General features: G+C 51.0%; 6 protein-coding genes and 1 long non-coding RNA gene across 38 annotated transcripts in view; 3 read left to right on the top strand and 4 right to left on the bottom strand.

Moving 5' to 3' along the window:
* Positions 1-4,543: 4,543 nt before the first annotated feature.
* Positions 4,544-52,161, bottom strand: LOC122373431 (serine/arginine repetitive matrix protein 2-like). Of its 9 annotated transcripts, none has more exons than XM_043351487.1 (20): positions 51,899-52,138; positions 25,392-25,542; positions 21,780-21,927; positions 16,795-17,009; positions 15,706-15,876; positions 15,197-15,295; positions 14,256-14,423; positions 13,671-13,883; positions 13,315-13,509; positions 12,812-13,008; positions 11,968-12,056; positions 11,641-11,747; positions 11,094-11,213; positions 10,490-10,617; positions 9,969-10,145; positions 9,363-9,609; positions 7,587-9,066; positions 6,955-7,150; positions 5,820-6,038; positions 4,544-5,415 (listed from the first exon to the last, which is right to left on the bottom strand). In XM_043351487.1, the coding sequence occupies exons 2-20, from the start codon at positions 25,446-25,448 to the stop codon at positions 5,343-5,345; spliced, it is 4,299 nt and encodes a 1,432-aa protein (XP_043207422.1). In that variant the 5' UTR covers positions 25,449-25,542; positions 51,899-52,138; the 3' UTR covers positions 4,544-5,342. The 9 variants fall into 9 exon arrangements, with proteins under 9 accessions (XP_043207422.1, XP_043207419.1, XP_043207418.1 ...); XM_043351484.1 differs by having other exon boundaries at positions 12,800-13,008; positions 51,899-52,132; XM_043351483.1 differs by lacking the exon at positions 51,899-52,138 and adding an exon at positions 46,019-46,293.
* A 13,165-nt stretch (positions 52,162-65,326) lies between these two features.
* Positions 65,327-67,691, bottom strand: LOC122373427. Its single transcript, XR_006255043.1, has 2 exons — positions 67,578-67,691; positions 65,327-65,630 (listed from the first exon to the last, which is right to left on the bottom strand). It is a non-coding gene; the product is annotated as an uncharacterized LOC122373427 (long non-coding RNA).
* A 3,451-nt stretch (positions 67,692-71,142) lies between these two features.
* Positions 71,143-72,537, bottom strand: LOC122373428 (glycine-rich cell wall structural protein-like). Its single transcript, XM_043351466.1, has 2 exons — positions 72,301-72,537; positions 71,143-71,835 (listed from the first exon to the last, which is right to left on the bottom strand). Exons 1-2 carry the CDS (start codon positions 72,310-72,312, stop codon positions 71,269-71,271), a joined length of 579 nt encoding a protein of 192 aa, XP_043207401.1. The 5' UTR covers positions 72,313-72,537; the 3' UTR covers positions 71,143-71,268.
* A 12,157-nt stretch (positions 72,538-84,694) lies between these two features.
* Positions 84,695-89,498, bottom strand: LOC122373430 (alanyl-tRNA editing protein Aarsd1-A-like). Of its 6 annotated transcripts, none has more exons than XM_043351480.1 (2): positions 89,239-89,498; positions 84,695-87,296 (listed from the first exon to the last, which is right to left on the bottom strand). In XM_043351480.1, exon 2 carries the CDS (start codon positions 87,283-87,285, stop codon positions 86,053-86,055), a length of 1,233 nt encoding a protein of 410 aa, XP_043207415.1. In that variant the 5' UTR covers positions 87,286-87,296; positions 89,239-89,498; the 3' UTR covers positions 84,695-86,052. The 6 variants fall into 6 exon arrangements, with proteins under 6 accessions (XP_043207415.1, XP_043207412.1, XP_043207414.1 ...); XM_043351477.1 differs by lacking the exon at positions 89,239-89,498 and adding an exon at positions 87,805-87,842; XM_043351479.1 differs by lacking the exon at positions 89,239-89,498 and adding an exon at positions 87,752-87,826.
* Positions 88,050-105,350, top strand: LOC122373429 (39S ribosomal protein L17, mitochondrial-like). 8 transcript variants are annotated; one of them, XM_043351470.1, is made up of 6 exons: positions 88,050-88,175; positions 96,841-96,951; positions 98,749-98,951; positions 101,379-101,480; positions 102,423-102,537; positions 103,592-105,350. In XM_043351470.1, the coding sequence occupies exons 3-6, from the start codon at positions 98,757-98,759 to the stop codon at positions 103,771-103,773; spliced, it is 594 nt and encodes a 197-aa protein (XP_043207405.1). In that variant the 5' UTR covers positions 88,050-88,175; positions 96,841-96,951; positions 98,749-98,756; the 3' UTR covers positions 103,774-105,350. The 8 variants fall into 8 exon arrangements, 7 of the variants coding, with proteins under 7 accessions (XP_043207405.1, XP_043207402.1, XP_043207409.1 ...); XM_043351467.1 differs by having other exon boundaries at positions 88,061-88,150; XM_043351474.1 differs by having other exon boundaries at positions 88,086-88,104.
* A 12,700-nt stretch (positions 105,351-118,050) lies between these two features.
* Positions 118,051-134,097, top strand: LOC122373424 (nucleolar protein dao-5-like). Of its 8 annotated transcripts, none has more exons than XM_043351452.1 (9): positions 118,051-118,251; positions 122,416-122,499; positions 123,919-125,101; positions 125,318-125,412; positions 126,417-126,598; positions 126,781-126,929; positions 131,188-131,364; positions 132,082-132,369; positions 132,835-134,097. In XM_043351452.1, the coding sequence occupies exons 2-9, from the start codon at positions 122,434-122,436 to the stop codon at positions 132,957-132,959; spliced, it is 2,265 nt and encodes a 754-aa protein (XP_043207387.1). In that variant the 5' UTR covers positions 118,051-118,251; positions 122,416-122,433; the 3' UTR covers positions 132,960-134,097. The 8 variants fall into 8 exon arrangements, with proteins under 8 accessions (XP_043207387.1, XP_043207391.1, XP_043207388.1 ...); XM_043351456.1 differs by having other exon boundaries at positions 118,085-118,251; positions 126,420-126,598; XM_043351453.1 differs by lacking the exon at positions 118,051-118,251 and adding an exon at positions 118,453-118,707.
* A 3,610-nt stretch (positions 134,098-137,707) lies between these two features.
* LOC122373426 (protein yippee-like 5) overlaps positions 137,708-141,179 on the top strand; it is a 4,731-nt gene continuing 1,259 nt past the window's right edge. Inside the window, exons 1-3 of one of the 5 annotated variants that reach the window (XM_043351464.1) lie at positions 137,708-137,748; positions 139,410-139,566; positions 140,606-140,961. In XM_043351464.1, the coding sequence (XP_043207399.1) occupies positions 140,801-140,961 (161 nt within the window). In that variant the 5' untranslated portion in view covers positions 137,708-137,748; positions 139,410-139,566; positions 140,606-140,800. Of the gene's footprint in view, positions 137,749-138,534; positions 138,694-139,409; positions 139,567-140,605; positions 140,962-141,179 lie in introns of those variants that run through there. The other 4 variants (XM_043351460.1, XM_043351463.1, XM_043351462.1 and 1 more) reach the window with 4 other exon arrangements.

Below are 141,179 nucleotides of genomic sequence, written 5' to 3' on the forward strand. Positions count from 1 at the left end.
TGGTAGCACTGCTGCTCCACGGCGTACATTTCCTACCAGCCCATAGGGTTTTACATGTTAAATGGCCTGTTTTCGGCGAGCGATATCTCGGTCAACCTTTGAAGGAATCAATAGTTCTTAGTCTCAAATGATAGATCGATGAATTTTCTTTCGACAATTCCTCTACCGTTTTTCACGAAACCCAGCCGATCTTCTACGGCGTACAGGGTAAGATTTCTCTGCACGCCAGCACCCGCGATCCGCCTCTCCGATCGTCGGCGCGCGGTCCTCGGTAGCGCAGTCGGTAGCGTATCGGGCTACGGATCCGAGGGTCGTGAGTTCGAATCCTGGGAGCGCCATGTGATTTCGGCTAGAATTGAATGATGTAGAATCTTGAATGGTTGCGTAATCAATTATGAATAGCTAATTGAATGTATCTGCGCACTAATCGGCCCCTAAAACCTGTTATTTAAGAAATTTAAGAAATGAATGTCACGTGCGCGTCACGACTGCCACCATAAGCGCTACCATATTCTAGTTTGAACTAACTTTTTGCTAGTCCCGACCACATATAGTAGGTTTTCTAGTAGTTATCCTAGAAATTCCTACCAAAGTTCGTCCTACCCTTCACTCAATATACCCTGTATCACAAAGCTTGTCTTTTCCCTATAGACTCCTGCGCGCCCTAACTCTTCAACAACAACAACAACCCTATAGACTCAGATTGTTACGGTGGATGGATACGAACAAGCCGAATTGATTAAGGAGTCGAGGGATTTTGCCAATTTTGGCATGTCAAAGATAATTAACTTTCACCCATTGCTTAAAATTTGTATAATTCAATTCATCAGTCATTTTCTTATCCTTCGAAAATCATTCTGATATGAAATATTCAATATTTTATGACAATAACATACATGAAGTCTTGAAGTCTTGAAGTCTTGTATGTGCGGAAGAAGGCGTACTGCCTGTAACTTCCATTACTCCTTACTGATTGAGTGGGTATATGGCAGATCTGGGTGAGGATGATCGTGGGATAATTCAAGGATATAATGCTTTGTCATCCAGTTCCTCGATTCGGTGGCATTTACTCCAATTTAAGCCTCTCACTCTTCAAAAATTCGTCCACACTTCTTTTAAACAGCAAAGTTGATTTTGACCTCACAATTTTCTCTGGAAGGCTATTCCATAAGTTACATGCCCGATGTGTGAGGAAAGACCTTCGTACTCGTTTCTTTACACTAACTTTTGCGATCCGTAACGTGTGTCCTCTTGTATGTCTTGCTTCTGGTTTAAATTGCAACATATCAGCTTCCGTCTTGAGTTTCCCAGTAATAAGTTTATACAATGTTATTAGGTCACCGCGCGTTCTTCTGTACTTGAGTGTAGGTAAGTTCAGTTCTGTCAGCCTTTCTTGGTATGGGACATTGCTCAAACCTGGGACCATTTTTGTGAATCGTCTCTGCGTTTTCTCCAGTAAGTCTTGGTCTCCTTTGAAGGTAGGTCCCCACACACAGTTGCCATACTCAAGTACAGGTCGTATTAGTGTTCGATACAATTTAGAAATCATGTCCTTGTTCAAGTAAGTGAAACTCCGCTTGATAATTGCATGAAGCATCTTGCACTTCTTTGCGACTCTTGCAGCATGCACATGGAACTTCAAATCGTTATCCATCGTTACCCCTAAATCTCTCTCAGAAGTGCTTTCCCTGAGTTGCACTTGGCCCAGTGTATACTTATGAAGTGGGTTTTTTGGCCCGAGATGCATTACTGAGCACTTGTCGAGATTCAATGGTAGCTGCCAGTATTGTGTCCATGCCAGGATGTTATCAAGGTCCAGCTGTAGGTTCCTACTGTCCTGGTAAGAAGTAACTGGGTGGAAAATCTTTGCATCATCTGCAAACAATCGAATGCTGCTTGATTCCATCACCTCAGGCAAGTCGTTTATATAGAGCAGGAAACACAAAGGTCCCAGTACAGTACCTTGTGGGATTCCACTTGTGACGTCCACCCAATCAGACATAATACCGTTCACAGAGACACTTTGTTTTCTTCCACAGAGAAACCCTTCGAGCCATTTAACGACTTTTGGTCCTAGCCCATACGCACCAAGCTTCTTCAGTAGTCGTTGGTGCGGGACCGCGTCAAAGGCTTTCTTGAAATCAGTGTAAATGACGTCTACTGGCTGACCTTGTTCTAGATACTTTGTCCACTGATTCATACAAGACAACAACTGTGATTCACACGACTTCCCTGGGACAAAACCATATTGAAAATCTGAGAGTAGTGATTGATCTAGCAGGTGTGCCATTATAGCTTGTTTTACAATACCCTCCATGACCTTTGAAACAACACTCGTAAGGCTTACGGGTCTATAGTTACCAACTTCGTGGCGGTCTCCTTTCTTAAATATTGGTTTAACCAGAGCCATTTTCCAGTCGCTTGGCAGTTGTCCCGAGTCGAGTGACTTTTGGAATAATATCCTAAAATGTTTACATAGTGCTTGTGCAGTTCCCTTCAGGAATTGGGAATGAATTCCATCAATACCGGAGGCCTTACCCGGTTTCAGATCTTCTAGCCTCTTCTTGATGTCTTCACTTTTAATATTGATGTCTTCAAGGACACTCCCATATGGTCTGGTGTCTAGTGTTGGCATGTCCTGCAGGTTCTCCTTTGTGTACACACTTTGGAAGAATGCATTCAAGGCTTCACATTTTTGTCGGTCTGTTTGAGCAATTCTCCCATCGTCCAGTTTCAGTGTCTCTACAGAAGGTTTAACCTTTAGAGACTTGTTCACATATTTCCAGAAGGACTTCTTGTTGGTTTTCATGGCGCTTACTATTTTGTTTTCCATCTCAAACTTAAGCTTCCTTGTCAATGTTCTTAGCTGGTTCCTGAGTTTGGCAAAGTTTCTGAAGTCAGAGTCTTGTCTGGTAATACAATACTTTTCCCATAACCTCTCTTTCTTTCTACGGAGAGAAAGAGCCTCTTGGTTCATATATGATTGAAGCTTCTTTCTTCTACGTTTTATTTTAACTTCATCCTGGATGATGTTTCTTATAGCTTCAGCTATTGTACCCCATGCCTGCTGTACAGTTTGCATAGATATCTTCTCATCAAGTTTGTAACATTGTAGTCTAGCATTAATCCTGTTGAAGTCCGCATGCTTCCAGTCTTGGTAGAAGTGTTTATGTTCCCGTGTCTCAGGCTTTTGACAAACTGCTGAAAAGTGAATAGAAATGTGATCACTTTGTCCAAGTCCCGGAAGGAATTCCACATCTTGAATTATGTCTTCCTCGTTTGTAAAAACCAAATCTAATATTTGTGGAGTCTGACCTTGCCTGTACCTTGTAGGCTCAAGGATGTGCTGGAAAAGGAGGCAGTCCCTGATGCCCTGAAGGAAGGTTTCCACGTCAGGGGGAGCTCCTGGGAGGCTCCTCTCACACCTCCAATCAATATCTCTGATGTTACATGCCCATTGTCCCGACGCATCTTTGAACCCATCAAAGCATGTGTCCAAACCCTGCAGTGAGCGTACCTTTAGTTTGTTCCTCAACCAGATTATGCTGAAATTAACATATAGTCTTAATTTTTTGGAAACTGACAATCAACAAACCCTAAATTGGACATCAAATTGTTTTAACTACAGAAGAAAACAAAGGCAACAATATTTTCTTAGCACTAGTGAGCCGCATTCGTCGAAGTTCAAAGCTACCAAATGAAAGATCTTGTGCTACCATATTGGGGAGAAGGTCCTGTACTTTTTCTCTCCGTGGCACTCAGACCCCGTTCACGAGCTGCAGGGCGTGGAAATCCAGGACCCCCAGCCGGGCGCGGGCTAACGTAGTAGGCTGTCGTTAACCAGCAGAAATATTAGCAGCTTCACTTCCCGCCTAAAATATTATGGCCTTTTGAAGCTGCTCGGCGTTCGATAGAACTCAGTAGAGGCGGAACACCTTCATTTAAGGGGGAGGGGTGCCGCACCGCCGACTTTTGGTCCCATTCTTTCCATGCAACGCCCATAGGGCTAATGTTAAAATGCAAAAAATCAAAGGGGGCACGGTGCCCCCAGCCCCGGTGCCCTCCCCGTTCCGCCGCCTATGATAGAACTGTCTCCCACCGACTCAGGCATTGGAAGGTTATAATTTGACATAGATTGCATGTGACTGTTGTTTTATCACCCAGCCCAACCGGCTCGAATTTCATCCCTTCGCGGGGCAATTGCATGATAGCAAGATTCTCTATTTCGGCTGTCCGGCCGTCGACCCACGCTGATTGCTCGTCATTGCTTCTCCAGTAACTGTCCAGCACGGGCTGCATGCGACTATTTAGTAGTATCCGTGCAATATGCATTGCCATTCGCTGTACTTGTCAGTGTCACGCATACTGCCAATCTAGCCATCCTATCATACCTGCTGTCGTTGTACCTCATCCCCATCGTCTTCAGCCCGACCATCCGACCCATGCGGACTTCTAGACACACGATTTATCAAGGACGTATGTACCAGGCCAAGACATTTCAGCGACGTCACTCTAGCCATCGCACGCGCACAAACACACGACATACCCATGGCAAAGCGGCTGTATTGTCTCACCAAACGCCAGAAACAGAGTGGCGGGGCGGCCATCACAGAGAGGTCGTCCGCGGCGGCGCCGGCGGCGACCCGTGGCGCGCCCGGTCGGCCGCCAGTTGAAAGACAACCTAATGAGTATGAGTAGGGGCGGCGCTCGCGGCCGGCGCTCGCTGACTATCCGGGACTAGATTCGTTTCGGGGCGAGATCGGGCGCACCGCGCCGCTGTCGCCTCTGTGGCACCCGCAGCCGGGCCCGACCCCAGAGTCGGCCGCCGCGAAGGGCCGGCCGGCCAGCGCGCGGCCCTTAAAAAGTATCTCGTCAACAGCGCATTACATAGCATCTGGTTCTCTCGCCCCGCGGGGCCGTGAGCAGCACAATAAATAGACACGCCCCGTACCCCGACACACTGACAAAGAAAAAAAAAACAGCCCCGCAACGTAGCATAACACGTCACCAGCGCGTCCAATGTTTATATAGAACATTCTCCTCAGATGGTAGGTAGAAGCATTTCAACATCAATATATAACGTTACCAGCGAATGCCAGTGTAACCAACTGCTCTCCCCCTGTCTCCCTCTTTCGCTCTCTCCTGATTCTGTCACACATATCCCACACATACAGGCCTCGAAAAACCAGGTCACATTTGCTCCAAAGTCGACACACGACTCGCAAATCTCCTCAAAGAGGCGCCCACTTCCACAAGGAGGCTGTCAGACTAGCATCAGCACATGTGCATCGTAACAACTGCTTGCCGGTGGGCCGGAAGACGGCGGGCTGTGGGCCGGTCTTTCAGTGGCGCGGCGGCAGCACGTGGTTCAGCGGCGACACCTCGTCCACGCCGGCAGGCCGGTACCGCCGGCGTCTGCGAAATAAGGCCTGCCTCTACCAGTGAATGGGCACCGGCAGCGGCCACACAACGGCATACATTGAACGAACAACTCTGTCGGAATGAAAGATGAAAATATGCGCAAACAGAGCGGTAACAGAACAGAAGTCGGCTAGACTATGTGACTTTGCAGTAAAGACTTTCGCCTCTAAACTCGGGAGAAGTCGGTTCGAACAAATCACGATGCATACGGTCAGTAAAGCTTTACACAAACAAAACGGCAGCCTGGGAGAACGGCGAAAGCTAAGCCAGGTATTTACTACCAGCTACCTGCGGTACATTACACTTTCGGTTGAAACTGAAAAACTACCAGTGGTGACTCCTATTATAGTCCCTCCGAGACCCGAACGCGTCCCTCGTGACCCATGCGAGTCCCTCACCTGGCCGATATTTCGGCGCCGGCCGGCGGCGGCCCTGCCGGCGGGTGCGGCACGGGTGCCGCCTCGCGCGCCGACAGGCTGTCGCTATCGCTGCTGTCGGCGGCGGCGCGCCGTCGGCCGGCCGCCGCGCCGCCGCCGGCGCCGCCCTCGGAGCGGGTCGACTCGGTGCTCACCCCGGAGCTGTGGCCGTCCGAGGGTCGCGGCCGGCCGCCCGAGCCGCTGGCGCCGCACCGAGCGGGTTAGTGAGTGCACATCGGCCGACAGCGGCCGCACAGACCACACATGCGGGGTTACAGCAGAGAGAGGCGGAGGGGACGGCACAACCTGAGAGTGTATAATATCAGTTTATCTGACCGGCGCTTTAGTACAGCAGAGAAACTGAACTGGACAGCTTTCGATAGATAGACCTTTATAAATGACCACTTCCGAACCATGCTGATTAATCGCACTTCAACGATGATAAAGCCATTAAGTAGTTGAAACGGCCTGAGACGAACAAGGCTGATTAGGTACGCTCATCTGAAGAGCAGTCAAGTTGATAGCCGTCCAATCAGACAATTCCCTGCCGCAGCTGTTTTTTTTTTTTAAATAAATATAGAATTGAGAAATGGAAAAGACCGGTGAATGTTAAATCCAAAAATGACCTACATCAGACTCTGAGTTAAGAAATGTTAATAAAATGGATAAGCAGCGCAATGTTACTCAACACTATTAAATTACAGAGCGAGCCATGAACAGCAGTGCCCCCCCCCCCCTCCCCTACATCTAATACGTAATCAGCCCGTGGACAAGCCCCAAGCTCCAACCCCCTGGATTAGTAGGCAGTTCAATAAGCAAAGCACCACAAACACGACCTTACCTGATCGTTATCGACTGCGACAGGTCTGAGTCAGCGCATACAGACACACTTACACCGTCAGCTCTTCCATTCTGCTTACCAGTCTGAAGCTTCCTAAACTCACCTCTGCCTAAGCCACTCTTCCCTTATTCACCACTGTCTACACTCTGCACACGGTTCCTCTCTCACTCACCAGTGTCTGTACATTCCTCCCAAACAACTGTCTTGATACTGCCCTGATACCACCTTGATACGCTGAACTGTCTGCTGTACCCTGTACGCCTCCCTCTAACTCACCTCTGCCGAGAGCGGGGCGGCACGGCCGGCTGGACGGGCGTGGAGTCCCGCGGCCGGCTGCGGCGCCGCTGAAACCGCAGCCCCAGCGGCTCCTCGCTGACGTATTTGTCGGTGCCCTGCCGCCGCCGGCGCAGCGCCGGGGTACACCCGTCCAGACTGGTGTCGTCGCGACTCGGCGAAGGGTACCGGTACAGGTCTGCGGGGCGGAGGGAGGGGCGGTCAGCGGCCAGACGAGTACGGGTACGGATGTGCAGACAGCGCGACGAGGCGGCAAATTGGCACCGGTACGGCTGGTCTGGAGGAATGCCTGAGGTCGATGCATCGATGGGTGTCAATTACCGGTTACTCGATGGTCGACGGGCATCAATTACGGGCATTGCTAGATGTGATGCAATTTGATATGATAAGTATAGACATCTGGTAACGAATAGCAGGTGGAAACTCAGGCTGATCTGGAGTGGTAACGTAACTACAAGCCTTGTGTCTCCGATACTGACCTGTGGGGGAGCAGATATTGACCTGTACAGGCGAATATTGAATTACTGACCCATGGATAAGATGGATACTGACCCATATAGGACCGTATAGTTATGCCCTGTGGAAGAGATACTGATCTGTTTACTGACACTGACCTGTGGATGGCGGCCGGATCCGGGACGGCATAGTGTGGTAGCCCTGGTGGCAGGCGGAGGAAGAGCTGGACTTTTGCAGGCCCCAGCCGGACACGGCCAGCCGGGACGGCTCGTAGCGCGGCGAGTCGTAGTACGAGCTGGACGGGCTGTAGCTGGTGCGCGTCAGGCCGGCCGTGGTGCTGGGGTGCAGCTCGCGCCGCGGACTGTAGCCGCTCAGTGACGGCGGCACGTACAGCGGCGACTGGTGCGCCGAGCCGCGCCGAGACGACAGCGGCTCCGGCGACGAGCTGAGGCGGCCGCGCCGACCGGACGCCAGCCGCGGCGCCGGCTCGGCCGCCGACGACGCCGTGCTCGTCGACGTCGGCGTGGTGGAGTGCAGCTCGCGCGCCGAGTGCCGCCGGCGCGTCACCACCGGCCGCTCGGACGCCTCGCTCTCGGCCTCCAGGTCGGCACTGAGCTGGGAGCGGTTGGCGCGCGCCGGCCGCTCGCGGCCGTCCAGCAGACTGTCGTCACTGTGGAACTGCCTGCCGGCCGCTGGCGAGCGGCCGCGGAACACAGCGCCCAGGTCCTGCACGGAGATCACCGAGATCTTCCGCTCAGAGTCGTCCAGCAGCAGGTTGTCCAGCGAGTGCCGCTTCGCTGAGCCGTTCAGGGCGGTCGCCGGAGCGCCGGTGGCGTCTGAGGCTCCCCCGCTGCGCCGCCGGCCCCGCGCCGCCGCTGCAGCAGCCGCGGACGAGTCGTTCCGCGCCGTGCCGTCCCCAGTCGACTGCGAGTCGTGCGGGTCGTTTTGGAACTCTGGCGGAGGAGTGACCACGCCGATACGACGGCGCACCGTGCGCGGGCTCTCGCGGGCAGTAGCAAACGAGAAGCCAACCGTCTCGTAGTCGCCTCCATCGGCCGCCTCAGAGGTCCCCACGGGCACGGCCGTGCCGAAGCTCTCGTTGCGCGAGGTCTCGTCGGCGTCGATCCGCGACCGGCTGCGAGAGGTGGCCAGACGCGCGCGGCTCTCGTCGGCAGCGTCGTAGAACACGCTCGACTCCTCGGCGGCGCGTTTGTGTTCGGCGGGGCGCGGTTCCTCGGCCGGGGGCTGGGCCGGCGCCGGCGCCTTAGCCGGAGAGTCGCGACTGCGACTGGACGAGGACTCTGTGCTGTGCGGACCGCGCCGGCCAGCCGCCGGAGGAGGCGAGCGCGCCGTGCGCTGCGCCGGCCGCGGCGGCGGCGCCGGGGGCTCCCGATGCGCCGCAGTCACTTGGATGTGAGGCACCTCGGCGGGCGCCGCCGGCGTCTCAAAGTATCGACCGAACTGCTCGTTCAGACACGGCGAGCTCTTGTTCTTAGGGATGGTGTTGGAAACGCCGGAGCCGATAGCCTGCTCCAGTTTTCCGGCCAGGTTCTTTTCCGATTTGTTTTTGAGGATGCTCTTCAGCCGAGGAGACGAGGAGCGAGTGATGGAACGGTCTTCGACGCGAACCGCCTTCGCCTGTCAAGCAGGGGAAAGAGGAGAGTCAGGGACATACAGCCTAGTGCAGTTATAGGACAGCCCAGCGGCCTGGCGACTGCCAGTCCAACAAGCCTTTGCAGAACAATGGGTAGGTAACATTTAGGTTTGCAGTTGAATTCAATGCAACCGTAAATTGTCACAAGAAGGGGAAGGGAACCTTCCTGTTTCTATCGAAACAAGTCGAAGGAAGCAAGAAGCAGGAAAAAGAAAAAGAAACAGGAAAGTTATACCGTTGCCGGAACTTTTCCCGCTCTGAGACCTTGTCAAACGCTCACCTGACTGTTCTGAGGCCCGGTCGCGGAGGAGCCGGGTGACACCGGTGTGGCCACCGGCACGGACCCAGTCGCCGCCGGCGCCGACGGGGTGACCACGGCGATTGTCGGCACCGTGGGCGGGGGCGGCGGCGGGGGCGGCGCGGCCTCCGAGCGGCGCGAGTCGCCCTTGTCGAACACACGGATCTCCAGTTTGGCCGAGACGGGCTGCAGCTGGTGCGGGCTGACATCCGACTCCATCGAGACAGTCCTGTGAACACGGCAGGGTGTGGTCAGAGGGTAAAAGGAGCGTCCGCTAGAAAGACGGCGTCAGAGGGAAAGCCGTCAAGGGACATTAGGCTGGGAGCTGTCAGTGAGGAAGGGCAGTAACCGTCAAATGAGGGCACCACCATCAAAAAAGGGGGAAAATCAGAACGTCAATTATCCAGTCAATTAGTCCAGTCAATTATCCGTAAACGTCTTAGGGGCCGCCTGGTAATTTAATCATTGAGCAGCCAATAACCTGTCGATGATCATTAGCCCTGTACGATATTGCCACTATCTATCTGAATCTCACCCCCTAACGACCCCCTGTCACCACCACCAGTTGCGTATGCGCGCTCCCAGTACCTGTTGACCATCGGTGGCGGTGACCGGACGGCAGCCGGACCGGCCGGGACCGCGCCCACCGCCGGAGCTGCCGGGACCGCCGGCGAGACCACGGCGGCCACGTTACGGACCACGTCCACCTCGTAAACGACGTCATCGAACGTGGCCTGCTGCAGCAGCGGCGGCTCCAGGCCCGCTCTGTGGGGAGGGAGGGAGGAGGGGGTCAGGGGCCTGCTGCAGCAGCGGCGGCTCCAGGCCCGCTCTGTGGGAGGAGGGGAGGAGTCAGCGGCGGCTCCAGGCCGGCCCTGAGGGAGGCGGCACAGGGGTCAGCGGCGTGCTTCCAATTACCTAAAATAAAGCAAAGCTAAGCATCAAGTCACCAGAACTTGGAGGACAGGGTCCCATCAAAATAACGATAAAATGCTGAACAGTGTTAAAAATGCCCAATTACTATCAGTATCTGACATTTTGACACATGGCCATGGCCAATGCCATCGATAGCCGCTGGCTTAGCGGACGCCGGGTGGCGGCAGACCACTGACCGTATCCGGGCGGAGAGCTGCGGGTTGGACCAGGCGCGCGGTAGGCCTTCACCGCGGCTCCGGTGGATCGGCCCGGTGGCCACCTCCAGACCAAGGTACTCGAGAGGAGCCGTCGGAGCGGCGCCCGCCTGCGGTACAGTGGTCAGCAGACGTCAGTCGTGGGGTGGGCTCAGAGCACGTCAACAGAGGTCACATGCGAGCGAGAGAGAGAGAGAGAGAGAGAGAGAGAGAGAGAGAGAGAGAGAGAGAGAGAGAGAGAGAGAGAGAGAGAGAGAGAGAGAGAGAGAGAGAGAGAGAGAGAGAGAGAGAGAGAGAGAGATAGAGAGAGAGAGAGAGAGAGAGAGAGAGAGAGAGAGAGAGAGAGAGAGAGAGAGAGAGAGAGAGAGAGAGAGAGAGAGAGAGAGAGAGAGAGATCCGTGAAATATGACCGTCATCATGACATACGTTTATTGTGCTCACTCTGACGCGTTGCCATAAAGCACACGTGGCGATATTTCATTTACGTCGGGCGTTTGATCCAGCTAGATGTTGGGACCGTAAACAGTAGAGTTACCAATTACACAGCCAAACCATCAATTACCGAGTTACTAGCTGCGCCACTCACCATGACACGGAGCCGCGACTTGATGAGCTGTAGCGGCACAAAGAATGTGATGGGAGGCGGGACGGCGCCGGTGCCGGCCGGCCGCGCCGCCGGACCCACGATGGGAGCGTCGCCGGCCGCCTGGCGAGGGTGGAGGGCCGGTCAGCACCATCGATAGGAAGACTCATGGACGCGCACGGCGAGAGAGCGCCGGTTCGACTATACAAGACCAAATGTGACGAGATGCTACTTTGAAGTGAGACGTGTTCCGCACTTATACTAACTTGCGAACCGATTGAGAAAGAGCAGTGCTCGAAATATATCGCTTTTGTATTGTATTTTTTTTTTTGCCATTACAGTTTACTTAAGGATGGAGGATAAGGTCAAATGACTCATACAGTATACAAGACCGAGCGAAACATGAACGATGTGATAACGAAAGGCCGGAGCGACCCCCATAGACGCGGCGATATACTGGGAGGTTCGTAGACGGAACATACCAGCTCCGCCGGTGGCAGCTCGCCAGTGAGGACAAACATCGAACAGACCAGCCAACCGGACTACCCACCTGCCTGCGGTGCTCGGGACTCTGCAGACCCTGCTCAGCCGCCTCGTGGTCCGTCTCGGCCTCCGAGTCGTCGAAACCAGACTTCCACTGCGAGGCCAGCGTCATACCTGAGGGCGGACGATAGGGTCAGCGACTCGGTCAGGTGCTGCAAATCATAGCAGGCTCGGTGAAGCGAGGGTAAGCCAGACGACTGCAGTCCCAGACTTCCCGTATGTATAAATGAACTCCGCGTTTATGAACATCAGTGTTCATCAACTACCACGTGACACCTTACTACACTGCAGTTGGAGCCCGGAGGGGTGGTAAGGTGAGTGTGAGAAATCTTACCTCCGCCTCCCTTGGTGGCCTGCTGAGACACGTTGTCGTCGTCAGCCACGGCGAACTGGGTGACGCTCACATCCCGGTGTAAACTCAGCCTGCGGAGACGGCGGACACGGTCAGAGACTGGAGACAGGTTAGAGACGAATCATGTAGCATTTTCAGGCCCAGTAACAAGATCCAGTGCCACATGATTGGTGACTGGGGCTAAACGTGCCAGTAACATCAAACAGTGGTAACAGGTTGCATATAGATCTAAAGTAAATTACAGCAATTGTGACACCTAGTCTGTGTTTCGCGCTAACAATAGCAGGGTATCTGCCGTTGGGTGAGCATGTCTTATGTTAAGAAGTTGAACGTTTACAATCTGGGGCAGCGGCAGATGAAGCGCCATCAAGCCATGGACGGACTCAGACCACTCACAAACATCAAGCCAAGATAAAATGAGTCGGAAATGGCTGCCAAATCTAGCACGGCACACACTCGCAGATGACAGCGGTTAATGAGTGGCACACGGCATACAGGAGCAGTTCTTAGAGGCAGGGGAAGAGGCACTCAGAGACGTTCGCAAAGGACACGCTCAGCCTTGCACAGCACAGCACAGCAGATGGGAGCGGTTAAGATCAGTAAGCAGCACAGCAGAACGCAGGAATGATCAGTGGTTAGTTGACAACACGACGTCCTTGGAGACAATAGTGGTCAGTGGGGTCAGCGCACAACTGACGCCGGAGTGGTCAGTGATCAGTAGGCGACACACAGCCGAAGGCAGACATGACTGGGCAGCACTCAGCACTGCACTCAGCACAGCACCGCACACGGATGGAGAGAAGGCGATACCGACCGTGACACTGACCGGTTCCGGCTGCCGGCAGAGTGGAACCGTCGCCGGTGGTCGCGCCGCTCGCGCCGGCCCGTCTCGCGGGTCTGCTCCCCGCCAGCCGTCGTCAGAGGGGTGCCTCCGACCCCCACCGGTCCGCTCTGTTGCGGAGTGGAGGGAACGGACACGTCCAGACGGCCCGTGCGCGCCTCCGTGCTGCGGCCGGACACCTCCTGAAAGCCGAGAGCCAAGTTAGAGACCAGACACAGCAGTGTCCCGCATGACAAAGGAACAAGGAATACAGTAGGGCACAATCAGCGGGGCACGAAATAGCCCATTTTTTGCTGATGTGTCCTATGACGTGAGATGCAGCACAATATGATGCACAGTAGACGCTCTGGTGCGAACAGCACGGGCGGGTAGTATATGAAGCGCTGTGGCCTTCAGATACAGCCGCTGGTCTGGGGCCAACGACAATACCTGATCCGAGAAGACCAACAACAACGGACGGCCCCACGGCCTCTCCCTCTCTCCCTAACCTGAGCTCCCTCGGTGAGCCGCGGCGAGGCGGGCGCCGCCTCCTGGTTGCTCTCTGCCGTGTCCAGCGCACTCAGGCGCAGCTTGGTGGCCGGCCGGCGCTGTGCGTTACCCTCCTGGTCTGAGCGGCCCTTCTTCGGAGACGGGTCCTCACTGGTGGCTACTTTGGTGGCGTTACGGTTGTTGTCCACCAGAACCTAAAGGGAGGGAAGAAACGACGGTGACACAGCGGAAAATCGACACGAGCCTTCGCTACGCAGACCACCTCTCCAAGAGAGCGTGTCGTGACATTCATCTACGTCATCCTAATAAAATCTTATTAATAGTATTTCAATTAACATAATACTTTCGGCCTTACCTTATCCCGTGTGTCGGCGGCGGGTGGCGCGCGCGGCTGCGGCCCTGAGGTGGCCGGTGCCGGCCGGTGGTTCTCCTGGTTGTCGCACGCCGCGCTGCCCAGGTCGGTCTGATAGGAGGCCGCCGGTTTACTGATGATGGCAGGGGTGGAGGCCGGGCCGCCGGCCGGGGCGCTCTCGGCACCCGCCTTCTCCCAGTCGAACGCGTCCGTCTCCTGCGCAGAGGATACGCAAGGGAATGTGCGGTCAACATCAAGTAAATAGTTAATAGAAACACGGTCACAGGAATATGCTGTGAAACCCAAGTCAACCAAACTGGACGAACGTCGGCTAGCGAAAAATACCTTCCTTGACCTCACAGCTTTAAAGCACAAAGTCCAGACCAACAAAAAGCAGCCGTCTGATGAGCTGAGAACTACCCAACTGTCAGACGCCTGTCAGATGTCTGTCAAACTCACACATACGTGCGTCAGGTCGACGCCGAACAGACGGTGAACAGTGAACACGAGCATTGAGCATGAACCCTCGCAATGAGCACCAAAGAGTGTGCTACAGTGCGACCGCCGACGACCCGTTGCATTACTGACCTTGACACCGCGGCGTTTCATGCAGCGCTCAAACAGGCCTGACAGCATGGCGTAGTCAGGCTTGTCATAGTAGTCGAGCGCCTGAATGTGCTCCAGAAACTGACGGAAGTCGGACGGCAGGTGCTTCAGCAGCTGGTAGTGGTTGTACTCCTCCTTCATCACACCGACCTGGCGGCACGGGGAAGGGTCAAAGGGAGGTCACAACTCAGCACAGGGACGGGTCAGAATAGGGTCAAGTCAGCAGGCAAAGCGGTAATAGGTCGAGTCCGGGGAGCAGTCTAGTCCGTCAGCTATTCAGACTGGCAGGGAAATTTACGGATTCGTGCGGTCGATACTCGCTAAAACCATCGCCCCTCCCCCGGCTGCTGATGGGGATGAGTCATTGACAGACCACGTTTTCTGGTCCAGCCGATAGACGGCGATACGAAACACCGCCCGATTTCAATAACATTCATAAACCTAGGACTTCTCGACCCCATGTAAGCCCAGGCGGTGTAATCAGGTCAAACCAAATCCCACACTGCGAAAAATGCCGAACCCAGGCGCGGGTTAATGCGAGTCCGCCGGAATGAGGCCAGTGATGATGCAAGGAAGATAAATGGGGGAGAGATGAGATCGCATCAGAGGCCGACAATCGACAACCATCAGCCCGGGGCGAGCTGGGTCGATCTCCAGAGCTCGCTCCAGGCACAGTGGGTGGAGGGGAGAGCATTGGGGAGGAAGGGCGATGATGGTGTTAGCTTCCGCAATGAACCCCTGACAGAGGTTACAGAGGCGTATGATTCCACGCTAGACTGGCTCACAATAAGAGGCACAGACACCAACCAGTCAAGATCAAACCAACGTTGGTTACCAACCGTTCAAGACTAATTTATCACACAGGACGAGCGCGGTTCCGGTCGACCGGTCGATCACGGCGGCTTATGTTTCAGTAGTCTCACCTGCTCCTTGTCCTTAATCTTTCGCCAGGGGAGAGAACCGTTGACGAACTCGACCATCATGTAGAAGAGGGACCAGAGATCGTCCTGGCGACCCATTTCCTGCGGAAAGACAACGGTCCCTTCAGGTATGCAGCGATGGGAGGGAAAACACCTGTGGGCCCAATTTGACAACTGCCATGTCAGGGAAATTCGTTTCATCTTAATTCTTATGGATATTCATGATATTCATTCCACAAGCCTACACAACAAGGCAAAGAAAATGGCGAAATTAAGAGCAATGCTAGCCCAATGATAACACCACCTTAAGAAGTAGTCCTCACTCTTGAGCAAAGTGATACCCAATCCCCATTCACAGATAACGACTTTTTGGCTTTCTAAATCCACTCGGGAGCCTAGTGAGAAGAATGAACAATTATCGGTACAGTCAGTCAAATTCACCTGGTAGTGAGGGTCAAGGAGAGCCCCTGAATAGTGTGGACGGTACCCACGGTACCTCACGCGGCACGTACCTTGTTCTTGTGTGCGTTGATGGCGGCGTAGCGGACGGTGCCTCGGAAGCCAGCGGCGGCGCGCGGTGTGCGCACCTCACCGTAGGCGTTTGTGTACTGGCGAGCCAGGCCGAAGTCGAGCATGTACACCTTCTTACAGTTGTGCGGGTGGCGACCCATGGAAAAGTTGGACTGCAAAGACGGGTGCACAACAATCAGAACATGGCGGCAGCCGATATGACTAATATACCGTAAGACAGCGCGTCAGGACAGCCTAACAGGTTCTCTTGATAGGAATAAGATATACCAGGTTGGTCATCGACTCATCCTATCCCACCAGTTCATCCAGTCGTCCGGCAGACATCCAACCATTAGCCCAGTATAGCCCTCCACCGACGGCTCAGCCCCATCCATTCAGCCGCCCGCCACACACCCACCCAGTCCACTACCCCAGTCCATCAGGTCTGTCCATCTTTCACTCACCCACCAGCCGCCAGACACCCGCCCATCAGCCTAGTATAGCCCGTCACAGACAGCCCAGTCCATCCCGCCACCCATCCACCCACCCCACCAGCTCAGTATAGCCCTCCCTCGGCAGCCCACCCTAGTCAAGCCGGCCACCCACTCCGCCAGCCCAGTATAGTCCTCCAGTCCGGCCCAGCCCAGTCCAGTCGGCCGCCGACACAGATCAATAGCCGGCCGGCGCGGCGTGGCGGCCCACTGCCGGACCATAGGCCCATCCCCCATAACAGAGTCAGGCTAAACGACGCTGCATATCCGACTGAGAGGAAAGACACTGGGGCACTAGTGGACAGAGGGGAGCGATGGGGGGGGGGGGATACTGGTGAGATGTAAAAAGCATAACGAGACACCGTTTAACTGTATGCAAAGAACAAAGTGGATTGATGCGACTGTTAGCGCAGAAGGACACCGATAGCTGTTTATGTGGGTAGAAGAACCGCTAGAACTAAGGCTGAGAGCATAGAGAGGTATGTAGAGGTCTATGGCTGAGAGACACTCTGACCCACGCCGCACGCCCCTGTGGCTACCGGTCTGTGCCACTGGGAGTAGCGCGGCCCGACACACTCTGGTCTCTGCGAGCGTACTGACCGGCTTGACGTCTCGATGCAGGAAGCCGGCCTCGTGGATGGCCTGGATCGAGTGCAGGATCTGATGGCCCAGCCGCAGTGTGGTCGACAGCGAGAACGCGCCGCGCGGCTGCGAGCGCCGCAGCTCGGCCAGGTTGCGGCCCTGCAGCTGCATGACCACGTAGTTGAACCGGTCGTTCCGGCCGCAGCCGATGAAGCGGCACACGTGGTCCCGGCCTGTCGATGGGAGGTGGCGGTCAGAGGGGTGTGGGTAAGGGACGGCCGGGCGGCGGCCCCTTCGGCGGTCTCAACGCCATACAGTGATATTGCTACCTGACCTTGATCGCCTATTCACAAGTGGGGGACTTTTCTCCATGTCCAACGTCACATAATAATGTTCATATATGTATATTCCATCGATGATACGTTTTAGCCAGAAGTTATCGAGTTAACTGTGTTTCAGAGTTTTCATCAACAATGATTATGATCGTTCTATTAAATAATGCAAGTTCGATGTTTCTAGAGAACGCAATGAGAAGTGAAGATTATGCTAAATAGAACTTCGTGAGCATATCCTAACCACGTATGATCTCTAACATCGTGGGCAGTAAGGTTAATTTAAAGGTCAAGTAAAGCGTGCCCACACTGCACACAGCCAAGTACAGTCCGCTCCCCAGTCATAGGAGACTGACTGGGAGGCTCCAACAAAGCACAGAGTATCCAGTATCTACGTGATAGGTCCAATGTCAATAAGACAACAGGGGGTCGCGATAGCAGCTCTCCGCTCATTGAGTCTCTCATAAACGCGCACTGATCAATAGAGGCCAGTCACCTGACCCTTAGTACCATATGAATAGCTGCCATCTGCTGCAGAGTATCTGTATCTCCTGACCTTCCAGTGACCAGATACGGCAGTCTGACAGCTGGCATCCGGAGGCCGTAATGGTAACGCTTAAAATCAGGCGTCAGTCAAATAAAGTAAGAGTAAATTTATGAGTCTCGAGGGTTTAGAGCGCATTACAGAGCTTCATCAAATCCTTAACGACGACTGTTAACGGCAAATGGATTCCTTCGAAAGGATCCTGGGTTCAACTGATAGGGATGCTGGTAATTGGGGTTAGGAGTCCAGTACTGCGTCGCTCACCAAGTTTTTCAGGCTTATCACACTGCCATATGTTCAAGGCATTGGTCGTGGGAAGTCCAGCAACCTAGCTATTCATCGTAAGCTGGACGTATGAATCAATACGACCTATTAGTACATACAGCCTCGCACTCCGCGCGGCCTTTCCAATCTTGTAAAAGGGAGCGTTCAATTATTGGAACGAGATACCTACCCACGACGTATGAACGAGACGGTCCTTTCAAGAAGTCCCGCAGGCGTCCAAATATGGTTTCAGGAGTTCGGTAGTCATCCAAAGAAAAACTGATTAGGGTCAAGGAAGTCCCAATGTTGCATTGGTGTAGCAAAGCTATCGCGTAGCAACTAACTAGCATTGGCGCAGGTGTCAGGTAGTGTAGAGGCCGTGACGGTGCACACTGCACTATTAGTAAAGTAATCTTGCACTGCACAATGCACATGCCATCGTAAGGAAACAAATACCTATATGAAACGTGCACTGCTGGTGTGGGAATTTACATACATGGCGGTGCACTGCATAGGCGCCACCGTCTCGCGTGTAAGTGTAAACCATAAGTGTGAAGCTTATGAAGCTTTTGACCCGGGCAATGAAGCGAATAGCAAGCAATTCCTTTGTGTGTGACGTGTGCCCTGAACCTAGCATTGTGCATGAACTCACACCCACGTCCCACATGGAAGTTGAGATGCAAGTAGTCGTTTGGTTTATTCAATATTCATGAAATAAATAATGGTAATGAACTAACTTGTCGAAACAAGCAGTAGGGTTACCGAGGAAGATCAGCAAAACAGGAAGCGACGGTCTCTACTCAGCGTGTTCGAGGGCCGCCGGCGAGCGCAGCAAAACTGTCACAGACCCCAGCTGCTGCGCCGCTGAGCGTCCAATCTGCCGGTCCCAGGACCCTCCCGCACCCCAAGACCTCAGCTGCCGAGTCGGTGCCGCCCAGACGGGGGTGACTCGTGAGGGCTGTGACCACCCAGTAGGGCGCAGGGAGCCACGGACTGGGAGAGCGGCCGGCAGCCTGCCAGCGGCCCACTTCCCACCGCGCCGACGGGATCGATTGGAGCGGTCCCGCGGGTGCTACGTGGCGCAGCAGCCCCCGCGGCACAGAGCGGTATTGCAGGCGCTCCACAGAGCCGTACCCGTGCCCCCGGAAGCGATTTAACAATGCGCAGTGGCATTACGCGAGCGTTACGTGACGCAGGTAACTGACACCTAGCGGCGGGTGTATGATGCAACTAAGTGACCCCAGCGGGAACCATACGGCGCAGCAGTGACCCCTGGGGCGCCCACACGGCGCTGCCAGCTGAGAGAAATAATTACGATCCTAATTTATTTGTCATGGTATACTATCATTGTTACAAAAAAGGCAACGACCATATATTCTCTTATGGCCATTTTCGATCTCCCATCCTTCTCATTTACAATATCGCTTCATGTTTTGCCGCAAAGGAACCCGGAAGGGCAGGTTCGCTATTCGCGGTGCGTTGCCTCCTTGGAGCAGACAGACGCACATTGGCTGAATGAGTGGGATGGCTATCGGACAGTGAGCCGCTCGACTGCGTGAAGCGCGTGCCGCGTGTCGAGTGCAGATGGCTAGGGGAGGAAGCTGCCGCGTGGAGCAGGAAGCAGACAGTGTGACTGACACCTACCGAGCTCTGCCACGCCGTCCGCGGACATGCGAGGAGAGGGCACGACACAGGCACCGATACGAAACCCTGCGAACACAGTCGAGGGGTTCGTGAGAGCGGTGCCGACGGCGCAACATGTGCATTTTTCGTTATTAATTTATTTTATCAATTTCGTCTGAATGGTGGACTGGATGGCAAAGGACCGGGACGCACGCCACGTCCAACCCGTTGCGTGACGCCATGGACTCACCACCCGACAGCTTCGATCGTACCCAACGCTGCCGTTGGAAAATGTAATGAATTTTATTGATCTTGAATAAATTAAATAAGTGTCTTGCAAGCCGGCAACTTTTCCCTTCGGCACAGGAGCGCCGGTGCTAAGCCCATGCCAGTGGCGGATCCAGGATTTTCACTGGGGAGGGGCTGCAGGTCATAATTGGGCGCCACGCCCCGGATGGGCGCCATAGCCGCATCGTATTGGCGCTGAAATATTGGCGCCCAGTGGCCCTGACAAGAGGCGCCCAGGATCAGTATGTACAGTGACACCACACGATTGGAAATATCGGTGCGGAGCGTACTGAAACGACGTTATTCGACTGATTTTTGCATCCTAGTCCTAGTATGCGGCACTCCGATGAGTTGCGAATTGAAAATTGGCGCCACTGCGCCGAAGGCGCAGTGGCGCCAGTTTTCCTTGGGTGGGGGCTGCCAGCCCCCGCAGCCCCCCCCCCCCTGGATCCGCCACTGGCCCACGCCCCAGTACAGTTTTACCAGCGATAGTTCAGCATAGAGTGTGCGAAGCCTGCAATATGAACCGCCATCACCCCGCACAAAGAATGTCTGAACAAGATCCATCAGTCAATTTTTGTGAACAAATCATCTAGAGCAAACGAGCGGCGGTCCGCAGCATCGTCGCCAGTCAGGTACTGAGAAAAGCGAGAAGCGGATTGCACTTGTCACCGCAAACACTCAACAATTCCGGTCATAAGAGGTCGGGTGCGCCTACACGCACGGCGGCGCAGCGCCAGCCGACTCGCCGTGCTGTTTGGGACGTGCAATGCGCCTCGGTCGTGTCTGGCGCCGGCCGCTCGCGGCTGTTCCCGACCCGATCCGACCAGCCGGCGCGGTCCAAACATAACAGGCCGGTGGCCATTTCGCGGCGGCGGCGGCGGCGGCAGTGCGAGGCGCGCAGCCAGCGGAACGGCCCTGATCGCGCCCCGACGCCTTGCGCTGATCCTGACGCCGGCCAAGACCGACCGAATCTTAGGTCAGACTGCAGTCTGTGCTGGCTGACCCTGAGATCATACAGCAGTCTGTGCCCGCCAACTGCAGTCTGATCAAGACAGTCTGCAGTCAATACCAAGACCGGACTGTAATCTACGCCGGGCGACCAAGGCTCATCCAGTCGGCACCTGCCGACACCAGACCAGTCCGTAGTCTCCCGGAACGGAGACCACTCTGTCGTCTGGACCGAGACCATATCGAACAAAGGGTCGATAACCACCCGTGTCTTTCCGGGGTGGAGTGACCGATGGGCAATGCCCGATAGTCCTGAGACCGGGCTGGACTGATAGTTCCGATAGCTCCTCTGGGGCGGACTGACCGATAGTCGGTGATCGGGTAAGCGAGCGCTCCTCCGGGGTGACGGACCGATAGTCGGATAGCCTGAATGCGGGACGCTCCGTCGGTGGGGAGCTCTCATCTGTCGATCATCCTATGCTGAGCAGTTGTGAACAACAATGGTTGGTCTGCTCGTTTTATTTTATATGATTGATCGCTAGCCGAGCAATACCTATTTGCACGTTAGTCAACGTTTCATTCGTAATGATTTTCGAAAAAGCAAATCTGGATTTTGTAGGATCCCTCGTAGCCGGAAAATCTCCGAGTCGAACATAAGTTGGGCCCACAAACCAGTCGCAAACATCCAAAGCCGAGTACAAAAAAGTGATGTCGAACCGAAATTTTTCCGATTTTGACGAGACTGTGTGGCAATGTTTGTGACAGTGGACTGTGGTTTACGATCTGGATGTTTTACTGCATTCTGTATCGGTTGGCAAACAAGTTTCGTTATCAGGAACCCATCTCCTTTCAGTTGTGCAGACTGAGGGCCCGCCAACGCCACATGAACGGTTGGGACGGAGAAAAGGGGGTGGGAAAGAAAGACTTATCTATGTACAATGTACATACACTGTATGTAGGCAGACTGAGTTGGCGGAGGACGGGAAGAAGACGGTACTCACCTTGGAGTTTCTTCAGCACAGCCACCTCCATTTTGAGCACCTGCTTGGGCTGTTTGGCCGACTCTAACTTTAGCGCTACATGCTCTTTGGTGACCAGATCGAGCCCTTCGTAAATCTCGCCAAAGCCACCGCCGCCAATCTTCTTTACCTGTCGACATGCACCCAGCGTTAGCGCCCGAAGCGGCCACCGGCACCGCAGCAGCTCCTGCTGCTTCTAATATTGTGCAACCAGCATCACCAGCACCATAGCACCATCACCGCCACCACCACCCACCAACGCACCATCACCAGCAACGCACCTACCACCAATAACGCTCCCTTCACCAGCATGGCACCAGCACCGCCACCACAAGCAAGCACATGTTTATAGTCACAAATACCAACAGCGATCCTTGCGTTTCCCAAAATGCACATTGTAGGATGTCACCAATTTCGTTTCGGGGGAGATAAGCCAGACGGAATTAGAAAAAGTCACCATAGACCAAAACTCTACCACTATACAGGGTGATCCAAAAAAATTGGAACCCCTAACTTAAAATGTCCGTAAGTCCGAAAGTTTTCACATTATCGACAAATTGCAAACACCATTAGAAAGAGCGTTCAATTCTCTATGAAACCAAGTTGATTGAACTTAACTGTTACTATAAATATTGCCCTTGTTATATGCCTATAAAATTTGTGTCACGAAACTCACTGAAACGGTTTTGAACATTATGCGCAAATCAGTGATTTGCGGTTTGCTATTCTGACCATGTCGCATGTTGGAGGTTCATGAATAAAAATAGCTCATTCACGTGCTATTGTAAGGAATTTAAATATCAACAGGAGCAAAAAAAGTCATTCGGTGCTCCGTGCCACACGGCCCACTCAGTGGTCGAGTTTCAGGAACAGGCCTGCCCGGCCTTCATCGAGCCAGATGCCTGGCCACCGAAGAGTCCTGACCTCAACCCTTTGGACTTCTTCGTGTGGAGCGAACTGGAGCGAATTATGTATAGAGGTCAGAGGATCAGCACCATAGAGGAGCTGAAGGAAAGGCTGACAGCCTGCTGGGATCAGTTGTCCCAGAGACTGCTGGCCTGCGCCGTCGGAGCCGTCCCGAAGCGACTGCAGGCCTGCGTGACGGCCAACGGAGCTCGGTTTGAGCACATGCTGGGATGAATAGCGAAAGCTAGGACGCGTGTATCTGTTCTGTTGTGTGCTTCTGTGTAAACTTTTATGTAATAAAACTGAAATTGGATGTGGTGTTATTCGCAAAAAACAACAGATGGAGTGCTAACGGACTTCAGTGCATTGTTAACAATTGGCGATTTCGTTTCACTCAGTTTTCTGACTCTCATTCTAAAAGCTAATACTGTGTCAATGCTTTACAATATACATGCACTAACTTGACGTGATTTTATAGAGGATTTAATGCTCTTTCTAATGGTGTTTGCAATTTGTCAATAAAATGAATACTTTCGGACTTATAGACATTTTAAGTTAGGGGTTCCAAATTTTTTGGATCACCCTGTATAGCATCGGTGGAAAGGGAGCTGCAACTATAAACACTTAGGTAAGTATCACGACGGCTGTTAATTGTAGACGACAAAGAATGACGGGGTTGGTAAGAGACGCTGATTCGGCCATCGAAGCTACAATGAGGTAGACTTATGTATCGAGAGTACACGAACCTCCAGGCTCCACGAATCAAACTATTAAAACAGTTACATTTAAGGCGTACCGGTTTCGTCTATTGACTTCTTCAGCGCCATATGAAACAATTGAGCATCATTGATCTAGATAAAAATTAAGAATGAGAGAGTGAGAGTGAGAGAGAAAGAGAGGGAGGTGGGAAAAGAACAGAGAGGGAGAGAGAGAGAGGGGAGGGAGAGAGAGAGTGAGAGAGAGAGAGAAAGAGAGAGAGAGAGAGAGAGAGAGAGAGAGAGAGAGAGAGAGAGAGAGAGAGAGAGAGAGAGAGAGAGAGAGAGAGAGAGAGAGAGAGAGAGAGAGAGAGAGAGAGAGAGAGAGAGAGAGAGAGAGAAGTGAAAACATATTAGGTATATGCACCGTCAATTGATATAATACTATTTAGCTATTGTAATATCATGTTGCGAATAGATTACCAGTATAGCGCCTTTTGGGGCGACTAACGGAGCGAGCGAGGGGGTGAGTCTTGCACGTGCGAAATTTCGAGGGGGTACCTCCAACTGACTTGTGCACGGCACCCTACTGACCGGTTTCTAGCGATGTGCCAAATTTGAGCACAATCGGCCCAGCCGTTCTCGAGATCTGGGAGCGGCACCCTGCACGTGCGCACGTGCAAAATGGGTCCCAACTGACTTGTGCACGGCACCCTACTAACTGGTCCCTAACCGTGTACCAAATTTGAGCGCCATCGGTCCAGCCGTTCTCGAGATCTGGAAACGACCCCTGCACGTGCGCACGTGCAGCAGCACCCCAACTCTGGCACATGGATATGCAGTGCCTAGTGGGTGCCTACCTACATGCCAACTTTCAGCGCAATCGGCCAAGTAGTTACCGAGATATTGCAACAATTACAAAACTGACACCTCTTCGTTTTGCACGTGGCACGTGCATAAGGGGTCACCCACATGCATCGGGAATAGTCCAATACTTGGTAGAAGGAATGAAGCTACCCTACAAAAATTACCGCGTGTAAATCGGTCAAGTGGTTGCTGAGATATAAGCCTCGCAAAAGCGTCCGCACGGCCGGCCGGCCGGCCGGCCGGCCGCTCATACTCAGAAATTTCCGTTAATCTAAGGAAAGACTCCGCTCGCTTCGCTCGCTCCGTAATTACATGTTCACGAAAATATGTATGATTTCGTTTTATTTAGGAGGTACCCGACTACTCTGACCTTGTTCTCAGAAATACGTGCTATTTATTTCAAACGATTGATGTTGTGCTCGTTTTCTTGTTCCTTGTTTCATATGGCGCTGAAGAAGTCAATAGACGAAACCGGTACGCCTTAAATGTAACTGTTTTAATAGTTTGATTCGTGGAGCCTGGAGGTTCGTGTACTCTCGATACAATACTTGTCCATTTATAACTACAAAGGTAGACTTATGTTTGCAAAAATCGGTTATGCGGGAGGTTTCAATAAGTAACTATATTAATCATATGTGCAAGCATTACATCAGGCTGGTAATTGGTTTCCCTTGCATGTATAATTAATTTTCATGGGAACTGGAACATAACTTCTTTGTTAATGTAACGCAACACAAAGTCATTTCAATATCATCGAATAGTCATCAACGAGTGAATGCTAAGTATCTCAGATTGCCCAGAGAGTAAATCATTGCATGCGCGTAATGCTATGTATGATACGTGAACATTGAGGTGAACGGGCAGTGAGTTCTGTGAACAATAACTGTTGGAAGGTTGATTACGATAAGATCCATACCACCGAGCAGTAATCGCCACACAATTTGAGCATGTGGATCGCTCAGGATTGTCCATTACAATACAATATCACAGATCGATGTAAGCATGCATACCTGGAATGACTTACGTCTAAACTACGCAACAAGCTAGGTAAATAATCAATCTACAAAGGATCGCCATAGGAGAGGGTATGAGAACCAGCATGCGCCGCCACCGGTGCTCGACTGACCACTTTCCATCGCTCCTTGACCACGTGGCCCGGCTGAAGCAGGTCCTCCGACGTCATCGTTATGTTCTTGGTGAAGTTGTTGTTGTCGTCAGCCAGCGAGCCGGAGGCATGGTCGTCCGAGTGCTCACTCGAGTCCTCGCTCGACTCGACCCTGTCGGAAGAGAACAAGGTGGTCAGGTCAGTGGTCAGAGGTCAGGTTTGGGTGCAGTACGGTCAGGTCAGGGTGCAGTACGGTCAGGTCAGCGGCTTAAGATCAGATGAGCGCACGCGAGGGGCACATCAGCACGATCGAGTCAGTGTACAAGATGGTCAAAGTCAGGCCAGCATAAAGCAAGGCAAGATCAGTGTGGTCAGGTGAGCGCGGTCATGTCAGCAGTCATGTCAGTGCAGTAGTCAGCTCAGGTTTCCGGCATAATGTTTCGACACGCCAGAGCCACAACGCAGCCACGTCTGGCTCGTCTCGCAAACGTCGGCAGTGACGCATCACCACTAACCGGTCCGCTTTGTCAGTGGTGGGACTATAAGTGCCACAACCACTCTGCAGGTTCTCAGGCCTTTGACGGGCACAAATGGCCAAGAACATACCTAGTTCTAAGTCTGCTCACTGAAAACAATAACGTGTTATTACTCATTCAGCAACACAAGGTAGCTAGTTCAGTACGTGCCATTTGAAAACACGGCAACGAGGTTCGCCACGGTCGTTTACACCAACCGCACATAGTATAGGCGGTGGTGTGATGGACGGCAGGGGCCAGGCTATCATCAACTTGGCCGACGGACAACCTTGGCCTCAAATCACCTCATAAAGCTCCACTGTTATGACGTGCAGCCATCGCTATCATTTAGCCGCCGCCTGAGTTTACTCCGGCATGGGTGAAAAGACCGGCCGACTCGGCGAACCGATCAGAGACGCGTCCCGCCAACCGGCGTGTGATGTGTCTGCGAGCCATGGGTGTGTGTGCTGCCGCTGTTGGGCTGCCGAGACCCTGGATAGAGGGTAAAAGACTCCGCGGTGCACTACGAGGGAAGAATGGACCGGACAGTGTCGCGATGAGCTATTAGCTAACCTGACCGAGAGAGGAAGGAATGGAGGATGATAAGAAAGAAGGAAGGAAGGAAGGAAGGAAGGAAGGAAGGAAGGAAGGAAGGAAGGAAGGAAGGAAGGAGGGAGGGAGGGAAGGAGGGACTGGGGTCGGTGTCACGGCCAATGACGGAGCTAGCAAACAACTTCGTAACCGCAGGTTGTTTGAAATAGAGTAACACTATTCGTTAGATAGCGGATGGAAAGGTAGGAATGCTCAGCAGAACATCTGATGAACAAGATAGGATTTTTGGCATCAAAAGTTAATTAATAATTATCCATTTAATCCCACACAGGACTGCTGTGAAGATCAAATGTCTGTATAAATAAATAATGATGAAGCATGTTTAATGACGGAATATAATTAACGGCCCTCTGCCGCCATCAAGGGCAAGGGGTGCACTTGGGCGAGCGCGCAGAAGCCGACGGCAGTGGCTGGTGCCGACAGGATGCAACACCAGTGGCCGAGCGCTGACAACCGACGGCAGGGCTGGATCGTCACGTCTGCGCTGAACCGCTGGGCGACAGCAGGGACAGATCCGCGGACTGGTCAGGTCCAGCCGTCCCCTGCTGCGCCGCTGCTGGCAGACAGCAGGCGTGGATCCACTATAACTCGTCGGAGAGCAGGGTGAATCGTTAACTCGTCAGTCCGACCGTCCCCTGCCGCGCTGCTGGCAGACAGCAGGGGTGGTCCCGCTAACTCGTCAGGTCCGTGCTAGCCGACAGCAGGGGTGGATCCACTAACTCGTCAGGTCCGCCGCGCTGCTGGCAGACCGCCAGTGCGTGGGGCGGTCTCTGCCAGGACTCCGCCACTGACGTGGCCTCCTGGCCGGCACCAGTGGGCATTGACCGTCACCAGCGGAGTGGAGGACACCAGTCGCTGGCACTAATGGACGACACCAGTGGGCGACACAAAGTGGCTGAAGCCAGTGACTGTCACGATGACCGGCACCTTTGATGGCAGCAGTGGCTGAAGTTGACGGCCAAACAGACATGCATGAACGGATCCGGGATAATTCAATGCTATGCATGAACGCCACCAGTAAATTGTACAAGCCGAGCCGACGTCCTTTCGTGGGACAATTCATAGGCATGCCGTTTTCTCTATCGCCGACCGGGAGTCAGCTGTCACTGCTGGATCTCACCTGTTGTATCTCTAGCACTGCGGTCAGCGGCGAACTTCACAGGCACAGAGACGCGCCCACCGGCCCACGGGGGGCGATCCGCCGCGACGAAGACGCCTTCACCATCAACACGAGAGGCAATCAGCACCGCCAGAGGAGCGCGCTCCACACACACGGCCCGCCTAACACGGCGGCAGCACAGGTGACGCCGGCGCCGGCGCCACTGGCTCCCGGCCCCGCCAGCACAGAAATAACCGCCGCCACCGCCACCGCCGCGCCGGGCCAGCTGACTATCGGTTACGGCCGGCGCCGACGGCCGACCAAGGCCAGCGCTCGGGTCACACGGTGACCGAGGTCGGGTCACGGCTGTCCACGGGTCGGAAGGGGGACCCAGGGGTCACCGATGACCCCGCTGGGTGACCCAGGGGTCACAGCTGCCCCCAGCTGGCGGGCGACGCCTGGGTCAGTGGCCAGTAGGACAGCGGCTGCCGATATATCGATCAGAGGCCGACGGCCGTTCGGTCACACACCCACGGCGCGCTCGGTGGATGTCGGCGGGCGCGACGCTCCGCCACCGGCGCCTCTCGAGTCGGTCGACTCTGAACCTTTGCCGACCAGCCTCGGCTGGAGGTCAGCCCCGTCCGCGCCAGGGGAGGCGCCGTGGCACGCCCCCAGCTGGCAGCCAGACCGCTGCCGACGACGGCGCCGCTCTGGACGGCGGCAGAACTCGGCCGCGGCGCCGCAGTGCCGCAGCGGAGGGCCGGCAGGCGCTACAGCTGGTCGACCCCCAGCGTCACAACTTACAGCCGGGAGCTCAACTGACGGCTGGGATAAAACAACTGGGCACCGCCAGCCGACAGCGAGCACGGAACAGCCGGCAGACACTGACTGTCGAGCGGCGATAACAGTCCAGACTTTAAACCCCCGCTCGACACTGCGGTACCCCTTCCCCGGCGCTCTATGGCTCTACAATCTACATCTATCCTCCCTGGACCATCAGTACCCCTAACCTCATCCCCTTCGTTCCAAACCCCTTTCCCTCTACGGCAGCCCAACGGACAAACCGGACCTGCTCGGTGGCCATCCATCCAGAGACGGACGCTAACGCTGACGTGTCACGAGCAGGGTCGCACGCTGCCAACTGGTTAGGTTTCCCCAGACGTGGTACCGACAGAACGACGACAGACGACGCTGACGACACGAGACCGATGGGACCGTCGAGTCGTGCCATTTGGGAAGCCGGTCGAGTGGCCGGGTCGGGAGGCTCACCTGGTTGTTGGTGTCAGTTGATATGGACAGGGACACACCATGCCTTCGCGCCGCCACGGTTCGATACTGTCACCACCACCAGCGAGCACCAAGCAACACTGTCGACCTGTGCGCAGCGGAGAGACGACTGTCGACCGGTCACGGCGCCGCGGGGAGACTGGGTCAGCGACTGTCCGCCACCGGCCCGAGCGCGGCACGTCTTCAGGATCAAGGTCAGTGGGCCAGACAAAGCCAGTGGGTGGCACGTGCCGGAGCCGTCAGCGCGGCCCTGTTCCCCGACGGGCCCCATCGCCACCGTCGCATTGCTCCAGTTGGCAGCGGAGGCGAGCGGTGGGACCGCCGCCAGCTCTGCCGATAGTTCGGCGTCGTGACGCCATGCTCGACCTGAGGTCACACTGCACTTGCAGAGTGCTCGGGTCAGCATTCACATCAGCGGAGGGCAGCCGGGCCGGCCAGTGCTCCACTCGACAACCCGTACCGCTCCCGAAGAGTGCGCGTCTGCCGCTGTCCTGTCCGTTCGAGCGGCGATGCTGGTAGAAGGCGCCACCGACGATTTAAACCGAGTCGAGTCGACAGGTGTTTGAGGGAGGGGGCGAGTGTGAGGGGGGGGGGGGCAGGACCGCTTCCAGGCAGCTGGCCCACGTCACTTGCCAGAGAAATCGCTTCAAAATGACCCATGAAAATAAAGCTTCGGCCCAGGACACCACTGTTCAAACAAGCTTCAGAGAAAAATGCTTCCACTCCGCAGAGATGTTTGAAAGCGGCGTCCAGTTGACCATAATATCTCTGCAAAACTCACTGCCAGCCGGATACTTGGCGTCTCCAATCAATGCAATGAGCAGGCTTCAAAAGACTCCATGCAGGAAGGAGCTGCCTCTCCTCTGCTTTATTAGCGGTGCTACGGAAGAGACCTGGTTCCGCCAAATAAAATGCCGATTATAGTTCGAGAGCATGCATGCTTGTGGGCGCGTCGTATGCTAGATCACCTAGGCACAGTGCGAGCGGAAATCGCGCAGCAGCTATGAACGGCGACATAAGTCGGATGGTGTCCGAAGGCCGCCCCTGTCCGGCCGAGTCTCGTCGCTCTCCGACTGTGAGTCAGTCGAGTTCTGTTAGGGCATCCCGCCTTCCCGGTACCACCGAGACGTGTAAACGGTTCGCCGGCAGCTCGTCTGCGAGTCAGGCGCAGACAAGCAGCCGGCGTCGGCACCAGCCGACGAACGGCATCCATCTTGGCAGTGAAAGAGCACTTCATTTGGACGCAATTGCTTTGCAGCAGTTGAAATAAACTAAAATGGATGTTTCATTAATCAAAAGTATGCAAATTAACTCAGACTGCTCAGAGGCAGACAGGAAATGTCTGACTCACAACGACGACACGGGCCTGGAGCGCCGCGGGAGACAGGAGTAGGGCCTAACCGGTGCACTGTGGGGGACAAAAGAAAACCGGTCCAGTCCGATAAAAAAAAAAAAATATTGACACCACCCACTCCGAAAGACAGAACAGAGTCCAGACCCGGCTGCGAACCGGCCCCCGCTCGCTGCGGGAGACTGAAAAGACCCGAGTACAAACAGGCCTGCAGTGCAGACCCGTTCCATACGGACCAACAGAACAGACCCAGCCCACTGCGGGAGGCAGACCCATCCCGTCCACGGCCGTCCACCGCCAGCCGCCGGCCGTCCGGTCGAGTTCAAGGCTCGCCGCCGCCGCCGCCGCCGATCGACCGTCCGTGGCGGGCGGCGGGCGGCGATCGACCCCAGAGAGTTGGCGGCGCCGCACCGCCGACCGGCCGGCGCCGCTGCTTACCGACCTGTACCGAAGGTACAGAGGGGGAGGGGTCCCATGTCTAGTGTCTACCTATCACTGTACGGCGATAGGGCGTCCCGTGAGTCCGTTGGATGTGAGAGGGTGTCCCATGTCCACCAGCGCCCGGGCACAGCGGGAGGGTGTCCCATGTCCACCAGTGCCACGGCATGGCGGGAGGGTGTCCCATGAGTCTACCGAAGGGGGAGGGCGTCCCGTGAGTCCATCAGCGGAAGGAGGGCTCCTTGTGCTTGCTAATGGCGCGGTACGGCCAGAGGGTGACTCGTGAGCTCATTGATTGTAGCAGGGCGTACCGTGAGACCACCAGAGTTACGGTGCGGTGTGATGGCTAATGGACTCGCGAGTAGTCATTGGCTACTCGCGAGTCCATTGGTGGTGGAGAGCGTCCCATGAGTCCATTGGTGGAGGGAGCGCAGCCTGTGCTCACTAGTGGCATGGTACGGTGGGACTGTGTCTAGGCCCCACCAGTAGCATGGTGCAGTGAGAGGGCGCCTCATGGGCGCATCCCAGCGGTACAGTGCAGTGCAAAGGTACATACGCTCACACGTCATAACACTAGCCGGCGTCACTGGGTAGCCCGCAGGGATCACAACATGCACTCTCCACTGAACCAACTACCGAGAAACTTCTCAAGGAATCACCGGCGGCAGCTGACATTGACGAGCGAAACAGATGGGTAGAAAACCGACAGCTGTCAGCGCTAAGGCCAGAAAACTAATAGAATTGGCAGAGGTCTATTGTCGCACGGTACGGCATCCAGTATGCTAGCAGATGCCGCCCGGTGCATTGTATGTGGGCAGACTGCGTACTGGATGACCTCTGCATTTTGCACTGATGACCTCTGCAATCCACAGGTCAGCCAGTGCGCGGTACGTGACCTCTGCAGTTCACAGGTCATCCAGTGCGCGGTATGTGGGTCATCTGTTGAGCCGAGCGGCAACAGCGGCTCCGCCCCCGGAACGCCGCCGGCCAGGAATCGATGGCGGCGGCCGGCCCGGCCCGGAAGGGATGCGCACGGCGGCGCCCGAGAGCCAGAGACACAAAGGGAGGTATAGGACAGCAAACATTGTCCCAGGAGCGAAGCGGAGCACTGGCAGGGTGCGGAGAATGTGTAGGAACAGGACAGCGCAGGGCGGCAGAGGCGGAGGCATTGTGCCAGGCATCCCTTTACGATCGTCTTTGCTAAACGTAGGTAGCCAGCGAAGCTTGTGATCTCTACAACGCTTGACATTACTTTAAGAATGCTTGAACTTCTACGAAGCGCGAGCCCCTGGAAATTAGCATCACCGCCAGGTAGTCAGGCACCCACTATCATCTAGCCGACAGCACTGACGTGATACGCCACCATCCCTCATCTGAAGGCTCCAGCGTACTCGGTGGCGTGCCTGCACCGAGTCTGTCCGACCTGCCCTGCTCTACCAGGCCTGCACAGTGTCTGCGGGCCACTGCACACACAGACCCGACCACTGACGGCCGCTCCAGCGCCAACTGACGTCCTCGGCAGGCACAAAAAGAACCGTTACCGTCAGAGTCGTCCGGGTCGCGCGGGTCGAGCTGCCAGGCGCCGGGAGGGGCTGTGCCAGGTGTCAGTCGGGCGGTCCTGCGCTACCGGCAGCCAGCGAAAACAGGAAACAATAGCCTCCTGGTGTGTACTGGCGGCCCGTCTGCTGCCCTGACCGGGTCGGTCTGTGATGGGTTGGGGTCAGGAAGAGGAAGGAGTTCACACTGAGGGTCAGATCGACGCGCTGGCACTGCTGCTCTGATCGGGCGGAGGTCCCGGGCCAGAGCTTCATGGCCTCGAAGGTAACCATCTCCCGTCCGGAGGTGCTTTGTAAACCTTTAAAAGATTGATGACAGGACAGACTGCGGCTTATAACCTTGACTTAGTTAGTGGTTGGGAGCGATGAAGTGCTGAACCGGAAAGTCATGGTGATCAGCTCCCTTGTTCCTTGATACTGTCATTAATTTTCACAGCAGTAAGCACTTTAGCGAACACAACGTTTGGGACTAATCAATTAAGGTCTTTACCTAATTGTCACTGTCATGTCATTGCCACTGTAATTCCGTTTTACTGCTGACCTTATAATGTATGTAAATGCCCAAAATACATGTTTTTAACTACCTATGTTCAGCTTAAAATAAATGGAGGTGAACGTCAGAAGTTTTCAACCAGTCGTCAAGCAACTATGTACTATTCCGAAATCAACTTTAAAGCAATGACAAACCGACGCATTACCTATTTCCATTAGTAAAGACCAAAGCAGAGAAGGATAGAATTCGATAAAAGAATGGCACATGCACCGATCTCACCATTAGTGGTCAGGACTGCGGAACACTTGCAATGGACGCTCTGAACCGTCAGCTCCGGACCGGCAGCTCCGCTCCTCGCTGACCGTCTGACAGCCACGCTGGTCATGTCACCGCCAGTGGACTCCCCCCCCCCCTCCCCCGGACAGCATCAGCACCTGCCCGCCAGTCGATAATACCATTCTGATGAGGCACGAGAACTACGCGCCGACAAAAAAGGCGCTGCGTCCGTCCCCCCATCCCCGCAGTCCGCAGTGCGCTAATATCTGATTGGCAGCTAATACGCTAATGCCGGGCAGCACCACTGATTGGGTGTCGTCGGCGGGGGATGGGACGACGAATAGTCACGAGCCAGAGCGTCCCGGCACTCCCCTCCCTCTGAGCTATCCAACGCCAGCGGGGATGACCGGATGATACCTCTGGAGTGTAGGAAAAGCCGCTGAGCTGCTGACAGTATCATCGGGAGGATTTCGCATGGCACGCGCACGCACGAATGAACAGACGCTAATATCCGGCATCCCGTGAGAGGGGAGGGGCGATCAGCGGGATGGGTAGCAAGGGAGGGCCATATGGAAGCAGAATGCCAGAGGTTGCAGAAGGTAAACGCAAAAACGGAGGGCTGCCACCCAAGATATTCAAAGGTCACATGGGATTTTTAATTTTCAAATGACCTTTGGATGCGAAAACCTCGTCTACTGCGAAGAACAATAGTCCCGTGTTGTGCTGTCCATAGCGCCGATGATGAGAGTCGCTGTAAATTCAGAGCCACTATACAAAGTGCACAACATGTGGAAAGAGCCGCTGAATAACCGCCATATACCAGTGCAGGCTGCAGCGGTGGATGGTCGAGTGGACGGCACTGGACGCCCGACCAAAGTTTGTGCCGGAGGCTCTCGGGCACCGTTTGGGCTATGGAGAGGAGGCGTTCGGTGGCGGCAGCAGCAAACGACCTAGCACCGCACCGGTGCACTGACGGTGGTAGAAGGAGAATGATGGCACCACTAGTATGACTAATGACTATCCCCCTCCCCTCTCAGCTCCGTGGGTCCGTCGGCAAAGTTTACACCCACAACGTACCCGGGCGCCAATAACCGCCGGTGGGCGCGGCCGCGTGCCATGGACACCACAGCGCTGGCCAGCCGGCCAGCGGCTCCTATTTTCGGGACGGGCCACCTCTGACCACGGGGCGGCGGTCAGAGGTCAAACGACCTGGTCGAGCGATGGACCGGGTCGGCGCGGCTATGTTTGGTGTCTGTCCGCCGCTCGCTGGGAAAGCAGGCGGTCCGCCGGCGGATGGCGCCTGGCGGGGTAGGCTGTACCGCGGGACACGCCGGCACGGCGGTGCAGCATCGCTAGTCGCTACAGGCGTGAAGGCGGAGACTGCGATAAGCTCTCGATATTACAGAGCCTGCAGGGCGGTGGTGCATCGAAAATGTAGCGGCAATGACGACGGTAGACTGGAAAAAAGCTAGAAAAGTCCCCGCTCGAATGACGTGGTCATGCACGAGCGCAAAATGACTCTGCCGTCGATACGCCATAAAACCCCGAGTCTCAACAAACAAGCAGGCAATGTAGTGGTATTGTTTCGTGCCAGGTGATGGCAATTTGGCAATAAGCGTGGTCCAAATACCGGGTGACTCAACCGGTGGACCACCCCGCCCCGCGTTACAACGGTGCTACAACCAGTCAATTTATCAAGGTACAGTTTCATAATTGTGTTGCTGGAAAGATATATCAACAGTGTTTAGTGTATCATACTCACATACTAGTGTTAATTATTGCTATATCATTATGTTGAAAGCTTAACCCTCGCATGTGTGCGGCGTTTGCCAGCTTCTAATGTGTAGGGGGGGGGGTCGGTTGGACCCCCCCCCCTTGCCGTTTGGCCCCTGATCGAGCTAGAGCTTCGCGGAAAAAACGAGCGTGTTGCCCGTGACGAGAGGAAGCCGATGATACCCAATTTTAAGGTCCTAGGTCACTGGTTGACCTTCCAGGTCAGGTCAATGACCCAAAGTCGGGAAAATCGGGACCTGTTAGAAAGTCGTAAAGTGTGGCTGCTAAGGGGTTTTTCGGGGTGCTGATCACGAATATCGTGTTAGTTTTGATCACAGATGATGTCTTGAAGCATTTAGACCAGGTCGGGTCAGGTCAGGTCAGGTCAACCAGTAGGCGTCGTGACGGGTATTCGTAGTACGTGTCAACCGCCTCTGACAGCTTCGTAACATGTTACGAAGTCACCAAAACTACTTCGTAAATGTTCAAATGGTTGCTAAATTCGAATTCAGCTCCAAAAACTAGCCTAGAAACATGTAAAACTCGAAAAAGTGACCCGAGGTCACCCGAGGTCACCAAAGGTCAATGACCTGACCTGACCTTCAGGTGACCTTGACACACACGGGAGTAACATCAAATCACATGTTTGAACGTTTGAAACCACGAAAAGCTTGCAAACACGCGGCTAGTGCGAGCCGACATACGCGAAATCGCGATTCCGGCCAAACATGGTCTCGGAAAAGAGGTCACAGGTCAAAGGTCATTTGGGTCAGGGTCATGAAATTTTCAGGGTAGGTGTAAAATTGATCAATGCGAGGGTACTGAAAATTTCGTCGCGATCGGCCGCTTTTTACGCGAGTTATTCGCGAAAAACCATGGGGGGTCCATCCGACCCCCCCCCTACACATGCGAGGGTTAAAGCGCTTTAAAATAATGCATTTTATTCAAGTGCACACTCCAACTCAGCTCGAGCGCCAGTCAACCCCCCCTTTCTTATGCATAAATTAGTCAGGACAAAAAGCTGATAAATAGTAAGGCGAAGCCAAAGCTTGCCTCGTGTCCAGCTAAATCCAGTGACAACAATAGAGTCGCTATCGTTACTGGTGATAACATTAGCCATCAAAGCAGGACGACAGCAAGATGGGAAGCATCAGCGGACCAGTGCAAGAAGCAAACGACCCTAACCGGATCGCGCCGGCGCTGGACAGCCACTTCCGACTGGAAGTGGGCGCCGCTGACGTCACGCCCTCCCCACTCCAAAAGTGGGCGTCCGACAGTCAGAACTGGCGACCCAAGTTTCCTCAGGTTCCCCTCGCCCACTGCGTTTCGATGGAGAAGTACCGTAAAGTGGGGCTATTTGAGACAGTGGGGCTATTTGAGACAGTATTTAAAATCGCTATAAAATGAAGATCGTTTGATTTTTGTTTGATATTTTTGCACAGGGAGGTGTGGAATCGAGCAGTAAATCGTCTGAGCAAAAAATTAAGCATGAATCTTAAGTGGTTTTTATCTTATAGCAATTTTAAATACTGTCTCAAATAGCCCCACTGTCTCAAATAGCCCCACCTTACGGTACCAGTGTTTCTCCACTGCAGAGCGCAGTGTCCGCTGTCAGTCCAGCCATCAGGAGCAGGTGAGGGGGCCGCGCCACCCCACCCGGCTGGCTCCGGCGCTCCCCACCCCCAGAGAGCCCGTCGGCCGGCCGGGGGCTCGCTGCCGTATCGACCGAGCACACTCAGCGCCGACGGCGGCGGCGGCGCGCTGCAAGGGACGCGCCGAGTGCCGCGGACGGCGCACCGGAGACCGGAACGGAAGGCGAGAAAGGGACGGGAGACAGGAAATATGAGAAAGAATACAGAGAGCGGAGAACACAGGGTGGGTGAAGGAAACAAGAAACAGACGCGACTGTTGACACTTGACAGGAGTCAATGAACAGATGCCAGCGGTCGGGAGACGGTTGACTGGAGACAGTGGACAGATGGACAGAAAGCTATCAGTGTTATTTGTGACGGCAACTGTGTGTGGAGAATCCCGCTACCCGTTGACAGTCGGTAGACGGTCAGTCCCACCTGCACTGGCGCCGCTGGCCGCTGGTGAGACTCCGACACGGTCACAAACCACAGTCGTCGTCGGCGACTGGCGCGGTCGGACCGGGGCGACGCGCAGGCCGCCACGCAGCGCACACGGGCACCGACCGGACCGCCCACCGACGACCGACGGCCGACGGCCGGCGAGCGACACCCCATCTGGACGGAGGGGGCGGCGCATCCGACGGCACCCCACCCCCACTCACCCCAACCCGCCGGACAGCGCGGGGTGGGTGTGGGAACCGGGGCGGAAGAAATTCAGCGTCAAAGCGCCGGTGCAAAAAAAAAGTCATAGTGGTGACTGGCAATGCTCCAGGGTGACTATGGAGCATGAGTAAGAAGAGGAAAGCTAGATTGCCCTTCCAGTATAAGCATCGCCAGAAAGCACATGCATCGGCGTGCCGAAAGGTTGCTTGAAGGGTCCAAAGGATCCTCTCACATGGCCGAAGTAGGTTTTGTTTCAGTGCATGGGTAGGAATGATATCTCCTCTGTCCCGAGTACACTGACGGTTAACCCGCGCACCGACGGGGGTCTGCGCCAACTTAGTACCGACGGGGGGGGGGGGGGCGGATGACCGCCCCCCCCCCTGAGATCTCGAGAACGAAGCAAGATAGCGACAAGCGGTAAACGGCATCGGATACGCACGGACAAGGTCTACAATTTTTACTAAGGTCATTTTCAGGTCAGGTCAAAGATGACGTCACAGGGGTCGAAAAAGTCAAAATGGCGGCGCTAGATATGGAGAGGGTTTTTCTCGAATAACTTTCGAATTAGTCAAGATAGGAACAAACTAAGGGCATCATCGTGATCCTCTCGTCAATCCGCATCGAATGATATATATGTTGACCTCGAAAGGTCAAGGTCAAAGGTTGACCTCAGGTCACGTGACCTCGAGGTCATCATGTATATCATTCGATGCGTCTTGACGAGCTGAACACAATGAGACCATCCGCGCGGCTGTATCTTGTTCCTGTAAGGAGTTATTGGCAAAAAACCTTTGGTGACCTTTGATGACGTCACATGACCTTACAGCTGCCCAACAGCAAAACAGACCTCAAGGTAGTGAAGGTTGATCGCATGTGAAGTCATGTATGGTATATGGGGCCATTCCGACCCGTTTTAGTGGTAAAAACAGGGAGTTGATTTTTCCCCCATTGACTTATAATGGGGAGGTCGCGAAATTGACCTGACCTTAGGTCACCGACATCAAAATTCCGAGATATACAAATTGTAGCTACTAATGACCTAATAACATCCTGCGACTTTCAAAGGCCTCCGACATTTACTGTAGCTCTGGCACGGTGACAAAGTTGCAAAAAAGTGACTTGAGGTTGGGTCATTCAAAGTGACCTGGTGACCTGACCTTAAAAGTTAAGAGGTTCAAACTTGCACACCATGTGTAAAATTGATGAGAGAATAGTCATACCAAATTTCGCGGCAACCGCGGCGCGTAATCCGCGAAAAACCTCAGGGGGGGGCGGATATCCGCCCCCCCCCCCGTCGGTGCGCGGGTTAAACTAAAGGCGAGAGGTTGTTGTAGACAGCACATCCCGTTCCGTGGATGAACTCAATGCACTCGGTCTGAACATGACCCGAAAACAATAAGTGGTATTGCACTGTGCACACCATGCAACTCAGAGGGATTTCCCATTTAGACTTCAAGCAACACTCAAGTGGCGAAACACAACGCAACAAACAACGCCACAAACTCTCCCATTCTGCCTGTCCTGGATAACACCGTCGGTAGTTGCATATCTAGTCAGAACAGGGCCACCAAAAACACAACCATGTGACCTGACGTCACCTAATTGCGTGGCGCACGATTTCAGAGCGTTATCAAACAGCATGACCTGACCCTACGATCTGACATCACTGTTTGATCCCATTAACTGACCCTATGACTTAACCCGCGCCCCACTGGGGTCTGCGTATAACACGCCCTACTGGGGGGGGGGGGGGCTATTCATAGCCCCCCCTCCTAACTCCGAAACTACTGGGCCGATCGTCAAAATTCAAACGGCGTCTGATAGCCCCGCAAAAACTGTCGAACGAAACCTAATTTCATTGACCTCGAGGTCACCGATGACGTCACAGGTCAGGTCAAAGTAAAAATTATTAGCATTTTGGCTTCTTCACGTTTTGGGCTCTGGCCGCCGTCTTACAAGTCAGATCAGGCTCATTTTTGGTTCACACACTCGTGAACAGATGCTCTAGATACTCTGAGGGTACCAAACTTGTACTTTGATTTTCAGGTCAAGGTCAGGTCATCACAGGTCACGAAAATATTATATCATCCGTCGGTCACGTGACACATGTTTTATGGTCCATTTAGGCCAAACATTTCGAATTTGATGTCGTCTGTGTCATTCGAGGTCATTTTGAGTCAAATTTAGCTCAGGTCAGGTCACTTTCAGGTCAAAAAAGGTCAAATTTTGAAGTTAAATTTTTTCAACAAAATAGGTGTCTATTAGATGCAGTTTGAGCTCAGGAACACGATGGTGCTATTTATATTGGCGTACGATGTCAAATTCGTGCTGAAAAATTGATTTGAAAAATTAATAATTGTTAATTTTTTGCAATAATGCGTATAACTTGGCCATTTTTGAAGATATTTAGCTAAAACTTGCTAGAGTTAGTCATAATAATGCGTTCTATCACATATATTCCGGTTTTTTCGAAAAGTCAAAAAGTTTTTGAAAAAAATGTAAAAATATAAATTTTGAATTTTATTATAAAATTTTTCGAAATTTTCAAAATTTCGAAAATCCGAGATAGCAGTTTGATAGGGCAGTCTATTCTGAGTCCTCTCATGCAAAGAAATTGGATCTACCTTAAAAACTGAGCTCTTGGGAGCGATTGCCGTGGTTCAATGTTTTGCGTCGAAATCGGCCGAACATGACGTCACTCTGACGTCATTTCCGGCCGACTTATGGTAGGTACGAAGTTCAAATTTTGACACAAGGTGTCAAATTGATGCAGCCGAAGGTACTGAAAGTTTGGCGTCGATACGTCAAGCGGTTTGGAAGTTAGTGCAGAAAAACGGGAGGGGGGGGGGCTATAAATAGCCCCCCCCCCCAGTGGGGCGCGGGTTAACCACAAGAAATTACCTATGACCTGACCCCGTTGACCTGACCTTGTGGTCTGACCCCGTTGACCTGACCTGGTGACCCGGTCTCGCGGGCGGCGTCATGGCTCGGTATGCCCCGGCAGCGCCGGAGGGGCGCCGTGGCACAGGCTTTGTGCCTCCCGCGGGCCGGACCGGTCCGCCGCCAAAACACACACACCGGCCGGCCACCGCCACTGGCCACAGGAGCGCCTATTGTTACTTTTGTTTTATATTGTAACTTAGTCACGTTCCGCAGCAGCGGTGAGCTAAATGGTTACAGAACATCAATCAGATTTGAATTAATGTCAGAGTTTAGAATGTCAGTCAACATCTTTCATTACGCAAGTAGTCTGCAAGTTGCATTTCCGTACGCATCAAAACTAAAGCCTTTTGAATCTAGACATTTTCTGTCAATGCATGTTTTTCGCTAGTAGCCTAAAAACATACCACGATAAAAATAAAGACTTTTGTCGCATACCGTTTCTCTTTGACATCGAATCTTATCAAGTGAATCGTAGGTAACCAGCAATCACTTCGTGTCAAAATATCCCGAATCCGGAAGCCGAGCCCTCTTTTTTCGGCCATCCCTGTGCGGCCTTGGTGGAAAGACGGCAGCAATAAGAGAGCTATCAGCTCAATGCAGAGGATCATTGGCGTTCAGTTGTAAAAAAAAAACTGACCGGCGAATCCAGAGGATCCAAAACAAATCATCAGGCCAAGCAAACCATCGGCGACAATGGTCTCAGCAGTCAGCACCCAGCCAAGACCAAAGGACCTGAAAACCGCTTCTTGGACATACCATTGACAGACCACATTGATGTAGCCGGATAATTACGCGTCGATCCCCCGCTTTGGCCACATCTGACGATCAGTTGTCCGGTCAGAATACCGGAGCGGCCACTGTCGCACTAACGCGATACGGTCATTAGCGCACCAGGGGGCAAACCGAGATAGTCATCGGACCCACAGCGACACTGGACGCTAATGGCTGCCTCCCTACTCACCCGTGCAAAAAAAAAAACGGACACGGCAGGCTCTCATCGCCGTACCAAACAGCACGGCACAAGTCACAACTATGACCTAATGTTATACAAAACAGCGTTGAGGGATGGGTCCGTTAAATAACATCACCAATTAAAAATGATAGCAATTTGGCATCATTGGGCAAACGGTCGAAGCTGTTTCTTTTCGGAGACCTTAGCTCCAAGAACGTTTTTACGCTTCAAGTCCGACCTCCGGATTTCCCGTACCAGTTTGACGTCATACATCACGTCACATTCGGCCGAAATCGGCGAGAAAAGCAGCTGCCAGATGCCGCAACAGCGTGCCTGGAAGCGAATCAGAATCCTATTGAATTTCGGGAGCTTCCAGGAAAGAGTATAGCAAGGATTCAAGCGGTCGTAGGACAAATCATTAAAAGTAAATAATTGAAAAATATGCCTTTAAGTTGTCGAATTTAAGCTTTTCGCTCCTACCAAATCTTGCAAACGACAAGAAAACACTGGATGGACCATGCGGCTATGCACAAAACTCGCACACGATACGGGTGACGACAAAAAAGGGAAGAAAACAAAAATAAGATCCAAGTCATTGACAGAATGCCTACACATGAAATCATTGCCAGCCCACTGCAGAGCCACTGGGGCAGTAGGCATCTTAAAATGTATCCATGTGGACTGCGGACAGTCTAGTCAAGTTTCTGTGGGGACCGATCAGTTCCCCGTAGAAACAGTCTCCAGAGGAGCCAGTTCTGGTGTGGACAGTTGGTCAGCCTCTAGTCATGCCTTTGTGTGGATCAATCTCAGGTCATTTCTCCGTAGGTTATGAGTAAGGCCAGTCTGTCAGGTCTCTCTGAGGAAAGTCCCTCGCCAGCTCAGCTCTTTGGGGGGGGGGGGACAGCCCCTGGCCCCGGTTCTATCCGGTCGTGACCGAGAGCCGGCGGCCGCGCGGGCCCATCGATCGTCTGACCTCGGCCGTCGCACGCCACCCCCGCCTCGTTAGTCGGTGTCACTCTGACACGGACGCCGGTGACAACACGGCGTGACGTCAGAACGATGACACCGACGGCCGGCAGTCAGGCCAAATCGCCGGATTAAAAGAGAATAAACGCTAACGTGCGTATGAGGTTCTTCCAAAAACGGATGGCTCCGCTCGTTAAAAATGAACGAAAAACGATAGGACCGACCGAAAAGCACGATTAAACCCCTTGTCTGCACTTCAAAGCATTACGCGCTACAATCTGTCACGTCTTGTTGTTTTTTTGGGGGCATGTAAAAAACCCTTTATCAGTCGCTTTCAACCTCAAATTTCTACCAGGGATAAGACACAATTCTACGCAATGAAGCCGTGGCCGCGGCTCGGGTGTGCCCCTGCCCTGGCTGTAGCGGCTAGGGTATATGCTTACTGCACAGTGCACAATGTGAAGTGCGGCGTGCCCCATGCACAATTTACTCCGGGGCCTCGGATGGGATATCCCGTATAGCTGTGGTTACAAAACCTTTTTACTCCGTTTGGCCGCGACTGCGAGATGCCTATGCCTAAGGCCGATATAAATGGCTACATTTTTCAGCAAACATTCATCAACTGGTAGGCTTTAAACACCTATCTCGGAGCTTTTTCTGGTTGATTGGTAGGAATGAACAGGAACGAATGCGTTTTTTTGCTACGTCATACGTGCAGTGCTTTTTTGAGAGTATTTTAATTCATTTCCTCTGACGCGGCACTCAGAATAGTTTCATCTGTGGATTGTGGAAGGTGTTTTAATTGTCAAATACAAATACAAATGCGTTTTCTTATATTTGAGCAAGACCATTATGCACGTAAATGTAGATAAATGGGGCTGACAAGCTTCAAAGCAAGGCAAAGTGGCAAGTTTTCGTGTAATTTAACAGACATTTTTTAATCTGGTCTTTGAAGTGCATAAAATGTAATCATTTCAGTCTGTCATGTCGTGCACGGTTGTCCGACAACCATATCACTTCTCTGAAGTGGCCACGGACTCATAGGCGTAGGAACAGGGGGGGCCGGGGGGGCCATGGCCCCCCCACTTTCGGAGGTGGGGGGGCCAGCAATGTTAACTGGCCCCCCCACTTTTCGCTGACTTAAGTGTCTGTCTGTACCTACCACCCGGTACCCTAAACACCAGAACTTGACAACTATTCAGTTTGCCCTTTAGTGAAGATTCCCTTTTGTTTCTACAGCGTTATTGACCGCAATTTCCTTCACTCAATGAAGAAAACCATATCAGAGACAAGACTTTGAGTCCTGGTGCCGCAGCATTTTGTTGATTACGATGCACGAGACAGGCGAGCACTGAAAATGTATAAGACAATACTAGCACGGTGCAGGAGAATGCGTATACAAACGACCAACGCTTGACCAGATCTGCTTGGGGTCGGCATAGTTCGTCAAAGGCGTACTAGCTGGGGGCCAGGGTGACCGTGCCCCCGCCTCGGTTCAAACAGGCTGGGGGCCAGCAATGTCTGTCTGCCCCTCCATTTGGCCCCTCCCCCGAACAAACGATGGGCCCCCATGGGTGTATGGGGCTCTGGCACTCGATTGTCACGAGGCTCAAGAATCCAACGCCAGCTATTAACAGCTCCCAAACCAGTCTTTGAGGGTCCTACACTGATCTCGGAGGGCCCTTCAGTGGCGGTCAAGCGCCCACATTGACCACTGAGAACCCACATTGACCTCTGAGGGTCCTCCACTGGCATTTGAGGGCCCCTAAACCGGCCTCAAGGGCCCAGCCGGCGTCTGAGGGCCTCACACCGGCCTCTGGTGGCCCCATTTCTGTCTCTGGGGTCCCAAGACTAACCTTTAGGTGCCTCTGAAGGCCCCGCACTAAATTCTGGAGACCCGATGCCGGCCTCTAAGGGTCCGCATCGGCCTCTGAGGGTCCATCTTGGCCTTAGGGGTCCAGCGCCGGCCCATGCCGGTCTGTTACGGCCCCACACTGACCTCTAAGAGCCCATGCATGCTGGCCTGTAAGGACCCACATTAGCCTCTGAGGGCCTTGCACTGGATTCTGAAGACCGATGCTGGCCTCAGAGGCCCATCTTGGTTTTTGAGGGCCTTCTGCTGGCCTCTGGGGTCCAACGCCGACCCATGCCGGCATTTTAGGGTCCCACACTGACCTCTGAGGGCCCATGCTGGCCTGTAAGGACCCACATTAGCCTCTGACGGCCCAAGTCGGCATCTAAAGGTCTCAAACTGCTCTTTGCAGGCCCTGTACTGGTCTCTGAGGGCCTTAACCCTCGCCGGCCGAGGGGGCGGGGGGGGGGGGTGCCGCCCCTCCATAGTTTTTTTTTCGCGATAGCTCCAAACACGCCGGCGATAGAGAGCTGAAGCTTCGCATACCTGACCTTTGAATCAAGCCGGAGCTGTTGACACCAACCGCATTTTCGGGTCAGATCAGGTCACTGACCTATGAGGTCATAAGTGAACCTCTGCACGGTCTTCAGATGTCGCAACTTCGCAACGCCCTCACTGCCAGAGGAGATTTCACAGGGAAATGAACCTTGCAGGACCTAGTATCCATTAGGAGTCTCACAGCTTGTACATCTCGGATTTTCCTAAAGGTCATATGAGGTCAGGTCATTTTCGTGACCTTACCATTAGGTATAAGTCAATGGTGATAAACTGAAAACTTTTTTCCTGGCGCCGGGAACGATCTCCAACTATCTCAAGCACACCGAATCGTGATTTCATGCACTCCTTGCAAGGTTCGATGCGTCACTTTTGCAATGTTGACCTTGCGCGACGTCATTTACGGCGTTATAAGGGTCATATTAGTTTTTTTGTCAATAACTACCTAGCAAATTGAGGTAGTGGGTCGGGAAAGCCACCAATGGACTCGGGAAGACCTTCCGAATCAAATGATATGAGACATGACCTCATTCGACCAATTTCGTGACCTGGGGGCGCTGACCTGACCGTGACCCGAGGTCAACACCCTAAGGTTACCTCACCCAAACAAAAAGTATATCATTCGACGCGCCTGAGAGAGGCGAATACGATGCTGGCAAAAGCGCGGCTCTGCGCCCTGCGGCCGTTTCTTGCGAAGTTATTCACCAAAAACGAAACCGTCCCTTGAGGTACTTGACATGACCTCAGGTCACCGGTTGACCTAGGACCTTAAAATCGGGTATCGATCTCTGCGTCTCGTAACGGCGCACACGCTCGTTTTTTCCGCGACGCGGTAGCTCCACCTGGGGCGAAACGGCGAGGGGGGTCGTACCCGCTCCCCGCCCCCTCGGCCGGCGCGTATGTAGAAAACGTATAGGGCCGGGCCGGCGAGGGTTCAACTGGCCTCTGAGGGCCCAGACCGGCCTCTAAAAGTCCCACACCGGCTTCTGACAGTCAATTAGCCCAGTTGCAGTGGTCGCTGATATAAAACCTCTTAAAAACGTTACAGGCATGGCTGAGCCTAGCTGGGCCGTTCATGCTTATTTTTATAGGTAGGTATATTGAAAAGCGTCGCTTTGCACATTTCACGCTTGCTCGTAATGAAAAAGTTGCTGGATGCCTCTGGAATTTGCATGGGTGTCAACGGCTGCGGAGGACAGGGGAACGCGTCCATCAGTTTGAGTTAATTGACGGGAGTCTCCCTGAAATTTAACCAATTTTATTTTTGTTTTTGTCTCGATTTTTTTTTTACCTCTGAGCATGTTTGCGAAAACAAAGTGGCCGAAATCCGGGCAGAAATTGGATTTTGGGGGGAGGTTAGGTTTTAGACCTCTGGGAGCCTGGCCCCCCCACTTTCGAAAACGTTCCTACGCCTATGCACGGACTACTTGCATTTGTGACAAGGCCAGGAACAAAGCCATACAGCTGAATCAACTACTTCTGCCACCCAGAAGCCACCTGTCATCCTGTGACAACCTCTGAACAACAGTTCAACGGCCCCAACCGAACAACCAACGGACTGACACTCCGAGTCCGACCGACAACCAACCGACCAACCAATACCATCGCATAACAATGCAGAGGCCTGCCCTCTCCCGGAACCACCCGGACAGGTGCAGTAAGCTGACACCGGAAGTTACGCCTCACCTGGGTCTGGGGGTCATGTCAGGTGTCGGATGTCCTGGGGCGACCGATGGCGGATCGACTCGACACTGCTACAGCGTCCTCGGCACCGAGCGCCGGCTGTCTCGGTTCACACCACAGCGTCTCGGCTCAGAGTCGCACTCGCACGCGCTCTGAGCGGTCGGTCACACACGCACTGGTGGAGGAGCACGGCGGGCCGTTCTCTGCTGCGGCCGTGCCCGGTCGTGGCCCGGTGAGCCGCCTCGGTGAGAGGTCTCCCGTGAGCGGCCGCCAGCCGACGGTCGACTGTCACAGGGCCCAGCTTCTGCCCGCTCGCCGAGGCCGAGACGGCTCTGTTTAGCGCTGCTGGCCGCTCGCCAGAGGTGCACACACCACGGCGCGCCGGTCCCGCGTTTGCGGCCCGGCCGGCCGCACGCGCTGTCTGTCGGGTCGGCCGCTGACCGCGCGGCCGGCACGTGCGGCACGGGTTGCACACGCCGCCAAGCGCCCGACACGAGTGGTATCCACTGACAAAGGCCGGGACGTACCGGACTATCTGGAGCGAGACCGGCCAGCCGGGCAGCATGCCCTCTCTGTCCAACTGCGGCTACTTCCCAGGAGCCCGCAAAATCACCGACACTGTACTCAGAAGAAGCAAAGACGATTGCACGCCCACAAGTGGGACCATGGCGCACGAAGCGGGGACGGGTTCAGCACGGTGGGCGGACCGCCTGCCGTGGGTTTGGCTGCGTTCGTTGGTCCGTTTGCGCAGTTCGGTGCCGTTCTACGAACAGTGCGTCAGCGGCCGTCCCAGTAGGATAGCGGCGGAACCTCAGCCAGCTAGAGACGAACCCGGTCCAACTCTCGAATGCAAAAACTCCGACTGATCCCGCACTATGTCATTGATCGCTGAAACAATAACGACCTGAGAAAAGCATTTCAGAATAAGTTTTTCGACGCAGAGAGCCGTTTCGGAACGATCCGGTTCCAGTGTCCTTCACGGGTTCCGAGTTCCGGTCAGCTAGCCAAGCTGGCAAAGCGCCGCTTCCTTCTGGAAACGCAGAGCGGCCTCACCGCGATGTTCAGACTAGCGAGACGTGTCACCCGTTCTTTGGGAAGGTCCGGACCGGGGTACCAGATGTGTCTGTCACCTTGGCTGGCTGCGCCGCGGTGGAGGGCGGCGTCACGCGCCCGGCCGGCTCTGTTCCAGGTCGGATGGAGGCCAGACGACCCCCAGACAGTTCCGGACGGAGGAGACGCGCAGCGGCGGACACCGGACATGGCTGGGACCCATCTCATACCGAACGGATGTCACGTCTGACGTCCGTCTATGCTCATGGCGAAATTCATCCGCAGACCGAATCCACAACATGACTTTATTGGGCGATTTACTTCAAGGGACACCACAAGAATACTGCTGTGAACTGTTTACTTGGCAACCAAGACAGCGTCCTTAGTGTAATCACGACACACTTTTATTATATCTAGTCATCAAAAGCATTGTTTCAGAAAACAATTATGTTACCTTACTTTTTCCATTCGGCTGTCAATTCATGGCGCCATCGTGTTCAGGCGCAATTAGCACAAGAAGTGCGCATAATTAAATGCTGTAGGTATTTCAACCAATTCCTGATTCTCAGAAAGCATTCACAAGGTAAGTAGGGGCGGATGGAGAGAAAGTATCTAACCGGTGTCAGATGGTGGGTGGGGGGGGGGGGGGGGCGAGGGGCTGAAAAAGTATCCAGCTGCCGTCGATTACTGTCTGGTCGGCCGCCAGCCCCCGTCTGCAGTGTGGCAGGGCACGAGTCCCTGTCACCTCTGAGAACAAATGGCAGCACGGGGCGCCAGCACCCCGCGGGGCCCCTGTGCCTCCGGTGACCTCAATGGGCAGCCAACGGGGTCAGCCCCACCTCGCCGCCGGATCAGGGGGTGTCCAGAGACGCGTCATCCCACCTGGGTCTGAGCCGACCGGCGCTGGAACGTCCAGACACGCGTCACCACACCTTGACCTGGCCGGCCGGCGCTGAGGGGCAGCGGGACAGACCGGCCGGTGAGCCGTGGTCAGAGTGGCGACAGGTCAGAGGTGGGCGGCGCGCACGAGCCCCTGACAACGTCGCAGGGGCACCAACCAGTTCAGAAGTGCTTGCGAGATCGCATTGGGTATTTATAGAAATGCGCCTGCTCTGAATGAATTCAGCTTCCAGTACTCTAGGCCTTTTCGGACTTATGGTTGGCATAATCCGCAAGGTCATTTCGTGTCCAGTCAATTCGCTTGGATCAGTTACCTCTGTGCTGCTACTTCATGTGCTTTTCGATTTCATCACATATTTGTGAAATGAGCGGCGCTTCGTGAATCTAATAATACCGATGTACAATCGATTTGAGTTGAGAACCTTGCAGTCCTGCTGTAGCAGGACAATTCAGAAATGTGCTACAAATAACCGCATTTCAAGTGCATCAACCTATAGGTTAGGTGGTATACCATGTCTCAGAGGACTGCATCTCTCCTAAGCCGAAGGCTCTGGAGGGCTGCGACGCTAGGTACGCGACCGCAATGAGCTGCAGGGAGCCGCTGGCCGTTAATTCGTCCTCGCCTTCCTCAGGAAAAACCCATCCACATCCCCCCACGCTTCACCTTCTGGACTAACAGTCACCTCAACCAGACAGCCGGTGGAGAGAGCGGTCCCACACGCACCAGGGCCACTTGCTCTCCCGGGGTGACCGTCTGGGCGGCGGGGCGGACTGCCTCATCGGGACGTTCCTGTCCCAGTGGGACGGTCTCTGCCGCTGCGGCGCACCGTCGGTGGCCCGCACAGTCCAGTGTCTACACCTTATTATCCTATAATCCTAAATCCCTGCAATGGCCTCTTCAGGCTTGATCTCAACAAAGCAAAAACCAAACACTCGCCGCTGAACCACAGGGATCGCTATAAATACCTACATTATTCTCACGATTCAAACAGTTAAGAAACACCTCATATAATTCATTAATCAGAAATACGATAGTCTCTTCCATCTCAATTGATGTAACAGATGATGCTACAAAACTTTCTAGCCTTTTTCGGTTCGCTTGGTCTATACAGGCCATTACTTTCCGTTATCACTTATCACAAGGCTCAAGTTTTAGAAGCGTCATATATCTGAAGCAAAGTTCCCTAGCAGCATAATGCTGGAAAAGAAGAGATGGAAACCAGGACAAAGTCCCCCCAGACTCCAAAGTTCATCTGTAGGTGGTTCCCTCATGTCACATTTCCTCGGCGGCGTCGGTTGCACTGCAGTAATTGCCGTGTCAGTTGTCTGAGGGCGCCACTGTCGGACTGACACGACAACGGAGGGCGCTGTCTGTACCGCCCAAAACACCAAACAGTACACCATTCGGCGGTGTCACTGTCAAAGGTCACCGGTGGGATCGAAAATAGTCCACAATGGCTCCCAATAGCATACACCCAAACCAAACAACTTAATTGGTATTGGCTACACAGCCATGGAGACCAGTGACAACTCACTTTCATTATGCAGTACCTACCCTCTAAGATGATTAAGCCTATGCCCTGTTAACTCTTGGTAAAATGATTTCACATGTTCCCAGCACTCTGAATGGGTATACTTTCAAGAAAAAATATACTCACAAGTAGCCCTTCATCATATAAAGAAATACATTTAAATAATAAATTAAGTAGGCTCCTTTAACAAGTCTAACTAAGCCAAGATTTTAGGAGTTAAGCATCATCTGCCACCATTTTGAGAAAAAAAGGATAGAGCCACTAATTTCCTACATTAAATCAAAAGCACAAGTAGGAAGCATTGGCAGCTCTGTACACTTCTGACTGCTATCTGGTATATGGTATAACAGGCATTTGTGGATCAACCAACATATCCTGAGCTGAGCATGTAACCTAACTATTGACTATTGTATACATAGTGCTGCTCACTGTGCTCAGTGCTCACAATAATTGCATATCAGAGTCTCAGCAAGCCCAAGGTTGACAATCATACCTGTCCTAACAATTTCATCTTGAAAGTGTTGAGGATGAGAACTCACAAATTCACAATAATTGCATATCAGAGTCTCAGCAAGCCCAAGGTTGATAATCATACCTGTCCTAACAATTTCAACTTTAAAGTGTGGAGGATGTAGGAGCCCTTACGCATCCAGTAAACATGACGACGTCGGCCCGACGTCGGGCCGAGGCTCGGCCCGACGTCGGCCCAACGTCGGTTCAACCTCGGCCCGACATCGGCTGGACATCGGATATGCCCGCATGTTCCGACGTCCAGCCGAAGTCCAGCCGACGTCGAGCCGACGTCGGGCCGAGATCGTTTGCCGAGGTTGACGAGATCGTTTGTCGTTGGACCGACGGGGCCGACGTCGGCATGTTTATTGGGACAACGCGCAAAAAATATCAACCGGCGGCGGGATTCGAGCCCCCCAGTCGCCGACGTCGGCATGTTTACTGGGACAACACGCCAAAAGCATTAGCCGGCGATGGGATTCGAACCCGGTGCTATACGAACGCGAGGCTAATGCGCTAACCACTACACCACGCAGCCAGCTAACGAATATTGTTTGTTTTGTTGTGTTATGCCCTTTCGGTCTGACAAGACCATTTCAGAGCCGGAAGGATCATAGGATGGAGACATTGGTCTTCTTGGTGAGCACCCTGGGTCCAGTTCATATAGAGTCCCTGGTCCCATTGCTGTTACGTGACACTTATTGGAAAGGGCGACCCCACAATGGATTCATATAGCCACTCTTACACACCTGCACCAACATTTCCCAAAGTGTCCCTTTGATAAGTGGCATTTTGGCAAAGTGACACTTGCCGACTGGCCTTTCTATATGAACTGGGCCCGGCCCTGGTGAGTTGACGGGGCTGAGCCTGACCAAAGGATAGGCCGAGCAGCCCCCAAGCACTCACCGCACCCGGCTACGGGCGAGCTCGGCTTACGGGCAATCCCAAATGGGATAAAGTTTCCCGTCCAGTCCGGATCAGGGGGTTGCGGCGTGGAGTAAGATTTGAGTTTCCTGAGGATATTTTGAATACAGAGGCTCTTTATGAAACATGAAACATGTATTTTATATTATTTTAACGGTTAAAACAGCGGCCGATGTCGGTCCGACGTCGCCCCGACGTCGGCCCGACGTCGGCTGGACCTCAGCAATTGATCTCGGTCCGACGTCGGCCCGACGTCGGCTGGACCTCGGCTGGACGTCGGAACATGCGGGCATATCCGACATCCAGCCGACGTCGGGCCGACGTCGGCATGTTTACTGGGCACCATGTCATGATGCAGATTTCTGGCCTTATTAGCAGACTGTAGTAATTTTTCCATTAAGGCTTTGTCGATTCCCTGTCACACAAAAAGTCAGATGCTCGGTTCAGAGGCCAGTTTTACCAACAGAAAAATAGAATCCTACCAGAATGTTTAGCCTAGACCGCTTCACATATGGGGCGTACATGCAATGGGCATGTAAGCGGATAGGACTTTATCATTTATGCTCTGTATGTGAAGCGGTCTTAAACAAAAAGTTCCAGCAGGCGGCTATTTTTCTGTTGGTAAAACTGGCCTCAGGAGACATGCATCTTATCTGCATCTGCCGCATCCACAAAATCCAAACTACCCAGCATTAGTAATTCAAATATAAATATGTTAAGAACTTTTTACGTGCCTTTAGGGTTCACAAATAAATCACAAATACAATTTGAATTGATCTTTCTAATATTGAACACAGTAGTTGTGAGCACTATTCTATTTATTTTTCCTTTTAAGCAGTAGGCACGACGAGCTCTTGGTACACCCATCCGTTATATGACATTATCATATAAAGACAATAAAAGTAAATAATTAAAGAAGTAAAAAGCTTGAAAATTAAATCCGTATAGGCGGACTCGCCGGACTAACCTTCGGCCTTCGCGCGGACTGCGGAGTCGGTGAGTCAAGTTGAAGTTGTAGTCGTGTTCGTTAAAGCCGTAAAATTGCCTGGTTCACAGCATTTCTATGGTTTCTAGAAGTCAAACCCCTTAAAATCACAACAATCATGATGAATCACGCGGCATTACGGTAAATGAAATAAAATGCACACAATAAATCCCAAAAAATGTAATGGTAAACCAAGGGTAAACGACACAACCACAACACAACAATTCTGAATTCCGGTACAGTGCAAAGTACTGTTCGACTTGGTAAGCTACAATTGTGCACTTTTTCCATCAAATGACGTAATATGTCATTTTGAGTGCTATGAGTGGCTACGTCTGAAAGCGCAATACCGACATCAACTGCAAAACATTTTTCTGAACAAATACAAAGTCGTGTTTGTCTCTTTCAAGGATGATCCAATTTGACAGCAGACAGCTTTAGGTATTTTATTCCCAGGCCAAAAATACGAACAAATGATTGTGAGCAACCGCTAGGAAACAGGAATCGAGACTATTTTAGTTAGTGGGTTTCATTTATAAATGTGGCATCTAAGATTAATAAAATCAAATACAAAATAACCATGAACAAGCAGAGCTTTAACTCGCAACTGAATTACAGGGTGTCTCAAAAGTTCGTTTACACATTTCCCATGTCAATACCTAAAGCATATAAGAACCGGCCAAAAATCTAAGGTTTTGGTGTCCGTGTGTACACTAGACAAATATGCATGCTTTGACAACTGATTCGGAAGGTTGGAAACCAAACCCTTTGCTGTATCTCCAAAAATATTTGCCCATACCGATTTTCGTCACTCCGTCAGCTGCCGGAGGCTGATAAAAGGTTACCAGCTTTCAAGCTCTTGTAGGGGAATCCCCCGCAGTTTCTGCGTCGGATTTAGGTTTGACGAGCTCCCCGGCAACATCCGCTTCTCCCTGAAAGCCGATAGCTTGCATCGACACCATCCGTGAGTATTTTGTAGGTCTTCTCTGGCGCTAACTCCTTCATGAATGACTGGCGCCGACCTCCCAAGCACCATTTTCCTTTTCAAAACAACCCCATTCCTGAACAAATGGGAAGTGCCAGGGGCAAATTTTTCGCAGCATATCGTAGCATAATGTGTCGGCCATCTGTTTCTTAAACACATTTTGCAATATTTGCAAATCCCGAACGCTCGTCATTCCCAATGCCAAGACCTTCGCTGGGTTCCGGAGTGTTTTCCTCAGGAGAGGTTCTGCTTTGTAAACAGGGGCGCGGGAACTTCTTTCCGCCTGGGGGGGGGGGGGCACACCATAATAGAGATTAACCTAGGGTACCCCCAAATCTAGTTTTCTCACCGGTTTTAGGCCACTTATTTTTCATCCCTCGGCTTTTTCAACAAAAAAAGAAAACATTTGCAAAAAAAGTGTGGTATTCCGTCTCAAAGCTGTGGGGGCACCGCCCCCACGGCCCCAGAGTTGGGGGGGGCAAGCTGCCCCCACTGCCCCCCCCCCCCCGGCTCCCGCGCCTATGTTTGTAAACGGCCAAAACCTGTCCGTCGTGCGGTTTTGTCCGGATTTTGTGTGTAAAAGAAAGCTATTTGCTCCAGATCTGCCTCTTGAAACTTCGTTAGATAAAACTTTACATTAATTGACACTTTTGGAGGGTCACTTGTCCTCGGCATTGACGATTTTCGCATTATTTTCCCTCAAAATTTAGCGTTATAGATACCTCTTATAAACAATTTTAAATGATATTTTGTCTTTATTTTATGATGACCTGCAATTTTTGAAACTGGGTAACCTATGTCTGTGAGCTTCTAGTCAGTTTTCAATAGTTAGGACTGCATTTTCAGCTGCTTTCCGGAGCACGAGTCTGCTGCGGTACAAGGGTCGTTCAAAGCGCTGTTAGTCTCGCATGGTTTTGTCCTTCAAAAATTTTAGCCACCGTTTTTATTAGATGACCATCATGTTGTACTCATCCTTGCCGACACTTTGCCAAGTGTCATTTCCGACCTAACCATTCCCATTACTCGTGAAGCAGAGAGTTTCTCAGCCGACCCGAGTATGCGACCTCCATTTTCATGCCTGATCCATGGTCAGAGGTGAACCCTTTTTGTGAGCTCATGAAGGGTCGAATGCGCTTGAAAACAATGAAGCTGCTTGAGGAAGGTTGTTGCCAATGCCCATCCAAAATTTCGACTGTTAATTTCATGTTGATTCAGAATTATTGACAAAAAAGCATGGCTGGTACCTGTAAGCGAACTTTTGAGACACCCTGTACATGTATTGACCTCGACTCATCTTTAGATGCATCACCTACCTTACCCATGGGCGGCGCCACCGTGGGGTACGTGGGGTACTAGTACCCCACAGTCATTTGACTGTGGGGTACTGCATATACCCAGTACCCCATGGGGTACTGGGTATATGCAGTACCTACCCCACAGTCAAATCAAAATTGAAAAAGTTCAGACTGGGCTCCTGACTGTGCACAGTCAGGAGCCCAGTCTGAACTTTTTCAAACACTTTTTCGTAGTCGTGCAATGGCCCTCTAAAACCATTAAATATGTTTTAGCAGTGGTCAAATGACTAATGCCAACAAAGGGCCAATATTGACAGGTTATAACAGGCCCCTGCAGATCGGTAGGGCCCTTTGAAGGCTGACAGAGGGCCCTCTTGAGATCAGCAGTGCCATCTAAAAGCCATCTGAGGGCCCTCTGTAGATCGGTAGGGCCCTCTAAAGACAGACAGAGGACCCTTTCAGATCAGCAGATTGTTTACGTCGATCAGAGGGCCATACATTTAAGCGGCGTCTTCCGAAAACCGGTAGAAGGCCCTTTGTTGATCGGCAGATCACTCTTAAGACGGACAGAAGGCCTTTTTTAGATCAACAGGGATTTCAATAGCTCAGCGGGCTCCTACCTGGCGCTCAGAGAACCCTCCCACGCGCTGTCAAGGGGCCCTGTCGTGGCTTAGAGGGCTCCGTCAAACAATCAGGGGCTCCGTCGTGTACGTATAGGTCTTTTCTGTAGCTCAGAGGGGCCACGTCAAACGTTCAGGGGCCCTTTATGCGTTCAAAGGGCCCTTCTGTCGCTTAGGGAGCCCTGCACAACGTTCAGGGGTCCTTTATATGATCTGATAGTCTTATGTAGCTCAGAGGGCCCCGTCACGCGATCAGGGGCCCTTAATGCGCTTAGAGAGCTCTGTCGTGTACTCAGAGGGCATTTATGTAGCCTAGAGGGCCCCCGTCAAGCGATCAGGGACCCTTCTCATGTGTTCAGAAGGCTCCCGTCAAGGAATCAGGGGCTCCTTCATGCGTTTAAAGGGTCCTCTCGTGTATTCAGGGCTTTTCTGTAGCTTTAGGGCCCTCGTCAAGCGTTCAGAGGCCCTTTAAGCGCTGGGGGCCTTTCTGTCGCTCAGAGAGCCCTGTCAGGCGTTCAGGGGCCCTTTATATGCTCAGAGTTTTCTTGTAGCTCAGAGGGCCCCGTCACGCGCGATCAGGGGCCTCTTCATGCGCTTAGAGGGCTCTGTCATGTACTCATAGGGCCTTTTTGTGGCTTAGAGGGCCCCGTCAAGCAACCAGGGACCCGTCAAGCGATCAGGGACCCCTTTAAGTGATCAGGGCAGGGGGGCGACACGGCTATTCGCGCAATGTATTATTTATGAGCCGCGCGGGGCCTCGCGATGACGCGGCTGGAGGCAACTGCTCAGCGCGCTAGGATACTTCTGGCGGGGCGGGGCGCTGAACGGTGTGCAATGAATGGGTTATGGTCGGGCCGACAGAGATGAGGTATTGAATTTGAATTGACATCAGCAATCGGGTGGGGAAGGAGAACGTTCCTAATCGAGCTTGGGTTGGGGAAAGCCGAAAATATCGCGATCGGCTCATAGCTCAGACAGGGCCGGGTGCCGTACCATGTGTTGTATAGGTACATATTTAGGCGGGCAGACAGAGATGAGTTATTGGATTCAAATTCACCTTACCATCGGTTTCTGGTGGGGTTTGAAAATGGTTTTAGTCAAGCTCGGAGTGGGGCAACCCACTGGCGGATCCAGGGGAAGGCATTTGGGGCAAATGTCTTCCCCCACATTGGCAGCGCCCGAAATCGCTTTTCGAGAATCAAAGAAAACTTCACAACTTTTCTGAGGAAATGTTGGTTAATCACACTGCACAGCAGTGCACAAGGAATCGAAATCAGAGTTTTTTTTTAATTAATTCCGAGAAACCTTTTTGGGGTAAGCCCCCGCAGTGTCCAAGACCGCTTCCTGGATCCGCCAGTTGTGAATAAGTCACGGTCGATACCGAGCTTCGGCGGGACCAGGCGCTGTATACGTTGTTCTTTCAATGAAGAGGTGGACAGACACCTAGCCCCACATCCTACTGCTATGCCCGTGCTTCTGTGGGTGAAGCACTAAAGCATCATGGAATCCCACAGGACCTGCGAGTCGACGAGGTGGGCCGCTTTGGCCGCCGGGTACTGCAGCTCCCTGGAGTTGCCTGGGACCGATGGCAAAACAACAGCTCCGGCGGTGCCCCTATGGGCCGTAGTAATTAGCGAATTCCTGTAATGTAGAGATCATATCCTCAATAATATCCATTACCATTTTATATTCCTAAACAGTATGACAGAACAATTATGCTTGCCTACGTTCAGGCATTACCTCTGATGGTCATACGTCCAGTACAACATGTGTTGTCTGTCAAACAACAATCGACGACAGGATCTCTTCTCATTATCTCTTAAGCCATCGGTTGTCAATTCACCCACCCCGTTTCCCTAAAAATAGACGGTCAGATTCGGCCTGGGTCCTTACGACCCCTCTAGATTCGCCAGAGACGGGATCGGATCGCCGTTATTGCACCCGTCTTAGTGTCTTTAATACTATGACAGCTTCGACCACGGACTTCGGACGGGGTGATCGTTCCACGAATGTACGAACCATCCAGGCCTAGAGTGCATCGAGGTTTAAAAGAATGCAGTCTGTAGATCAATAAACATAACAATGGTGGTATACAACCACATTAAAATATCTCCCCGGCTCCCGCAACGTTCCAACGCCCCTCCGTTATGCATTCGCCTTGTGTGTCCGCCGAGCCGGCTTGCCTCCAATGACGTCATCGGCCGGCCGGCGGCGTTCAAGGTCAAACGGCTGGTGTCCTTACCTGGAGTTCTATAGCCTTGGATCAGGGGGCCCCTTCATGCACTTATAGGACTCTGTTGTGTATTCAGGCCCATTCTGTAGCTCAGAAGGGCCCCGTCGAGCGTACTTTATGCACTCAGAGGGCCCTCATGAAGGGATCATGGGCCTATTCATACGCTCAGAGGGCCTTGCATATTCAGAGGGCCTTTCTGTAGCTCAGGGGGACCCCGTCAAGTGTTCAGGGGACTTCATGTGTTCAGACTAGGCCCTTTCTAGGCAAAGGCAAAGAGGGCCCCGTCAAGCGTTCAGGGGGCACTTCAAGCGCTCAGAGAGCCTTTCTGTAGCTTAGAGGGTCTTCATGTAGCTCAGAGTGCCCTGGTCAAGCGATCATGGGGCTCGTTTACTGCATCTGAAGGGCCCATCGGACGGCAATAGAATAAAATAACCCTCAAACATATAGTGGGCGAAATCCGGACTAAAACATGGGGGTATATGTGGGTCCACGCCCCCCGATTTGGAATACCCCTCCCCTGGAGATTTTCTGAACCCTCCCCTGTACCGTAGTAAGTAATACCCGCGCGGCCGCGCCCCGCTGGGGTTATGGATTTCCACGCCCTGCTGGGGCGTGTTTGACCCCCCTCTAACTCGGCCCCTGGGCCACGTAGCGACATGCGGTAAGCGGCATTCTAAAGAACGTCAAAAACGATGATGAAAATACTTCGGTCATTTTTTAGGTCAGGTCAAAGGTCAGCTCACCAGAGGTCATCAAATGTCAAATTTTGCTATTTCGACATTTTTCGAAACTGCCAACGGACAACTCGGGAACCAATAGAGCTACAACGCCGCGGAAAAGCGCAATCGATAATTCTTTTACAGGCCTTTCTGAATAATGTTCTCAGATCAGGGCTGGAGAAACCGGGGGGGACCGGGGGGGACCGTCCCCCCCGGGCCCCATTAATTCCATTTCCTGGGGGGGACCTGGGGGGACCTAATATATAACGAAAGTGGGCCCTTCTGACTTATGTTTAAAAAAGTAATCAGCCATTTTGGCCTGTATTAATGTTTTAAATATCACATTCCAAGCATCGGAGCCCTATATCAGTGAGTAGATCTCAATGAGTCGTACTCCCCCACAAGCTAGTGGGCCCTTAATGGTTCCGTGATGACCGTGAACCATCGGAGAGCCATGGTCCCTCATTGAGTCCATGTGGTCCAGGTCCAGTAGTGGACCTGTTGAAAATTTGACAGAAAGGTGTTTGCCAGGCCTATTTTCCTTTCACATACCTCCTATGTATGTACAGCAACGCATGAATAACAGTGGCGGATCCTGGGGGGGGGGCACGGGGTCATGACCCCCCAAATGGTCTGAGAGGGTCAGTTGACCCCCTCCAAAAGCCGAAGACCTAAATGCGTTATAGACGCCGTCTTGCATGCTCAAAATCACCTGTCAAACACATCTGAGCTTATACCTTTGTTTTTGTCTGGATCGTGTTGCGTGAAAAGGCGTATTGAAGGCCAGAATCGTACCTACTCGTTTTTGTCTCAACCGTGCGAGCACCAGGGGATGATACAGGAAAACTCCAAGGGGATGGTCAAGAATTTAATTTGTGGTGCCCCTTCCTATACCCAAAATTAAAGACTCAACGGATTTCGGCCACTTAATTTTTGGTGATGCCGTGTTTCCATTTTTGTTTTTTATATTGTTTATTTTATTTTTAGTGCCCCTGGGCCCTGGCAGGCCTGTGGTGCCCCTGGCCGGACTGTGGTAACCCTGGCGGGCTTGTGGTGCCCCTGCGAGGCCGGTGGTGCCCCTGGCAGACCTCTCGTGACCCCTGAGGTGCCTTCAAAAGAGGACGTGGGGCCATCAGAAGCGGCCATATGACCGTCGGCATTGGGCCTTAAGGGAACTGCATGGGCCTCTGCTGTGACCCAAAATAAGGATCTCGAATGTCGAAATGGGACCTTCAGAGACAGGTAGGGAGTCAGGGACCCTCATTTCACCGGTATGAGGCTGTAGGCACCCAAAAAGCAGTCGGAGTCCCTCAGATGCCGGAATACTTATGCATTACTTACGCGGCATGCTTACCTTCTTACATTTTGCGCCCTCGGAGGCCAGCGCGGGGTCCTCATAGGTCGATGTGAGCCCTCTGAAGCCGGTGAGAAACCTCAAAGGCCATCATAAGACCATCGGGCCACTGGACAGTATGAGACTCAAGAGGCAATTTGGAACTTCGGAGACCGGCGTGGGCCCCAGGGACGTACCCAAGGGGGGGACGGGGCGCCCCCCCCCCCCATTGGGGTTTCAGGAGGCCCCCGTGGGGCGCCGAAGGCCCACGGGGGCCAAAATCACGTCGGAGGCGTAAGAAATTCACGTGAAGCCAAAAAATCACGTCAGGACATTCAGGGCCCTCTGACCAGCCTGACAGCTAGGGTCCTTCTTACTTCCTGAGGCCTCCTAATCCTTCCTTCTTACTTCCTGAATAACCGCCCGCTAGTGCCTGTGTCTGACCGCTAGGGCCCCTCTGACTCCTCAGTAGAGAGGAGGCCCTCTGTAGAGAGGAGGACTTCTTCAGTAGAGAGGAGGCCCTCTGTAGAGAGGAGGCCCTTTGCAGAGATGAGGGCCTCTGTAGGAGGTTCTTTGAAGAGAGGAGGCCCTCTGTAAAGGAGGTCCTCTGAAGGGGAAAGACCCTCAGTAGAGAGGGAGACCTCTGTAGAGAGGAGGCCTTCTGTAGTTAAGAGGCCTTGCGAAAAGAGGAGGCCCGCAGTAGAGAGGTGGACCTCTGTAGAGAGGAGGCCCCCTCTGTGTTTTGACAAATCTTTTTGCAAATTTTTCGCAGCGCTTCGCGCCGCCGATTCATGTACGTACAGGTCAATACGAAATCGTGACTGTAATTACACCAACCAACCGTGGCAAATTGAATTATAACTCATATGTGTAACTGTGAAGGAACTCCGGCTTGTACTGCCATGCTCAAAGGGTGGTAAAATTTGTGTTTTGGAGCTGTGTTTTGACAAATGCTTTTGCAAATTTTCTCGGCGCTTTGCGCCGATTCCTACACCAGTCAATCAAAAAGATCGTGACTGTAATAACATCAACCGTGTCAAATTGAATCGGAATTCATATGTGTACTGTGAAGGAACTCCGGCTTGTACTAGCATGCTATAAGGGTTGTAATGTTTGTGTTTTAGAGTTGTGTTTTGACAAACGTTTTTTTCCACACAAAAAATTGCGGCGCTTCGCGCCGCCGATTCATACACAGGTCAATAAGAGAGATCGTGACTGTAATAACACCAACCGTGTCCAATTGAATCGGAATTCATATATGTGTACTGTGAAGGAACTCCTGTTTGTACTAGCATGCTAAAAGGGTTGTAATATTTGTATTTTAGCGCTGTGTTTGTACAATTTTTTTTGAAACTTTTGCGGCGCTTCGCGCCGCCGATTTATAAACAGGTCAATAAGAGAGGTCATGACTATATGCTACTAATGCATTAGGCTAAAAGTGAGGTAACTATATCTACTTCTTGGCTTTTAAGTACGTCGATCGCCCCCCCCCCCAGTAAAAAATCCGTAGCGACGCCCCTGTATAGGTGGGTTTCAGTAATTGAAACTACTGAGCCGAGTGACTAATAACGATAAAACTTCATCTTAGAAACGACGAAGATCAAATGTCATTTGATCTCGACATACTCGCTCCCTACCCCCCCCCCCCCGTCGTCAGAATTCATCCATCAGACCCGGCATGTCGGCCGACTTGTGACCCCCTCCCAAACGTTCCCCTAAAATCCCCCTTGGAAGGTTATATGATTTTGGGCCCTTTGAGACAATTGGGGCCCTTTTCCTTGAGGGCCCCTCGAGGCCTAGTCCCCCCCCACCTCTGAAATCATTTCTCCAGCCCTGTCTCAGATTTGACCTCAGGTTAACGGTTTAGCCTCCAGAGGGCAAAACTCCGTCACTTTTTAAGATTTTTTTTTCAATAACTTTTGACTCAAGAGAGACACGACATTATTTTTGCCAGCATCGTGTTCCTCTCGTCGAGATGCGTCGAATGAACTATAATTTGACCTTAAAGGTCAACTTAAAAATTTGACTTTAGGTCAAGGTCATGACCTGACCGGAAAAAGTCATGCTGCATATCAGTCGATCCATATCGTCGAGCCAAACACATCTAAGGCGTTTTCATCGCTCTACCTTGCCTCTACCAAAAGTTATTAGCGAAAAACTGTTAGATACCATTCGTGACCTGAGATGACCTCGGAGACATAATCATAGGTAGTTGCGGCACTCGGCGCTAGAGGCGCCGGCCGCCACATGCGGCGAGCGGATGACCACTCGTGAGGTCAGTTCTGTCCCGCATCTGATTTGTTTTGTAAAAACAATATATGGCCGCCTCTGGCCGAGTGCCAGCAACGCTGCTTTCTTGAAACGAGGGGTCACGGGTGCCTTTTTCCGGTTCAGCGTGTCATGTTTACTCGTAATTAAGTGTTTGAAAATGTTTAGAAAGGCGTTCGTCTAAAAGAGACGCTTCTCAATTTTCTCCCATTCACTTAGGTATAATGGAGAGACCCGAAAAGTGATCTGACCTTAGGTCATTGATATCAAAATTTCGAGATATACATTTTGTAAATATTGTTACTTTTATCAATCGCTTGAAGCTTTAATTAAAGCGATCGGTCACTTGGTATAGCTATGGCAGGCATTGAAACTTTTTTAGGAGGTGAGGCCATTTGAAGTGACCTGGTGACCTGACCTTGGGCGACCTTGGGCTAAAATTTTCACAACATGTGCGAAAAAGATGTATGATAAGGTGTGCCAAAAACGTGAGATATTTGCGAAAAACCGCAGGGGGAGGGGTGTTCAAAGTTCAAACACTCCCCAGCAGGGCGCGGGATAAACGAACGGCGGGACAAGTCAATTAAGAATCGGCTTCGACACAACGCGTCGTTAACAACTCTTGTGTTAACGCTCTGCGTTCCGTGTTCCACCTACAAATAGAGAAAAAAACACACCCGGCCCTGTCTATTGTCAAACATTCTTTCACTGTCGACTATTAGATTGCTATTGCAAGTGCCTTTAATATTACGCCATGATAAATGTATGGGCCCTTTTCACTCTGCAAGGGCCCTTTTCACCATGGGCCCCTTTCACTATCCATGGGCCCTTTTCACCAGGGCCTATTTTAACATGTTAACTGGGGGGGCAAATGCCCCCGCACTCAACAGAATTGCCCCCCTAGTCGTCGAGATTTGCCCACTATAAAAATGGGCATAAAGGAACAGGGTGACAAACATACTACGTAACTACTGTGACTTGTTTTGCAATGGATGTCAAATGAGTCAGTCTGTAAGTAATGCCCAGTGGTGTATCTAAGGGTGGGTCATATGGGTCATGACCCCCCACCCTCTTGGGGCCCGGGGACACCACAGGCCTGCCAGGGGCACCACCGGCCTGTCAGGGGGACCACAGGCCTGTTGGGAGCACCATCAACCTAGCAAGAGCACCATAGGTCTGCCAGGGGCACCACAGACCTGCCAGGGGCCCCACCGGCCTCGCAGGGGCACCACCTTGGGCCTGTCAGGGGTACCACCACAGGCCCGCCAGGGGCACCATAGGCCTGCCAGAGGCACCATAGGCCTAGCAAGGGCGCCACGGACCTGTCAGGGGCACCAGAGGCCTAGTATGGACACCACATGCCTGGCAGGGACACCACCGGCCTCGCAGGGACTGGGACACCTTGGGCCTGTTAGTGGCACCACGTGCCTGTCGGGGACACTCCAGGCTTGTCAGGAGCACCACAGTCCTGTCAGGGCCCAGGGGCACCACCGGCCTCACGTGGACACCACCGGCCTCGCAAAGGCATCATGGGCCTGTCAGGGGCCTGTCGTTGGAACTTCAGGCTTGTCAGGGGCACCACAGTTCTTTGAGATGCACCGGCGGCCTAGCACCATGGCACCATGTTTGGCCGAGGTCGCGATTTGGCTATGTCGCCTCGCATTAGCCGCGCGTTTGCAGTCTTTTCGTGGTTTCAAACGTTCAAACATGGGATATGATGTTGCTCCCATGCATTAGGGTGGGTGTCAAGATTACCGGAAGGTCAGGTCAGATCATTTACCTTTGATGACCTCGGTTCACATTTTCGAGTTTTATATGTTTCTAGGCTAGTTTTTGGAGCTGAATTCGAATTAAGCAACCATTTGACCATTTACGAAGTAGTTTTGGTGCCTTCGTAACATGTTACGAAGCTGTCAGAGGCGGTTGAACCTACTACGAATACCCGGCAAAACCCTTACTGGTTGATCTGACCTGACCTGACCTGGCCTAAATGCATGAAGACATCATCTATGATCATAACTAACATGATATTCGTGATCAGCACCCCGAAAAACCATAGCAGCCACTCTTTACGACGCTCTAACAGGTCCCGATTTTCCCGACTTTTGGGTCAATGACCTGACCTGGAAGGTCAACCGATGACCTAGGACCTTAAAATTGGGTATAATCGGCTTCCTTTCATCACGGGCAACACGGTCGTTTTTTCCGCGAAGCTCTAGCTCGATCAGGGGCGAAACGGCAAGGGGGAGGCCCCCCCCCCCTATACGCTCGCTACTGGAAACACCAATACGGGCGAGGGTTAATGGATTATTAAAGACAATTTTCCAGGTTGCCCCCCCCCCAGTCAAATTCCCTTAAAATAGGCTCTGCTTTTCACCATAGTACCCCACAGTCAAAAATTCGTGGCGCCGCCCCTGACCTTACCTATACCTACCCAAGTACGTACCTACCTTACCTTACACATGTGACATGCATTCCAGCCTTCACCAACTATTTTCTTGTTCTGTGGAAAGTGGATCTGATCTGACCATTTCAGGAGTTTCACCCCCTCCCCTTCCAACGTCCCCCGCCCTAAAATGTTACTCTCTGAATGATCTGACAGGAGCCAGTGTGAGACCTTCAAATTTTGCATCCTATCCCCCACCAAGCCATTTATAGCCAGCTCAAAGCCAGGTCACCAGGTCACGTCAAGTGACCTTACCTCAGAAAAGGTTCAAAGGGCCGCTATAGCTACACGACTGAGTGATCACTTTAAGACTTTCAGCGATTGATAAGAGTAACCGTAAATATAACATGTATATCTCCGATTTTTTATATCTGTGACCTAAGATGTCAATTTTACGACCATTGCATTGGTAGGTATAAGTCAATTGGGAGCAAATTAAAATGTGCCTCTTTTGGAAGAATGTCGTTCTCAAACGGCCCCTAAAGGCTAAAACATCGACACTGAATCAGAAAATTGCACCTGTGAACCCTCTGTGAGCCCCTGAGGTCATCTCAGGTAACAGGTTGTGAAAGGTCACCGGTGCTAAATCGGTGAAAACACGCCAGATGTGTTCAGCTGGACATTGCGGATCGACTGATATATGTAGTACCTATGTACATGACCTTTCCGGTCAGGTCACGATCTTGACCTGAGGTCACATTTTCAAAATGACCGTTCAAGGTCAACGTTTAGTTCATTCGACGCGTCTCGACGAGAGGAACACGATTCTGGGAAAATTAATGTAGCTTTTTAGTCAAAAATTATTACCGAAAAACATGTTTCGTGAAAATGGCAATTTTTTGACATTTTGCCCTCTGGAGGCTAAACCGTTGACCTGAGTTCAAATCTGAGAAAAATACTCAGAAAGGTCTGTAAAAAGGCTATGGAATGCGCTTTTCGGAGGCGCTGTTACTATTGATTCCGGCGAATTAGCCGTTGGGGCCTGAGGGGGTTTCGAAAATTGTTGAAAGAGACAAAATTTGACGTTTGATGACCTCTGAGTCTGAACCTTAGCTTTGACCTGACCTTAAAGATGACAGATGTATTTCCATCATTATTTTTTACGCTCTTTCGATTGCCGCTTACCGCGTGTCGCTACGTGGCCAGGAGCCGAGTTAGAAGGGAGGGGGCGTGAAAACGCCCCCCCCCCCGCACGACACGGAAAACTTGGGCCACCAGCTCGGCGCAGGTTAAAGTGTCTTGGTGAGCTATCTTCATACATCTATGTACTACAGAGGCGGATCCAGCTCAGAGTTTGGGGGGGGGGGGGCAAACCATAACAATTTATCGATTCTTTCCATGCATCGTCCATAGGCATAATGTTAAAATTATGCCGTTTGGGGGTGGGCAAATGCCCATTTTGCCCCCCCCCCCCTGGATCCGCCACTGATGTACTATATATGTAGGCTATAGCTTGTAAGGCAGCGGCCTGCATGGCAGTGTGGTACCGCACTGTCAAAGATTCACGCCAGTCATGTCCACAATAACTTTATTGCGTATAAGCATTCCAGACATGATACGGTGCATTGATTTGTCGGATGAATTCAGTCGTGGTCTGCCGGGTCAGTGGGAAGCGATTCCTCAGCCATGATATCCCCGTCCGTAGCCTCTTCCGTAGCCTCGACCGTAGCCCCGACCGTAGCCTCCACGGTAGCCTCCGCCGTAACCTCTGCGATATCCTCCGCCGTAGCCTCTGCCGTAGCCGAAGCTACGACCGCCGTAGTAGCCTCGACGTGCGGAGACGGTGGCGACAAGCGCTACCAGGAGCAGCAACAGCTGAAACGGGGGCGGGGAGACGGTCAGATATGAGGCGACACAGAACCCTCTGGTATATTAACCCGCGCCCTGCTGGGGGTCCTGGATTTCCACGCCCTGCTGGGGGGGGGGGGTGTTTGAACACCCCCCCCCTTGTAACTCGGCTCCTGGGCCACGTAGCGATACGCGGAAGGCGGTGTTCGAAAGAGCGTAAAAAATAATGACGAAATCACTTCGGTCAATTTTTTGGTCAGGTCAAAGGTCAGGTCACCAGAGGTCATTGAAGGCAAAATTTCGCCGATTTCCAGGTCGAATGTCGAAAATTTCCAAGAAGCCAACGCATAACTCGGGAACCAATAGACCTACAGCGCCGCGGAAAAGCGCATTCGATAGCCCTATTAACGCCCTTTCTGAGTAATTCTCTCAGATTTGACCTAACGTCAACGGTTTTGCCTGCAGGGGGCAAAAACTGCAAAAATAGCCGATTTTTTCGAAAACAGTTTTATGCAATAACTTTTGACCCAAGCCTTGTACGAGCTTACTTTTACCGGCATCGTGTTCCTCTCGTCAATACGCATCGAATGAACTATGTCTCGACCTTGAAAGGTCAACTTGAAAATTTGACCTCAGGTCAAGGTCATGACCTGACCGGAAAGGGTCATGTTGCATATCAGTCGATCCGTATCGTCGAGCTGAACACATCTAAGGCGTTTTCATCGCTCTAGCATGCCTCTATCAAAAGTTATTTGCGAAAAACTGTTAGATACCATTCGTGACCTAAGATGACCTCAGGGCATAAACAAGGGTCACGGACAACATTTTCAAGTTCAGTGTGTCTAAACCACTTGTAATTCGGTGTTTGGGAGTGTTTATAATGTCTTTCATCCAAAAGAGGCGCATTTCAATTTTCTCCCATTGACTTATAATGGGGAGGTCGCAAAATTGACCTGACCTTAGGTCATCGATATCAAAATTCTGAGATATACATTTTGTACATGCTATTGCTCTTAGCAATCGCTGAAAGTTTCAAAGCGATCGGTCACTCGGTGTAGCTATGACAGACATTGAAAGTTTTTATGAGGTGAGGTCACTTCAAGTAACGGCTTGAGGTTACTTCAAGTTCAAAAACGGCGGCGCTCCGCGCCGCCGTTTTTGAGATATTCGCGAAAAACCACAGGGGGGGGGGGTGTTCAAACACCCCCCCCAGCAGGGCGCGGGTTAAAATGCACATAAATATATGGTAGGTCGTTATTTTTTCGAAAGAAATATGATTTTTTCCCTTACCATATGTTACTTATTTATGAACCTTAATGATGAAATTCAAATGACCTATTACTTTTTTAAATTTTACTCGTTTATTTCAAACAACCTATTTTTTTTGACCCTACTAAAAGGCAATAATGCATAGGTATAAGTAAACGTTCGGTAAATGGCCCGTCAACATTCGTTGGCTTGCAATGCCCTTTAACCCAACATCAATATTTTAAATTTTACTCGTTTTATTTCAAACAACCTAATTTTCAGCTGTGCTAATTACAATATTTTTGACCCTACTAAAAGGCAATAATGCGTAGGTATAAGTAAACGCTCGGTAAATGGCCCGTCAACATTCGTTGGCTTGCGATGCCCTTTAACCCTACATCTATACCTACACTGTAAAATCAATGGGCAGTGCAGATTACCTATGTAGATAGGTACTTGATACCTATCAATCTCTGACTGATTAAAAAATTATAGGTTGGCTTCGAGCATGGGCATTATAGGTAAGAACATTGCTTATCTCCTGTCCTGCACCTACCTAAGATCTAGTGCTGGCATAAGTTCTCCTGATCATTACTTTTAATTAACGTCACTACCTCCCACCTACATCAATGTAGGTAGCATCTTTAAAATTAGTTACATTATCTAGGCCTACTTTTTAAATGCGTAGGTAATTATTTATAAACTGACACAGCACACCACACTCACCAGGATTTTGAAGTTCATTCTTGTTCGCGACTATTCAGGTGGGATGAGCAGTGTCAGCACAAAGAGAATATGCTGCAGCCCACGTCCGGTGCGTCTTTTATATTGAACAGTGGCCTTGGTGGGGAGGGGGGAGGGGCATATAGTTGCTCTTATTGGTGGGTGATCCGCGGGGGTGGAGGGTCGAGAAAACCGGATATACCTCCCTACATCAAAGCAGATGGCAGGAGAGAAACCGGCCTATAGTTCCGGCTGGGCACTGAGCCGACAAACATTCAGCGTAGACTGCAGCCAATCATATCGTCCTGAAAGTGGCAACGATTTCACACAATGTCAGCAGGGCTTCGCCACGGTTTTAGGATTGGGGGCCGGGGGTTCCTGCCCAAAAGGAACACCCTTATACAGAAGCTGCACTACGGAAGTGAGATTATGGGGGGGGGTGAGAGGGGGGTCCGGACCCGCACGAAATACCCGCTGGCGGAGCCCCCCCCCCCCCTATTTATAGTCACCGTGGAGCCCCTGACCGTCAGTGCAAGCTATTTTCCTAGCGTCTTTCGGTGTGCTGTACCTATAATGTCCTTTCTTTCGGTTACCATCTGTTTTGCTATCTGTGCAAGATTATGCAGTCCTAACGAGTACCTAAAAGGTAGCATTCTTTATTCTAATCTAACTTAAGTTTCAGTCAAACGAATAATGATTCCTATTCCTATAGATCGAATGCATAAAACCCTTTATTCAGGATTGACCTATGCAGAAGGGCTGACTGATGAAAAAGCTATAAGACGCTTAACTACTTGTTTAACAAGCTGTTGAACGTTTATTAGATGCTGGATGCATACTGTTAAACGTTAACTAGCCGTTTAGCAATTAGCAAATTACCTCACGTTTACTAGACGTAGACGCTTAACGAATAAGTTAACGTTTACTAGACGTTCAATAACGCTTAACAAATTGTTAAACGTGTACCAGCCGTTTAGCCTATTGCGGCCCTGCAGTTGCGCAGCTATTAGGGCGCTTGTCCGTGGCTCGGGAGGACCCGGGCTCAATCCCCGGTGCCGCCCTGCTCCCGGGTGCGTCTCCAGTCGCGCTACTGCTCCCGCAACAGCCATAGCCATATACGATGGAGGACAGGAAGCCCACCCAGCAGTTGGGCAACAATGGCCTGTTGGGGAGAGAAAAGAATAAAACAAATCATAGATCTCTGAATACCGAGTCATACAGATTACAGAAGTCTATGAATATAAAAATAAAATAGCAAACTGTTAAAAGTCTTGTGGACAAATGCGTCACTATTTAGGTAGAGTCAGGCAAAGCGCCTCGGCCCCAGGGTGCCCCAGGGTGGTTCAAACGTTAACGTATGCACGAACGTCGAACGAACTCATCTCCGCTCCTCTAGGTGAAGGCAATATTGAGTTGAGTGTTGTCTGAGTGAGGGAGTGGGGTGGTAACAGCAGTGCTAAAGATATCTCCAGCAGTGCAATCTGTCGATTCGGAGTCAAACGAAATTAGGAATACCTAGATATAATGCTATACATCCTATTGTCCGAGCATCGTAAGTGGGATGAAACGCCCGATTTCCAGACCGCTTTCAGTTTAGAAGGCATGCCTAAAAAGCTATGGGCATATATGTCACATATTTCTCGTCCTAGAAAGACCAGATCAGATAGGTAGGTAGGCCTAGCTGTCCTTTGACTTCACAAAATAAAGAGACCCTGAGCCTGGAAAGTTAGGGTGGGCACTATACCCCACCCATCCTTCCATTATCTTTGGCCCTTAGTATGGCGGACACGCAAAATAGGGTGAGCGCTATACCCCACCTATTCTTCCATTATCTTTGGCCCTTGAGTGTGGCGGACACGCAAATAGCCCTCTAACTATTGATCCCTTTTCCATTGATCAGAGTCCAGGGTTGCGGAATCGGAGTCGGAGTTGGGGTCGGTCGGAGTCGACAGTTTTGCCCGGAGTTGGAGTCGGAGTCGCCAAAATCTTACCGACTCCGACTCCGGAGTCGAAGTTAACGCTGCATGGCTACACATCATGCACTGCACCTGTTTGGTTGCCGACAATGCGCTCGAAATTATATTTCGCCTAATTTAAAATGGCCATTTTGCTATTTTGGACGAACGTTTTCAGCGAAAGAGGCAGAAAGAAGATGGTGAATTCCCCAAATCTGTTTTTTTTTTAATTCTGCATGTTAGGTATCTCATGCATATTTGCAAGGCAAGGCCTTGAACGCACAAGGGATCGTTTCAGGCAAGGTACATAAAAACATCTCATTATGAACTTCAATATCATGATTTCAAAAGAACCGTCCGGAGTCGGAGTCGGAGTCGGGTCGATTTTTGAAGCCGGAGTCGGAATCGGAGTCACGCTAAAATCCATCAACTCCGCAGCCCTGGATCAGACACCCACTGGGAAAACGTGTGAAGAACATATGTGTGATATGTGTAGAATTAGATGTTATTGAAAGCATTATGTATGCGACTCTTTTTCAAGGTCGAACGCCTCCCGGACCTCGAATTTATCAGCTAATATCGCTTCAGGTACCTAGGTAGGTACCTAGTTAGCTGTCAATGACGGGAAGATAATATGTAGGTCGTGAGAACCTATTGCCAACTGCCGATTGATCCACCGAATCGCTGGATGTTTTCACATCAGCAGAAACTATCAATGGACGGTTGTCGCTGTTTGTTAGATGCACTTTTACCGATCAATCGTCACCTTCCTTCCTTTGTTGCAGGTGTTAACCCAGAAAAGTTACGTTCCGACGTCCTTACTTCAGCTGTAGACTCGCCTGTAAACAACTGTAAATTATTTGTCCATAGCGCGATAGGGAAAACTAGTCCGCCTTTCCATTGTGTTCCATTCTTGGTATATTTTATAGCCGTGTGTAACTGTGTACCTAACCGGTATCGAATAAATCTAATATTATTTTTAGTCGGAGCAAATTGTCAACATAAAATGCGAACTAATGTGGCGTTATACTTATTAGCTCTACTCTTTCTGTGTGGTGTGTCGCATAGGGTGGAGGGGCACTATTTCAATGATAAATCCGTACCGGTCCGCTTTACGTCCACTGTGCCCCCATTCCCCATCCCGAGTTGTAACTACCTTCACTCAGATCTCTGTCCGTCTGCTCTGATTCCTTAGGACATTTTGCTTATCGTCCGTTCAGCAGGAGCCGTCCGTACCGTATAGTCGACTACAGATTACAGAATGATGTTCCACTCCTCAGAAGCTATCAGTTGACTGGAGCGCTATGTTGTGCCGTTTATCACGCAATTAAGCGTGTCGATTGTGAGTATTGGGACAAAGCTATAATTTATTAACTCAGCCCGTGTGATGCGGCACAGCCTACCACTCTAGGCAAATGATTGCCTGTGAAAAGTGGAACATCATTCTGTAGTCGACTATACAGCCCAACCGTTTTCCGTCCCGTATGACCGTCAACCGAACCGCACGGTGCCACTGCCAGTCTCTGTCTTATAATGTACCGGCTGTATAAGGGAGCTCCTATTCAGTCCCGTTTCAATAACCACATCGACAAATCACTCACTCCACATACAGATGCACACACAAATTATCAGTTGGTGATGTATTAAGTGCAATTTGTGTGCAATTTCGACAGCACTCGCAGCTCTTGGGAACACAATGAAATGGAGAGTGGCCACGGGTCTGATGGAAGGGGAGGTGACTAGCGGCGGCGGCGACCGTAGCCGCCGAGGGCGCCGCGACCCAGCCCCGCCAGGGCGCCGGCGCCCCCCAGACCGGCGCCACTCAGACCCGACGCCCCGTAACCCCCGCGAAGCCCGCTGGCGCCCAGACTGGCGCCCAGGCCCCCGAGATTGGCGCCGCCGAGACTTCCGCCAAAGCCTGCTCCCGACAGACTCCGGCCGAGACCGCCCAGCGAGGCTCCCGAGAAGCCGCCGCCGCTGCCGTAGCTGCCGCCTCCGAGACTGCTGCTCAGACCGCCAAGACTGCTGCTCAGACCGCCAAGATTGCCGCCGTAGCTGCCAAGATTACTGCCAAGACCTCCAAGACTGCTGCTTAGTCCTCCAAGATTGCTGCCTAGACCTCCAAGGCTGCCACCATAGCTGCTGCCTCCGAGGCTGGCGCCCAAACGTCCGAGGTTGCCGCCCAAACTGCCAAGATTTCCTCCACTTAGGCCGCCTAGACTGGCGCCCAAGCCGCCAAGGTTTCCGCCCAGAGCACCGGCGCCGTATTGGGCCGAAGCGGCGGCCAAAGCCGACAGCAGAACCACCTGAAACACAAGGAGACGCAGTTGTGACTCTGAACTGGAAGTTAAAACATCATAGCAGGCCTACTTCTTACAACTGCACTGAAAGTACGGATGGATAACCTATTCCCTTCATCTTTGTCCTCAGGCCTCAAGCATTGATCTGTCGCGAACTTTCTTAAAAAGTAGGTAGGTACTTACTGCTTAGATAACCTAAAACAATGAACTACTAGAAAGCGATAAATAACATTGCTGATGTTATCCGTCGACTTTCATTCATTTTTAATAATAACCATAATTAGTTATAAACATTATGATGGCGCCTACCTAATATTGAGCATACGAAAAGTATAGGTACATATGTTAAGGCTTTTCTAACCTAAAAACACAGAATATCTCAAAGACTTCGACTATAAGGAAGTGAGAAACACCAGAAGTTCACCAGAAGCACACAGGCCGCCCACGGCTTGGATAAAACAGATGACTTACCAGCAGTTTCATGTCGGTGGACTTGATCGGTGGTGGAGTGGTGACCTGTGGTGACTGGCCCTGACTGGAGGAGGGCACCTTCCTCGGGCGCCGGCCGCTTATATACGGCGCCGCTCTTTCCTAGGGAAGGTGCCGATATGGGCCGGTCCTGGATTGGCTATCGCCGCCGGCTTTGGCCACAGGGTGTCGGGCCGGAAACTTGGCTGGCCATTGTCTGACTCTGTGGACCCGTCGTTACTCGGCGGACCCGTCCGACTGAGTCACCGCCAGGCAGTGGCTCCCACGGCCGCTGCCTGGGATAGGCAGTCCACTGGCGGATCCAGGGGGGGGGGCCACCGGGGCCATGGCCCCCCCCCAAAAGCCTGAAAGGGGGGGGGGCCAACATATCTTTTGGCCCCCCCCCCAAAACGCTTGGAGAAAAATTAATGTGAGAAGGTTGCGTAGTAGATACCTACTAGAATCAGCAGCGTGAATCAATAGCGTAGAGAAAGTCAGGGGCACGGGAACTACTTTCAGACTGGGGGAGCACACCATAATAGAGATCAACCTAGGGTCCCCCCAAATCTAGTTTTCTCACCGGTTTTAGGCCACTTATTTTTCATCCCTTGGCTTTTTCAACAAAAAAAAAAAGAAACAGTTGCAAAAAAGGACGGTATTCCGTCTGAAAGTTGTGGGGGCACCGCCCCCACTGGCGGATCCAGGGGGGCCACCGGGGCCATGGCCCCCCAAAAGCCTGAAAGAGGGGGCCAACATATCTTTTGGCCCCCCAAAACGCTTGAAGAAAAATTAATGTGAGAAGGTTGCGTAGTAGATACTATAATCAGCAGCGTGATTCAATAGCGTAGAGAAAGTCAGGGGCGCGGGAACTACTTTCAGACTGGGGGAGCACACCATAATAGAGATCAACCTAGGGTCCCCCCAAATCTAGTTTTCTCACCGGTTTTAGGCCACTTATTTTTCATCCCTTGGCTTTTTCAACAAAAAAAGAAAACATTTGCAAAAAGGAGCGGTATTCTGTCTGAAAGTTGTGGGGGCACCGCCCGCACGGCCCCAGAGTTGGGGGGGGGGGGCAAGCTGCCACCACTGCCCCCTCCCCCCGGTTCCCGCGCCTATGGAGAAACTACCGGGTTTACTAGCTTCCTTCATAAAGTGTCGTCATGTCTTATCGTCACCCGAGAAGGTCTTATTGCATAAATATCGATTGAGCTGTCAAGTTTACAAACTTGCTGTGGCAGCCTGACCTGACATGACCCGGCAACTTTTCATTCACGGAATATGCGCAATAAATTTTTAAGGAAAACTCACTGAGTTTTCGTTGAAAAAAAAAACTTGTTTTGTTTCGTAATTGTACAAGAAGCATATGAGGGACCCTTTTGTCCCTTCCTGCGAAACGGTAAAAGACTTATTTCGGTCACAGCTCAGGCCAATCTCTAAGGGTCAGTCGGGTCACTTATTTCTTAAAAGGGTCCTTACGGCATCCAATGACCAATTCCGGCTTTTGAGTGCGCCACATCAGCATTTGATGCTACGACAGATGTCGAAATCTGAATATATGTTACAGGCCGTATGAAAATTCGGTCCGTTTGCAAACGGCCTGGCCCAGTCAGGCCATATGAAACTACCTGAAAACACCGGCCGTTTGCAAACTATGACCTGAAATATCAGACCGTTTGAAAACGACCTAGTTAGTTTCGGCCTAGCGGATCCAGGGGGCCACGGGGTCATGCCCCCAAGCCTGAAAGGGGAACAGCATATATTTTTTGTCCCCAAAAACACTTAAGAAAAATGAATGTGAGAAGGGCGTAGTAGGTAGAGAGAAAATACCGTATCATTAAAAATCTGTGAGCTTGATAAAAGTGTTGGTCTTGTCTTCACCCAAGAAGTTCTTATTGCACACTTTAACCATGGATGAAAGAACCTTCATCCCCTGGTTCTCCTTCATCCATGCTTTAACTCTCGATCGACGTGTGAAGTTATCGTGTAAGGTATCATGAAGCCGATCGCGACGAAACTTTAGTACCCTCATGGTGACAAAGTCTGAAAATTTCATGACCCTGACCCAAGTGAACTTTGACTTGTGGCCTATTTCTCGAGACTATGTTTGGCCATGTTGGAGGCCATGTTTGGCCGGAATAGCGATTCGGCGTATGTCGGCTCACATTATCCGCGCTTTCATAGTCTTTTCGTGGTTTAAAACGCTCAAACATGTGATATGATGTTGCTCCCACGCATTAGGGCGGATGCCAATGTCACCTTACGGTCAAGTCAGGTCATTGACCTTTGATGACCTCGGTGCACTTTTCCGAGTTTAACATGTTTCTAGGATAGTTTCGTTTAGCTGATTTTGAATTTAGCATTTTGCAGCCATTTGAACATTTACGAAGTAGTTTTGATGCCTTCGTATCATGTTACGTAGCTGCCAGTGGTAGTGGACACCTGCTATACGGACGCCCATAAGTACCCCTACTGGTTGATCTGACCTGACCTGCCCCGACATGGCCTAAACGCATGAAGACATTATCTATGATCCAAACTAACATGAAATTTGTGATCAGCACAAAAAAAAAACGTATTACAGCCTTACTTTAGGAGGTTCTGACAGGTCCTGATTTTCCCGTCTTTTGGGTCTGTGACCTGACCTGGGCGGTGTTTCACGGCACGCTGCCAGCCGCTGCCAGCGCTGATGGCACTTTTGGTTTCAATGGAGACATCAACAAGCCTATACCCACAACACTACCGAAGGCTGACCTTAGCTCGCGGAATGCGCTGTCAGCGGCTGTCAGCACGACCGTGAAACACCGCCCTGGAAGGTCAACCAATGACCAAGGACCTTAAAATCGGGTATCATCGGCTTCGTCTCGTCACTCACGGGCAACACGCCTGTTTTTTTTTCCGCGAGCTCTAGCTTAATCAGGGGCCGAACGGCAGGGGGTCCAACCGACACCTCCCAGCCCGCGAAGACTGCGCCACGCACCGACCCGGAGCGGGCTAATTGGTCGACAAAAGCAATTTGAAGTGTTTTCAAAGTAATATTTAGGCTCGGGTTGGGTGGGCTACCATTTCTATATTTTTTTTTATTTTTAGTTTAAAAAAAATATCGTTTCAGGGCTGTGACGAAAAAATAAGTGGCCTAAATCCGATGAGAAAACAGGATTTGGGGGTACCCTAGGTTTGGTTACTTGCAGGAGTTGCCCCCCCCCCCCCCAAACGCAAGTCTGGATCCGCCAGTGATAGGCACTACATCTGGCCGGCAGACGAATGGAGCAGCATCATACCACCTAAATGAGAGCTGTTTTTAGAGCTGTTTTTCTATGCGTGATTTTCTATGTGACTGGATAATATTTAGAAGCATTTACAAACTAAAAGCGAAAAGAAAATCGTCTATGGCGCGGGACGTTGTTTATCTCAAAAACCGTGCCAAGGTGGTCCATGCACTGGCCAAATTGTGTAAAAAACGAGGAGGGAGGGGTTTTAACTTTTACGATCTCCTCGATTTCCAATTTGGCTCCTTGGCTACGTAGCGGGCAGCTGTAGGTACCTATTCGGTACATACCTGATACATATACATTTAACAGCTCTTTCGCCAACGTGTCCTCATAATTCATCTGACGAGTGGTTTGGCCTCCAGAGGACAACGATGGTAAAAAAGTTTTTTATCTAGAAAAAGTGTCGCTTTGCAAAACTTTGTCATTGCGAAGTGATTTACAGCTCTCAGCTCTCTTTTCATACAGTCCGGTTTTACAAGTTTCGCAGCTCGATTTTAACATAATTGTGTTATTAGAATTACCAGAATCGTGTTTACATAAAGAATCGTTTTTCTCTGGTATATATAGGTAGGCGTATCCATTAAACTCAAATTTTACCATAAGGGTCAAGCTCAAGATAGATTTGACCTAAGGTCAAGGTCTTGACCTAAATGAGAATACTGTCGACCAATTGGTACTATCAGCGGATTAGCACTTTTTACCAGCCCTGCTAAGTGCTTATTCCTACAACTTAGTAAAACACGTCATTATTCATCTGGTGGATCGCACGGTTCTTGCAGCAGCGCATAAAACGCTGAGTCACACTTGTTTTGAGCTTCGCATTAGCATTCCTGGCGTGAAATAATAAACTTGCGAAACAAAACCAGTCTGTCTGTATTTCGGAAAGTCCACAATGTAGTAGACATCACATCAATGTGCCTTATAGCCTGGGACGGGATGCCAGTTAGGTACTGCCTGGGTTCGCTTGCAGTCGGTAATCCAGAAAATTGGATACCAGTTGCAGCGTCATTTGGCCGTGCACACACCCGTTTTTTCCACGAAGCTCATCCTCAAGCTTCGGAGGGGGGGGGGGGACGGCGATGGGGTCATAAACCAATCACCTTCCCCTAGGCCTAGACCACTGGCGTATAACCGATGATAAGTCCGGCAGATAACTCGATCCCTTTCTAACGCCGCCTATTTATCGCCGTAATACGTGGCCCAGGAAGCCGAACAATGCGTCGTCACGTGTATCAAAGGCCAAAACACTGCTTCCATTCATCATTGTTGTCAACATATTTACTGCTAGAGGGGAATTGTACGTAAGATTATATCGTGGACAATTCAAGAAAGGGTGCATCAAAAGGTGTCTCAAACGGTTGCAATTATATCACAATTCTGTCACAACAATCGTTCCCGTTTCAAGGATCAAGGGAGGTATCTGAAGTGTCACGAAAGCGTCGTAGAGCCAACGTTTGCTTCCTGTTGTTCGCAGTTTTTCTGTAGATCGTTTACGAATCACACCACTCAAATAGCCGCAGTGTAAAAACGCGACTTCTCTCAGCCTCTTTGGAGAGGGATGGTGGGGACGTGAATGGTACGAGCGTGCAGAACGGAGATGTCTCCCGTTTACTAACGAGGGTAAGAAACGTGGACACGCACAACAGATCCCCAACAGATCCCGGGGACACGCTTATAGGGATGCACTATAAGGACTGTAATCGCCACGCCCCGTGTGGATTGTCCATGACGGTAATACAACATAACACAATACAATACAATACAATACAATACAATACAATACAATACAATACACTATTTCGGTGATTCGCTGAAGACGGACATATATCAACCGGGGACGCGCTGGGGACGAACATATGTATACCCCGGTGACCTGCTGCAGGGAGGGACGGACAGAACCGAGGATCTGCTGGGGACGGACATATAACCGAGATAAACTCTGAGCACGAACAGATATCCCGGGGACACTACGCTGCAGCGAACTGCCAAAGGGTCGTGCAGAGGACATGCAGATGGCATTTGCAGTCCTAAATACTCAGCATGCAATACAATAGACGGTTCATGTCGGCAGCTGTTGTAGAGTATATAGACAAACTGCATTTTCTATACCGCATTCACTTTAACACTGTTATAAAGCGTGAGGCGATTGATGAGTACGGAACAATTTAACCCGAAATAGTTATGTGTCGTTTCGGATGCATTTTCGGTCTTTTTATCATCATCATCACGTTTCTTAACCCTCGCCCGTAAAGGGGGGGGGGGGGTGAACGGACCCCCACTCGGTTTTTCGCGAATAACTCGCGTAAAAAGCGGCCGATCGCAACAAAACTTTCAGTACCCTCGACTTAATCAATTTTACACCTACCCTGAAAATTTCAAGACCCTGACCCAATTGCCCTTTGACCTGTGACCTACTTTTCGAGACCATGTTTGGCCAGAATCGCGATTCGGCGTATGTCGGCTCACATTAGCCGCGCGCTTGCAGTCTTTTCGCGGTTTTAAAGGGACCCTCCCACCTTAACATTAGTTTTGAGTTGAGATAGCCAAGTTTGCGGCCAGGCTCAGAAACCACCATTTATCCTGGTCGCAACCCCCGCAGCTTTATGGTGTTCAAGAAATTTCTTCCCTTTACTTGCAGGGTGGGACCAGCGTGGTCCCTATCTCTTAACCATTACGGGAATCTGATGACGTCATCAGGCTTTCGAACGTCCGTTAAATGTTTGACTAAAACGTTTTGTAGCACGCGGTGGTATATGCTGCTTTGCGCGCAACAAATGCCGCACTTTCAAATAAAGTCGCTAGGAACAGCGGAGATCCCAAAAAGTAAACAAAAGTAAAAGTCTAATATCTTGAAAACCGGTGAATATTTTTCGATGAAATTTGATAGATATTCGTTTTTGCTCTTTCTGAACCGAGCGATATCACTTTCATGCCAATTCATTAACTTTTTTGAAGGTGGGAGGGTCCCTTTAACCCGCGCACCGACGGGGGTCTGCGCCAACTTAGTACTGACGGGGGGGGGGGGGCGGATGACCGCCCCCCCCCTGAGATCTCGAGAACGAAGCAAGATAGCGACAAGCGGTAAACGGCATCGGATACGCACGGACAAGGTCTACAATTTTTACTAAAATCATTTTCAGGTCAGGTCAAAGATGACGTCACAGGGGGTCGAAAAAGTCAAAATGGCGGCGCTAGATATGGAGAGGGTTTTTCTCGAATAACTTTCGAAGTAGTCAAGATAGGAACAAACTAAGGGCATCATCGTGATCCTCTCGTCAATTCGCACCGAATGATATATATGTTGACCTCGAAAGGTCAAGGTCAAAGGTTGACATCAGGTCACGTGACCTTGAGGTCATCATGTATATCATTCGATGCGTCTTGACGAGCTGAACACAATGAGACCATCCGCGCGGCTGTATCTTGTTCCTGTAAGGAGTTATTGGCAAAAAACCTTTGGTGACCTTTGATGACGTCACATGACCTTACAGCTGCCCAACAGCAAAACAGACCTCAAGGTAGTGAAGGTTGATCGTATGTGAAGTCATGTATGGTATATGGGGCCATTCCGACCCGTTTTAGTGGTAAAAACAGGGAGTTGATTTTTCCCCCATTGACTTATAATGGGGAGGTCGCGAAATTGACCTGACCTTAGGTCACCGACATCAAAATTCCGAGATATACAAATTGTAGCTACTAATGACCTCATAACATCTGCGACTTTCAAAGGCCTCCGACATCTACTGTAGCTCTGGCACGGTGACAAATTTGCAAAAAAGTGACTTGAGGTTGGGTCATTCAAAGTGACCTGGTGACCTGACCTTAAAAGTCAGGAGGTTCAAACTTGCACACCATGTGTAAAATTGATGAGAGAATAGTCATACCAAATTTCGCGGCGCGTGGTTTTCCCGCTATCCGCGAAAAACCTCAGGGGGGGGGGGGGGCGGATATCCGCCCCCCCGTCGGTGCGCGGGTTAAGCGTTCAAACATGTGAAATGATGTTGGTCCCATGCACTAGGGTGGGTGTCAAGGTCACCTGAAGGTCAAGTCAGGCCACTGACCTTTGATGACCTCGGCTCACTTTTTCGAGTTTTACATGTTTCTAGGCCAGTTTTTGGAGCTGAATTCGAATTAAGCAACCATATGAATATTTACGAAGTAGTTTTGGTCAGAGGCGGTTGACACCTACTACGAATACCCGGCAGGACCCCTACTGGTTGACTTGACCTGACCCGACCTGGCCTAAATGCATGAAGACATCATCTGTGATCAAAACAAACATGATATTCGTGATCAGCACCCCGAAAAACTTCTCAGCAGCCACACTTTACGACGTTCTAACATGTCCCAATTTTCCCGACTTTTGGGCCATTGACCTGACCTGGAAGGTCAACCAATGACCTAGGACCTTAACATTGGGTATCATCGGCTTCCTCTCGTCACGGGCAACACGCTCGCTTTTTCCGCGAAGCTCTAGCTCGACCAGGGGCGAAACGGCAAGGGGGATCCACTGGACTCCCCCCCCCTTTATACGTTCATGGCTGGAAAAACACCAATACGGGCGAGGGTTAAGAAACAAAGGAATACACAAAATCAAGACAAGTGAAAACTGGTGCAAAAACACTCGAAACTAAAAACCTTTTATTCGCTGCGCTGATACATAATACATAATAGAGTATGCTTTTGCGACCTCTTATGGTAAATTCAATGTAGAAATTGAAACTACGGCTCTTTCGGACAAAAGTGTTAAAAAATGTGCAGGAATGCTAAAATAAGGAAATGACATTTCGGCATATCTCTTTTGACCTGACCTCAAATGATCTCGGAACAGTAGGTAGGTACCGGCCGATTTGCAAAACTCAAACGGCGTTCGATAGCCCCACCGCTTGTGAGTCTGTGACCCTATTTCACTGACCTCAGTCCAACCGATGACGTCACAGGTCAGGTCGCATTTTCACCGTTTACAAGCATTCTTAGAAATTTGTTGTAAAATCGAGAAAGGCATGTTATTGAAAATCATCGATGGAAACGTGTTTGTCTAACACATATTTTGCTACTTGAAGTCACTGATGACTTTTTCGCGAATAGCTTTTGATAGAGGCATGCTAGAGCGATGAAAACGCCGTAATTGTGTTTGGTTCGACGATAAGGATCGACTGATATGCAACTTGACACTTACCGGTCAGGTCATGACCTTGACCTGAGGTTAAATTTTCAAGTTGACCTTTCAAGGTCAAGTGATAGTTCATTTAACGCGTCTTGACGAGAGGAACACGATACTGGTAAAAGAAAGTTCGTGCAAGGCTTGAGTCAAAATTCATGCGAAAAAAAACGGTTTAAAAATCGGCTATTTTGGCAGTTTTTGCCCCCTGCAGGCAAAACCGTTGACGGTAGGTCAAATCCGAGAGAATTGGTAGGAAAGAGCGTTAATAGGGCTATCAAATGCGCTTTTCCGCGGCGCTGTAGCTTTATTAGTTTCCGAATGACCTCTGGTGACCTGACCTTTGACCTGACCAAAAGTGAACGGAGTGATTTCTTCCTTGTTTTTGACGCTCTTTCGATTGTCGCCTTTCCCGTATCGCTACGTGGCCCAGGAACCGAATTAGAAGGGGGTTCACCCCCCCCCCCCAGCAGGGCGTGGAAATCCAGGACCCCCAGCAGGGCGCGGGTTAATAGAACTGTGTAAGTCACAACCAATATTTTCTCCGGGAATTACTCGCTGGCCGCTGCTGAAGCCCAGTAATCCAAAACGCTGCAGTTGAAAATAAAATAGGTACCTTCACACCCCATGCACGAAACAACCAAAGCCCGTCACCTAGCTCGCGGACTGCGTTGACGCCGAGCGTAGCTGTATGACCTCGGTATGCGTTACTCGAGGTCAGCACGCTGAATGCACGGTAGGTCACAGCCAAAGGTCGGGTTGCACCGTATATAAGGCGGCGAAGATCGGGACCCTTTATACAGCCTCGGCTCCAGCACACAGACGGGCGACTACACGGCTCACACCGACTGCGAACATGACCTGCATTCGTGCTGTAAGTACCTTTCAGTTTTCACTACCTATGTCATACTCTTGTATGGGACTGTTTGTTTGTAACGTAAATGTTCGGTATCTCCTGCGACCTTCCGTCTTTTTAAAACGTAAGCAGCAATGGAAAAGTGAAATGCCTACCATTTTCGGTATGCCACGTTTGCCCGGTTCAAGACATTTTTAAACACACATACCTATTGTGGACTGACAGTAATGCCTCGTGATCCAGGTGGCAATAGTGCACATCACAGAGGTGTACCGGCTGCACCAGTTGTTGACTGTGTGGTTGCTTGCACGCGAGATCATTTTACTACTCACGGCTTGCATGGGTGTTTTTTTTTTTTTTTTTTGAAGCACAGGCTGCCAGTGTTCGCCACGGGCCCCAAAATCCCCAGCCCAGCCCGGCCCGGGCCCATGGGTTCAGAGCCCGGCCCAGCCCGTAGCCCGCTCTTGGCAAATATTCCAAGCCCAGCCCGGCCCGGCCCGTCAAAAATAGCAATCTAGTTATTGTCTTAGTCTATGGCTATAATAAGCATGATTGATTACACTATTTTGAGAACAATTCAAATTGCATGAATATTAACATGGCAATCATGACTCCCTTCTTTTCAATGAATATAATCATTTCAAGCACCTATGGCACAAATTTTAACAGTAACAGCAAGCACCTCAGTCAATTAGGTCATGATTACACACCTATAAAAAGTTTACATGATTATATTAACTACATTCTATGAGTAAAGTTATCTTGCAAGCTGATGTGTGTGAACATTATCATTAATAATTGGTGACTCTAATGCATACTTGAAGGAAGTATTTGCAACATACTCTATACTTCCCAGCACTTACCAGCAGAAAAAAAGCTTGACTTATGGGAATTGATGAATCTGTCTGGGATTGACCTTGCTGTTAAATTCACTCCATAGATGCTGCAATATCAAAAGCCTGAGAAAGCATACAAAATAGGTGACACTAACTTTAGCACTGTCTTCCAAAAAAAGAGAAAATCCATCCATTTATCAGCAAAACTGATTTAATCTATTTTCAATTCATGCCCACGTGTCAACCGAATCTCTGTGGACAACTATCTGCTACTTTCCTTGCTATTTTATGTTAGGCTCTTTTCAAGATATGGATATCGCTAGCAGCGTAAGCAGAAAACATGGTAAGCTTGAAATGTCATTGGGTACTTTTGCGACTTGTACGCATCATCATCATCAATCGAAAATGAGCGAACACTTCTTGATTGTCGCAGCTGCGGCAGGTAGCGATTCTGACGAATTGTATAATAAAACATATATGATCAAGTTTTTGTTTTGTTTTTCGTTCGAGTTTTCAGACTTCGTGATTTTGGTTTTATTTTTCATTGGTTTAATTTTGTTTTCACCTTGATACTCACTTAAAAAACGTATTTATTTGATATACTGTTGTGTATACTACCTAGATGCCGCCACATAAACATAGCGCCGCCGCCATGATTGCACATTTTGTTGAGAAGGGGCTGGTTTGTTGTGATTTATTTTGACAAATTTATGGACATTTAAAGAAGCTTTCATCGCGAAATACTCTGTAGAGTTCCTCGTTACTTACAGTGTGTTTTGTGAGTATCCTTTTAAGGTTCTGTTCGTTAAAAAGCCGTCGGTGAAGGAAAAAAGACTGTGTTGGAATTGTCTCACTATCGCCATATATAAGTGTTAACTTAATGTAGCCCTGTAGCCCATCATTGTTGAGTGGCTTCTTAGTTTTTGGAGTTGTAGTGCTAAGTAAGTTGTTCTGATGACTACATTTTAACTTTTATTAACAAACTAATGATGCTAGAGATTCTCTGATCTTTTTGGTTGCGGAATTTTTATGAAAACCCTCCTATGTGTGACATGATGTGATATTGGATAATTCTCAAGATTCCCAAAATTCAATATCAAGTAGGTTTTCTTTCACATTGCTTAAATTTGGTTTAGTTTTTGTATTTTCCCAGTGGGTTTTGTTTGCATCAGTTTCCAAATTTTCTTAAATTGACATTAGTCGCAAAACCCATAGTGCACAAAGTTCTTGGCCCGGCCCATCCATAGCCCGTTAACTAATGATATTTGGGGGCCCGGCCCAGCCCGTAGCCCAGCCCGGCCCGTGGCCCGTTGGGCTGGCCCGGCCCGTGGCGAACACTGCAGGCTGCCCAATCGATGCTGTCTCTTTTGTATAGTCGACTACCGAATGATGTTCCATTTTCACAGGCAATTATTTGCCTGGAGTGGTAGGCTGTGCCGCATCACACGGGCTGAGTTCACAAATTATAGCTTTGCTTTGTCCCACCCAATACTCACAATCGACACGCTTAATTGCGTGATAAACGGCACAACTTAGCGCTCCGGTCAACTGATAGCTTCTGAGGAGTGGAACATCATTCTGTAGTCGATTTTACACATTTGCATGAGTTAAGGCGTACCTAATAAGACTAGGCGTTTATGCATTTTCATTGCAGAATTTATGAGGATTCACTTTTATCCACGTGATTGCCAAAAAAGTTGCCTTTTATGGTCGCCGGCGGTCCTGCGCTAGAACTGCCGAGCGATGCTGGCATCAAAAGGCACCGTTTGCCCACTCCCAAACGAATCCCGGTCAGAATGAGTAACAGCCCTCTCCATTTTCAGTTTGTTCTGCTCGCAGCCTTGGTGGCCGCAACTTCTGCCAGCTACGGCTATGGTGGATACGGCCCGAGCTACGGAAGTTACGGTGGCGGCTACGGACATAACCTCGGTATAGCCCTCGGCGACTACGGCAGCTACGGTCGTCCCTACGTTGGATATGACTACGGCGGCTACGGCAACTATGGCCCCAGCTACGGCGGCTACCCGGGCCTCGGCCGTTCGTACGGCTATGGCGGCCACGTTTACCACTAGTATCCGCTATGTTCAGCTTTCCTTCCCACCCACGGCACAGGAAACTCGAGGCGAGCCTTTCTTCGAATAAACGGCCACCGGGAAGCCTGCCTCTTTTATATGCACAGTTTCGATCACACTGTCCGGATGGGGATAGCGGAACTCATGGACCAACTCTACCGGAACATTATCCTTATTTGTATTTTGTAGGTATAACACAAACATTTCCGATACTTATTTGTATTTTGTACACATACGGTACCGTGCCTACATAAAGCATCTGCATTGCGTAGGTAGGGTATGGTACATCATGTCTCAAGGGTCTCAACTCTCAAGTCTGCCCAGGTTGGCGGGGACGGCTCTTTGTGATCTGTGCCTGTATCTAATTTTGGCATCAATCTATGCAGAGCGGCAGGTCTGCGTCGGAGCGCCCGGCACGCGTGTAAGCACCACTAAGACGTGCTGCAATGCCAGTCCGGCCCGGTGTGTAATGTCCGGTACGACCAGAGCCGAGGGGCATATGCCGCGCACCTGTGATTCGTTACCGGATTATCGCAGCAGACTAATCGTAACAGCGATGCAGAAAAAACATGTTTTGTTCTTCGAATAGATCGGTACCTGATGAGTAATTCAATGCAAATTGTAAACAAATTATACAACCATCCCTTATCCGGCTGAAAATGGCGACCAAGCACGTTGTTTATCAAAATCAAGCATGTAGACTGCAGATGCGTATAATATGCTAACTGTGACAAACTCACTCAAACTTTCTCCTCGATGGCAGAGCGAGAGCGAAACGAACACAACACCTTGACGTAGACGGAAACAGAAACAGAGACAGATGACTGATACAAACCGATATGACCCCAGTAGGCCGTTGGATGGGTTACCGTCGCCCGTAGTGGCGTTTTCACAAATCACAGCCGCCAATTTCTGGGGGGTAACCGGACCCATTAAACAACAGCGTTCCGAAAAGAAAAGATAGTATTGCTCGTGAGGAGAGGAAGCCGATGGTATCTAACTCGAAAACCTTACGTCATTGGTTGACAATCCAGATCACCTCAATGACCCACAACTCGGCCAATTAGGACCCACTAGAACTTCTTGAAGAGAGGTTTTGCTGGGATACTTTGAGATCCTGAGTTCGAATTTCGATTTAGATGCATGCATATTGCATAAGTAATGAATATAATGTAGCAAAACTTCTTTACACGGCCGGGCAAAACTTCTTTACAAGAACAACTCGATACTCTACACACTCAGAGGGCCGTGAAGATAACAACTTTCCCTCGATTAAAGTTTTCATTTAGTGACATTTTTCATTTAGTTTTCATTGCGTTTGTTGCATTGTTTGTCATTTACATCAAACTTATAATCACAACAGCATATCGAAAACATTAGCTTTCAGACAGAAACATTCAATGAAAGTGACCGAATGACTCCACGACTATCACATAAAACGCCGACGTGACTTGGACGTGACCCGATGTGTGAACTGACCATATGCGACTAAACGAAAGTCATCACTAATAACGACCAAACACACACAGAGCTCGTTCAACAAAAGGATATAGGACTCCGTTCAACTTTCGGTCGATGACTCGATCTCCTCGCGCAGCAGCCGGTCGGCCTGGGCGCGCTGTTTGAGCGAGCCCAGTTTGGCGGAGAAGCGGCCGTTCTTGCCGGCGCCTTTGCCGTCCATGAGCTCACAGAGCCGGGGTCCGAGCCGTTCGACCAGCGCCGGCGGGCCGGAGAGCAGCAGCGAGCCGGGCGCGCCGTCCGCGCCGCCCACGGTCACCAGCACCGGCACTGTGCCGTCACCCACGGCCGACACCACGGCCGACATGAACTCCGCGTCACCGTGCGGCTGGTGCACCGAGAGGAACCGCTCGCCGGGGCGCCAGAACCGCTCGGCCTCGGCGTCAGCCAGCTGACGGAGCACGTCCCGCGCCGCCCGCTGGCCGGCCTTCATCGTGCGCTGCCACTTGTCCAGCACGGTGGCGTAGTCGCCGGGGCCGCACTTCAGCGTGAGGTTCAGCTGTGTCTCGCGCCGCGCCGACTCGGCCACGTAGTCGAGCAGTCGCTGGCCGGCCAGGAATGAGACGTTGGTGCGGCCCTTCTTGCCGCGCTCTGCTGATAGAAGCTTCACCGCCTGCAGGTGCGCCAGGTTGCTGACGTGGGTGCCACAGCACATGTTGTCATCCACGCCGGCGATGGATACGATGCGCACCGCACCGACGTGGTCGTCGGGAAGGCCACGCGCGCGGACCCCGTTCAGAGCCGCGTCCCCTGCCTGGTGGACGCTGACGGTGACGGGGCGAGCCTCCCGGATCAGCTGGTTGGCGCGCTCCTCCGCCTTCACCAACTGCTCGGCCGTCAGCTGAGCACTGTCCAGCTCGATGGTGCAGAATGATGCCTCGCGCAGCGCCCAGGAGGTGGTGGTGCACCCATACAGCTGGTCCAGCACGGCAGTAATCAGGTGCTGCGCCGAGTGCTGCTGCATGTGGTCCCAGCGGCGCGCCCAGTCCACGGCTACGTGCACGCGCTCACCAACGGCCAGTGGTCCCTCGAGGAGGTGAACGGGCTCCGCGCCCCGTCGCAGCACACGAAGCACGGGCTGGCCGCCGATGGTTCCGCGATCGTCTGGCTGACCGCCGCCCTCCGGGAACAATACAGTGTCTGCCAGCACCACCTCATGGCACTGCACCCGGGTTGGTCGGCCATCAACTGGCAGCTTGTGCTCGGCCGCACAGCAGCTCACCACGTCAGTATCCAACTCTTGAGCATAGCTGTCGGTCTGGTAAGTTAACACCATTCTCCCTGTCCCTGTGGGTCAGATAAGTATTTGACGTGAAAGGGACAACCTTTCATAGGCAATGGTAAAAAGGGTCACATATACAGTTTGCTAGTGGAGGGTCTAGGTAATATTGAATGGTGAATGCAGAACTTGAACTGGCTTATTCTATCAAATAAAAGCAAAATTTAGCTGCGAGAGGCCAGAGGGAGAGCTTAGAGGGAGAGGAGAGGAAGAGGGAAGGGGAGGGATAGGGAGTTTTTAGTTGTAGAATCAGAAAGCCATAAAAATCTTTAATGTTTCAAACTATAGGTACAAGAGTTCGGTATAATACTGATACACATGACAGACCAAGACTGGCATCTGTGTTTTTCATTACCACCAAGATTCCTAAGCTAATAATTTTATATCTCCTTGGCTTGCACTGTGACAGTGAATCGCGTGCACAAAGAAACCCACTGAATATAAAGAACTGAAGAAACCATACCAAACACCTTGGCCACGGTAAGGTGTGAGAGAACTGTAACGCATACGGCATACAGGGTATATTGTGCGTATTGTGCGGCATACGCGCAGCATGCATCATGATGATTATTATCCCCGCGTTCGATGTCTCTCGGACGACGAAGATTCTACGCCGTTCGGCCAATCACGATTCATAACCGCAGCCGAGCCCCCGCTGACCTAGAACGTGATTGGCCAAACGACGAAGAATCTTCGTCGTCTGAGAGACATCGAACACAAGGTATGTCACAGTAGCGTTGTTTTTGCCGTAGGTCATTGCTACCAAATCGCTGCCACATTTCGCCATGCTTGCATGTTGCATGCAGCCGCTTGCTTGTACATGCAGCATGATTGCAGAGCAGACAAATTGCAGATTTGACTTGTTAGTTGGCGTGGTTGGGTATGCGGTATGACTGGTGTTTTTATGTTATTCATATTGATTGTTGACGATGTGGCTTATTTTACCTGTAGGCGCTCTCTTGGGAGGGGCATGGAATCCAGAATAGCGTCAGCCTTGCTTTTTCCCAGACTTTCCATTTCAGCTCGTATTTGTCTGTATTGATGTTTACCAAAGCTATAGAACTCCGTTTATTCCGATATTTACAGCTCCATAGGCATAGACAACTTGTCAGGAACTAAAACTTTGAAACGAAACTAATTAGGTAGTCATACCTAAATGACAAGTCAGTTGGGCAAACTAGACCTTTGGAATCAAAATATGGAGGCATCAAAAGATTGATTCCTTATGACCATATTTGGGCATAAATGCAGATCATTTCTAACTTACCAATCACATAAAAATAAGAGAGTGTTTCAAGAAGGAGCATGCCTGATCTTGAACAGAAATGCTGGAACTATCTCCTAAGTCCTAAGCAAAATAATATTGCTCATATCATAACAATTTGAATTCTATAGGTAGTGAAAGGCAATCAAGTAATTGATTCACTTTAAACAGATAATCATAATATTGATTCCCCATCAGCTGGCTAATCATTATTTTGATTCACAGGTAATGTTAATAGATAGGCAACAATGACTTGCAGGAATACATCATTTATCTTGCTACTATGCTCATTTAGTGGTATCCTCAGCACCACAATAGATACCTATAGCATTGTTGTAGTTAACCTTCACTACATTTGATAACATTTCACAATTTTTAAATGTCAAGAATTCAAAAACTGAAGCAACAGGTAAAAACCATACAATAAATATAAAAGCACTACAACAATGATGATAAGGGGTTTGAAAATTTCATTTTGCCATTTCACACAAATACTAATTGTTAAGTATGCGATTCATGATACAAAAATAACATACAGTGTGATTTCCTCAAAACAGCTTTTACGTGATGGACAGTGGCTCTGACTTTTTCCCATTCACAAGGCCAAAGGGACAATTTCTTAGTTTTGAGGTAACACTTTTTGGAAAGCTACCACATTTTTCTACCTTTTTAAAGAAAAAACTCACCGTCATGGGCCTTGTTACCGACGAAACCGGTCCGTGGTGCTACCGGTCCGAGCGGCGGCCACGCCCCAGACAACTGTTACTTTTTACTTGTTTGTGTTTTTACTCTGCGCTTTTACTCGGCGCTAGAGGCACTTCTAATGACTTTTGCTTTCGTTTCCTGACCTGTATACTGTGCTTTCGCTTTCACCCGTCGGTTAAAAGCCGGCGGCTGTGCGTGTGATAGCAGTGCAACGACGGGACCCGAACGAGGCGCACGGTGAGCGCCTCAGTCCCTGTGCTCGTAGTACCTCGACGGGACCGAAAGAGGCGCACAGTGTCGCGCCTCAGTCCCTGTGCTCCTGGTCGTTCGGCGAAGGGGTGCGGCTGCGGCGCACCCACGAATTCTCGACGGTGTGCTGCCACCCCGACGCACCGGTATCGGCCGGATATTCGTTTTTCTTCTCAAGCTATTTCTACATTTATCGGCAAGTGATTTGATTTCGGCCCTTTATAATAAACTCTTATCTAAAACTCTTCTACGAACATTGTTACCGGCATAGTGCGACTGTGTCGGGAACAAATTGGTCCTCCGGGCCGGATACTATCGAACTAGTGTTCGGAACAGTGTACAACGAACTGCAGTGATGAGCACGCGGTCGGAGAGGCGAGCAACAAGCAAGGCCGAAACCCGCAGCGAGGCGGAGTGTTCGGCAACGTCATCGGCATCGCGTATCAACGAACTGCGAATCAAGACCGAACTCGCCAGGCTCAAGGTAGCCCAGGTGGAGAGAGCCGCCACCGCTCAGGCGGCTGCCCAGGTTCAGGCTGCCCGGGACGAGGCCGAGCTGAATGAGCTGGAGCTCAGGCTCGAGGAGGAAGCACTGGAGCATGACGGGGAGAGCAGAGCGCCCTCCCAGTTCCAGTCGGCGCTCCTTCGTCAGGGAGCCTCAGCGGTCGCGCCGAGCCCGCCCAGTGACGTCACTAGAGAGCGGACACTTGGCTGGATCGAGCAGCTCTCCGACAGGCCGCGGTCGGACGACCGACCAGCGAGACATCACACGGATTCGGCGCTCCCGAAGCTCAAGCTCGACCAGTTCAGCGGCTCGCCGCTGGAATGGCCCCGCTGGAGCTCACTCTTCAGAGCGCTGGTGCACAACCACCGGGGCCTGACCGACACGGAGAGGCTGGCTCACTTACAGTCGTGTCTGACCGGTGAGGCCCGAGAGGCGGTCAGCGGTCTGCTCTGCGATGCAGACATGTACACCGAGGCGCTCAGTGAGCTGGAGCGTCAGTTCGGCAACCCCGGCCACGTCGTTCGTGCTGCCATGAACCGACTGCTGACCGTGCCACCGACGAAAGACAACGATCTCAGCTCACTACGATCCCTATCGACGGCCCTGCACAGCGCAGTGATGGTGCTGAGCTCACTCAGCTACGACGCCGACCTAGCAGCGACTGCGAACCTCCAGCAGGTCGTGGCCAAGCTGCCCCGTGCCCTGTCATGGCGCTGGGGAGAGCACGCCATGACCCTTCGACCGGCCGCCCCGACTCTGGTCGACCTGGATAGGTGGCTCAGAAGGCACGTCGACGCCGGCCGATTGGTCGCTGCAGAAGAGGACGTCAGTCCGACGAAACACGGCAAGCCCGTCTCAGCCCCTGCCACTCGCCCCCGGCGCAACGTGCTGACAGTGACGGCCAAGTCTGCACGGCAGCAGGCCGCACAGCCAACAAATCCGTGTGAGCAGTGCAGTGGCCCACACACGGTGGTTAAGTGCCCCCAATTTGCGACCAACTCGACCGACAAAAGAGCTGAACTAGTGAGGGACAAGGGTCTGTGCTGGGTGTGCCTTCAGCGCGGACATCGAGCGCGTGACTGCCCCGACAGAACACCGTGTGATGCTGTCCCGGACTGCAAGGCGCGACACCACTCGCTCCTCCATGGCGCCCCTCGCCTGTTCAAGCCACGCCCAGCGACAACACCAGCCTACGATGCCGACAAAAACTACGTCGGCGCCACCAATGGACAGACCAGTACCAGCGTGCTGCTCCAGATTCTGCCGGTGATCGTCCGCGGTCCCGGCGGCGAGCGGATTGTGAACGCCCTCCTCGATCTCGGCAGCCAGGTGTCGCTGATGACTGAGCAGCTGGCGGCTGACCTGGGACTGAGTGGACCAGACGAGCCACTGTGTTTGGGCACGGTGGCAGGCAGCTCCATGCAAGCTTCGAAACGCATCGAGCTACGAATCCAGCCACGTGACGGCGCCAGAGAGTATGTAATTCAAGGTGTCCGTACTACGCCCAAGATAAACGTAGCCGGTTCCGCATTGAACTGGCCAAAGACTAAATCAAAGTGGCCTCATTTGGCAGACCTCAATCTGGCCCCGGTTTCTTCAGAGCCGGTCAGAGTGCTCATCGGTGCAGACGCCATGGACCTTATTATGCCACTGACAGTGCGCCGAGGACCCGCCGAAGCCCCATGGGCCGTTCACACTCTGCTCGGCTGGGTTGTGACCGGGAAGCTCCCGGAGAGTGTCTTGGGCGGCAGCGCGCAACACGTTACCACATTGACAATCACGGAAGATGCTAGCCTGCACGAAAGGTTAAGCAGCTGGTGGTCCACCGAATCATTCGGCACGAAATACGCATCGGCCCCGAAACGCTGTAAGCAGGACGAGGCGGCGATACAGCTACTCGAAAGCACCACGAAGCGGGCCGGCGGACGATATGAAACTGGCCTGCTGTGGATGTCGGCAGACGTACGCCTCTCCGGGAATTTCAGCGGTGCCCTGTCCAGGCTTCGGTCTATCGAACGCAAGCTGGACCGCAACCCTGCACTGGCAGATGCCTACGAATTGACCATCAGCGAGTACATTCGAAAGGGCTATGCCCGAAAGCTGCTACCAGCCGAGCTGGCCGTGCAGCACGAGCGGGAGTGGTACCTCCCACACCACGCCGTTACAAGCCCAAACAAACCGGGGAAAATACGCGTAGTGTTTGACGCTGCTGCTCGCTTCAACGGAGCGTCTCTTAACGACCATCTGCTGACGGGGCCGGACCTGACGAACAACCTAGTCGGCATCCTCATGCGCTTTCGCCAGCGTCCAGTCGCCCTCACCGCCGACATAGAGGCGATGTTCCATCAGGTACGCGTCCGGCCAGCCGATCAGCCTGCCCTGCGGTTCCTGTGGCGCGGCTTTGACCGAGAGAGGCCACCAGACGTGTACCAGATGCAGGTCCTGGTCTTCGGAGCGGCGGCATCACCCTGTTCAGCAACATACGCACTGCAGAAGTGCGCCGACGACCATCGAGACGAATACCCGGCCGCCGCTACCGCCGTGCACACCCGTTTCTATGTGGACGACTACCTGGACTCATTCGAAGATGATGAAAGGGCGGCTGCAATGCAGGCTGCTCTCAGCAAGCTGCTAAAAACTGGTGGCTTCATTCTCAAGAAATGGACCAGCTCGTCACCAGCAGCACTAAAGGCAGTCCCCGCTGCAGACTGCAGCGGCGACACACGTGACCTCGACCTGGACGGGTCACAGTACGAACGAACGCTGGGTGTCAGGTGGAACGTTTCAGCCGACATGTTCACCTTCAAGTCAGCCGATAGTGACACTCCAGTGACGAAGCGCGGCATTCTGAGCGCAGTGTCGTCCATCTTTGACCCACTGGGAATGCTAGCGCCCTGGACCCTCCGCGCCAAAACACTGCTGCAGAACATCTGGAGAAGCGGCTGTCAGTGGGACGATCCACTCACAGACCGTCAGCTCACTAATGCATGGAGAGCATGGGCCGGTGAACGGGCGCAGCTGCACCAGTTCCAACTCAGCCGGTGCTACCGAGACGGCCGTGAACCGCCAGTCAACTGTCAGCTCCACCTGTTCAGTGACGCCTCTGAGCTTGCATTCGGAGTAGTCGCCTATTTCCGACTCCAGTACCAAGACGGCAGAATCAGTACGGCGTTCGTGATAGCCAAAAATCGAGTCGCCCCGCTTCGTCAGCTCAGTATCCCGCGGCTGGAGCTGCAGGCCGCCGTGATGGCTGTGCGGATAGCAGAGTGCGTGCGGCGGGAGCATGACATCACGATCGACTCGTGCCACTTCTGGTCAGACTCACAAACGGTCTTGCAATGGATAAAGAGCGAAAGTCGAACATTCAAGACGTTTGTAGCGAACCGTGTCGCCGAAATACAAGACACCTCCCTCCCAGAGGCCTGGCGTCACTGCCCGGGAGTCATCAACCCGGCGGACGTGTGCTCGCGCGGCTGTGACATACCAGCCCTGCTGGCAGATGACCGCTGGCTGAGCGGACCACCGTTCCTCAGCCGCCCTCCTAGCGAATGGCCGGCTGACGTGGCTGGCGACCAGGAGGGCCGGGCTGACCCCGCCGATCAAGAACGACGCGCAGACGTCAGCGTCAATGTCATCGCGACAACTCCACAACTGGTGCCGCCGGCGAAGTTCTCATCGTGGCTGCGACTGCGGCGCACCACCGCCTGGATGCTACGCTTCGTGCAGAATTGCCGGACACCAAACTCGGAACGGGCTACGGGAGCGCTGACGGCCGCCGAGCTGCAGGCAGCCGAGACGCTGTGCATTCAGCAGGTGCAACAGGAAGCTTTTCCCGACGAGCTGGCTGCGCTGAAAACGGGCCGGCAGCTCCCGCGAGGCAGCAAGCTCATCACTCTCCGACCGTTCCTGGACAGCAGTGGAGTGATCAGGGTGGGCGGCCGACTACGTCACGCCGACTCTCTGACTCATACCGCTCGACATCAAGCCATCCTGCCGTCACGTCATGACGTCACAAGGCTCATCGTCTCCGACTACCATGGTCGTATGGCCCACGTCGGCACAGAACATGTGCTGAGTCGTCTGCGAGAGGCCTACTGGATTCTGCGCGGCAGAGCGGCGGTGAAGGCGTACGCCTTCTCATGCCCTGTCTGTAAACAGCGCCGCGCTGTACCCCGCCCACCTGTCATGGCCGACCTGCCGGAAGCCCGTGTGACGTCACACTGTCCGCCGTTCACTCAGGTCGGAGTGGACTACTTCGGTCCCTTAACCGTGACCAAGCTCCGCCGTCACGAAAAACGCTACGGGTGTCTGTTTACCTGTATGGCCACGAGAGCAGTGCACATCGAAATCGCCCACTCTCTCGATACGGACTCGCTGCTGATGTGCCTGAGGCGGATGATCGCGAGACGCGGACACCCAAAGGTCATCCACTCAGACAACGGCACAAACATGCGCGGTGGTGACAGGGAGCTCAGAAACTCCATCCGGCAGTGGAACCAGCTGCAGATAGCTGACGAGCTGTCACAGCGGCAGATCGAGTGGAGATTCATCCCACCGGCGTCACCCCACTTCGGCGGCGCGTGGGAGCGGCTCGTCCGATCAGTGAAAACTGTCCTTCGGTCCGTCGTGGGCCAGCAGGTACTCACTGATGAAACTCTGCAGACGTTCATGGCCGAGGTGGAGGCGCTGCTGAACAGCCGCCCACTAACCCACGTCAGCAGCGAACCGGACGACCTGGAGGCGCTGACTCCGAACCACCTGCTGCTGGGACGAGCTAGCCCCAATCTGCCGCCGGGCGTCTTCTCCGAGACCGATCTGTCGTCTCGGAAACGATGGCGACACGGGCAGCGACTCGCCGACGAGTTTTGGCGCCGCTGGCGCCGCGAGTACCTGCCCACCCTGACGGCCCGGCGGAAATGGACGACAGAGGAGGGGAACCTCAAACCCGGCGAGCTGGTTCTCGTGGCTGAGGATAACGCTCCTCGCGGCATGTGGGCTCTGGCCCGCGTATTGCGGCCGATCGTCGGCACAGACGGCCGTGTGCGCGCTGCGGTCGTCAAGACCGCTTGCGGGGAGCTGACCAGACCCGTTACTCGCCTATGCGTTCTGGAGCGATCAAAATAATCCATGCATAGCAGCAACATGCGTTCCATGTACCTGTAAATATGTATATAGTCGTTTCGCCGGTGTTCCTATTGAGATTTCGCTGGCAAAATCTGGGCCGGCTATGTTACCGACGAAACCGGTCCGTGGTGCTACCGGTCCGAGCGGCGGCCACGCCCCAGACAACTGTTACTTTTTACTTGTTTGTGTTTTTACTCTGCGCTTTTACTCGGCGCTAGAGGCACTTCTAATGACTTTTGCTTTCGTTTCCTGACCTGTATACTGTGCTTTCGCTTTCACCCGTCCGTTAAAAGCCGGCGGCTGTGCGTGTGATAGCAGTGCAACGACGGGACCCGAACGAGGCGCACGGTGAGCGCCTCAGTCCCTGTGCTCGTAGTACCTCGACGGGACCGAAAGAGGCGCACAGTGTCGCGCCTCAGTCCCTGTGCTCCTGGTCGTTCGGCGAAGGGGTGCGGCTGCGGCGCACCCACGAATTCTCGACGGTGTGCTGCCACCCCGACGCACCGGTATCGGCCGGATATTCGTTTTTCTTCTCAAGCTATTTCTACATTTATCGGCAAGTGATTTGATTTCGGCCCTTTATAATAAACTCTTATCTAAAACTCTTCTACGAACATTGTTACCGGCATAGTGCGACTGTGTCGGGAACAGGCCTTTTTTCAACCGTAACGATACATTTGAAGTCAAAATGTACCCAAATGAATCAAAAAATTGATTCCATGCCCATATTTGGTCATGGCTCCTCCCACCAGAATCAAATTATTGATGCCTCCATATTTTGATTCCAAAAGTCTAGTTTGCCCAACTGAAGTAGGCACTAATAAGCTGAAGCACATCATGGCATGCCATTTTTTTAAATTTAGTTCGAATGTTTCAATGGACGGATTGACAGAGCTGAGGCCCACGCTGAGCAGAGCTTGTTGCATAGACCCCGACTCCTACCGCCTGATCGCGCAATTCATGATGAATTCCGGGTAATGGGAGAATTTAGATGCCAAAGTTTAACGTGCCCTTCAAAGCCGGGCACGGCATCCCACTCAAATGACTTCAACTGGCTGCGGATGCTCCCCAACTGCAGACCATCCCCGTCAGGAGTCTCAAATATCGAGCGCCTGAGCGACTCGAACCTGGGCTCAAGTCTCACTAACGGGAGTCCGGTGCTCTACCAACTGAGCTATGGGACAGGCAATAGATCAAGATCAATGAATATGTGCAATGCGGAAGCCAGTGGGTTTCTGACAGATACCAAAATCACCAAAGCTCTTATATTGATGTCATTTCCAAGTTTCAATTAGTATTAGGTATACTGCATATCATGGAGATCATATGTCAATTTTCCCAGCTTACTTTAACTTCTCTTAATACTTTCATAGCTGGATAGGTTATAATCAAGGATTGCTTGCAGTGTTTTTTATTGTGAATACTAATAAAACTCTTACTCAGTCTTGTTGTTATTAATATGTCTTGATTTTTTGCTAGCTGGATGGATTTGCTCTTTCCTAAGTACCTACCTAATTTTTTGTTAGATTAATGTCATGCCTGTGTTTTTAACTCTGCTTCTGTTCTTGCACTCTGTTCACACTTCACTTAGTGTAAGGTGTTAGGGGGAGGTGTTAAATAGCTTATTTTTGCCAATTTTCTTTTCTGTCCTAATATTGGAATACCTGCTGGTGATTAATGATATGAAAACTGTCCCATTTTTCAGTATGATATAAAGAAGAGTTGTTAATTCACTGCCATAGCCACGGCTATATTGAACTCTTAACTTAAAACCTTGATTGATTTTGAAGACTAGAGGTCACCAAGTGAGAATTAGGTGAGTACACACTACACAGCTCATCATTGAGCTTACTCATTAGTCTTTGACTTCCCACCCACTGAATTATATTGCTCAGTTACACCTTTCTTCTTATGGAGGGGGGTCAACAAGAGGGATTCAAGTGAGAACCTAGCTCATCAGTGCTAGGAGGAGACTGCAGGGGGAGGGTGGAACTACCAAGGGGCTAGGACCTCCTCCCTGTGACCTCCTGTGACCTCCTTGGTGTCAAGGAGTATCATTACCTTGCCATATTTCTGTGCCAATTCTCAAATACCATGGATCAAGAGGTTGTTAATGTTCCATTGATATGCATGGTGATGTTGCCAATACTTCAAGTGATCATGCTTGATTGCAAACTTTCTGGCATTTCAAGCAAGTTTCAGCTGTTTTACCTGTGCTGACAGTCTGAACTCTCGAGTTACGCCGACTCGCGGTAAATAGGCGTCAGAGTAGCACGCGGCCCGCGGAAAATAGGCGTGAAGAGTAGTGTCTTTCAACAGTACAGTGTGCGGTCTTGTGGTATATAAGTTGTCGAGAGTTGCGCCACCCCCGGTAAATAGGTGTTAGTAGCGCCGACTGCAGGTAAAAAGCTGTCGAAAGTAGCGCCACCCATGGTAAAAAGTGCCAGCCAGGTACGAGCCGATTTGTGCGTGTTAAATGTTGAGTGGCGCTCGACTCGATGGAGCGGTCCCGGTCAGTACACACGGCCGATCCCTCCCTGCTGGGGTCAGAGGTCATGTAGCTGCGGGCTGTAGGGCTCATATAGTGCTGGATCGCCTCAGTGACTTGAAGGAAAAAGACGTGATCACGAACAGTCTGGCTACCGATTGAGTGGGGGAAAAGTTTGGAAAAAAGCACAGGCATGATGCCCTCAAAACGTCCTGCTCTGCACCTGCTGATTAGCTGTTCCCGCCAACCGCGGATTATTCCCGTCGGCCGTCGGAGGAGGTCTCCATATAACCGAAGGTTTGTGTTCATTAGTTAAAAACACTGCTGGTTAAAACTTTTTCTATTGAAAACAAACATGAGTTCCCGGACAATGTTGCATATGAGGACCCAGAGCCAGTGTGACCAAATTGGTTTAGCGTTAGGGGGAGGATGTATAAAAAAGTCGTACGAGGATGTCACTATTTTCAAAAAAACTCGTCTTCAGCCTCATTTTAGGTGCAGTTTTTACAGATAATGTGGAAAAAACTATACCTGACATCAAGTTCTGGTGGAAAGTAAAAAAAAAAATATTGTCATTAAAGATGTAAAAAAACGACATTGCAAGCGACTGCGAGACAGTACGAGTATGACGGTGCGAATCGTACATTGGAACATTTTCACTCTTTATTCCTACTAGGTATGCTTTCACGACAAAAACGTCGTGAGGATGTAATTTTAAAATTTCTGAGGATGTCATTATACTTTTCATTGGGGGTGACTTTCCCCGCAACATCACCAATTTGGCCACACTGGCCAGAGCGACTCAAACCGGAGCCCTCTCGATCACATCGACGGGAAAGCGACGCTCTACCGACCGAGTTGGGGGGACGAACAAACCTGAAAAGTGCCACGTCCTGAAACCTCCCAATGAACTGCTGTGCTGTATGGAAAATCCCTCTTTCCTTCTACCTGTCTCAACTATTGCTGATGATCCACATCCCCTAAATACCTGCCAAAAATTCGTATGAATTAAATCCGGTAGCTGAGGCGGTGCATGCGGACCTGCTCAGCTCATGGATTGGGAGCAACTGATTGCCACCTAAAGTGGCAATATCAGACGATGACGGTGACTGATATCATTGGCAGGTGCCGCCATGACGTCCCAGCTGGGCCGGCTGATCCCGCAGCTGCGGATCCCCGTGCAGCCGAAATACCGTCCCCTGAGGAACGTGGAGGGCTCGTACGGCCGTCTGAAGAACCTGCGCTCCACCGTCACAGCACTGGTCCGGGACGAACGGGTCGAGATGCAGTACATTCGGCTGGACGAGGCTCGCGGATACGCCGAGCGGGTGAGTGAGCCGCACCGTCGGACCACCGCCCGGACCAGACCGGACCGGACCGTCGTGCATCCTTTATGTGCCCGACATGTCATAGGAATTAATATGATCACTTAGTTTTTGGTAAACAAATTAATTTTTTTTTTTCGAAAGTTATTCTAAGTATGGGATTCAAACCACATAACTTTTGACACTTTTTCGAGTACTTTCGTAGTTCAGTGGAGGATGGGGCCTGGGGGGGGGGGGAGGGGCACAGCATAGTTCATCAGCATATTGTGTTTTGAAAATACCTCAGAAGGGCACAGGTCAGCATTTACCCCAATTTTTAAGTGGAAAGCTCGATGCATGCAAAAACTATGTGCTAGATATCAGGCTAGCATGGGATCGGAGTGATCGGACCGCCCCGGCTGACACCTTGCGGTGAATATCGGTATCTGGTCAACAGTCGCGTCTGGCCAGGATCAAAGCTGCTTCATTAGGACTTTCAAGGCGATCAACGTTGTCGGTGATTTTCTCAACTTCTATTTTGAAGTGTCCTTATTGTGGTCTGCAGTTGCTATAGTCTGTTCCACTTAACTTCAGCATTCACTCCAAGATAGCTGTTCGATAATGCACGAGCGAGAATAGTTATTAGTAAAAATCGAACACACCAGACAGGGAATTTCAAGTGATTTCAAGTGCCGCCAAAGTGCGGGAGGTGCCACTGAGACCCGTGGCGCAATGTCTGTCATCTTTGGCTCTTTAGAACCGTTGCTTTTCCTGCGGCTCTGGCTACTGCACTAGCCGACTTTTAATTTTTAGGACAGATGGTGAGCTCCAATCCAAATGTCTCTTATGCTCCCCCATGTACAAAACCACTCCATGTAAAAAGCCGTTCGTCACAGAGGACTGAGTATATTATGGAAACACCAGACGCGACCAAGTGTACAACGCAGGGAGGGCGGCTGCAGTTACAATCGTTCAGTCGGAGAAGATATAACGCACAATACTTATACAGGTCCAAGAACAACGAACACCTGACGAACATCACCAAGCATCATTCCTCATCACTGTCGCTGTCGGAGCTCGAATCCTGCAATGACGCGACTGGACACGACCACAGGATCGATGTCCTCCAGCATGCCGTCAGCACGCCAGTATGCCTCCAGTTGCTGCACATGGCGGCAGCAGTTACGCCACATGTCCGTTGTGGTGGCGTCCCGGCTTTCGAGCAGCAGCACCGCTGCTTTCATCGTGTCCAAAGTGACCTTTTTTCCGTCCAAATACATAGCGTGCACCATTCTTCTTAGCGCACATTGCTCAAAGTCGTCCAGGTACTCGCGTCGCATCCTTTTCGGTCGCTTGCGGACTGGAGACTGGCATCCGTATGTCTCCGCCTCTTTTTTCACCGCTTGGACAGACGAGATTGACACTACAGTAGCCAAACTTGTCTCTTGTGCTACATTGATACTTGCAGCGGCTCTCTCATCACCTTGCTTGAGGTGTTCATCTTTCTTATTAGTAAAATATTTGTAGACATTGTAAATTGTTTGCCTGGTTTGTGCACCAAGTGGCTTTCCTTGCCGAAGTTTTGAAAACATTTAACAGTAGCTGTATCAACACGATAATATTTTGAATTACCCTTTATAAAAAGTAATGTTATTAAATACGTTTTAAATAAAAAATCAGGATCACCTGATATTTTACGGACTTATCTGGGCTACCAATGACCAAGGCCAAATATACCAAATTGACACCAAAGCAAGGCCATATATAGGAGGTAGCGACACTGAGCGATTTGTTTACAGCCAGTTTCGGACCCAGTGACGCAAATGTGTCGTCACGGGACAAAACAATATGGCCACCTCTAATGAGAATTAAGTGCAAGAAGTTCCCGGATGTAGCCAGCACTGACGTCACCGGGTCCGAAACCAATGACATCAGTACTGGACCTATGGCGAAGCAAAGTAGTGACACCCCCCTGCACCAAAGTGACTTGTCCGTCAGAATTTCGCCGCAGCTTTGGCTGGCTGCAGCTCTTCTCGATTTTCTTAAGTAGCTGTAATGTCGCGTGCTTGATGAGCCACGCATCTTGGAGTGAATGTTGAAGTTAAGTGGAACAATAGGGCCTTGAGTGGAACAGACTATAGTATGTCCAGTATGTCCTTCCGTATTAAAAACCGAGAGGTATGATTGAAGAGCTTTGGGCAAACTATATCGATACAATTAATTGATCGCACTTACCTAACAGCAGCTCACTGCAGGATCAGACTCAGTTCGTGTCCATCATCATCATGCACATGCTGATTGTTGATGGCGCCATATGTATGCTTCAATTTCAACGGATAATGTTCTGCTTCTGTATTTGTGGGAAATCGCATGGTATACCACATGTGTGATTGTGTGACGCGGTCTCGGAGGTGCTTATTTGACACTGTACCGTTGTGGCTGCGTTTTCAGCTGATACATGACGCCGTATTGCACGGAGACCGGGACACGCACACCATGGATATGGCCAACTTTTGGCTGACAGAGAAACAGCTCATCCACAAACTTTTCAAGGTAATCACCGCGCACTGTGTCCCGGCAGCCACTCTTGCGAGGCAGCCCGGACAACATTGAGGCTCCATGTTACATTAATGCCTGAGTGAAAAAAATGAGGCCTCTCGCTCATTTCCTTAGATTATGAATCGTAGTAGAATAAATATCGTCGAAGTTACTAAGTTCAGCGGCATATGGTTCGAAATAAAGTGCCAGTTTGTTTTCGTTCAATGGTCATTATTTTGGGGAAGGGCATGTGGAGAAAATTCGCCTGTAAACCAGTTGGTATAGCCATTAGGTCGCCGATCGCAATGTGTTGATAAGAGAGGATAAGTATGTGGCAATTACCACCACCGTAGTTTTACATGAATTCACAAATTGCCTGTCAGTTCTGCCGTGTAAAATAGATTCCGTGTCGTATACCTATTATTAACGTTGAATATTCGTCAGCAAGACGCAGTTAACTTTGCAGTATTTAACCTCTATCGGCATAGTACAGGGTGTCCAGAAAAAAAAGATACTACGGAAATTAAGTCGCATTCATTAACGCACGTGCCGATTTTGTTCCAAATTCATGTGCTTATAGTGCAAGATTAAGCAAAACTCATGAGCACTGTAATGCGTCGTTGGAAAGTTGTCTGCTTGCCCTCCGAGATGGTCAACATGACCATCAGTCACCTGCAGACTGTGCTAGTGCTGGAGCTGATCCGCCGTAAGGCCGCTCACATTGAGTATCTGCTTTGAGGAGCTGCCGCAACTAACCAAAGAGTTTACATGCCATGTGGCACCTGCTGTCTGTTTTGCCATATTTTGGCGAATACAAGCATGTGCCATTTTAAAATGTAAGGTGTTTATTTTCGGAATTACAGCAAAAAATAATAGTATCCGTTTTTTCTGGACACCCTGTACCTATCCGTCGTGTCGCTGCCAGCCCTGACTGCGTTGTGTCGGCGACTGTTGCAGGTGCTGGCCCCTCGGTACGCCGAGCACCGGTCCAGCTTCACCAGCCTCTACAAGCTGCCGCCGGCCTATCGGGAAAACGACAAGGGCGCGCCCAGGGGTGTGCTCGAGCTCAAAGGTGCGTACATCAGGCCCCTCCCTCCGCAACAGTGAATGATAAGGAGGCGATGTAACGACGTTCCGGGTCCCGCTTGATACTTTTGAATGAATTATAGGTATACGTTGTGAGGAAGTTATAGGCATAAGTTAGTCCGATTGAATGGTTACGGGCTATGGGTTCGGATGCCTCCTGTCCAGAGCGTGTGCCAGTACCATAGACCAACCACTCAGAATACAATACACCGGCATGAATTTAGACCGAACTTCTAGCACATTAGATGGCGACACGGTCCTCCTGGTTCTAGTGCGGCCCTCTCCCGCCAGTTGCCAGCTGGTGTGATCTAAGTATGCGGGCCGAATAGTTCAGTGTTCTAAAATTGGATATTGGTTGGGTGTGCCGATGAAGAAGAAAAATCCTAGGATGAGAAAAAGTAAATAACTGAATTATTTTTGCAAAATGGTGTAATGCCAATTTTTATGCCAACTGATAAACCAGGATTTCATGTCAGGATCTTGACAGGGTGTGGAACAAAAGGAAGTGGGTGCATCAACAGCTGTCAAGTGACGTGTGAACTGGCTGTTGGGAATACATGAAACTTTTCAGAGATGAAGTAAAGTCGGTCATTCATATTTTAGGGATGAAAATATTCTCCCCATTGGGTGTGATTTGCCACCAAAAAGTCTGAAAAATGGAACACTGGAATAGTTTTATATATGTCTTCACTCGTCCTGGCTATCACCGAGCCTATTACAGAGACAGGTGTCTTATAGATCATATAGTAGATAGATACACAGATAAAATCTTAACGACATTGATTTCTTTAGACATCGTAATCAATATTGAAATTTCATAATTGCCTTTTACGTATAAATCTGCCTTTTATTAGTCTCTTTGGGTGTTATCGACGTGATAAATAAATTCACCTGTTCACTGATCATCTTTCAATCAACCTGAATGTTACTGGAGGAAACAGACTTACGGGGCTAGTATGTTCCGTCCGTCCTATTTCTCCGACACAGTGGACAGAGGGGGAAGCTGCATATTTCGAAAACATAGTGTGTCCTGTCCGTAGGCAACCCGTTCCCGCCGCTTCGAGACGGCTCCACAGACAGGAAGCACCTCCTGCACAACGTGCTTCTGGACGAGGCGCGCCGCCAGTACCGGCACAAGAAGTACCAGCGGCTGGCGGCCGAGGCGCGTGCTGCACTGGCCGACTCCAGCGCCGAGTCCCCGCGGAGGCCATCAGGGGACTAGTGAGACGGGCCCGCCGACGCTAGTGGGGTGATTCAAGTGCAAGACTATACACTGTTTTCATTGTCATGATTTGCAAAATATATGCTGTAGATATTCGCTAGTTTGTGAGAAGTTTTCATAAATGATAAAAACAATTGTCAACCGCATTTCAACGCGAGACTGTGCAGCAGAGATTCCAACGTCCGGCTCGTAAGAACTTCATGCAGTCATGACTTTCAAGAGGCGCCTTTAAACGGCGTTTGCCAAGTTTGAACAACTCTGCCTACTTCGTGACTCAGGCGCATGACAATTTATGGTCAGTCCACACACTGATTAGTGATTACCGCATCGGTATCGAAATCGACTGGGAAAGTTTGCCGCATCTCTTTGCTGTGAATGATCGTGGACTTGGGGGAAGGCGTGCATGGATGGTATGAGTCCTGAGTAGTGTGTTGTGGTTGAGAATGGATTCCAGAAAACGTTTGTAATGAATAAAGATGTGAGAGCGGAGACCGTCTGGCGTGTCAGTGTGAAGGTGCGGGATCGTATGTGGTTGCGGCGAGTGGGAAGGCGTATGGGCGGTTGTCTATATACTCTGTGTGAGCGTGCGTATATCGTGGTGACTGTAAAGGCGTATATCGTGAATGGCTATATGGGCGTGAGAGCGGGTATTGTGAGAGCGTGAAAGCGGATGTAGTGACTAGTGAGTAAAAGCGTGAGACTCTGATATTGTGTGAAGGTGTGGGAACGTATGCCGTATGAATGAAAGACGTAAAGAGTGTGTAAGGTGTTGTGAGAAACTTTGTCCCTCCGACACGGCCAGACCGTGGCTGCACCACCGGACCGGCGGACCGCGCGGCGACCGCACCGCACCCCACCGGCTGATGGGCCCGGCGCGCCCTCTAATCTGCCGACGGCCGGGGGCGGAATGCGGCGGCCCCGCGCACAAACAACCGCAGGGGAGGATGCGGCGTGGTGGGAACCGAGAGCCGGCGCAGGAGCGTGACCAGCAGCAGGTCGACAGACCCGAGCTCCTCCGACGGCGCAGCGGACCACACCGGACCTCCTGACGCCGCCCCTGCGACATCCATCTCCGCCATCTACCTGGCCGACCGACTCCCACTGTTCGGCGCCGCCTGCCGCCGGAGGGCAACAAACAACCCCACCACGATAGGGGCAGGCCGGCGGCCGGCGAGGTCATTGCCACGGCGAGTCGGTGACCGCTTCTACTACGGTGTCCTGAGTTCTGTGGCTGTTCTGTTCTGCTCTGTTCTGTTCTGCTCTGTCCTGTTCTGCCCTGCCATGTTCTGTGCGCTCTGTCCTGCGGGACTAGCCGTGCGTGCCGCGCCCGAGGCAAATGCCAACCGCCGGAGGCGCGGTATATAAGCTGAGTCCCGCAGTGATCCCCCTCTCTCTTCGCGCTCCTCGGGAGCTACGTGTTGGAGTCGACTGCCCGTGCGCGTTGTGCGTCCCTCATACCTACGCACTGCAGCCATGTAAGTACTAAGTAGAAGGGTGCGGCCCTTATTGGGGCTTTGTATATAGCCGTGACCAGTGTAATAATGTGTGCGCATGTAAATAATTACCTTGAAAACTTGCACAGTCTGTTGTGGGACAAATGGTGGGGGAGAGAATGAACGGCGAACTGAACTGAACGGCACCGAACTTGGCAAACGTAACATAGAGCAGCTCGGAAGCTCAAACAAACGCTACCTTTTAAACGACACAGTTAACTTCGGCACGCCACGCTACCAATAGTAATCCCAACCGTAGCAATGATAGAAATAAGGAACGTAACAACTTATAGAGAGAAAAAATAGTTTCACAGTGGTGGCAGCGGTGGGATTACAAAAAAAAAATAGCCACACAGTGGTGGCAGCGGTGGGATTACTAAAAAACTGACTTATTTTATTTTAGGCACGCCTAAGGCGAGCTAATTAATTTATTGTCGGTTCCGCTCCAAACAGGGCGGCGAACCCAACGATTTTTTTGTTTGTTTGTTTTTATTGCAATCCTATATTTCTTACATTGTGATTTTGTTTTGCCTTTAATATTAAATGTAAGTCATGTATGTAGGTATCGGGCCGTTCATGTTCGCAGTGGTTCATCTCTCCCAACCTGTCCCGGCCAGTGGGCCAGGCGGGCGGCTCGGCCCTCGCGGTCAGTCACCGCGGGGTGCCAGCGCCGGCTCGCGGCGGTCCCGCGGCAATTAGGCCCTGCCCTCCGCTCTGTCTGATTGGTGTAGGGACGGAGGATGGGCGTGGCCAAATTGAGTGTGGGGCTGAGGGGTGCCTCTGAGGACAGTGTATGTCCAGGTGTTCTTCCGCGTCATTGCTGAGGGTTCTCGGGCCCATTCGTGCATTGTGCTGAAAGCAACGAGTTTTGAGGTGAGCGATGGAATTCGCACTTATCGAAGTCGCGATTGCCCTACCAGTGACCCGGGACGATTGTTTATGAGGGACCGGCTACCGTCTCATATTTCAAGTGTACACGACCCAAAGCCCATCAACTGAGCGGTAGGCCAAGCGCGGCTTCGGGCCAAACGTTGTGTGGGGTGAAGCGCTGCTCCACGCCTGATTGGGACTGCAGCCCATCAGAGCAAAGTGGGCATAAACAATCGTCCTGTGTGAGTCAATACCCGACTAGAGATGGGTTAGTTTGGGGGTAGAGGCCGTGAGTCCATGACGCTACTCGTTTTATTTTCGCTTTCAGCACGATGACCGATCCGGAGTCCCGAGAACAACAGGCGGGAGGCACCACAGGGACCAATATGTACTCGGAAAATTATTACACCCTCCCAACAGAACGCCCGCAGCCGGAAGCTCCTGTGGATTCGTCTGGAGCCCCAGGTCAGTCCGGTATACGGGGAACTGCTGGAATGGGCGGTGTGGTGGAAGGCGTCCGTGCACTGCAGTTAGGAGAGAGCAGCGGTCAACACGTAGAGTCCTTTTTCTTGCGTCAACTGGGTCATTTTAAAGGAGAATACAACGGCGAGGCCATTACAGAGTGGACCGATAAAGTAGAGTTGCTGAAGGAGATCGCGGAAGCCTCTGATGCGGAGATTTTGCGTGTCCTTCCGCTCCGCATGTCATCTCGTGCGGTTCAGTTCATGAAAGGATTTCTAGCCTCAAAACCAGTCTCAGAGCGAACCTGGCGAAATGTTAAGAGTGCCCTTCTGACCCAATTCGGAGGGAAAATCGAACCCACTCAGCTGGTTAACCAGCTACAGCAGGCGAAAATGGGACGGGACACTCCCGTCCGTGAGTTCGCCCTCCAAGTAGGTCGACTCGCTCGGCTAGCATACCCCGAGTTATCAAGTGATCTTGGTACCCCCGAGCAAAAGAAGCTCCAGCATACCATGTTTAACAGAATTGCTCTTGAGCAGTTCACTGCCGGGCTTCCTCCGCTCTTGAGCCGTCCCATTCTGGAAAACCGTGTCACAGACTTCCAGGATGCTGTTGAGTTAGCGGCACATCATGAAGAGATAAATGCCAGATACATGAAAAAGTCAACCATTCACGCAATGCATGAATTCGAGGCAGGGTCTCACCCAAACCAAGCTCCCAACAGCAACAGCTCCGGGAGAAATAGCTCGGGCCCTGAAAATTCGCGTGGTCGCAACAGGACCCCAGGCCGGCGCGGTAAACCTTATCGCAACAATAAGCCAGTGATCTGCCATCGGTGTCATAAGCCAGGGCACTATACGAGGGATTGTCAGGTGGGGATAGGTTGCGAGGTCTGTGGAGAGACTGATCACATTATGGTTGACTGTCGCAACATTGTTTGCGCCCTGTGCAAGGGAAACGGTCACCCTGCCAACAAGTGTCCTTCAAAAAACTCCCAGGGCCCAGCGCCGAGCCGGCCAAACATCAGCTGATGCAGCTCAAGGTCGGGCGGCGCGAGCTGTATGCTCTGGTGGACAGTGGTGCTCCGGTTTCACTGCTCAGTGCGGAAACTTATCGCGAGCTACAGCCAAATGGTGACGAATCTCTTTTACCTCCTAAGGTAAACCTAAAATCAGTGACAGGTCAACAACTCGAAATATTAGGCACGGGAGAGTTACTTTTTGAAATTTCCGAAAACGTGACGGTGAAGCATCAGTTTCAAATAGCAAAAAATCTACAGCCTTATGAAGCGATTCTAGGATTAGACTTCTTGGCCGACCCCAGTCGACAAATACAACACGAGCTGTCAAACTACGTCCTTACATACAACAAAGTTCCCATTCGACTTTTCAACTCGGATCACCACCGACCATGTGCAACCGTGATACCGATCAGGGCTAAAGGACGACACCAGTACGTCGGGCCCCATTCGGTAACATTCATCAGGGTTGAGGCCGAGAAACCCACGCCGGACTCTGCTCTGGAAACCGCGGATAATTTTGAATTTCAACCTCACATCGTTTCCGCCGGAGAACCTCAGCCCATTCCGTGTTTATTCGATCATCAGCAGTACCACTCGAATGACCTTTTTGTAGGCTTTCTCAATATGTCTGACCAGGGAGCGGTCATCAGAAATGACGAACCAGTTGGATTTTTGACCTCAGTCAGCGCTCAGCCATTTCATGACCTTGTGGCCACCGTCATCCGAGAGAGGGAGAAGGGAGCTCCCGGCGAGAAGGAGACAAAAGGTTCAGCTCATGAAACCGGCACAGCTGGTACTGATGCATTCTTGAAAGCATTCGAGTACGGTGAGCTGACTTCGGCTCAGCTCAGCGATGTACAAAACATGCTACTTGAGTATCGCGATTGTTTTGTCATGGATGGAGATGAATTGGGTCTGTGTAATCGCGTGATTCACAGAATCGAAACCACCGTCGATGAACCAGTGGTAACCCAACCGTATCGGGTCCCAAAGGCTTTGGAAGCAGGGGTCAAAACGCTCATTCAAAAGATGCTTGATCAAAACTTGATCAGGAAAAGCAATTCTGAGTACAGTTCACCAGTGGTGCTGGTCGAAAAACCAGACAAAAGCTTACGTTTATGCGTAAATTATCAAAAGCTAAACGCGATATGCAAAAAACGCATGTTTCCTCTACCAAACCCTGACGAGCTCTTGGCAAAGATTGGCGAAAACCAGCCAAAATGGTTTAGTTCCACGGATTTAGCGGCGGCCTTTCATCAAGTCCCAATTCACGAAGGCGACAAGCACAAGACTGCTTTCACTCTACCATGGGCAACCTATGAGTGGAACATTCTACCCACAGGGCTTAGCTCGTCCCCAATTTGTTTTGCCAGGCTCGGGCAAGAAATTTTTGGAGACCTTCTGTCGGAACAAGGATTAGTTTTGTTTATAGATGACCTATGTATGTACGGGCCAACTTTTGAAGATCACATTCAGACCTGGCGCAAAGTCCTAAAATTACTGAGAGAAAACAACTTGAAGCTAAAGCCGTCGAAGACGCATTTGTTCACACAGGAAGGGCTGAAATTTCTGGGACATCAAGTGGGGCCAGGCGGAATCGCACCGAACCCACAAAAGATCGAGGCCATTAAAGATTATCCAACCCCTGAAAACGTTAAGAATGTCAGGTCATTTGTTGCGCTTTGTTCGTACTTCCGCAAACATGTCCCATCACTTGCAGCACTAGCAGCTCCCTTGAACAAACTGACCAGAAAGGGACACAAATTCCAATGGACTGAAGAGTGTGAAAAGGCTTTCACCGGAATGAAAAATGCCTTAGTGAACGCAAATCTGTTGTCATTCCCTCAGTTTGACCGTGAGGGTTCGCCATTCATTCTAGCCACAGACGCCAGCGATGCTGGTATTGGGGGATGGCTGAGTCAAGAGATTGATGGAGAAAGACGGCCAATCTCGTTTTATTCCCGGACCCTTACATCAGCAGAATCAAACTACAGTACAATTGAGAAAGAAGCATTGGCCATCGTTGCAAGCATCAGGGCTTTTCATTATTATCTCCATGGTAGATTCTTCATACTTGAAAGTGACCATGCTCCACTTCGATACGTCCTATCAAACGAACAAAAGGGAAGGGTCCAAAACACGAGGCTCGAGAGGTGGAAGTTGGCCTTACAAGGCTTAGATATGCAGATCAGATACGTAGCCGGTCCCAAAAACACAGTTGCGGATTCGTTATCGAGAAGCCCCTTACCGATAGACTGGAAAGAATTCCAGAAACTCCCCGCCATAGACGACCCAGACATTGGCATCACCCTCGCTACCCTTTTCACCGACGCCGAAACAGACCAGCCTCATCCACGGGTGGCGGCTGCCGATCCGACCCCTCCGACAGCAAGCCCTGTCGAACCACCCGTCCGCCCCGGCGGTCAGCCTGATACGGGGGCAGGCTCAGAGGTCCTAGGCCAGCTCCAGACGGACGCTAGCCAAACAAGGAAACAAACAGTCGACATCGGAACGCTGCAGAGGCAGGACGACCTCTGGAGCCCTCTGATTGACATCCTGGAGGGCAAACGAAAACGCGGGACGCCAAAGCTCTGGAGTCAACTCCCCGAGTTCCATCTCGATGACTCAGGTGTCTTGGTTTATCAGCCGCAGGGCGCTAAACCACGCAAGGTGGTGCCCACATCTCTCGTTTCACAGCTCATCTCGGAAAGCCACGACCACGCGCTCGCTGGGCATTACCATCCGAAGGCTGTCCATGAAAGATTGAAAGAGCATTATTACTGGCCGTCAATGTGGAAAGACATCAAAGCATTTTGTGACAGCTGTGTCAGATGCCACAGCGTCAAAACAAATCACAGAGACAGGCCTGCGCAGCTTGGCACCAACCCACCCGCATATGGACCGTGGGAAACCCTTCATACCGACATTCTCGGACCACTTCCAGAAACCCCAGAAGGATTCAGATGGGTTCTTTTGGTGGTATGTGCCTTCTCCAAATTCGTAGAGCTGGTGCCGCTGAAAGACACCACAGCTGAGACGGTCGCAGAGGCTCTAGTTAACACCTTCTATAGGTACGGCATTCCTCATGAGCTCATCTCAGACAACGGCGTCCAGTTCCGGGCGAAGCTTCTCAAAGAAATTAACAACCTGCTAGGAGTCAAACACATCTTTATTTCGGCCTACCACGCACAAGCAAATTCAAACGCTGAGCGCATGTGTGGGATCGTCAAAAACATGATCGCAACTTCCCTCAACCGCTCACAACGAGAATGGAATCAGTTTCTGGGTGCTACACAGCATGCCATCAATGCTTCCTACCAAACAACAAACAAATGGAGCCCAGCATTCCTCATGTTTGGCAGACATTTCCAACTTCCAATAGAAAAAGCCATGTCATCTGAACTGTCTCCTAACTCAGGCGAGTTAGAAGATTTGGTCACGATTCTGAGGGAACGTCAAGCTGATGCAATTACGCAAGTAATTAGCAATCAGAAGGACGCCCGGAAAAAGCAACGAGAGTGGTACAACCGCCGCGCGCGTGAAAAGGGTTTCGAAATTGGGGATCTGGTCTATGTCTACACGCCTTCAGTTAAAACCGGAAACGCTCGAAAGTTGACCGCAAAATGGCGCCCAGGCTTCGTGATTGAAGGAAAGCATCGGAACGGTCTCACGTACGAAGTTCGTAAGCCGGGCTCACACAAACCAGCAGACGCAGTGCACGTGGACCGCTTGAAGCCCTGCCCGCAGTCCCACGTATATCGGGCTGCTGGGAAGGCCGGACGGGTTCTCGGGAGCAGCCGAGCCGTTCAGGCCCAAGAGACCCTCCATAGACAATTAGAAAAGCCGGGACGGGGAGATGACGGAGAAACTGACGGCTCGACCTCGGATGAGGACAACTTTTTTCCAGGTCGACGCCAGACCAGGCGTCTGTCGGGGACAGGGACCGCTGCTGGAGACGCCAGCAGCGGCATCACCACGGTGCTGGAGGCGGTGGAGGAGCCGCAGCTCCAGGAGGGCTTTTCGTCCTCCTCGGGAGCAGAGGCCCAAAGTGACTCCACGTCCACAGGCTCCTCAGGAGAGGAGGGGTCGGCACGGCCGACCCGGGGCAACGCCGTGTGGCCCAGGAGGTCCCAGCGGGAAAGGAGACCCCCTGACCGTTATAGTCCCTGAGGACCTATATGGCCTTGCCCTGAGGAAACTGAGTTGGGAGTAAAGTAAGGATAGCTTTGCAATCAGTTTGCGCCCCAGTATGATGGTACATGGCTTCAAGTGTATAAATGTGTTTATAAGGCGAACAGACATTCCAGTGGATATTGATTTCAGTGTCTTCAGCACGGCTATCGTTAGCGGAGAAACAAGTACGCAGGTAGGTAACAGACTGTAGGGCTCGCAAGTCGCAAGTGTCTAAAATGTTATTGATGGTTTAATATTGCTTACTGCCAAACATGCAAGCGTTGCAACATCGGCCAATCAAGTGGTCAGATGCAAGGGTACAGTGCATTAGCTGCTAAAGTTACCGTAACAGAAATGTGATTAAATGTGTTGAATCATTTTGCCTAGAGGACTATGATGTTGTTAATGAATGTAAAGGACGCGGTGGCCTACTTGTTCCTAACCTTGTCCGAGGTACAGCACATTTATTTTACCAAATACCGTCTGCATACCTATGTCTTCCGGCGAAGTCAATGTCTTTTTTCAGTCAGTCTAAATGGAGTGCCATGAATAAGAGTGAGCGCTGCCAGAAGGCCAATAATTGCATCCGAACGCTGAACTGCCGAGACTAACTAGAACGCCAGGTAACGGTCATAAAAGTACAGCTCTATCGAAACAAGCATATTTGAACAACTAGACCAATTCTGCGGCAATGTCCATCCCTGGCCGTTACAAATGACGAGAATTGGGCAACGATGTTCTGAGCGAACTCAGCCTCCCGCGATATCATGACTCACAGTTGTCCGGTGTATGGAGCGTCGGCTCTAGTTGCAGTACCTACTTGCAGTGGCAGATAGCCAAGCGCCAAAAGGTTGCAAAGACAGCCCAGGCAGCACAAAGTGCACACCTGCTGCTCGCTTCTTGGGACCCTACAGCAGTGAAACCCATCGGCGTCCACAGCGGTGGTCTCCGTCTTCAACATGGGTCGACTCCATTGCAGATAGGAGGAGTTCGCGTCAGAGTGAGCTATCACTGTCTGGAAGGTCACCATTAGCGGGCTAAAAGGGTCACAAAGTCATGGCAAACTGTCCAAGCACAATGGTACTGGCACCTGCACACCGGCAGTCTTGTGTAGTCCAACAAATGGGACGGTCAATTACGCTCGGGACAGAGATGCTCGGCTGTCACTAAAATGGCATCAGTGATGGGACGTCACGGAGTCGCCCAAAAATTACATTAATATACATATAAGTTGTACAATGCTTAAGGACTAGAATCCAGTGAAACGTTTGTTAACGTGGCAAGGCAAGAAGCCGATACTTTGTGTTTAGTTGTCCGAGTTTGGGATAAGGATGCGAATATACGGCAGAGCTGAGAGCGCTACTCTCACACTCAAAGGCACAAGAAAAGAATAAATTTAAGCAAAGTCATAACCAGTTATTACTGAGGCACGACTGTTTGACGCCATTCCGCTCCTCTCACGACCAAGTTTAAATCCTAGTCCACATTGGTTCCAAATGGCCATTTATTTTGTAAATGACGAGGAAGTAACGCATGTCATGCAGTACCAAGGCGACAGCAACGCAGTAACGCAGTAAGAAATATTAAACCATAGTTGAGGATCTAGAGGAAGCAGTACCGGGGCAGAGCTAGCTATACTGAGCTTTTGGATCTCCCAATTCAGTTGAAATATCAACATGTCCAGGATTTGACAGGTGCTTTATGACCCACAGATGTCTACCCGGAGTTCGGAATCATTCTCTCATCTATAATCATCGGAGGGATGTGAGAAACTTTGTCCCTCCGACACGGCCAGACCGTGGCTGCACCACCGGACCGGCGGACCGCGCGGCGACCGCACCGCACCCCACCGGCTGATGGGCCCGGCGCGCCCTCTAATCTGCCGACGGCCGGGGGCGGAATGCGGCGGCCCCGCGCACAAACAACCGCAGGGGAGGATGCGGCGTGGTGGGAACCGAGAGCCGGCGCAGGAGCGTGACCAGCAGCAGGTCGACAGACCCGAGCTCCTCCGACGGCGCAGCGGACCACACCGGACCTCCTGACGCCGCCCCTGCGACATCCATCTCCGCCATCTACCTGGCCGACCGACTCCCACTGTTCGGCGCCGCCTGCCGCCGGAGGGCAACAAACAACCCCACCACGATAGGGGCAGGCCGGCGGCCGGCGAGGTCATTGCCACGGCGAGTCGGTGACCGCTTCTACTACGGTGTCCTGAGTTCTGTGGCTGTTCTGTTCTGCTCTGTTCTGTTCTGCTCTGTCCTGTTCTGCCCTGCCATGTTCTGTGCGCTCTGTCCTGCGGGACTAGCCGTGCGTGCCGCGCCCGAGGCAAATGCCAACCGCCGGAGGCGCGGTATATAAGCTGAGTCCCGCAGTGATCCCCCTCTCTCTTCGCGCTCCTCGGGAGCTACGTGTTGGAGTCGACTGCCCGTGCGCGTTGTGCGTCCCTCATACCTACGCACTGCAGCCATGTAAGTACTAAGTAGAAGGGTGCGGCCCTTATTGGGGCTTTGTATATAGCCGTGACCAGTGTAATAATGTGTGCGCATGTAAATAATTACCTTGAAAACTTGCACAGTCTGTTGTGGGACAAATGGTGGGGGAGAGAATGAACGGCGAACTGAACTGAACGGCACCGAACTTGGCAAACGTAACATAGAGCAGCTCGGAAGCTCAAACAAACGCTACCTTTTAAACGACACAGTTAACTTCGGCACGCCACGCTACCAATAGTAATCCCAACCGTAGCAATGATAGAAATAAGGAACGTAACAACTTATAGAGAGAAAAAATAGTTTCACAGTGTGTCCGCGGTAACTGAAGGCGTAAGTGGTGTGTGGTGACTGGAGGTATGGGAACATGTGTCGTGTCGTTTTCCGTTTCTGAAGCCTTCGTCGGGTCTCTTCGGATAATTTTATTGTTCAGAATCAAATCAATTAATTCGGAGCGGTTTTATTCTACAATCGTGCCTTATGGTCTCGTACAAGGCCTTGCCTTATTGTTAGGTCCAGTTGGGTCTGGACGAGACTCGTTTCTCACTTATTGCACTTCTCCATACCATACCATACCATAACGTATTCGAGAATTTTGGTAGGCCACTTGGCCTGATGGTCCCGTTCTCATCGAGCATTGCTTAGATCAATCAGGAATTTGGTGGCGGATGCCATGCCAGTGGGCATCCAGGCGCGCCTTGAACAGGCCCAGGGAAGGAGCTAGGACGACCTCCGAGGGAAGCGAGTTCCAGTCGCTAATCACTCTCGTGCTGAAGCAGTGTCTCCTGGCCCTCACTTGTGCTTGGTCCTTCCTCAACTTCCATGGATGTCCTCTTGTTCTCTGATCCAGTGTTGGGGTGAAAAAGTCCTCGTGGCGTACATCTATCTCTCCGTGTAGCACCTGATAGGTCTTGATCACGTCTCCGCGTCGTCTTCGGTAGTAAAGAGAGGGGAGATCCAGGAGTCTCAGCCGTTCTGTGTATGGCAGATGCCTTATGTCCGCAACAAGTTTCGTGGCACGTCTCTGCACTCTCTCGATGGCCTTTTGGTCCGCCTTGGAGAAGGGGCCCCAAATGCAGCAGCCGTACTCAAGATGGGGCCGAACGAGTGACTTGAATAGCAGGGGGAGAGTGTCGCAGTTGATGGCTTGAAATGACTTGCGTATCAAGGCCAACACCTGTGATGCCTTTGCAACCGCACTTGCTGCCTGTTTTCTGAATTTCAGGTCAGTGTCGATGTGCACCCCGAGATCTCTCTCCGATTCCGTCTCACTGAGTTGAAGGCCGTTGAGTGTGTAGGTGCACCCTGGGTTACGGCTGCCGATGTGGAGAACCGCGCACTTTTCTTCGTTGAATGGTAGCTGCCAGGCCTTGGACCACTCGGCAATGGCGTCCAGGTCATCCTGTAGGTGTCTCCTGTCCTGCTCGGTTTGCACCCTCCTATACAGCTTCGTGTCGTCGGCAAATATCTTAATCGAGCAGCCGACCACGCTGGGCATGTCATTCACGAAGACGATGAAAAGTGTTGGCCCCAGAACAGAACCCTGGGGAACCCCGCTTAACACCGGTGACCATGGTGATTGCTGTCCTCCGATACAGACCTGCTGGTGCCGTCCTGTCAGGAACGACTGGATCCAGTTCAGCACTGCGCCCGCTACTCCGCATGCTCTCAACTTGTTCAGGAGGCGTTGGTGGGGCACAGAATCGAAGGCCTTACGAAAATCAAGGTACACGGCGTCGAGCGGGTTGCCGTGTTCGAGGGTCCTCGTCCATTCTTCTAGTACCTCTAGGAGTTGGGAGGTGCAGGATCTCTTCGCTCTGAACCCGTGTTGATCTTTGGAGAGCTGGCCAGTGGCCGACAGGTGTTCCATCAGTTGGTCTCTTATCAGTGACTCCAGCACCTTGCAAGGAACAGAAGTGAGGCTGACCGGCCGGTAATTTCCAGGGAGACTTCTATCGCCTTTCTTGAATATTGGTGTCACTGAACCCAGTTTCCAGTCTTGAGGTAGTCTCCCACTTGCCAAGGACTTTCTGAAAACTTCTGCGAGTGGTGACGCGATTGATCGTGCGGTTTCCCGGAGAATCCTTGGGTGTATGCCGTCCGGGCCGGGTGAGCTACAAGTCTTTAGCTTCATCAGCTTGCCCATTACCATTTCATCTGTGATGACGATCCTGTTGAACTGGGTGTCTCCACAGTGGACTGGTGGGTGGGGGACTGAGACAAGGTCTTCTTCCGTGAAAACGCTGGAAAAGAACTTGTTCAGGATGGATGCCTTCACACCACCATCACTGGCCAATCCACCGTTTTCGTCTTTTAAGTCGCCTACTCCTGATCTTGCTTTCGTCCTGGAGTTGATGTACTTCCAAAACTTCTTTGGGTCTTCCTTGATGCCTGCAGCCACGTCCATTTCGTAGTCCCTCCTCAGTCTCCTTGTGAGTCCTCTTAGTTTGTTCTTAGTTCGCTTGAAGCGTGCTAGGTCAATGGCATTCTTGGATTGTGCATACTGAGCCCAAAGCTCGTTCTTCAGCTTTTTTAGGTTGAGTGCTTGGCTCGTCATGTATATATTCTTTTTGCGGGGCTTGGTCTTGGTAAGTGGAACACAATGAGCGACGTGTTTCTTCAACACAGCTTTGAAAAAGCTGAAGCTCTCGTCGACATCAAGCCCATTCATGACCCCCCAGTCCTCAATGCTAATGCGTCTGTTTAACTCCGTGTAGTCGGCTCTCCAGTAGTTGTACTTCTTGACTAATGACTCTATTTTGCAGGCATAACAAGCGAGCTTGAATCTCAGTGTGACATGATCACTGTTCCCCAATCCAGGGAGATACGTCATGTCTTGAACTAGGGAGGCCTCGTCTGACAAGACAAGATCAAGTATGTGTGGAGTCTCTCCGTGCCTTCTCAGCCCCGAAAAGGACGCAGCCTGTTTCGTGGCAGGTCAGGTGCCTGATCCCCTCGGTCAATAAAGGTTGCGAGTTAGGGTATTTAGCCTCATGAATTTTCCCGGGACATTAAAATGAAACTTTTTTGCATTCACCTACATTTTTATAAGCATTGGACCACGTTACGACCGATAACGGGCATGTGGGTTTACGCCGTAGAAAAGCAATCAGTATTTAGTGGTCGATTTCTGCATATTTACGTCTGGACAACGAGTTGCGTTGGAGAGGCCGGAAATAGTGGCGATTTCAGGACCGCAAGAATGGACCGTCATTGGAATGATTCTTTTTTAAACCGTGCACTGTTTTCGGCCGGAATTTAATAATTACTACAAAACATTTTGTAATTACGTTTCCACCAAGAATGAATGCCATCAGGGCTAATTTTTTACTACTTTCTTATTTTGTCAAGAAGCATATAGTGCTGTCATATTGCAGTTTTAGCGCGTTTGTTACAAAATATGAAGCGAAAAGCGTCAGTGTATATCAATATCAATATTGTTCACTATTTCATTTGTGCCTTCATGTCAGTATTGAAGGTGGATCATTAAATTTTCAACGCAGTTTACAAACAAGCATTTGGTCTTTCTCGTACATAAGCAGTGGCTAAGAAAAGGTTGATCAATCCTGAAGTTCAGTCATCGTACCTCAACTTAGCAGCAAGATCCCCAAGGACAGAGGATATAATATATTGTATACATGTCCTGTAAATCAAAACAAACAAGCATTTGGTCTTTCTTGTATATAAGCAGTGGCTAAGAAAAGGTTGATCAATCCTGAAGTTCAGTCATCGTACCTCAACTTAGCAGCAAGATCCCCAAGGGCAGAGGATATATTGTATACCTGTCCTATTTTGCAGGCATAACAAGCGAGCTTGAATCTCAGTGTGACATGATCACTGTTCCCCAATCCAGGGAGATACGTCATGTCTTGAACTAGGGAGGCCTCGTCTGACAAGACAAGATCAAGTATGTGTGGAGTCTCTCCGTGCCTTCTCAGCCCCGAAAAGGACGCAGCCTGTTTCGTGGCAGGTCAGGTGCCTGATCCCCTCGGTCAATAAAGGTTGCGAGTTAGGGTATTTAGCCTCATGAATTTTCCCGGGACATTAAAATGAAACTTTTTTGCATTCACCTACATTTTTATAAGCATTGGACCACGTTACGACCGATAACGGGCATGTGGGTTTACGCCGTAGAAAAGCAATCAGTATTTAGTGGTCGATTTCTTTTATCAAATAAAGCGCCATTTTGGATAGCTTATATTCGAAAAATCGAATACTAGAAAATATTTTGGCGACAAACAACCCAAAAATAATTTTTCACATTAGTTCATCATGTACTAACGAGGTGTGACATTGCAACCGGCACAGAGAGCAACTTTTATGCAGAATCAAACTTTTATTTCAAATTCGAACTCGAGAAACGGCTGAAACTCGAATTTTGCCCACCTCTAAGTAGCTTCGATTTGGATCAACTTCGGCGTTCACGGTGGGTTTCATGTGGTATTTTCGTGTTGTTTTCGCGCTATTTTGATAGTTTTATATTTATTTGACATTCAAGGTGGGTCAATTAATTCTCATTTGAATAGCACTACATTGTGCATGTTACTTTCCAGTGTTTTTGCCAGTGAATCGGTCCCGGTAAAACGTGTAAGTTGTCGGCGTCTGCGTTGCATGTCAATGTTTATATTAGGGCTCATAATTCATGCACTCGTAACTCATTAGGTGACATTAGTGGTTAGGCACCCTGGTACAGTTGCATTCCAATAGTTTTTAGTCTGCCATACCTATTTTCATAAGAAATTCATTCAATCCTGTAACTGAAAGTTAAAACCCATGCTATCAAGCTTTGTAGCATTTTAGCACTCAAGTCAGCGGGTGTTATGATTGACTTGACATGTTCCATGGGTTGGGTATAAATGCTGGAATATTACATTTTTTCCAATTTTATATAGACATTATCTGCTTCCACCTCAATGTACAGCATCATCATCCTGTCAAGCTGACCCGTGGTTTGCAAGCATTTCTCCACTTTTACTTGCATGACGCTGATGGCTGGTATCAAACTCGGTAAATATTAACAATCAGTTAGATTAACTGTTCAAGCATAAATATTTTCTATTCTCACATTATCAATTGTAATACTCATAGGACTTCAAATATGACACATGGTGCAAATGTAAGAAAATAACAACCTAACCTGACCTAATCTTACCTACATACCTACTAACCTACTAACAATTGGATAAAATCAGCTGGCTGGCTGGTACAATAGCTATGTTATTTATTGATATAAACACGGTAGTAGACGGATATAGTCATGTAAAATGGCATACATAGAAAATCAAAAGATAGATGATAAGTTATTTCTATCTCGCATTGATTTGATATATAACAAGCTCTGCTAGCGCCACCATACGGCGCCAACTGGCAAATTGTCCAAGAAAATGGTACGGCCCTGGGAGCAGATGCAAAGGCTATTTCCCCGAAGCTTCATCTGCATCCTCATCTACAAATACTGCAAACTCCTTGGTGCTGACCAGTGAAAATAACTAATTGACAGGTCTCTTGTGCATTCTTATGCTTGTTGCTAGGATTTATTAGTGTATGACTTACAAGCACCTATCAGCCAATGTTGACAGAAACTACCAAACTGAGATAGTATAATTTTGAGTGGCTTATTCAAGTAATGGTAGAGCAGCAGAAATGCTAGAATATTGGCTGACATCGAAATAACAGTGGACTTGTGGTGGTAGCAACACAAGCAGAATTATATCTTTCATTGATATATATCAATCACACCATATGCATACAGTTGTCATTGAACCCACTCTAAAATTTGTGCTTGTGATACAACTGATTTTAGAATCAGCAGTTCTCTTTTCTGACCACTTGCATGTTGATATTTTTATAACTGCTGAAAACCCATTATCACATGAAATGCATCTAAAGACCCTGTGAAGGCTTGTTAAATAAGCTAATAGTAGTGGGCACTATACTTTGAAATGGGGTCCTGTAATTAAACAAATATGAAAAGAAGTTGATTTGAAACATCAAATATGAATGCAGGGTGTTTTATTGAGAATGCACCTACAGGGTGTCTCAAAAGTTCATATACACATTTCCCATGCCCATAAAGCATATAAGAACCGGCCAAAAATCTAAGGTTTTTGTGTCTGTGTGCACACTAGACAAATATGCATGCTTTGACAACTGATTTGGGAGGTTGGAAATCAAACCCTTTGCTGTATCTCCAAAAATATTTGCCCATACCGATTTTCGTCGCTCCGTCAGCTGCCGGAGGCTGATAAAAGGTTACCAGCTTTCAAGCTCTTGTAAGGGAATCCCCTACAGTTTCTGCGTCGGAATTAGGTTTGACGAGCTCCCCGGCAACATCCGCTTCTCCCTGAAAGCCGACAGCGTGCATCGACACCATCCGTGAGTATTTTGTAGGTCTTCTCTGGCGCTAACTCCTTCATGAATGACTGGCGCCGACCTCCCAAGCACCATTTTCCTTTTCAAAACAACCCCATTCCTGAACAAATGGGAAATGCCAGGGGGAAATTTTTCGCAGCATATCGTAGAAGAATGTGTCGGCCATCTGTTTCTTAGACACGTGCAAATTTTGCAAATCCCAAACGCTCGTCATTCCCCATGCCAAGACCTTCGCTGGGTTGCGGAGTGTTTTCCTCAGGAGAGGTTCTGCTTTGTAAACCGCCAAAACCTGTCCATCGTGTGGTTTTGTCGGGATTTTGTGTCTAAAAGAAAGCTATTCGCTCCAGATCTGCCTCTTGAAACTTCGTAAGATAAAACTTTACATTAATTGACACTTTTGGAGGGTCAGTTGTCCTTGGTATTGATGATTTTCGTGTTATTTTCCCCCAAAATTTAGCGTTCTAGATATAATAAACAATTTCAAATGATACTTTGTCTTTATTTTACGATGACCTGCAATTTTTGAAACTGGGTAACCTCTGTTTGTGAGCTTCTTGTCAGTTTTCAATATTATGCCTTCATTTTCAGCTGCTTTCCGGAGCACGAGTCTGCTGCCGTACGAGGGTCGTTCAAAACGCTGTTAGTCTCGCATGGTTTTGTCCTTCAAAAAGTTTAGCCACCGTTTTTATTAGATGATCATCATGTTGTACTCATCCTCGCCGACACTTTGCCATGTGTCATTTCCGACTTAACCATTCCCATTACTCCTGAAACAGAGAGTTTCTCAGCCGACCCGATTTTGCGACCTCCATTTTCATGCTTGACCCATGGTCAGAGATGAACCCTTTTTGTGGGCTCATGAAGGGTCGAATGCGTTTGAAAACAATGAGACTGCTTGAGGAAGGCTGTTACCAATGCCCATGCAAAATTTCGACCGTTTATTTATTGTTGATTAAGAATTATTGACAAAAAAGCATGGCTTGTACCTGTCAACGAACTTTTGAGACACCCTGTATATATCGTTAGAGTTCTTCAATAGTTTGTGGCTTGAAGTGGAAATATATTTAGTTGTGATCAATTCCACTTTTGCATTGCTTGATCAACAAGAGAAAATGTCCCAAATTATGTTTAGCTTTATTGTGAAACATCATGCACTGGCATACTGAAAGTTAATGAACATACCTGATAATTATAACCATGTCTGTGAAGGAAGGCATCATTTATGGATTGTCAGCTCAGATTCAGCAGGGGCTGTCAGGCAGTCTGGGTTTGACACTATCTGAAGCAGGTGAACATTTCAGTCTTCATTTGGTCTCAACATGAACTTACTGCGATCATTTTTTTTTTTTTTTTTGCTCTTTCTTTGCAGATAGTATATGTTATCATGGTGACTTCATGTTGCTGTGGTGTAATAAGTTCACCATAAGTTAGTGCTATATTTGGGTTTAGTTAAAACTTGATTAGTCCTTGGAAAAAGAAATAATAGCAAAAACAAACACCATGAAAAAATATGTCATGAAATGGTTACATTGACATGCAAGCATTGCTTTAGTTTGTGTGGCACCTTGCCCTGGACTTTAATCCAAAACTAAAAGATATGCCTAAAACATTTGTCCACCAATAGCACTTAGCAGTTTGATTAGATGGCACTTGCACCTTATGTTATGACCAGGGAGAAGACCAATAAATTACTACACTATTTAACCTTAGTGGGGTGCGCAAACTTAGTGTTCTCACATACCAAAATGCTTCTATTTTTCAGATAGTGTAAAGCACAGGCATGGAGCAGCCTGTGCCTTCAAACATGGTGATGCCTCCAAAGGCCACTCCTGCCTCAGACATGCAGGTATGGATGGATCTCCACTGACATTGTGTCACTCTGCACAGGGTGCACAGTCATCATATAGCAACAGCATCATACTAACTGTTGCAATGTTGCCCTTCTAGTATAGTCTCTCTTGAAAGTATCGCGTCATGGGCTGCGGCGTCTCGGCGAACTACTCCATTCAGTTTGAGGACCCCAGCAGTGAGGTCATGGCCTGTATGATAAAAAGTACGCTGTAGCACGGTCCTACGGCGGCGGTAGAAGGAAACTGCTATATGACGCAGGCACCGGCGGCTGACAACTGGGTCGAAACAGGTGGAGGCCGGCCAGAGGTCATACTCGTATCGTTCTCCCTTGACCCCGTCCACCGCCCCAGGCGGATACCGGCGCCGCTTGGGTTCGCTAGCTGGACGCTCATTGGTCTGTCTTGGTGGGCGCCAATCACGTGACGCGTAAAATCGCAACGAAGCAAAGTTCCGCCATAACCCCTCTCTGAAGAGGCCTTCTGAACGACGTTCATGGTCATGGGAAGGGGTGCAAACTGGTATCAAATAAGGCTTTCAAAAAGAAGACGGCCGAACGGTAAATACCCTTTTTTCAGCGTTCACTAACCGGCTCATTAAAAAGAAAACGATCAAATAAAGGACTAAATAGCAGAGAGCATATATTTTGTTATTGGAATCAACTTGCAGGTGCAACTGCAACCACGGATGCATTCTGTTAGTGGGTGCAACTGATGTTTTTTTCCGTATTCGTGCACGGGTTTCCGGATTATACCAAAAACCGGTGGTAGTCGTGCCGATGACGGGTCAAATTTTCAGCCTTGTTATGAAACATCTCAGCAAATCCTCTGCGAGTAGGGTGGCTTCCATTGACCACACGCTTCCTGGCACCACAAGGTACCGCACGGCGACTGCCACCTCCTCCACTCCTATCCCTCCGCAACCACTCCCCTCGCCCCGCCGCGCTGGCTGCCACCGCGTGTCAGACTTCGGTCAGTGCTAACAGTGGCCCTCAAACTTTTCCGCCGCGGCTGGGACAGACGGCGCCCTCCCTCAGAGTCGCGATGCTTTCAAGAGAGACTATACCAAAGAGACATGTATGTCTATTGTCTGGTGCCTGCTGCAAGCTTTCAGTCTTTTAGATGAGTTTGTATCATGAGAACTTAACAATTTATTGACACCGATATCATGGGCATTTAGATGTTTTTGCAAATCTTTGCATTATTATGTTTAGAAAGTCTACAACTTCACTTACAGCCTGTGTATTCCCCAGTATCAGCACCTGGCTTTATGGGACCCCAGCATAGGCTCTTTTTATAGCAATTAAAAACCTGTATGCTATCAAACAGTGAGTATTGCCATTCCTTTTTGTCAATTTGGATTTGTTATATATGTATTATGTAATCATAAATATCACAACTGTGTTTCCCAATTTCAGGTTCATCCCACTGCACAGCCCACACCTGTTTCTACATCACCCAAGCCAGTCAATTTGTCACCTGTGAAGCACTCTGAATCAGGCCATCAGAACAACTCGTCTACAAACAATGGCTCCGTCAGTAACCACACAAAGACGGGGGTGCCTCCGCTCACGGCGCTGTCGTCCATGGGCGCCGGGGCTAAGCCGGCCGGCCCCGCCGAGACGACTGCGCCCAGTGTCGCAGCTCCGGCGGCAGCGGCGGCGTCCGCGGCTCCGGCTGCCGCGGCCGCGCCCTCCGTCACCGCTCCGGCCGCCTCCGCGTCGCCCGTGAAACCCACCGAGACAGCTAAGGCGCCAGAGCCCAAGAAACCACCAGGGGCCGTGCCGCCTCTGAAGCCAGTGAGTCAGGACAAGCCGCCCTCGGCTCCGGCGGCGGCCACTACCGCTGCCCCCAGCGGGCCGCCGGCGGTGAACCGACCACCGGCCGCCCCGAGCACTTCCCCCGCCAAGGGCCCGACTCCGGCGGCGGCGGGCTCCAACAGCACGCCGGCACCGGCTGCGGCTCCGGCTCCGGCTCCGACACCGGCCACCACTGCCGCCTCGACTCCGGCTCCGGCCGCTGCCGCCGCTCCGACTCCGGCTCCGGTCACAACTACCGCTCCCGCCCCGGCCCCGGCCGCCGCTGCTGCCCCGTCTCCTGCGGCCGCTGACGCCTCCAAGGCGCAGCCCAAACCGGCGACCAAGCCCGAGGCTAAGCCTGAGGCTAAGCCCGAATCCAAGACAGATAAGCCAGACGCCAAGGTGGAGACGGTGGCATCAAATGCTGAAAAGGTTGAAGCCAAACCAGCGGGCGAGAAACCGGCTGCCAAGACAGATAAGGGTGAAGTGAAGGGGGATAAAAGCGATTCTAAGGCTGAGAAACCTGAAGCGAAGGCGGAGAAAGTTGATACCAAGGCAACGAAACCTGACCCAAAAGGTGACAAATCACAACCAAAGGAAGAAAAGTCGGATGCCAAGCCAGACAAATTAGAAGCAAAAGCAGATAAGCCAGAAGCCAAGACCGACAAGGCAGAATCAAAGGCTGACAAGTCAGGTACAAACGCAGAAAAGCCAGAAACAAAGAGTGACAAAACAGAAACAAAGCCAGGCAAGGCAGAAGCAAAGTCAGAAAAGCCTGGCGCCAAGTCTACTGAAAAACCAGGTTTGTACATTTTCTCTTATATCTCTTTCTAGTTTAAAACATATCTGGTGATACCAAACTTTTGGATGTTATGTAACCTTTACCTAAACTGATGAATTCGTTTGAGGTATCCATTATCCATACCATATGTTGTGAAACATCGAATAAAGCTAGAAACATATTGACGGTGCCAGCGGCCCTCACACAGTGACGCTCATGCACCCGGTCTGTCCACAGCCGCGACCGCCGCCTCTCCAGCCACCCCGAAAAAGGACGGATCGCCGGAGAAGCCCAAGCGCGCCGCTGTGCCTCTAGCCGAGAAAACACCTCGGGTCAGTTCCCGTTAAATTTCTTTGCGACACCGTGGTGCTGTCTGTAGGATTGTGGGTACTGTTTCGTGTTGTGTTCAGTCCTGTGCACTGCCCTTATTGTATCCTTTGTGCTGTAGTTATTTTTCTGACTATGTATTTTGACCCTTGTGTGCGATGCGTGCATTTTCGATGTGTACGCTTTGTGCGCGTTCCCCATGTGCAATCTGTTGTGTTCCTTGTGTAAGATCCTTGCTTCTGTCCCTGCAGGTTGTTTTTGGCTGTCGCTGCTAGTTTGTCCTTTGTGCTAGCTAGACAGCTTGTGCTAGCTTGTGCTAGCTAGTTCCTCTATTGCCATTCTGGTTCCTGTGTTTCTGTAGCTCATTGCCGCGTCCCTGTCCTGTGCCATCGTTCTCAGTGCTGACTGCCGCGTCCCTGTTCTGTATCTAACATAAGTGTCGGGTCCCTGTGCGGCCGTCGTTGTAACTCGGAGCTGCGTCCCTGTGCTGTTTAACTCTGTGCCTCGTCCCTGTGCCTTTATTTTAACTCGTGTCGAGTCTCTGTCCTGTACCTTGCTCAGTGCCGCTTCTCCTTGTCGTTCTAACTCAGTGCCGTGTCTCTGTGCTGTTATTCTAACTCAGTGTCCTATTTTTATGCTGTATCCACTATCCAACTCAGTGCCGCGTCCCTGTGCTGTTATTCTAACTCACTGCCGCGTTCTTGTGCTGTTCTAACTTCTTACTCAGTGTGGCGTCCCTGTGGCCTATGCTGTATCTAACTCAGTGCCGCCTTCCTCTACCGTCGTTCTAACTCAGTGCCGCGTCCCTGTGCTGTTGTCACCCATTGCCGCGTCCCTGTGCTGTTTCCAACTCAGTGCCACGTCCCTGTGCTGTTCCGACTTCTAACTCAGTGTGGCGTCCCTGTGCTGTATGTAACTCAGTGTGGCGTCCCTGTGGCCTGTGCTGTATGTAACTCAGTGTGGCGTCCCTGTGCTGTATGTAACTCAGTTTGGCGTCCCTGTGCTGCAGCAGCCGCAGAAGAGGAAGGAGGCACTGGATGCGCAGGCGGCCAGCAGCGAGCGGCGCCCTAAGCGCGCCCGGGTGCCCACCCAGCCGTTCCAGTCGCCTGTGCCGGAGTTCGAGGCCATCCCCAAGGCGCTCAAGCCCACACCAACCAAACAGCCAGAGGAGAAACTCATCATCTTCTTCAAGTAAGCCATGTCAACGATTTTTTACTAAAACCATATGCTTTATTTTTATCAGCTATGCGTCCAAACTGAACAGAGACTTCACATACTTCAGGCCGGTTTAGTCGTTTTCCAGTTATTTACACCCACCTTCCATCTCACAGTTTTGTGCGACATCCATGACGCCTCTTTGTCTCGTTTTGCAGGAACGAGTTTCTGGCGGTGAGGAACGAGGAGGGCAGCTTCTTCGTGTGCCAGGCCGTGCAGAACGTCTACAAGGGCAGCAAAAAGATCAAAGTGCGGTGGATGGCCGCCAACGGACGCGTCTACTCGCCAGACTTTTACGACACGATCGGTGAGTGCCCTGTTACACGGCTGCGTTCCGGTATGTCCTGCAGAATATGTGAGTTGTGCATTGTTTTGTGTCTTGTGAGCGTTTGTTGCTGCCTGCCGCTGGCTCTGTCTGTGTTTGCTATTGTTGGGTCGAAAGGCAGCGTCTCCACTTGTGATGTATTAGGTCGGCTATCACAACGGCAGCAGCCCAGCAGCACCCGCGCGTGGCGGCTCCCCGGCTCCGAATGACCGCCGCCCCCGGCTGCGGCCGTGACCCCGCGCCGCCGGTCGCAGCGGCGCGCTCAGAGGGAGGCGGCCCGCAGAGGCGCGTCCAGCAGCGCGCCGAGGGGAGGCAACGGGCACACGATCCACTAACACTTCCTAACACACCTCCCCCCTAAATAAAATGTCCCTTATTCTTTGCACTATAAAACAACGCGACGAAAGTGCTGCTTCGACCGCGATCGGCCGCGATCAGCTGCAGCAGTGGCATCAGCTGCTCGGTCTGCGGCGCTGCAGTCGGTGACGTCCGCTCCGGTGACGTCCGCCTGGTGACGGCTGCGCTGGCGACATCTGGCGCTGCTGACGTCTGCGCTGGTGATGGCGTCGAAAATCGAGCGCCGCACCTGCGTCTCAGCGGTGGGACGCCACCTCGCGCTTCACCCCCTCGAGGTTCAGGCCTGCCGATGATACATTGGCTCAGAACATGTCGCACACTTTGGTCACACACAAACGAACAAGTCTGACGTGTGTATGCTTATAAAAAGTAGGTACCGTGCCGGAGTACACAGAGATGCAGAGAGTTTGACAACGGTTTTTAATGCAGTCGTTTCAACAAGCGTACCTATTTACAGAGCGGGGTATCTTACCGGAGGCCGGGATACTCTCCCGTATCGTGTGACGTATGTGCTCGTCGGTTGTGGCGTTTGTTCCACAGCCGTGTCACTGGGCACCTGCAAAAAGTGTATGAATGGACTACTCTTCGTAATGATGTTAGAGTCCTGAGATACGGGCTCGTCGGTCCCTTGTTTGTGTTCGTCAGGCGTAGTCTCGTCAGTGGTCCGCTGTCCGTGTTGCTCGGGTGCAGCTGGCCGTTCGGCGGAATCGTCTTTCCTCCGAAGTTTCATAGGTTTCAGATGATTGTGATGAACGTTGGTCTCCTTACCACCGGGCATGCTGACCTTGTAGGTGACTCCGTCTCCTTCCGGACCGTGCCTTCTTAAAATGGTCGCAGGGCCTTTGTAATGAAGGGCCAGCTTACGTTTACCTCCGACGTGAGCCGTATGGTCCCTCACCCACACTTTTTGACCTGGCACATATTCAACCTCTCGCGCCGACTCGTTTTGTGTTTTTGTCATGTCGTTGGAGGCTTTGTTGATGTTTTCGTGAACCTTGGTGTATGCGTCTCTGAGTTGGCGCAGCCTGTTTTCGACATGCGTGTCGACCATCGACACCTCGCGCCTCTGGTTGAAAAGCTCATCAACTGGCAGGCGTGCCTCATACCCATGCACCAGGAAAAATGGGGTAAATCCGGTCACCGAGTGTTTGGACGTGTTGTATGCGAAGGTGAGGAAAGCCAAATGTTCGTCCCAATCAGATCCGCAAGGTTTGATAAATTTCGAGCACATGTCCTTGAGCGTGCGGTTAAAGCGCTCCACCATGCCATCGCTCTCAGGCCGATAGGGTGATGTCCGAGTTTTTTCGATTCCTAGTCGTTTGCACAGGGACTGGAAGACCGCAGACTCAAACTGGCGACCTTGATCGCTGTGAAGGCGTTCTGGCACCCCTTGCCGCAATACCATGTCCAGAAGACAGTCAGATACAGTTTCAGCTGTCTGGTTCTGCATGGGGTAGGCAAAGACGTATTTGGTAAAGTAGTCCATTGCTACTAAAGCGTACCTATTACCGCGAGCCGACATCGGCATCTCGGTGATATCGATAGCCACTCTTTCAAATGGCCTCGAATAGGATTCGGTTCGGAGAGTTGCTTGCATCTGTGGTGCTGGGCGACTGCGTCGTTGACAGGTCTCGCAAGTTTCGCAGTAGCGGGTGATGTCCCCGCTCATCCCCAGCCAGAAAAACCTGGTTGCTGCTCTCTCGAGAGTTCTGTCGGTTCCCAGATGACCAGCAGCCTCATTGTCGTGTAGCATGTTCAGGACTGTCTCATGATAGATTTTTGGAAGGACAATGACTGAGCTGTTGCCATGTCGCCTTAGCTTCAAAATCCCGTTTTCCATCGTGAGCTGGTCGAAAAATCGAGCCATGCTACGTAGTGAGCTGTTCTTCTTCTGCAGTTCTTTTTTAGAAGGGAGCTTCTTTGCTTCCAGCCAGTTTCTGACCTCACCCAGTAAGGGGTCGAGCTCCTGCTCCAATTGTAGCTTTTCGAGGGGGATGTCTTCTCGACCGCCCTTGTGGTCGGCGGCCAGCAGCTCTTTGGTATCCGTCTCAGCTGTGGAGTCAGTGACGTCAAGGACGGGCCTCGACAGAGCGTCAGCATTACCGTTGTCGCTGCCCTTGCGGTACTCAACGACAAAATCGTAAGTACTGAGCTCAATGGCCCACCGACCTCTCCGACCGGTGGCATCGCCGTCGACGTTGATAGATTTTGGGACGTTTTTGAGCGGTTTGTGGTCTGTCAGGACAGTGAACTTGGTGGCCGCGAGGTATTGCCGGAAATGTCTGACAGCCCACACGATGGCCCACAGCTCTTTGTCGTATGCGGGCCACCGTCGTTCAGCTTTGCTGAGGACTTTGCTGGCGTATGCAATTACCCTCTCTTCGCCATCGAGCGTCTCTGAGAGCACCGCTCCCACCGCAGTGTTCGAGGCGTCGGTTGCAAGCCTAAACTCCCCTTTGCATGTCGGTAGAGCCAGGATCGGAGGGGATGTCAGCTTGGTCTTGACGTTTTCGAAACTTTTGATGAGCTCGTCTGTCCATTCCAGTTCTCCCTTCTTCTCAGCAGCTTCTCTGATGGGTCGCACGAGGTCAGAATAGTTGGGCACGAATCGCGAGTAGTATCCTGCGAGCCCTAGAAAACTCTTCAGCTCTTCGGCTTTCTGTGGTCGAGGCCAGTGACGCACCTTCTCTATGTTTGCTGGGTCTGGCTCCACACCGCTCTTCCCCACCTTGTGTCCGAGGAATACTACCTCGTCGCGGGCTAGACAGCACTTCCTTGGCTTAAGTTTCATCCCTGCTGTCCTGATCCTTTGGAAGACCTCCTCCAGGTTCTTGAGATGATCGTCTTGATCCTTTCCGAAGACAATAATGTCGTCTATGTACACCAGGCAGCTTTTTGAGTCCATTCCAGCCAGCACTAGTTCCATCAGTCGTTGGAACGTGGCTCCAGCGTTCTTGAGGCCGAAAGGCATGGACCGGAAGTGGTGCAAGCCTTTTCCCGTGCTGAAAGCGGTTTTCTCTCGGTCTTTTTCAGCGACATCAACCTGCCAGTAGCCCGAGGCCATGTCGAGGGTGGAGAACAGGCTTGCCCCCGCGAGGCTGTCGAGGCTGTCATCCACCCTCGGGAGAGGGACTGGCAGACTTTGGGTGACAGAGTTCACTGCTCGAAGATCGACGCAGAATCTGAAACTGCCGTCTTTTTTCTTGGCCAGAACGATGGGTGAGCACCAAGGGCTGGAACTCTCCTCGATTATTCCCTCTTTCAACATCTTTTCCTTTTGTCTTTCCACCTCTTCTCTTAGTTTCATTGGGATCCGTCGTGGCCTTTGTCGGATCGGAGCCGCGCCTCCAGTTTCGATGTGGTGTTGTAGAAGCTTTGTTTTTCCAATGTCGGACTCTCCCGTGCTGAAGATATCCTGGTATCGTGACACAAGTTGTGTTAGCGAGGTCTTGCCACTCTCTGAAAGGGCAGTAGACTCGAGTTTGAGTTCGCTTAAGAGATCATCGAGCGTCCCTGCACTGAGTTCAGCTGAGTTTCTGAGTGGAAATCAGATTCCCTCTGGGAGCGTAGGTTCGGGTCCTACCGACCGCGCCAATGTTGGGTCGAAAGGCAGCGTCTCCACTTGTGATGTATTAGGTCGGCTATCACAACGGCAGCAGCCCAGCAGCACCCGCGCGTGTCGGCTCCCCGGCTCCGAATGACCGCCGCCCCCGGCTGCGGCCGTGACCCCGCGCCGCCGGTCGCAGCGGCGCGCTCAGAGGGAGGCGGCCCGCAGAGGCGCGTCCAGCAGCGCGCCGAGGGGAGGCAACGGGCACACGATCCACTAACACTTCCTAACACTATACTGCCTCTGACTGTCTGTGACCCTCCGTCCGTCCGGCAGACTTTGAGAGCATCCTGACCACTCTGGAGATGAAGCGTCTGGGCCGTGACCGGCACGAGCTGAGCGCCGAGGAGGTGGCGCGCACCGACCACATCCTGCAGCGAGCGCTGACGCTGGAGCAGGACGGCTCGGACCCGGCCGGCGCCGCCGGACTCACCGAGGACCACCCCGACGGCCGTGAGTGTTCGGGGACAGCCGGCGTCATTGGTGGGCCGCCCGCGGGATTTAGACTTACCGGCTCTTCACTAGATGTCCCTTCATCTCTCCCCGACGGCAACGGACTGTACTCCTGACGGTCCCGTAATATATCCCCGACTGCCAGTGTCTCCCCCGTCAGTTGTAAAACCCCGACGTCCCCGGGACGGGATATGTCTCCTACTGGCCCAGGATAATTACCATCGTCGTCTATATGATGCATCCATGCTGGTGGCCGCTTCATTCAACTCGAGTGACTGCTTTTCTCCCAGCTGCCCCTCAGTGATAATTACCTCAGACGACCCAGACAGTCCCGGGATGTGACCCTTGACCGACCCCTTGATATACTCCTGACTGCTTCGGGCTATACCCAAGCTATACCTACCTCAGACGGCCTCTGAACCCCGTGGTATATCACTTAGTGCATAAGTAATGAAGAACTTAAGTGCAGCTGACAACATTAGAACTTTTTATTGAGACTTCATCCCAACATTTCGTACCCCCGTCTCTATCGTCCAGTTTTGTACATTCATGCCTACAGTTATAGATGTTACCGGCTTAATCGTATGTCCTGGAGCAATATGTCTTCTTTAACAGCCTTTTTTGCTAAATAAGTTCATGTTTGATGTCAGTTGCATAGCACCACTAGCGGTACGACTTCTCACAATTTCTGTTCTCACCCTCGCGCTGTATCCACAGTTGATTTGTCGCTCTACAACGACGAGTCGCAGCTGGACAAGAGGAAGTCGGACGGCGCCGCGCCGGTGAAGGCGGCCGCCGCGCCCAAACCCCGCACCCCGCGGGCGCCCAAGCCCAAGAAGGGCGGCCGGAAAGCCAAGAAGGCGGCGGCGGCGGCGGCCAAGCGGCGGGCGCCGGCGCCGGCCTCGGCTCCGGCGGCGAAGAAGGCTCGCACCGCGGCGGCAGCGCCGCCGCCCGCGCCCGCCAAGAAGGCCCCCGAACCCAAACAAACCGCCAAGGACAAAAAGGGTATGAACGACTTATAACTTGCAAATATTTATTGTTTATAGGCATTCGTGTAATTCATGTAAGAAGTAGGGGGCTGTTGGAACTCAATATCAGATAAAGATCGTGGGAAAGAAAATCAAAAGTTATCTGTAACATTACTCAAATTACAATCACACGCTGGTCCATGGTCCATGAATTTATGACGGGTGGCCTGGAGTGACCTGAAGTTTGGCATCGCCACTAGGGTCCAGCTGATGATGCTGTAAAACTTAAGGTGCTTGCTCCAAAGATCTTTCGGCGACTTTTTCAATGCGGACGTATTATGAATTGACCCAAGCTGTCATTTTAAGGAGAATTCAGTGACCTGATCATAGTACTCCACAAAAAAGAAGATGGAGGCATTTGGATTGCTGGTACTTGTGTGATCTGACTGCAGGCGATGGAGTGACCGCCGGCGTCTAACTGTCTCTATCCGTCCGTTTTCAGTCGAGAAGCGACCGCCGCCGACCAAGCGGGGCGCCCCGCCGGCCCGGTCGGCACCGAGCAGCCGTCGCTCCGCGCCGGCCCCCGAGAAGCCGGGCCGCTCGAGCGCGCGCAAGGCAGCCAAGTAACGGGCGTCGCAACCCACACCTGCACCGCCCACATCGTGTACAAAGGACAGAGACGACGGCAGTGCGCTCACGCGCGCGCGCCGCACGATAGCGGCGGCGTTGGCGGGACGTCGGCGCGCTGAGCGCGGGGCGCGCCCGCCCCGACTGCGGCGCGTCTCATCCCACACTGACACACAGTACGCGGACACACAGGCATACACACATATACACTATTCCAGGTAGGCTGCGTGCGGTTTGCGCTTGATCGCCGGTAGTGGTTAGTCGGCCGGGCACGGGACTGAGGACGGCGGAGCGGTCGGCCGGGTGACGCGCCTGACAGGAGCGACCCGGTGCAGTGCCACGCACAGCGCGCTGGAGCCGCGCACCCGCCCGCCGCGCCGGGTGTGTTTTTTAAGGTGCGCGCGCGCGCGTCGGACCGCCTCGGCCGCAGCAATGAACTGAGAGACCTCTGTATATACCGTCATCCGAAGTGTTGGTGTTGTGTTATGCACGTCTGGTGTCTCGTTGTTCTCATAGATGAACGTCCGGTGGCGCCGTGTGCGCTCCGCCGCGGAAATTTTGTGTGCTTGGTTGGCGTCGGCGCGCGTCTGTGGAGCGGTGTGTGGTGCTCGTGTGTTCTCTGCTACGTTTGCGGTCAGTGGCCAGCCGCGCCGGGTGCCGGAGGGGCGGCCGGCCGGCACCCTCACTGCGATCGCCGGCCGGCCAACAGCCGACGGTGGCCTATGCGATCCAGCACATGAGTTCTCGATTCGGCAGCGGCCATCTTTGCAAATTCGGCCCGGGCCGTGCGCCATACCTGTGTCCGGTTTCGTCTCAATATAGGTTCGGATGGAAGCTGGAGCTCTGGAGCGGCCGGCCGCGTGCGTTGCTGGATCAGAGTCCGATCGACCACCGTCCTGGACAGGCTGATATGATTATTTTCTCACCGAGGGCGGACTTCTGTTACCGACGGTGACGATTGCCTCGTGACGAGCTCTAATCATTGGACGCTCGAATAGGTTTGGCATTGAATTTAATTAGGCTTGCTATTGTTATTTTAACGATGCAACTGATCGTGGCGCATGCTTCATATGGACTGTGTCTTTAGATTTAGTCGATCGACAGGTCTATATCCCCCACCAATAAATTTTAGAGTGAATGCTTCATTTACTTGACAGTGTGGCATTTGTATATTATTTTATTTCCCCTCGGCGACTTGGTTTATTCCACATTACGGTTGACTGATGGGTTCTATAGAGAACAATCTCTAAAAGTAATGGATCGATTTTCGATGCTCCAGCTGCACTTGATAACCCTGGAAAATCCATCGAATGTAGCCTGACTGGTAACCTCGAGGTCACTGATTACTTCACAGTTCACAGGTCAGCTCAAAATCAAAATCATCCATCGTATGCTTTTCCCACTTAACATCTTATTGCGCTGTGAGGATAGTGACTAGTCACCGGCAGGCGGCAGTCTCCACGTCCAGTTCCCACGGGGCACGGGTAACCCTAACCCTTTTTTCACCCTTTCGGATCGGCCCAATCGTATTGATGGAGTTGATTTGAACACATCTTCGACGCTAAATAGACGGGAATTGAGAGATATTTTCATTAAATTTCAGTGCCAAGGCTACGCATATTAAAGTCTGCACATGCCTCGAGGCGGGCACTGGAGTCGCCTTGTAGCTGGCGCCAGCTCCCACCAACTTGCACACAATGCACCACCACGGCGCGATTAGACCACAGCCAGTGACTTGCGTGGTGCATAGGCGGAGGAACGGGGAGGGCACCGGGGCACCGTGCCCCCCTTTGATTTTGGCATTTTAACATTAGCGCTATGGGCGTTGGTGGAAAGAATGGGTGAGACTAAATGCTTACTTCGAAATCTAAGCTGCGTTGCGGCATTGGCGGTTATGTGCGGCGTGTATGCCGCATGATTAGTAAGCGGCGACCACTAAATTAAAAATTCAATAGCTTCGACCTGTTTTCAATGGATAACACTGCATACCAAAAATGTCCATCGCTCTCGTCATAGGATATTTAGATTTAAATAACTAACTTATCTACATCATTGTTTTAAACCAAATTAATACTCAGCCGCGAACGTATAAGGTATAACCCCTTGCCGTTTCGCTCCTGATCAAGCTAGAGCTTCGCGGAAAAAAACGAGCGTGTTGCCCGTGACGAGAGAAAGCCGATGATACCCAATTTTAAGGTCCTAGGTTATCGGTTGACCTTCCAGGTCAGGTCAATGACCCAAAAGGCGGGAAAATTGGGACCTGTTAGAACGTCGTAGTGTGGCTGCTATGGGGTTTTTCGGGGTGCTGATCACGAATATCATGCTAGTTTTGATCACAGATGATGTCTTCATTCATTTAGGCCAGGTCGGGTTAGGTCAGGTCAGGTCAACCAGTAGAGGTCCTGCCAGGTATTTGTAGTAGGTGTCAACCAGGGTATATTGAGTGAAGGGTAGGACGAACTTTGGTAGGAATTTCTAGTATAACTACTAGAAAACATACTATATGTGGTCGGGACTAGCAAAAAGTTAGTTCAAACTAGAATATGGTAGCGCTTATGGTTGGCAGTCGTGACGCGCACGCGACATTCATTTCTTAAATTCTTTAAATAACAGGTTTTAGGGGCCGATTGTGGGCAGATACATTCAATTAGCTATTAATAATTGATTATGCAAACATTCAAGAAGCTACATCATTCAATTCTAGCCAAAATCATGCGGCGCTCCCAGGACTCGAACTCACGACCCTCGGATCCGTAGGCCGATACGCTACCGACTGCGCTACCGCGGACCGCGCGCCGACGAACGGAGAGGCGGATCGCGGGTGCTGGCGTGCAGAGAAATCTTTACCCTGTACGCCGTAGAAGATCGGCTGGGTTTCGTGAAAAATGGTAGAGGAATTGTCGAAAGAAAATTTATCGATCTATCATTTGAGACCAAGAACCATTGATTCCTTCAAAGGTTGACCGAGATATCGCTCGCCGAAAACAGGCCATTTAACATGTAAACCCTATGGGCTGGTAGGAAATGTACGCCGTGGAGCAGCAGTGCTACCAACTAACTTCGGCGGGGGCCGGGTGTCAACCGCCTCTGACAGCCTCGTAACATGTTACGAAGGCACCAAAACTACTTTGTAAACGTTCATGTGGTTGCTTAAAGGAAGGGTGCCACCTTCCGAAATTTTTGTTCTATGAATCTATTTTACTTATTTGAATTTTTAGACGTGGTTAGCGCGTCCACAATATACAAAAAACCGAAACATTGCATTTAATACATTGGCCAAAAAAAAAAAGATCGTTGTTTATATCACCACTACAACTCAAGGTCGTTTGATGTGGCAGCTAGGACGGCTGGCATATCCTGTTGTCATGGCAACATATCATTCTGCCATTTGCATTGATGGCGCAACTGAGACAAAAAGATGAACAAATAAAAAGAAAGAAGATAACATGATTTGAACTAAAGGTTTCATCAAAAGAACATCAGAAAGAACATCAGAAAAGAACATCAAATAAGTCGAGTAAAGGTTTTTCCTTTACAATGCTTAAGAGATCTATGGAACCCTTCACCCTTCATGCAACTTACTAGAAAAACTACCCAATTAAAATTTTAAAACTTAAGTGTATACCATAAAGAAAAAATATACCCTTTCAAAATGATAAAACATGCTTCAAAAGTATAACTTTTATACATACCTTTGCTGATTTCATGTTTTATAAAATACCCTTAACACGACGAGGAAATAGTGCTGAAGATTTTTGCCTGCCCAAATGCTGGCAGCAAAACTGGCAAATGATAACTTCACGTGCGGATTCAATGCTGACCGTCTCGAGCATAGGTAAGTGAAGCCGGTTTTTAGGTTCATGTGAGGCTAATCTTGTAAAAACTGCGTTGTGTCCAAAAGGTGGCACCCTTCCTTTAATTCGAATTCAGCTCGAAAAAAAACTGACCTAGAAACATGTCAAACTCGAAAAAGTGAACCGAGGTCACCAAAGGTCAATGACCTGACCTGACCTTCAGGTGACCTTGACACCCACCCTAATGCATGGGGGCAACATCATATCACATGTTTGAACGCTTGAAACCACGAAAAGACTGCAAACGCGCTGCTAATGCGAGCCGACATACGCTGAATCGCGGTTCCGGCCAAACATGGTCTCGAAAAGTAGGTCACAGGTCAAAGGTCATTTGGGTCAGGGTCATGAAATTTTCAGGATGGGTGTTAAATTGATCAATGCGAGGGTACTGAAAGTTTCGTCGCGATCAGCCGCTTTTTAAGCGAGTTATTCGCGAAAAACCTTAGGGGGGTTGCATCAACCCCCCCCCCCCCCTGTGCGGGCGAGGTCATGTTTTGATAGCAAGACTGAAACAGACTTTTTTGGGTAGCCAGGAAATCGCATGCCAGAGCCTATTCAAATTCTTTTATCGGCCTTTATATGCACCAGTCGCATACAGGTACGGGATTTAGCATACGATTTCCAGACAATCGAACGACTGTTTGGAGACAACAAAGGAAGGAATGAGTGAGTTAAGTTGAAAGTATTAATTTGGTTCAAAATGATGATGTAGATAACCTAGTTATTTAAAGCTGAATATCTTATGACGAGAGCGGTTGGCATTTTTGGTATGCAGTGTTATTCATTGAGAACCGGTCGGAGCGTTTGAGTCTTTAATTTAGTGGTCGCCTCTTACTAATCATGCGGCATACACGCCGCACATAACCGCCAATGCCGCAACGTAGCTTAGATTTCGAAGTAAGCATTTAGTCCCACCCGAAAGAATGGGACCAAAAGTCGGCAGTGTCCCCCCCCCCCGCCGCTAGGGTGTTCCGCCGCTACTGACGTGGTGTAATGTTGATTTTGCTCACCAATATTCAACTAGATTCTATTTGATAAAAATATAACAATATTTTTGAACATACCATTTTCGAGTCCCTACCTACCCTGTAAACCCTGCCCTGTAATACACTCAAGGCCCTTAAAGGAAATAGTTCACTTTTTAACATGGGTTTTGAACTGGAATAGCAGTTCCGTAGCTTGGGCTGAGACGAGCATAAATCAGGAGCTTTTACAGCCCAACGATCACCCTAGGCAAAGATATTCTATTTCTCGTCCCGAAAAAGGTGTGATGTGTGCCTTGCATATATTTCCATCCAGTATGAAAAGAGCATGGGTCCCGAAAATTCTTCAGAAACTAGAGAAATTATCTACGAGAACTCTAGAGAAATTCTCGTACTCATAGATATGCTCGTACTGATCAATTAGGACATTCAGGGGAACATTATTAGATCGAGCAGATCGCCCAAATGCCGGTGGCTGCGATAATTTCTCTGTTTCTGAAGAATTTTCGGGACCCATGCTCTTTTCATACTGGATCGCGTGTGCCTTACAGAAACTGAAAAGTTCTTCCTATATCAAAATATAGAAAATAATCTTTTGTTATAAAAAGGTTTTATTTTCTTTGCTGATTATTTTGAACATAAAAAAATCATAAATCCGTTGCAAAAAAAATAATTTCGTGAAAGTGAACTATTTCCTGGACGCCTTGCATCGGATCCACGCTTACGCTGCCTTATTGGACTTGATTGTAGTTTCGATCGGGGAATAAAAGTTTGTCAATCAAAACAAAGAAAGGCGAGAAAATCCAAGGTCATTGGGAAACAGTCTGCTTAGTGGTAAACAAGGGAGGATTTGCTCTTTTTGTGGCTATATATTTACTTGTATGATTTTAATGAGAGGTTTAGTATTCAGAGATGAATGACTATAACCATGGCCATCGTTCTCATTGGAAGAATTCTCACAATTTCTTATCATTGTCATGAATTAACAGGTTGAAAGACAGCTTGTTGGTTTCAGTTTGGGTTATTTAGGTATATCTCATTATTGACTGTGATTTGGATGATTATCCCATATCCCCTAATTTTAAACAGTTCACCTATGTGTTTCAGCCCTATACTGTTTCACAAGGTGAACAGCCTCATTTATCATCAGATCAAAGGCAGATTGAACCTCTGGTCCATCTACATCAGTTTCTTTACTTATTTTATTGCTACCGTTTCATTTCTTCATCATGTATCTATTTTGTCTTTTTGATTGTGTAGCTGGGATTGGAAAATGAATGTCTGTAGCCTGCTCAATGTGTCCTTTGACCCCTGTTTAAGTGTTTATACTCATTGCTTGCTCAAGGAAGGTCAGAATTCAAATACAGAACACTATATTTTTATAGTCATTTTAGGGTTTGCTGCTTCTTGGATATGATCATCAGTTGCTGTCTTTTTCAAATCAGTCATAACTTGTGTGCAATCTTACATTGAATATGTTGTGCCTGATTGTGTTATCTTTTCCCCAGCAGCTGTCATGTTCCAGAAGGCAGAGTCGGAGTAGCAGGGCTGGAAAGCACTGCAGGGAGTACATTGACTAATCACTGCTCTATCCCCACCCCACATATTCCCAGGTCAACTTGGATCAGTGCTCACTGAGTACTGACCAGTTGAGGATTCTGGCATCAGGAGGCAGCAGAGCTGCTGGATACATTGGACAGACCTCTCATTTCCCACCCCCTTACAGGCTGGTGATAACCTGTCTCTGCCTCATCTTACAAGGCAGCCAAGGTACTGAGACTATCTTGCAGTTGGCAACCTCAGGAATTTAATCACTTGCAGGTGGATTTGGGTTGAGAAAGCAAGCACATTTTTTAGCATTCATTTTGAGAAAGCTTGGTAATGATTTAACAGCATTGTTTTGTAGATTTGTTTCACAACTCTTATAGACATACAATTTCCAACATGGTATACAATCAATGTTTAACATTTCACCCTGAGATAAATGCGACCCCCACACCACATGACACCTCCCCTAAATGTGGACACTTATCTTACTTCCTTGTGAGAAAATTTGAAATGAGATCTGTTTTGAGAGTCATTTTACCCTTTAATTGAGTCTCTGAAAATGAGGAGGGTAACTTAATAAACAGCAGTGTGATGCTGATGTTGAAAATCCCTTGGCAGCTCCATAACTGTTTTTGATCAGTTCAATACCTATCATAAAACATCATTTGTAAAGAGTAGGTACCTTGCTAGAGGGCACTGAATGAGCTGACTAATGGAATGCATCTTTCTAGACCATCACACCAACCTGAGTAGATTTGACTTTGGATTGACCTTCTAGGCACAAATTGTCCTTTTCCAACAGAAGGTATGAGATTGAAGCAGCTAGACATCAAAATCGCGATGGTTTGATGTGAAATTCGTACTGCACTTATTTTTACCTGTTATTCACCAAAAACTAATCTGACCCATGGACATTGACCTGACATCAGATGTCACCGGTTGATCCCAGGCCTAAGCATTTGGTACTCCACTATCGGTTTTGTGGCGGTCAACACGCTCGTCTTTTGCAACGCTCTGGCTCGATTAGGGGTGAAGTGAATCGGCGTCGAGGTGGCCATTTCCCCAGGTAGGGGGTATGTGGAAACTCCTATCGTCAATCATTGGTATCGATATCAATATCGCCAAAATTGTTGACTCAGAAATCGAGCGATCGTCTGTGAGTCGCGAAGGTTTAGTGGACATATTCGCGATTTTTCGCTGGATAAGTAACGATTAATTGCACGAGGCATTAACCTTCTCATATTTGTTTCTTCATCCGCAGGTGATCCGGTAGCAGTGCCGATCTCGGCTCGCAACTTTCGAAGCCAGCAATCTGAGTGAGACACTTTCTGGTGGCTGGTCTTGTAACTGCCAGCGTACACGACGTTCCGGTCTGAACCACTCAGCGTATTGCGTATCTGGGCGGTGCCCTCTCTGGTCTCGTGACCGCAGCCGCGGCGGTCCCGGGTGAGGGACGATGGGCAGGATCTTCCTGCGGCACATTGGCGGTAAGCGGCTGTTCTCCTGTCGCAGCTGCGGCACCGTGCTCACCAACCGCAGCAAGCTGATCAGCACGCGCTTCACCGGATCCACCGGCCGCGCCTTCCTCTTCACAGACGTGGTCAACCTCAAATTCAGGTGGGGAAGTGCTTATAACTAGCTGATCTAGTTGACGTGTAAAGAACCGAAACCGATAGGGGATGGTGCGCTCCCAATCAGTCTCCTTTTTGACCGGGTAAGGTTAGGTGGGTGCCGCTCCTTCTCTGCTGGAACGAATGTCTATTTCTTTGGTAAACTAGGCCGCTGCGACCGTGTGCGGCTCTTTTCCATCATGACCGAGAGCCGTCCGGCTCCTC

The sequence above is a fragment of the Amphibalanus amphitrite genome, unplaced genomic scaffold (genome assembly GCF_019059575.1).
Source record: "Amphibalanus amphitrite isolate SeventyFive unplaced genomic scaffold, NRLGWU_Aamphi_draft 001494F_arrow, whole genome shotgun sequence".
NCBI classification, from domain to species: Eukaryota; Metazoa; Arthropoda; class Thecostraca; order Balanomorpha; family Balanidae; genus Amphibalanus; species Amphibalanus amphitrite.

What these genes read in the sequence shown, in the direction of transcription:
- LOC122373431 (XM_043351482.1), bottom strand. An exon ending in TGAAACGCCGCGGTGTCAAG is followed by an intron (nt 13,884 to 14,255) that starts GTCAGTAATGCA and finishes TCCTCTGCGCAG; the next exon opens with GAGACGGACGCGTTCGACTG. An exon ending in GATCCGGCCGCCATCCACAG is followed by an intron (nt 7,151 to 7,586) that starts GTCAGTGTCAGT and finishes TCCGCCCCGCAG; the next exon opens with ACCTGTACCGGTACCCTTCG.
- LOC122373430 (XM_043351475.1), bottom strand. Translation starts at nt 87,802, where the DNA reads ATGCCGTATGCGTTACAGTTCTCTCACACCTTACCGTGGCCAAGGTGT. An exon ending in TCTTCAGTTCTTTATATTCA is followed by an intron (nt 87,297 to 87,723) that starts GTGGGTTTCTTT and finishes TCTGACCCACAG; the next exon opens with GGACAGGGAGAATGGTGTTA.
- LOC122373429 (XM_043351470.1), top strand. Translation starts at nt 98,757, where the DNA reads ATGACGTCCCAGCTGGGCCGGCTGATCCCGCAGCTGCGGATCCCCGTG. An exon ending in CTCGCGGATACGCCGAGCGG is followed by an intron (nt 98,952 to 101,378) that starts GTGAGTGAGCCG and finishes CTGCGTTTTCAG; the next exon opens with CTGATACATGACGCCGTATT. An exon ending in GGGTGTGCTCGAGCTCAAAG is followed by an intron (nt 102,538 to 103,591) that starts GTGCGTACATCA and finishes TCCTGTCCGTAG; the next exon opens with GCAACCCGTTCCCGCCGCTT.
- LOC122373424 (XM_043351452.1), top strand. Translation starts at nt 122,434, where the DNA reads ATGGAGCAGCCTGTGCCTTCAAACATGGTGATGCCTCCAAAGGCCACT. An exon ending in TAGCCGAGAAAACACCTCGG is followed by an intron (nt 125,413 to 126,416) that starts GTCAGTTCCCGT and finishes CCTGTGCTGCAG; the next exon opens with CAGCCGCAGAAGAGGAAGGA. An exon ending in AGACTTTTACGACACGATCG is followed by an intron (nt 126,930 to 131,187) that starts GTGAGTGCCCTG and finishes TCCGTCCGGCAG; the next exon opens with ACTTTGAGAGCATCCTGACC.